The sequence below is a fragment of the Haliotis cracherodii genome, unplaced genomic scaffold, assembly GCF_022045235.1.
Source record: "Haliotis cracherodii isolate W230 unplaced genomic scaffold, xgHalCrac1.p SCAF_10, whole genome shotgun sequence".
Classification (NCBI taxonomy): Eukaryota; Metazoa; Mollusca; class Gastropoda; order Lepetellida; family Haliotidae; genus Haliotis; species Haliotis cracherodii.
In genome coordinates, this window is record NW_027266265.1 from 2901063 (window position 1) to 3045241 (window position 144179).

A 144179-nucleotide genomic window follows, 5' to 3' on the forward strand; every position below is an offset into this window, starting at 1 on the left:
GGTGTATATGTTGATGATGGTAATGTGGAGATGACGGGATAAGGTGGTGTATTTGTTGATGATGGTAATGTGGAGATGACGGGATAAGGTGGTGTATATGTTGATGATAGTAATGTCGAGATGACGGGATAAGGTGGTGTATATGTTGATGATGGTAATGTGGAGATGACGGGATAAGGTGGTGGATATGTAACAGTAAATGTATGGATGTTGACCGATTCACTTAGACAATGTACTTATTTTGAGTGAAATTTTCAGTCATTATACATATTGCCTGAAAGATTACACTGGATCTTTAGACAGATGGACTGAATTGAATTAGACTCCTTGATTTAATCTCCTCATTTCAATTTGGATCTATTTTGATTGTATGAAGATGGAAGTATGCAATTTACACAATATATTGGAAACAATCTGCTGTTAACAAATGTTACCACATCACTAATTATCTTTATTTCCTAAACAAATAAAAAGTAAATGAGACCCTCAATAGTTAATCAATCAAATAATAAGTAGCAGTGACCTGAAACAGTCTCCTCATCGAAGCAAATAACCAGATCAGAAGCCAGGAAGTCCCTCAGTCAAACAATAGGAACTGAACGCCCAAGTCCAGTGACAAAAGGCAGCAGATGGTCAACTGTCAAAGGCTGTTCGCATGGCCAAGTGCAGTCGTCTTGAACATGTTCCTGGCAGCCCTGGTGGTAATGAACAGTTCCCATCCCACTTGTCCATCGTGGTAAAGGCGTCCCTCGTAATTTATCATCCAAAACTGGCTCCCACAGGAGATATCGCTTGGGTGAGATCACTGTGGATAACGCTGCAATGAAATTGCATCACACTGCTTTGCAGACCATTGTGACGTCATTGTTACGTCACAATCAAATGACATCACTAATGGCTCTGCTACTGAAGCTGTAAGCAGTACTTTCTACACAAAAGACACTGCTTATTACTGTCTACAAACTGAAAAAGTTGGAAGAATGATGTTGGATGATAAATATTTTCTCACCCTCGTGTCTTTTGATATCACATATATCAACACTCTTTGATAAAAGTGAAAAATATCCTCGGCAAGCCTCGGAGTTTTCCCACTTTTATCAACTTGTGTTGATATATGTGATATCAAAAGACACTCGGGTGAGATTCTTTATATCATGGACAATGACCTGGATCGGGTAGGTGCTCGCACAGGACTCCTGGAGGGACACCACAGCAGAAACCAGTTCGCCCTGTGCACCAACAGCTGCACAGCATTGAGGACATATGTAAAGACAAAGAGGTGGGCCTCCGTCAGGCAGTGCTAAATGAGTCCATGTGCTGTGGTCAGGGATTTGTCAAGTGTATTTGTGTAGTGTGTGGCTAACAGTGCAAATGTTACAAGGCTTGTTTAAGATACAACAGCAGGCGCAACTCCCGTCTTACATGTGCCAACAAGAACTGTACAAATGTAGACTAATGACTTATGTCCCAACAATATCACTGTAATCTAAGTCATGTATTTGTTCACAATATATTCTGTATGTTCTGTAACTGAACTGCATGTTAAGTAAAAAAAAAAGCTCTAGTATATTTTCATGTTTGAAGAAACAATCAATTCATAATTTATAATTACTGGCAGAAGTTACTTTGATCTTCGTAAGATCAAAACAGATCCAAATTAAAATGAGGAGATGAAATCAGATATTCTTATTCATTACAGTCAATGTGTCTAAAACCCAGTCTTCTTTTTCAGGCAAACATGTACATTGCCTGCATGAATCGGTCAATAGACATATTGCCTGAATATTGACATTGACTGTAACATGTACATGGACATGGACATCTCTGGTGATACCAAACACACTGGTTGCTTTCTGGACGCATATTTCACGAATATTTCCAGAAGAAGTTCCTTGAAGCTATCAAGGAATCTAAACCAGTCCTCAGCTGGGATGGTTTTGGAAAACGTGGTTTGTTCCAGTAAAAAATGGAAACAAATAATTTGTCTGACAAAATGTTGGTTGTACATGATAGGTATTAAGATAATGTACTTTGCTCTCTTTTCGAATGAAAAACATCAACACCAGAGAATAACCGATCTCTAACATTCGCCGAAACAGATTTCATTTTTCATAAAAGGCTAATTAGCGCTGAAAATTGTACAAATGGATAACTGAAGACCAGTGATGAACCCGGGGTAGCCCTGTTGTGAAGAGGTCAATGTCATCAGTGGGACTAAACAGATGAGGATACAGTTCACCGGTGTTTGTGTTCAAAACTACAATGACGCGTAGCGTATAATTAGGTGAGGTCAGATGAAATGGGGTTTTACGTCGCATCCAAGATTATTGCCCTTCCATAGCGACGTGCATGCACGTGTGTGTGTGTGACTAGTCGCCGGTACTGGTCCGGACTGACGCCGACTGATACCATTCCGAAGTTTAATATGATAACCCCACTCAGACACAGTATACTGACTCCGAGCCGACCAGTCCTTGTTTTAGTTCTTTAGGTTCTACTACACCAAATCAGTACCAGTTTGGAGAGTGCGGTTTTCGTAGGGAGCCTTCAGTGCAGATCGAGAGATATCTGCAGGCTGTGATTGGAGGATATTCTGTAAGATTTTTATGTCTTTCAAATGTACATCCATCCAGTTATTAAAACTGACCATGTTTTTCTATATTTAGTACTGTCTTTTTCAACATGATGACTTATGCTGAATGTGACCACAGCTATTTTCAAGTAGGTGACATTTGGTGCGAAACTGGGGGTGGTGTGTTTAGCTTCCGGTACTCGGAAAAGGAGCTGACTAAGCTAGTCATTTTTATTTTTTTTATTGCTGCTCTAAGGCCAAACTGTGCACACACGTACAGGTAATAGCTGTTGAATGCTTAGTTATTTTTAAAAAAATCATAACGTTACTATAGAAGTCTATGGGAAAACATTTGGTTGTGTGTAACCTGTAGGGTGAGTGCACATTTCAGTAATTCATACTTTACATGCTTTTCTGTTTATATTTCACCATGGATACACCATGGAGGCAAATTTAAAAATAATGACAGTGAAGTTGGGGACATTTTGGGTTGAATGGAGCATTTGGATGGGCTGGAAATGAATGTTGCTTCGTATTGTGGTCGAACTCAGCACGAACCCCCCAGGGTACCTCTGTCCAACAAACCCTCCTCATGCCTTCTGAATTTGTTGAAACTGATGAATTTGACAACAAATTAGGATAAAGTCACCACTGCCACAACAATTTCTGCCTTGTGTCAATCGCTTGCCAGTCAAGTTACGCGATGCCGTTATCTTGAATATGAAGCATGTACACTGCTGACAGCAGAATATGTCAAACATCCCCTTATTTATAGTAAACAATGTAGCATACCAATATGTCTTTCTGTTAGGTGCTCTTGTGTGAATGAATGATGCTATTTTTCTATTAAGTTTCTTAAAACAGACTTATTTTTCACTCATATAACTTTCAAATAATTATTTTGTCCCCTCAAGAACTGACTCCTGGCTGTTATATCCAAACTGGTTTGCCATTTGATATTGTCTGAACACTTTTTTCAGCTTTTCACATGCCTGATGTTGACTGGGGAGGTATATGTGCACTCACGCAGAAGAAGTAGGAGTTTCGACATCATATTTGGCATTTGGAGAAGCTGATCCGAAGTCCGGTGTTGGCAGTGTGTGATCGACAACCCTTGTTTTGCCTCGCTGCGCTTTATTACCTTGTAGAAGTTGTGGAACTTGGACATGTAGGTACAGTAAGTACATTTAAGAACCCCAGTCCACTTGAGGCCCCTCTGTTGCTCACTATCAAGTGCCATAATAAGATCACCCTCATGCACTAGACATTTCTGACAGTGCTCCCTTAATGCCTCACTGTGCAGTTTTTTAGTTTGCAAACATGAAGTAAGGGCTATACACCAGTCCCAGAACCTGCTTAGATGAAAATAATATCCACTGGCTCTTTTGGAATGTAACATTATGGTTCTGAAATCATCTGTAAAGAATGTGATAGTGTTCGACAAAACTAAATTATCTCCCCTGTTCAGTAAAATGCATTGTATCTTTCATTCCCCTATAAACCCATAAATTATTGGAGAGAAACACTATTTTAAGCTGGTATTGCATGACACTGTTAATTGTGAATAAAAAGAATTACATTTATGTCAGGATAAGCTGTACATTTTCAAAATTATATGGAATTTTAACTTTGTTTCATTGAAACTGGCAAATAACTGAAATAAGCAAGTTTAGCCACCTTGAAACATTAAACAGTAAGAATGTTTGATGTCCTGTGAGTATTTTAAAGTCTTAACTAAATAAATCAATAGAGTTAAGTGTAATTTCCTTCCATGTTGTGGTTTCAACAAGCTTTTTTCTACTTGAGGGTCCATTTCAATTTCTCGGCTTTAATAGGCGGTATGGTTCACTGGTCAGTGTTTGAGATTGCTGTTAACAATGCACCCCTTTACTTCCTATTTTCTGGTAAAGTTCATTATCCAGCCTTACATATATGGTGACTTTAAAGCTGCTTAATGTGTCCCTTGCTTATTGTTGGCCTGAATTCCATGCTCTCTGTCCAATTTTGAGATTTTTTTCTGATTCCTTTCCATGTGTACTTATGTCATCAGCCTATATCATAGAGGATTATACTTTTGATTTTTGGAGTATATGAAAGCACAAACATTTGTGATAGCCCCTCCATAGATGATTTACCAAATGCTGACAGCCATTTGAGTGTTTAATTATATAAACAATGGATGGTGTAAGTTCGAGCAATCTCAAACAATATCAATCGCATCATGTCATGAGTGTCAAAACCATATTCCATGAATGTAGCAGACTCTGCTATGTTCTGATGATGTCAGCAAAGGAAGGCAAACAACAGACCACTACTCATTTTTAAATATGTATTGTAACTGGTTTTGAGGTTTAAAGATTTTTTCAATTTTTTTAGTCGAAAAAATATTTTTGGGTGATATGATCTATGCAGCCTCAATCATTTATGGAATTGACCCCTGACCACCATCTATTATGAAATATAAATGAACTTCCATGGTCAGTGCATGAAGGTAAAAACTTCTTTATTAATACAGAAATACCTTTTGTAAAACATTGATGAAGTGTACATCATTAAACTCTCACAACTCTTTCTGTGCATCAAAACTATGTATTCTGGTGCCATATAGACATGCTGGATAGGAACAAGTAGTGAAGTTTAATCCAATTTCCATTTTTTTTCTGAGAAGCTACATATATATACAATATATAAATCACAGATTTGACAAGTGCAAATATATTCTGATTTGTCTACAGGTTCTACTACACCAAATCAGTACCAGTTTGGAGAGTGCGGTTTTCGTAGGGAGCCTTCAGTGCAGATCGAGAGATATCTGCAGGCTGTGATTGGAGGATATTCTGTAAGATTTTTATGTCTTTCAAATGTACATCCATCCAGTTATTAAAACTGACCATGTTTTTCTATATTTAGTACTGTCTTTTTCAACATGATGACTTATGCTGAATGTGACCACAGCTATTTTCAAGTAGGTGACATTTGGTGCGAAACTGGGGGTGGTGTGTTTAGCTTCCGGTACTCGGAAAAGGAGCTGACTAAGCTAGTCATTTTTATTTTTTTTATTGCTGCTCTAAGGCCAAACTGTGCACACACGTACAGGTAATAGCTGTTGAATGCTTAGTTATTTTTAAAAAAATCATAACGTTACTATAGAAGTCTATGGGAAAACATTTGGTTGTGTGTAACCTGTAATGCCGAGCGCCAGACAGGGTAACAACAAGTTCAACCTTTTAACGGTTTTTTCGTATGACGCGTCCGGAAATGGAACCCCGGGCCTACCGCTCTCCGGATGGACGCTCTACCACTTGACTACGTAGGTGGTAAGTGTAGAAATATGGTGAGATAGAATGTTACAACATCACCATCCACAGTCACATATTCACAGGGCTGTGTGGTAGCCTTGTGGTAGTTTGGAGCCTTTGCTCGTCACGCCAAAACAGGGTCAGATTCCTCGCATGGAGTCCCCATGGTGAAATACCCGAAATATTACTACAATTAAGGTAGCCTCATACACACTCACACTCACTCAATCATGACTTAATAGCACTTACAATTTCGTTGGTGTATGAATATAATTTACACCCGATTCGGAAGCAATTACAACACAATTTATTTCACTTCAACCACGCGGTAACTCTTTCCACAATAAAATAAGCAAACTGTTCCTTCTTCAAGTGTAGAGACGTGGCGTGTCGTGGCGTGTCGTGTCGTGTCGTGGCGTGGCGTGGCGTGGCGTACTAAAATGTCCAGTGTAGTGTCATTTAATAGTCCTATGGTAGGGTATAAGGGTGATGTGGGGAATTAAGATGAAGTTTGAAGCTTAATATAAAGATCTTTCATTAACGGATATTCATTCATTTTCACACACAAAAGTCTCGGTTATTGCTGACCTAATTAGCTTGAAAGAGGAGTATCACCTGCGCCGACTTATTTTTCGAGCGGCCCAAAATGACAAGAATTACATCATTCCATCTTGATTAACAACGGGTATAAATACACTAATAGCTAGTGAATGAGGTGGGTTTAACGCCGCTTTTAACAGTATTACAGTTATATCAGATGTTTACCACTTCGGTGAAACACACGAGCACGTGTATGGTGCTGACAAACCTAGAAACATAATCGGGGCGACTCTGCACAGTGAATCGCGGCGACTTAGGCGACAGGGCCACCCGTGCCCCCAAATACACTTATACAAGTACTTTTGTGATGACCCCCCCCCCCCCCCCCCCCCCCCACACACACACACACACACACACACCAACCCACCCCCCGTGGACTTCTTAGTGTAGTGCCTCCTCTCCGGGGATAGGTGAACACAACGTCCCCTTCAGGTGTCAGACACAGGACAAGCATGTAACCATTGTCTGACACAAGGATGTTTCCTGTTCTTGTGGTACAAAGAAAGTTAGGAAAGTCTAGGGTGGTCTTTTCACTACAAAGTGCGCTGATCGACCTCAGTACTTTTCCTGTTATATCCAGAATATCTACACAAGGCGGAGAAAAGGCACCTGCTGCTATTGATGATGGTGGTAGAGACGTTATACCCATGTACTGTTAGCAAGTTGTGATTGTTGACAGCAGCACTAGGTCAGGGTTGATTTGCACTGTTACAATCTGACAGGAACCCGACACAGTGACAGCCACCTGGTTGTGTTTCAACTTTGTTATACCCCACGGACCACCACCCAGACTGAGTCTGCTGTGACCTCGCTGCTTGTTCCTGGTATAGAAGGACCTCACACTCTTCATATTGTAGTCTGTGACTACCACTGTGTCCATACCATTCACCTCTAACACCATCACGTCAATGGGGTCTGCCCCAGTCTTATCTTCTTCTTCGCTGGTCTTAATGGTGTCCCGTAACACAGGAGTAGCCTTCAGGTCCAGCACGTTAATGGTGTCCTGTAACACAGGAGTCGCCTTCAGGTCCAGCACGTTAATCGTGTCCTGTAACACAGGAGTAACCTTCAGGTCCAGCACGTTAATGGTGTCCTGTAACACAGGAGTCGCCTTCAGGTCCAGCACGTTAATGGTGTCCTGTAACACAGGAGTAACCTTCAGGTCCAGCACGTTAATGGTGTCCTGTAACACAGGAGTAGACTTCAGGTCCAGCACGTTAATGGTGTCCTGTAACAAAGGAGTCGCCTTCAGGTCCAGCACGTTAATGGTGTCCTGTAACACAGGAGTAGCCTTCAGGTCCAGCACGTTAATGGTGTCCTGTAACACAGGAGTAGCCTTCAGGTCCAGCACGTTAATGGTGTCCTGTAACACAGGAGTCGCCTTCAGGTCCAGCACGTTAATGGTGTCCTGTAACACAGGAGTAGCCTTCAGGTCCAGCACGTTAATGGTGTCCTGTAACACAGGAGTAGCCTTCACGTCCAGCACGTTAATGGTGTCCTGTAACACAGGAGTAACCTTCAGGTCCAGCAGGTTAATGGTGTCCTGTAACACAGGAGTCGCCTTCAGGTCCAGCACGTTAATGGTGTCCTGTAACACAGGAGTCGCCTTCAGGTCCAGCATGTTAATGGTGTCCTGTAACACAGGAGTAGCCTTCAGGTCCAGCACGTTAATGGTGTCCTGTAACACAGGAGTCGCCTTCAGGTCCAGCACGTTAATGGTGTCCTGTAACACAGGAGTAGCCTTCAGGTCCAGCACGTTAATGGTGTCCTGTAACACAGGAGTAGACTTCAGGTCCAGCACGTTAATGGTGTCCTGTAACACAGGAGTCGCCTTCAGGTCCAGCACGTTAATGGTGTCCCGTAACACAGGAGTAGCCTTCACGTCCAGCACACTCAACCAGCTGTAGATCGTCCAGTGCTCTACTCAGCTTGTCCGTGTCCTGTCTGAGCATTATGCTGGCTATTCTTCCCTTCTCCTTCACGTCTGCGTCTCCGACAGCCTCCACATCACCGGCCTCACATCCCTGGTACATCTCATACACACCCATGTCACACTCAGATTGTAGAGTCTGGTCTATCAGCTCCGCCTGTTGTTGGTACATCTGCACTGACATCTCACTCAACTTTATGTCTGCCTTCAGTTGTCCAATGTGTTTTTCCGACATTTCTTTCAGTTCATTTAGAAGTGTCACCTCCTTCTGTTTGATCTCTTCTATAGCTTTGATGCTTGTAGACTTCATGTCAGACTCCATTTGTGAATACCGAGTTATTTCTTACTCCATCTGTGATTTCGTTTTCTCCATCTCAAATTTCTTTTCGTCTTTTCCACCGCATAAATTCAACTTATTATTTGTCAGTTCTTTTTTCATGACCATCACCTCCGACTCAATGGTGACAACCGACTCACATTTCCTGTGGTAGATAGTGCAACATGTTTGACAAACTGCTTTCTTGCAATCTTTACAAAGCAGTTTAATATTTTCGTCTTTGTGTTCTTTACACGTGGCCTTCCGTCTTCTACTAACCTTGACCTCTCCTGTAAGCTCAGTGACGTCATGGTGACGAGTTGCTGGGATACGGTTGTGCATTCTCGTACATCTTTCACAGAGAGCGTCGTCACAGACAGAGCACCAATCTGTGACTGGAGTTGTCTCCCCTCCCTCTCCACAATATCTACAGAAGGTCGTATCTGTAAAAATGATTGTACTTTTGAAAATGTTGATGGTTAAATTCCATGATAAAAGGTTAATTTAACTTCAAATAAACAACAGGTACATTTGAAACCATGTAGCAACGAGGAACAATGTCATTCAAATAATTGCACGTCACCAGTATAGAGCTGACTTTTACTTTGTCCGTGTTTATTTTAGCGCTTGCCTCGATGATTATTTCTGTGATTCTTAAATACGACATCACAATTAATGATAATTAGTATATCCCTACATGCATACTACATATCCCAGATCGCAATGATTCTTAACAGTGATTCCCCGTCGCATAGGAAAGTATAAACGAGAGGGAAACATCTTGTGACATACAGTAAACTACGGTTATAACGAACACGCTTATAACGAACTGACGGATATAACGAACTTACTTTTTGGTCCCGACTACATGCTGTAGTCATGCTGTATATGTACTTATAACGAACTACGGTTATAACGAACTAAAATTAGTAGTCCCTTTGAGTTCGTTATAACCGTAGTTTACTGTATAATGGTGTTTTGAACCTGCGTTTGATGAGTCATGGTTCCGAATTTGGCGTGCTTCAGTCCAGTAACATGCTGATAATTGACCTCCAATCTAAGATACCCTACACCATAGCACTGACATGTATAAAACAGGGTAAAGAGCAGTCATCAAATGGTTCACCCAAGGGGGTCAATCACCAAAGAATATGGATGAACGGGTGCATGCTGTTTGGCAGTACTAGGTATTCTTACTGAGGTTCTAACAAGTACAAGACTAGTGTGGTGTCCCAAGATAACATAAAACGAAGATGTCCTGTATGGAAAATAGTTGTCTTCTATCATTTGTTATCAAATGTGAAAAGAAACGCGTTTGTGTCTTTAAATTCCTCTGGGGAGGTTCTTCTACTGCCCTTTCTTTCTACCTTTACATCCGGGGCCAAACGAGTCCACGAGTCCCTGGATGACAAAGCTAGGCTTGACGTCATCCGCCCACTCCTCCACTGGTCTCTCAGGGGCAGACACTTTCGTCATCCTGCTGCAGAATGAACACAGGAGAGACTTGGCACTGATGGCTTCTGGTCTGGTTTTGGTGTAGTTGACGACACATTTCCGACAAAAGGTGTGATTACACACAAGTGTACAGGGCTTGTCAAACACCTCTGTACATATCGTGCATGTCAGGAAGTGTCCTGTTAACTTCTGGGAGGTCGCCATCTTGCCTACAAAAGAGTCCTCATTGTACTTATAAAGATCATGGGAAAATGTACCACATACAGGATAATAATATCAATATGTCAATATGGACACTCGGTAATATCAGTGATGGCAATTTTATACCTGCACCCGTATTTAAAAAAAAAAGTTTTATTTTTTTTCTAGGCGCGGACTTGTTCCATGTGAGGGGCGCTATATACTGATGATGTAACGTAATCATGGTTTTCAAAAAATATTCAAAACATATGGGGATCGAACACGGCTAATGCCCGACTTCTGTTTCTGCATGACGAACCAACGCTTCAACCTGAGACCCGAGTCAGTCAGCCATCACAACCGGTGTCGAGGGAGACTGTGTCTCAGGTGTAATCTATTCTTGTTTTGACGCAGCATGTGCGTTGCCTTTGTGTGAGTGAGTGAGTATTGTTTTTCGCCGCTTTTAGCAATATTCCAGCAATATCACGGCGGGGGACACCACAAATGGGCTTCACACATTGTACCCATGTCGGGAATCGAACCCGGGTCTTCGGCGTGACGAGCGAACGCTTTAACCACTAGGCTACCCGACCGCCCCTGTGTTGCCTTTGGAGAAGACAGGGAAATGTTGCTTCAGCTTCTTGGAAACCTTAAACAAACAAACTGTCAATGTACTTTGAAATAAGTAAGTACAGTCTGACTTGTGGATGTAGTGTCACTATACGAGTTGAATACTGGTTGTAAACTTTGTCCTTTGACCTACATGCCTTCAATTTCTTTATTCAGTATAAAGGTCACAGGCCCATGTACAAATAAATATTGACATATAGAATATACATATTGGTGCAACATTAAACAAGTATCACAAATGGGATGAACGTAATACAATAGCCTCTTTAATATATTTACAGCATTGAAGTAAATCAGTTAGTTTGCCTTATAGAGCTTATATGCTTAAATAACTGAGATTTACAATATATATTTGGAATGTGTTTCTGTCTGATATCATCATATAATGGACATGATAGCATGAAATGGAATTCGGTTTCAATGATGTCCTTACAAGAAGGACAAAATCTAAACTTAAAATCAATATTACTTTTTCTTCCAATATTCACCATGATATTTAATTCTCCAATTCTTAATAGTGATAACATTCTTCTTAGTTCTTTACAAGTGATTTTTAAAATATACGGTTCAGTAACAAATGCGAATCGGATAGCGCGTCTTGGTATCCATTGACGTTTGAATAAAGTGTGTGTCTGAAACGTGTCCTTTGTGTGCGGAAGAGTCGCTCAGTTGACTGTCCGCCAACTTGAATAGATACCAAGTCAAGTCACACACATCAACTCTTGTTTTCTGATAAAAGATAGGACAGAATTAAATGTGTCAAAATGCTGAATGATTTGAAGAATGCGCGACAGGATAGAGGTACTTCGATCAATATATTCTCGATTTCTAAAATAAATTTGTCAATATGCGTATGTTTACTGGATACTGGTTACAGCTTTCCAAATTTAGAGTTAGTGTAATATCCATTTCATTAACCATCAGTTGAAAAATGTTTAAAAGTATTCAAGTAATCGCCGATTTCAAATCGAAGTATTTACTTACCAATTATCATTGAATCTCATTAAATATCATTCCCCGCTTATTAAATATCATGCGATATTGTCTGGCGAACATTTTACTACGTTTGGGTTAGTTACAAATTTACTTGTAACAGATCAAGACATGTGATCCCTCAGTGAAGACAGTTGGAAATATAAGCAACTGTCATACTTTGGATTAATATGATCTATGTTGTACTGGAATTTTAGAATGTGTAAGGTGGACAAGCAACCCTTGAAAGACTTTGAAAAGTGGCATTTCGAAGTTGATACGATGGACAAGGAATTACAACTTCTTGTGCCACTCGTGAAAATATCACATTTTCACGTCACTCGATGAGATATAATATCACATTCATTGGACACATGAAATATCCTCTGTATATTCACGGCGATTCAGCTCTTTATAGCAAATCCAGCCAATTGGACATAGGACATTTTCCCAGGTCTGAAGGGCGGTCTTCCACGGGAGTCCCAGAGCCTAGTAGTGTCTCTAATAAGGAAAGTCTACAAGAGTGGAGAAATGAAAATCTATCCGAGCCATCACCACGCGGTCTGGCGACAGATATATACATATTCATGTCAAGTCTATGGTAAATGTACATCCAACACAAGTGTCCAAAGTATTTTTAAGATGTCACCGACGGCAACCAGAAGGTAGCACTTCGCGTACCTTCACTCGAGCTACGGTATTTTCCTTGTACTTCGGTCCTGACCTTAATTATACCGTAGTTCCATCAGCAATCACCAAGGATGTTCTTCGATCAACACTTTGTGTTGCCGGTCAACCACTCTATTTGTCACGTAAATACGAGACTTCGGCCGCAAAGCTTCAGTCTCTGCTGGTCCCTAAGTTTGGTTTCTGGTTCGAAAGGTCGTGACAACAAGCCGAGAGCGGAACCCCAGTCCTAGAGTCAATATATCCACCCGCTCTCCAGCAGCTCTCGATACTGGGTTTTTTCCCCTTTTTAAACCGGTACCTACGTCACAACTGTACTCATTTTTTCCATCTATCATTGGTCAACCACCTTTTCCCCCCTACACTAGATCATTCTAACCTACCCTTGTTGCATATCAAATCCTTATTTGATCCCTTGTAATATGAACTCGAATCCAGATTACCCCTGTGGTCAGTCTCAGCTCGGCCTCTTATAATACCTACTCTATTTCTGAGAGCTTGTATGTTCCCTCTATCGTCCTGCTCTGACATACAACATTCGTCGATTGTCTATCTAACCTACCGGCTTTTGCCCTTGTGCATCAGTGGCCAAGAGCATTTATTCCCTAAGGCTATAACTCCCTTCCACTACGAACTTTGTTAATTCTTAATGTTTTTCCAACGCGTAGTTTTCCCTTATACCTACGTTTTACTGTTTTGATTTCCCTCTAATTGTCTAATTATATATTACTCTTTGTGTCATACTGAGTTGATAATTACTGTAATTTCATGCCTATAATACAATATATCTGGTCACTCTGGTACGTCACAAGCGTACCATTTAAATAAATGAAGATATGTATCCGGAAAGAAGGTTTGGGCGGTATTTGTCTGTTGTCTGTTATCGCATTCAGCGATATTACAGGTATATGACGACGGCCCCTAAATAATAGAGTTTAACGTAGGGCCCCGTTTCACAAGGCGACCTTAGCGCTACGACGAGCGTATGTCATAGTTGAACTATGGGAGTTACGGTCGCTTACTGCTATAACTTTTGAGGAAAGGACTCAGACAAACAAGTGATTGATATTATGAGAGTTCCACACCGTCAGGGTACCACCATCCAAGTCACCGAGTCTGACCATGTACTCGCCACGTACGACCATCATACAGTGCTGAGGGCCCATTGTATTCCAGATATCCCACAGGGTATCTATTTACATGCTCACATGACAATACAATACAACAAATATACCATCTTAGAGTGCATTTATTTATCTGTACATGTACAATACATAATATACAATATACAATATACAAGCCGTGCCACTACATCGAGAAGAATCAGCACCACGAGCACTTGACACGATCTGAAAGGAGAATATTCAGAATCGGTTGTCTCCCTTGAAAACACGCCACACTCACCGCTCGGCGCAACGTTGTGGGGGCAGGGTCGTCCTCTGTAATAGTTGAAGTGACGTCACTCTCGTATCCCGAACTTCTCCGAGACAAGAAGCCCTCCCCACGTCCTTTTTCGTCAACGCTGTCGCTTTCTGAACAGGAAGTGTAGTTTGAAAGAGACGATTCCCTGCTATGGCTTGCAGTGGTTGCGTTAGAAGCGTGATTGGTTATCACACGTGATCTCGCGGGATACCGGTGTGAATCATCCATTGAATGATACTGTCTACTGCGACGGTTCCGTGAAGGCTGCAGGTTATAGGCGGTCTGTGGGTCTGGACCAGCTGGGTTGTCAGTGTAGTCGCGGTGCGACACGTGATCAAGGACTGGTGTTGAGTAATACTTCCTTAATCTATAAACACGTGCATCCTGGCATTGCTGGCTGGACCCCCTGGTATATTGACTGCTATAAGCATCGTTTAAACACTGGTTGTTGCAGCCATTTTTGTCTCTGCATCTCCGCATTGTCCTAGACCTTTGAGACGAGGTATCGGCCATCCTGCTACAGCAAGAGGACGGATTATCGGTCCCGTTGCTGTATCTTGAGGACAGATTATCTGTCCCGTTGTATCTGAAGGACGGATTATCGGCACCGTTGCTGTATCTTGACGGATTATCAGTCCCGTTGATGTATATTGAGGACGGATTATCGGCACTGTTGCTGTATCTTGAGGACGGATTATCGGTATCCGTGCTGTATCTTGAGGACGGATTATCGGTATCCTTGTTGTATCTTGAGGACGGATTATCGGTATCCTTGTTGTATCTTGAGGGCGGGTTATCGGTCCCGTTGCTGTACCTTGGCGGATTATCGGTCCCGTTGCTGAATCTTGACGGATTATCGGCACCGTAGCTGTATCTTGAGGACGGATTATCGGTCCCGTTGCTGTATCTTGACGGATTATTGGTTCCGTTGCTGTATCTTGAGGATGGATTATCGGCACTGTTGCTGTATCTTGAGGACGGATTTTCGGTCCCGTTGCTGTATCTTGAGGACGCATTATCGGTATCCTTGCTGTATCTTGAGGACGGATTATCGGTCCCGTTGCTGTAACTTAAGGACGGATTATCGGTCCCGTTGCTGTATCTTGAGGACGGATTATCGGTCCCGTTGCTGTATCTTGAGGACGGATTATCGGTACCGTTGCTGTATCTTGAGGACGGATTATCGGTACCGTTGCTGTATCTAGTGGACGGATTATCTGTCTCGTTGTTGTATCTTGTTGAAGGATTGTCAGTCACATTACTGACATTAGTCTTCAGTATTTTATCTTCAACGACAGTTCTTCTCTGCCTCGACTCTGGTATGGTGTCTGCGGCCATGACCTTCAAAAAACGCACGTGTAAATGTTGCTGACGGGCGACCAACATAGCGTCTTTCCGTTTCAACTGTGCAACCTTATTCTGCAAGGTAGCCATATTGGACTCCAGAATTTTGCGGCGAGCGTTGATATCCATATTGAACTTATTCCACAACAGCTCCATGAATAACGTACTTTCCAGATCCTATGGTAATAACCGTGTTGCTCGCGAACGTGTAAGTAAGACATTGACACCCCAGATAGCGATATCACCCTATATACGCTGGCTCAGTGATGACGTAATATACCATTAATAGAACAACAGTTGAGGCTGGGGCTTTTAAACGCAATCAGTAGAAGTCATATATCCCCTTTAGGCTGACAGATGTCAATCAGACGACAGTTAGTTTTTCACAAAGCGGAGCCGCGTGAGCAAATATATTTTTAGACAGGTGCTAATGTTTACCTTATGTAACAAACAGACCGATGCTGCGGGGGCGCTGTTGACGAGCGGAAACAATACTGTAATTAGCGGAACGTTTCCGGAGGCCATAATCCCCCACGGTAATAATCCTATGTCTTACCAGCCTCTGTGTTCATTGTCATCTCGTGGCCAGGTGATAATTACACATAGGTCAAACAATGGTCAGCTAATTGCCAGGAAGACAGATGTTGTGATCGTGTACACGGACACAGACGGTGTATAACCACATGTCTCACATTTGTCCCAGAGAATATTTGTTGGATAACAATAACTAAATAAGATTTTTTCTTGAACGATAAAACTGGCTGAATAAATGCATTTTGTCTTAATACTTACCGACTCCCTAAGTTGACTGCAAGCCCTACAAGACAAAAATACCAAAAACCGACCTAAATTAATAAATCAAATACTTAAAAGCTCCAACGACCTATCTAAGGCAGGCAAACAAATAACCTTCTTGTGGATACCCGACCACGTAGGAATATACGGTAATGAAAACGCCGATAAAGCAGCTAAACTATCCCTCAAAATCCCAGAAATAAGCTTAAACTTACCCATCTTAAAATCAGATATTAAAAGTGTAAACAAGCAAAAAATCACAAGAAATGGCATAACCTATATCTAAACTCAAATAGCTAAATCAAAAAAGTACTCAGCAAACCACTAACCAAACCAAAAATTCTCCATCCGTCAAAAAAATCGACAGAGTAATCACTAAACTCCAAACAGGACACACCAACCTAAATAACCACCTAAAAAAAATTAAAAAACACACTACAGGTAACTGCCCACACTGCAAACAACTAGAAACCCCAGAACACGCACTCATCCACTGCACACACTACCTTACACATCGAACCGCATTACAAACCACCCTCAATATAAACAAGTCTCTCACTCTAGAAGCTATACTAAACCCACAAAATAAACTAGAAAACTTCAAGGCCTTAGGCGTATTCTTAATAAAAACGGAACTAATAAAACGCATCTAAAAACACAATAATCTACCAAATCAAAATCACATAAACAAACAAACATCCACCATACCCAGCTCCCTTAGTTCTCCTCCCCAACCCCATCGGCATCCATTCCAAATCTCAAAATTCTCAAATTCTATATAAGCAACCCCTAAAGCCCCCTCTTGGGTTGCACAGACCACTTTCGCCCCTTTCGGAAACACATTAAATGGCCTGGCCTGGCCCGTGTGCGAAATACGCATCAGTCGGAAAGCGCACGTTATATCTCCAAAGTAAGTAAGTAGGTAAGATAAGGCCCAACCGTAACACATATGTCCGTATCAATAAGGCTTAACCGTAACACATACGTCTGTATCAATAAGGCCCAACTGTAACACATATGTCCGTATCAATAAGGCCCAAATTTAAAACATATGTCCGTATCAATAAGGCCCAACCGTGACACATATGTCCGTATCAATAAGGCTTAACCGTAACACATATGTCCGTATCAATAAGGCCCAACTGTAACACATATGTCCGTTTCAATAAGGCCCAAATTTAAAACATATGTCCGTATCAATAAGGCCCAACCGTGACACATATGTCCGTATAAATAAGGCCCAACTGTAACACATATGTCCGTATCAACAAGGCCCAACCGTGACACATATGTCCGTATCAATAAGGCCCAACCGTAACACATATGTCCGTATCAATAAGGCCCAACCGTAACACATATGTCCGTATCAGTTGGGATCTACCATAACACAAATGTCAGTTTCATAAGAGGTCGAAGAGAAAGCCATGGGGGGGAAAAAAGCGCAAATTTGACTAGGAAACAAAGCAACAAAGGAAAAAAGGTTTCAACTATTTTGAATAGCGGAATATATTGTAGTCAAACATTAACGTGTCATGCCTATCTGTACAGTTTTGATAACATTACATTACGTCACTCAGCAATGACGGCGGTCTGTAAATAATCGAGTATGGACCAGACAATCCAGTGATTGACATCATGAGCATCGATCCAAGCAATTGGGATACGATGACATGCATCAGCCAGCGAACCTGACCGCACGATCCCGTTAGTTGTTTCTTACGACAAGAAACATCTTTAATTTCTCCTTTTACAGACCTTTTCTACCCCGGATCTTCACGGCTCCATTACATCCATTGTTTTTACTAATAACATCACCGTTCATTTCTTGACACACTTCCACCATGTTTCGGTTTGAGGAGTGTCATGTTGTCTATACATGAGCCCATGAGATGCTGACACCGAACCTCCCGTGTTGGTCTCAAGAACTTCCGTGTCGGTAGTGTCATGGTAAAACAATAGAAAACTCTTTATAACATTTCACTCAGAAGCCAGTTATAAGATCAACTCTAATGACTCTATTATAAACAATTATGTCCTGTTTTATAACACAGATACATAAAGTTTGTGCAGCATGTTGGAGTCCATGTACTCAATACACCAAACCGAAACTGAGGCCTTATCCATTTCTAATTAACTAAATAAACAGATTTCTTGCAAAAACCAATATAAACATGGAACATATTCACAAACTAAACTTCTATGTCATTAATTAGCTAAACAATGTAAGTTACATCTACTGTGTGACAATTCTTCATGTCACTTTCTGTGTTCTTTTCTGTTACATTTTTTCGTCGTGGTTGACCAGGTATTTAGAGTCTACCTAATGGAATCTATTGTTAACCAGTGAATGACCTACTCATCAGTATTCCTTACTAACGTTGGATTAATAGTCAGAATTATAATGAAAAAACAACCCATGAACCAACATTTACTCAAATAGATTATCCCTTTGAAAACATGAAACTTTATCTCTTTTTCTCCCTTTACAGTAAAACATGCAACTTTATCTCTTTTTCTCCCTTTACAGTAAAACATGAAACGTTATCTCATTTACTTCTATCTTGTTCACTGTTCGTCGTCCAGTGACTACTTTCGCGCGATCGTTCCCAACCCTGCTTTTGACCCATGTTCTCATTCACAGCATCAGTATTTTACATATAAATATTTTCGCGATATCGGACACATACCGTAGGAAAGAAAGTCACCTGCCCATTTGAATTAGACACGTAGAGTAAGAGTTATGACTACAATACATTGGCTTAAGCCGGGGGCAAATACATGTACAGGGTAATCCACTCCATTGATACTATAAAAACTACTGGCCCCCATATGATAGGCAACAACAACCTTAAGCTCACGGATAACAACTTAACTCCTACATTATCTAAACCTATTTAATCTATCACTTCAGACAATAGGTTTCCTACTCCGTGGAAGGACCCCTCTGTAATAACCATCTACTAGTATATATGGGAAAAGTCCAGTAATGGTTTTGAAGTTGGTTAAACAATACTACGAATATAGCACGGGTGCCACCATTATCTTTGTTTGATAGTGATTTATAAACACGTGCTTATATTTTAGGTGGAATCGTACAGTCAAGTTTGCATTTAGCATATATTTCTTATGATGATGGAGTGAGTATGGTTTTACGCCGCTTTTAGAAATATTCCAGCAACATCACGACCGAGGACACAAGAAATAAGTTTCACACTTTGTAACAATGTAAGGAGTTGAACCCGGGTTTCGGCGTGACGAGCGAATGCTTTAACCACTAGGCTACCCTTATGATGATGGAAAAGGTACTGTCGCTTTTATTTTGGTTCAAAGTGAACTTTTAAAGGTTTACTTTGATGAATGTTCAAAAGTACTTATATCTAGTTTGTATAATTTTAATTGATAAGACAACTATATTAAACGTTCGTTTTAACATGATATGTAACATTATGTTGCTTTATGTCGACGGCCGGCAATGCCTGGACAAAAGCAATCAGAGAATGATAACAAGAACAAGTTGGTTGGTTGGTTGTTTAACGCCGCACTCAGCAATATTCCAGCTATATGACGGCGGTCTGTAAATAATCGAGTCTGGACCAGACAATCCAGTGATCGATATCATGAGCATCGATCCACGCAATTGGGATCGATGACATGCATCAACCAAGTCAGCGAGTCTGACCACCCGATCCCGTTAGTCGCCTTTTATGACAAGCATAGTCGCCTTTTACGGCAAGCATGGAATGCTGAAGACGGGTCAACAAGAACAAGTATTGAAATATGCCGGGTTTGATGGCCAGGACTTTCGAAGATGTGTCTCCTATGTCAATACCCATTTAAAAAGGGGTTTGGAGGGGGGTTTTAGACGCAAAATAATGTGTCCATCGGCTGTTCTATTCTGACAGGATTCCAGTTATACCATGGCGTATCAGCTTTATGTGGGAGGAAAGCCCATAGCGATGCAGGTATCAGACGTTAACACTTGGTTTTCACGATTACGAGTACTGTGCAGAAAAATCTACAAACATGATTGGCGCAAACCAGGATTCGAACAAATGATCATAGATGTCTGGGGAGCCCAAGGGACTTAACTCTGCGCAGCGAATTGCGGCGCTTTAGACGACTGGGTAAGTATCTGTTCCGACAAGAAATACACTCGGATGTCAGAGTTTGTTTTGTTTTGTTTGTTGCTTAACGTCGCACTCAGCAATATTCAAGCGGTCTGTTAATAATCGAGTCTGGACCAGACATTCCGCGATTGATATCTTGAGCATCGACCTACGCAATTGAGATACGATGACATGCATCTGCCAAGTCAGCGAGCCTGACCACCCGATCCCGCTTGTCGCCTCTTCAGACAAGCATGGGTTGCTGAAGACCGATACAATGCCGCATGGATACCAGTTACTCCACTGAGATACAATGCCGCATGGATACCGGCTACTCCAGAGATACAATGCCGAATGGATACCAGCTACTCCACTGAGATACAATGCCGAATGGATACCAGCTACTCCAGAGATACAATGCCGAATGGATACCAGCTACTCCACTGAGATACAATGCCGCATGGATACCAGCTACTCCAGAGATACAATGCCGCATGGATACCGGCTACTCCAGAGATACAATGCCGAATGGATACCAGCTACTCCACTGAGATACAATGCCGCATGGATACCAGCTACTCCAGAGATACAATGCCGCATGGATACCGGCTACTCCAGAGATACAATGCCGAATGGATACCAGCTACTCCACTGAGATACAATGCCGAATGGATACCAGCTACTCCAGAGATACAATGCCGAATGGATACCAGCTACTCCACTGAGATACAATGCCGCATGGATACCAGCTACTCCAGAGATACAATGCCGCATGGATACCAGCTACTCCACTGAGATACAATGCCGCATGGATACCAGCTACTCCAGAGATACAATGCCGCATGGATACCAGCTACTCCACTGAGATACAATGCCGCATGGATACCAGCTACTCCAGAGATACAATGCCGCATGGATACCAGCTACTCCACTGAGATACAATGCCGCATGGATACCAGCTACTCCACTGAGATACAATGCCGCATGGATACCAGCTACTCCACTGAGATACAATGCCGAATGGATACCAGCTACTCCACTGAGATACAATGCCGAATGGATACCAGCTACTCCACTGAGATACAATGCCGCATGGATACCAGCTACTCCACTGAGATACAATGCCGCATGGATACCAGCTACTCCACTGAGATACAATGCCGAATGGATACCAGCTACTCCAGAGATACAATGCCGCATGGATACCAGCTACTCCACTGAGATACAATGCCGCATGGATACCAGCTACTCCACTGAGATACAATGCCGCATGGATACCAGCTACTCCACTGAGATACAATACCGCATGGATACCAGCTACTCCACTGAGATACAATGCCGCATGGATACCAGCTACTCCACTGAGATACAATGCCGCATGGATACCAGCTACTCCAGAGATACAATGCCGAATGGATACCAGCTACTCCACTGAGATACAATGCCGAATGGATAACAGCTACTCCAGAGATACAATGCCGAATGGATACCAGCTACTCCACTGAGATACAATGCCGCATGGATACCAGCTACTCCACTGAGATACAATACCGCATGGATACCAGCTACTCCACTGAGATACAATACCGCATGGATACCAGCTACTCCACTGAGATACAATGCCGCATGGATACCAGCTACTCCAGAGATACAATGCCGCATGGATACCAGCTACTCCACTGAGATACAATGCCGAATGGATACCAGCTACTCCAGAGATACAATGCCGAATGGATACCAGCTACTCCAGAGATACAATGCCGAATGGATACCAGCTACTCCACTGAGATACAATGCCGCATGGATACCAGCTACTCCACTGAGATACAATGCCGCATGGATACCAGCTACTCCAGAGATACAATGCCGAATGGATACCAGCTACTCCACTGAGATACAATGCCGCATGGATACCAGCTACTCCACTGAGATACAATGCCGCATGGATACCAGCTACTCCACTGAGATACAATGCCGCATGGATACCAGCTACTCCACTGAGATACAATGCCGCATGGATACCAGCTACTCCAGAGATACAATGCCGAATGGATACCAGCTACTCCAGAGATACAATACCGCATGGATACCAGCTACTCCACTGAGATACAATGCCGAATGGATACCAGCTACTCCAGAGATACAATGCCGCATGGATACCAGCTACTCCAGAGATACAATGCCGCATGGATACCAGCTACTCCACTGAGATACAATGCCGCATGGATACCGACTACTCCAGAGATACAATGCCGAATGGATACCAGCTACTCCAGAGATACAATGCCGCATGGATACCGACTACTCCAGAGATACAATGCCGAATGGATACCAGCTACTCCAGAGATACAATGCCGAATGGATACCAGCTACTCCAGAGATACAATGCCGAATGGATACCAGCTACTCCACTGAGATACAATGCCGCATGGATACCGACTACTCCAGAGATACAATGCCGCATGGATACCAGCTACTCCAGATATACAATGCCGCATGGATACCAGTTACTCCACTGAGATACAATGCCGCATGGATACCGACTACTCCAGAGATACAATGCCGCATGGATACCAGCTACTCCAGAGATACAATGCCGCATGGATACCAGCTACTCCAGAGATACAATGCCGCATGGATACCAGCTACTCCAGAGATACAATGCCGCATGGATACCAGCTACTCCACTGAGATACAATGCCGCATGGATACCAGCTACTCCAGAGATACAATGCCGCATGGATACCAGCTACTCCAGAGATACAATGCCGCATGGATACCAGCTACTCCACTGAGATACAATGCCGCATGGATACCAGCTACTCCAGAGATACAATGCCGCATGGATACCAGCTACTCCACTGAGATACAATGCCGCATGGATACCAGCTACTCCAGAGATACAATGCCGCATGGATACCAGCTACTCCACTGAGATACAATGCCGCATGGATACCAGCTACTCCAGAGATACAATGCCGCATGGATACCAGCTACTCCACTGAGATACAATGCCGCATGGATACCAGCTACTCCAGAGATACAATGCCGCATGGATACCAGCTACTCCACTGAGATACAATGCCGCATGGATACCAGCTACTCCACTGAGATACAATGCCGCATGGATACCAGCTACTCCACTGAGATACAATGCCGCATGGATACCAGCTACTCCAGAGATACAATGCCGAATGGATACCAGCTACTCCACTGAGATACAATGCCGCATGGATACCAGCTACTCCAGAGATACAATGCCGCATGGATACCAGCTACTCCACTGAGATACAATGCCGCATGGATACCAGCTACTCCACTGAGATACAATACCGCATGGATACCAGCTACTCCACTGAGATACAATGCCGCATGGATACCAGCTACTCCACTGAGATACAATGCCGCATGGATACCAGCTACTCCACTGAGATACAATGCCGCATGGATACCAGCTACTCCACTGAGATACAATGCCGCATGGATACCAGCTACTCCACTGAGATACAATGCCGCATGGATACCAGCTACTCCACTGAGATACAATGCCGCATGGATACCAGCTACTCCACTGAGATACAATGCCGCATGGATACCAGCTACTCCAGAGATACAATGCCGCATGGATACCAGCTACTCCACTGAGATACAATGCCGCATGGATACCAGCTACTCCACTGAGATACAATGCCGCATGGATACCAGCTACTCCACTGAGATACAATGCCGCATGGATACCAGCTACTCCAGAGATACAATGCCGAATGGATACCAGCTACTCCACTGAGATACAATGCCGCATGGATACCAGCTACTCCAGAGATACAATGCCGCATGGATACCAGCTACTCCACTGAGATACAATGCCACATGGATACCAGCTACTCCACTGAGATACAATGCCGCATGGATACCAGCTACTCCACTGAGATACAATGCCGCATGGATACCAGCTACTCCACTGAGATACAATGCCGCATGGATACCAGCTACTCCAGATATACAATGCCGCATGGATACCAGCTACTCCACTGAGATACAATGCCGCATGGATACCAGCTACTCCACTGAGATACAATGCCGAATGGATACCAGCTACTCCAGAGATACAATGCCGAATGGATACCAGCTACTCCAGAGATACAATGCCGCATGGATACCAGCTACTCCAGAAATACAATGCCGCATGGATACCGACTACTCCAGAGATACAATGCCGCATGGATACCAGCTACTCCAGAGATACAATGCCGCATGGATACCAGCTACTCCACTGAGATACAATGCCGCATGGATACCAGCTACTCCACTGAGATACAATGCCGCATGGATACCAGCTACTCCACTGAGATACAATGCCGCATGGATACCAGCTACTCCACTGAGATACAATGCCGCATGGATACCAGCTACTCCACTGAGATACAATGCCGCATGGATACCAGCTACTCCAGAGATACAATGCCGCATGGATACCAGCTACTCCACTGAGATACAATGCCGCATGGATACCAGCTACTCCACTGAGATACAATGCCGAATGGATACCAGCTACTCCACTGAGATACAATGCCGCATGGATACCAGCTACTCCAGAGATACAATGCCGCATGGATACCAGCTACTCCACTGAGATACAATGCCGAATGGATACCAGCTACTCCAGAGATACAATGCCGCATGGATACCAGCTACTCCAGAGATACAATGCCGCATGGATACCGACTACTCCAGAGATACAATGCCGCATGGATACCAGCTACTCCAGAGATACAATGCCGCATGGATACCAGCTACTCCACTGAGATACAATGCCGCATGGATACCAGCTACTCCACTGAGATACAATGCCGCATGGATACCAGCTACTCCACTGAGATACAATGCCGAATGGATACCAGCTACTCCAGAGATACAATGCCGCATGGATACCAGCTACTCCACTGAGATACAATGCCGCATGGATACCAGCTACTCCAGAGATACAATGCCGAATGGATACCAGCTACTCCACTGAGATACAATGCCGCATGGATACCAGCTACTCCAGAGATACAATGCCGCATGGATACCAGCTACTCCACTGAGATACAATGCCGCATGGATACCAGCTACTCCACTGAGATACAATGCCGCATGGATACCAGCTACTCCACTGAGATACAATGCCGAATGGATACCAGCTACTCCAGAGATACAATGCCGAATGGATACCAGCTACTCCAGAGATACAATGCCGAATGGATACCAGCTACTCCACTGAGATACAATGCCGCATGAATACCGACTACTCCAGAGATACAATGCCGCATGGATACCGACTACTCCAGAGATACAATGCCGCATGGATACCAGCTACTCCAGATATACAATGCCGCATGGATACCAGTTACTCCACTGAGATACAATGCCGCATGGATACCGACTACTCCAGAGATACAATGCCGCATGGATACCAGCTACTCCACTGAGATACAATGCCGCATGGATACCAGCTACTCCACTGAGATACAATGCCGCATGGATACCAGCTACTCCACTGAGATACAATGCCGCATGGATACCAGCTACTCCAGAGATACAATGCCGCATGGATACCAGCTACTCCAGAGATACAATGCCGCATGGATACCAGCTACTCCACTGAGATACAATGCCGCATGGATACCAGCTACTCCACTGAGATACAATGCCGCATGGATACCAGCTACTCCAGAGATACAATGCCGCATGGATACCAGCTACTCCAGAGATACAATGCCGCATGGATACCAGCTACTCCAGAGATACAATGCCGCATGGATACCACGCTCAGACACAGTATTCTGCCTCCGAGCCGACTAGTCCTTGTTTCAAGTTCCATATTTTAACGACTATTGGCATGACAAGGCCAATATACATTTTGATGTGTGAAAGCTAATCCTAAATTTTGGCATCTCGTACCAAAGACAGAGTCTTAATAGACATGAACTTTTCGCCGATAGCTGAATATTTTCTTCAGTATAGATCAGCATGAATCTCTTTCCACACGCCACAAACGTAACGCATACAAGAACTCCATCGCACTCTTTACCTGACGGCTAGGAGGGAAATATGGATACGATTATATTGTGGGCCTTCAAACCCACTTAAATCTCTGTCATACCCAAGAAGTTCCGGGGTAGAACAGGTTTTCAGCATCCCATGCTTGCCGTTAAAGGCGACTATGCTTTTCGTAAGAGGCGACTAACGGGATCGGGTCGTCAAGCTTGCTGGTTGATGCATGTTATCGATCCCAATTGCGTGGATCGATGCTCATGATATGAATCACTGGATTGTCTGGTGCAGACTCAATTATTTACAGACCGCCGTCATATATGTGGAATATTGCTGAGTGCGGCGAACTAACAAATCTGTGTCAAGATTATCTGTCGTTTAGGACACACAACAAACGAAGGATATTTCTGAAAATGTTTATTTGAAGGCTCCGTTGATAACAAGCCTCACTGACTCTGGGCACAGAGACAAAAAGGACAAATAAAAAGCATTTGATAACCCATTGTAAGAGTTAATATGAATGGAATTCCGGGATTTTTCACATGATTAAGAAATATAAATGGTCCAGATTTCCTTAAATTTTACAGGATATAAAACGAGGAATATGATAATTTTATTTGAGAACTGACACTTTCATTCAGGTTCTCGGTGTAAAAAATAACAAGAAGATAAAAAAGGTTTGTGTAAAGTTAGATGAACCCTAATATGTGTATGAAACTGGCAACAAGAAACTGCCATTTTAGAATCTATGTCACACATGGCAATGTCAAGGACAACTGAGAACATGGCGACATCTAGTAATGCAAGACCTGTGCAAGAGACGGACACAGGGCTCAACGTGATACAAGAGAAAGGTTATAGAAAAGACAGTCATGAATAAAATGTTGCATAAATTTTACAAGATGTCTGTGTGTGCTGTGATGAGCAATTCAAAGTGAACACACAAAAAACGAGGCCATTAACACACAAGACATCAACATGTACAAATAACAGTACTTCAGAGCATACACACAAAGTAACCTCAAGATAAGAGAAATTTTCATCTGCAATTGAAGCAACCATTGTGGGGATGAAGTCCTACATAAGATGGCTCTGAAACTGCATTGATCTTCAGCAGCCCCTAAAACAACTGGAACCTATTCATCAAAAGTCACAAATGTAAGAATTCTCAAATGCTTCTAAAAGTAGGCAAGTATTAAAACTGTTGAAAATTAATTATCTTCAAAAGACTGATGTCACAGGTTTGTTTTGTTTGTTTGTTGTTTAACGCTGCACTCAGCAATATTCCAGCTATATGACGGTGGTCTGTAAATAATCGAGTCTGGACCAGACAAGCCAGTTATTGACATCGTGAGCATCGATCCACGCAACTGGGATACAATGACATGCATCAACCATGTCACTAAGCCTGACCACCCGATCCCGTTAATCGCCTCTTATGGCAAGCATCGTTGCCTTTTACGGCAAGCATGGGTTGCTGAAGACCTATTCTACCCCGGATTTTCATGGGTCGATGTCACAGGCCTAACACAGTAAGAAAGGTAGTTTAAGGCCCCTATGAACAGCAATGTAACAGCCTGTGGCAGAAAACTCAAAATGACATGGGCACAGGACGTGTCTACCAATAGGGTACACTGAAACCAATAGAGTATGGTGTTGACAGACTATGAATTATCAGCATGTTCAAACTGGGATTCAAACCCACACGGCACAGTCAGCAGATCCTGGCACAGCTAATTATCAGAGACAAAGAAAACCACGATGATTAATGTTATTGTAACATGAAGATAATGTGATACCTGTTACAAGGCTATATTCCGATTGGTGGAGTTGAACTTCTTGAGATACACTGTCCTGTTGACCTTGCAGATGATGGCTAGTCCGGAGGCTTGACCACAGCAGGTAGCAGTCAGATCATGGCAATGAATCTATCAGAATGCGTCTGTATATACATGCAACAGATCTTGTAACATTTCTTGTAGAACCAGGGGTCGTATCACAAAGTAATCAGATCGGAACGATTATCGACACTCTTATAGTCCAACATAAACTAACAACAGTTGTAGCTCTACGACTGTTATCAGTCTAGCTTAAAGTATTACGTGGACAATGCTAACACTAAATGGCTTCCCATGCTCAACCAACGCTGCCACAGCACTGTGCACTGCAGTACGTCAATGCATTTTATTCTAACCACTTTTGGGCAGCTCATCAATGCAGCAAACTTGTCGATGATCAGAAAAAGACAAAATCAAATCAGTTTTCTTTTCATCCGGATATGACATCATTAAAAGGGGATTCTCAAAGCATCTTTTTTTGCGAAAGATTTCTTACTGCTGTTGCTGTGCTGTGTTGCTTAAGATCGTCTATCTTAAAACAACCAGATCAATTTTTTGCTGCCAATGCGCTTGTTTCGTGTTGGGAGGGGTTTGAACCACTATGAGACCGGCCCTTGTTACAGGAAGTATTTGTGTCATTGCTGAAACTGTCTTTCAAATCCACAGGCATCACAGTCAACCCAAATCAAGCACTAAACACCACATCTAACAAAAGCCTCTTGGTTAAGAATGGTAGGAAGTTCCATGGCAAAGAAGTTCATCATTGTTCCTCAGTGATGAATAATCCAATGTCAACATACATCTACAAAGCACCTTGAAATCACTGACATATACACACTAACAATGAGTTGATTAGGCGATTAGTGTATGCCGTCATTTAGTACTCAAGAAAAGTTGAGGACCACTTGAATCTTTCATATAACATGTACTTTAGTTAATCTGTCATGGCATGACAGATAACTAGAGTAATCCGAAATAATCAGTTGGTGCTTAACTTTTATAGAGTAGTATAGCATGAAGGTCATTCTGAGTGTGTTTTCTTTCAAGATATTCCAAGAACCCACTGATTAATCCCAACCATTACTCTACCATATTTAAACTACTCACACTATGCAGTACTAACATGATTAATAAATTAAATTATCAAAAATGATTAAATATATTACGCTGAAAAACCTCTTGCGAGCATTACACTGACAAACAAACCCCTACCCAGCTTGAGTTCAACAATACAATTAAACATTTCAAACAAAAAACATATCTTGTGAAGTTAAGTATGTCCTTGACAAGCAACAATTACAGATAACCTTTCTCACTAAAAAACAAATTGTCTCCTCAAATAAACAATACCACAAAATACACAGATGCTGCTCTAAAATTAATTCATCAGGTGGCAACAATATAATTATTTGTTCTTCAGAGCATTGTTTCAAAAATTGAGAATACAGAATAAAATTGAATTAGATATTTTGAAATTAAAATATTTCTTTGAAGACAAAAGACTTTGCTATATCTTATGAGCATCTTTCCAGTTCATAAACAGAAAGAATATTAACGATCAAATAGCAGTGACTCTGCCATGACTGATTAGTGAGTGAGTGAGTGAGTTGGGTTTTACGCCGCTTTTAACAGTATTCCAGTTATATCACGGCGTGTCAGCTTAATGTGGGAGGAAAGCCCGAAGTCATGCATGTCTCAGACGTTTACCACTTCGGTGAAACCCACAAGCACGGGTATGGTGCTGACAAATCTAGAAACATAATCGGAGAGAACCGGGATTCGAACCCACAATCGTAGGTTTCTGGCGTGCCAAAGGGACGCAACTCTGCACAGCGAATCGCGGCACCTTAGACGACTGGGCCACCCGTGCCACCCCATGACAGATTAACCATAGCAATATAAAATAATTGTGCATTCTTACATTCTTTTGCGTAGTATATTTGACCAAGGGTACCAAGTAATGGTTATAAACAAATGGCCCTGTTCTAGTGTTTATGACTGATACCAAAACCAAAAATATAATTTTCCTACAAAAGATGAAATTCTGAAGAACAAATAGATTGGTTGTTGCCATGTAACCTTTCTGTCAGGTCTTATCCACTTGTGTCAAAATACCATCGAGGGTATTCCTGTTCCAAGAATTTCAACTAATGACGCAAATCAGATCCTCTGAAGCTAATCATCAAAGTAGTGGTCATATATTCTCAGCAATGCTTACAAAAAAGTTATTTGCATAAAATTCAACGTGTAGATGCTTCCCTCTCTGTTTAGGAGGGATACTGGATAAACAGGAGATCTGTGCCACAGGAAATAATCAAATCATTAGTGTAGTACACTGAAATGAGTTGTGTTAACCTTAAATGACTTCCGCCAATACTTCTCAATGTACGGAACCCACAAAACCCTACTTCTAAAGGTTGATCAGCACAGAAGGCATAGTTCCATAAAAGATACTCTTCACATATTCTTCATAATAGAAGGAGAATTCAACAGTGAAATCTGTATGTAAATATCATTAAAAATGTAAAATATCATTATGAACATTCATATCAGAGCCCTGTTCCTCAAAGCCATCTTAGCACTAAGATGATGTTAACTATACAACAGAGCCGTCAAAGTTGCACGACTCCTATCACTTTGAGGAGCAAGAACCTCAACGTCTCGGAAACGTTACGCACAATGCTGTTCTATAGATGAGACAACTACTTCCAAACATCGTATAGACTAAAACCAAACTCAGTGCTAAGATCGCCTTGCGTATGTAGGCCTAGTGCTGAAACCATCGTAAGAATACAAGATTTTTTAAGCTTGTGTTTAAAATTAAGAAGGAAAATGAAAGGGTGATGGTCCTGATGTCATCCTTGAGGAGGCAGAGGATCTCTGATACATGCTGTAAATCTCAAGGACACACAGTAAATTCAAACACAGCTCAAACAATAAAGCGTCAGACTTCTCTGTTCAAAAGTAAATTTAGTTAAAATTTATAAGGCCACACAATTGTAATTTTTGTTTCACGGCCCCACCTCCCCTACTGAAATTAAGCTGAAAAAGAATTGAAAGAAACAAGTATTTATTTGTATTCTGTCTCCCACAAGTAACATAGTCCCTCTTAGACAATAAAAAATGTTATAAATAAATTCCATGTCTACATCACTATCAGTGATTCAAGAAGTCACCTGCAGTTTGAAATCCACAGCAGAATGACTTTATAAATAAATAAATAAATGATTGACATAGCTATTTACAACTATTTTTATTTCGGCCGACCTTGTGTGGAAAAGCTGGAATAAATCCGTGAAACATAAAATAAAAAAAGTGTGGCCTACATTCCATATAATTTGGTTCACAGTGGGAAAGGTTTCAGAGCGTAACATGACTTAACCAGAACAAACACTAACAAATACATACATAATCTATATATGCTGCCCTTCCAGAACGTTGTGACAATGATATCAGCATAGAGGGGAGGATGAGTGACATACGTCAATAACATATCAATAAACCTCTCACACTGTACAAAGCGTAACCCAGTATGGTAACAAACACGAAACAGACACTATGTACATTAACGACTCTAATTTCATCACACTCTACAATTACAACCACATCAACAGCGTCCTACTGAAGTCAACATGACTACATTTCATCACGGACACGGAAATCATTATTTTCATTTCATACATTTTATTCAAAATTGATGATGGCAGCATAATGTATTATTTTTCATTTTTCTTAAAATTCATGCTGCTGTCTTCCAAGTTGGTATGAAAATCTCTGAATCAACTCCTTCTGGTCTTGTGAGTTGGGTTTGTCAGTCCATGCCATGAATAACATATGAACAAAGTGAATCTGTCCCTCTGCTGCTGGGACAGAGAGTGCAGTGATCTATCTTACACAAGGAATATTTACAAATGAGAAACAAAATAGATTAATAATTTATCAGGTTAACAAAAGCCAGTTGTCATCCATACATTGCACTTTTACAGTGACACATGATCTCATCTCCTACCCCTCTACCTTGCAGTTGGAAATACTTAACAATCCATTTCATACATACATTATCAAAAAGATAAATGTTATCCTTATAAATGCTAACGGCATGAAACAAAATCGGCAGGTTTGAGGCTACTGCTAAGGTCATGGCATGTTGGCAAATGAATTGAAGTATCTCTTAAATTCAAACTAACTTCTTTCCTTAAAACTGACCTGTCTTCCCTTAATCCTGTCTTTTCTTGGCATAGTGGACCATGAAATATGTAAGGTTTGTTTGTTTGTTGTTTAATGCAACATTCAGTAATATTCCAGACATATGACGGTGGTCTGTAAATAATCGAGTCTGGACCAGACAATCCAGTGATTAATATCATGAGCACTGATCCACGCAATTGGGATCGATGACATGTATCCACTTACGACATGCATACCCCGGTAGTCGAATATGTAAAACCAAAAGTCAAATTGGACTCCATACAGTCAACCACTTTTCTTGTCAATATGTTTTGACATTCCTTGGGATGTAAACTCGACAGCCAATTTCTCAGTATGAACATGAGAAAAGAATGTTTTTAACCTCTTTTCAAAAGTCATTATAAAAAAAGAGGAATTATTTTAGCTACTGGAATAAGGTCAAATCGACTGAAAGAATTTAAATTGCAATGCAGTGGGAAAGGAAATACCACATCCACCTACCCAATAGCATGTCTTAAGATTAAGGAAGCAATTAGCAGCATGACAATGTTCACAAGGTCCATGTGTCACGTAAACATAGAGAATAGTTCAGCTATGGGAAGCTCAAGAATGCCTGGTAAACTTCATGATCTTCAAATAATAAATACAAAAATAATTAACCAATGTATGGGGAGTTAGCAAAGGAAACACTGATACATGGTTCAACATGTGTCGCTGGGGCACCTATTGTCTTTTCATAGAATATTGACAGAAGTACACAAATACTGACTATTGCAATCTCACCTACATCTACACTATGAAATTCACTGCCAACAGCAACAGACACCACTAAAGCAGTAGATTTGGGCTGTCAAATGACATTCACTGACATTCTATAGACATCATTACAGTAGTATCAGCGTGATATACTCGGTACGCTATATATATTACCAGACACTACCAGCTAAAACACTCTACTATCTGCTACCCACACTCTACATCTGTGGGGTTGTACTGCATAAATAAATAACATTCCATCATATATATACTGGAAGAGTTCCCTGGTCTGTACAACAGAGGAACCAGCTTCAAACTGTAACATAAATACAGGAGGGTCCATTCTATTTACATTGTGTGTGCAGGGTTCTACACTGCGGATACTGTAGGATCATTATGTGTGAGTGAGTGAGTGGACTGAACATGCCTTCCATCAGTTTTTCAGTTAGATCCTGGGTACGACTTAAAGGAGGCACCACACACTCCAAGGATCATGTGGAATCTCATCCCATTAACACTGGATCCTGTCAACAAAGGGGTGCAACTCTGCACAGCAAGTTGTGATGACATAGGTCACTCGGTCTTCCATAACCTAATTATGCCAGAGATCACCAATAACACGCTGCAGTGTTCAAAAACGTGTCCTGGGACCCTTTCCACATAGCGATCGTACCACTAAGACGATCATAACTCCTTCACTTTAACACAAGACTTACGACAGTTGTGGTGCTACGATTGTCTTGTAGAACAGGGAAGTGGGATCATTGAGGTCTGCTCTAGTACTTGAATCTTGGGACCCTAAATCCTTAACTTTTACAAGGGCAATAAAAATAACCCCTTGACTGTCATGCTTATTCAGCACTGTACTATACGACTCCACTGTTGATAAGGATCTTTTTGTCTTTCAATAATACACAAAACTGATTCTGACAATATGTCCAGTGTATGTTTAAAACAATGACACATCTGATTATCCCTATCCTAAATGAAGTAGTACATATCAACCTAACATCAAATGAGTGAGTGAGTATTGTTTTACGCCACTTTTAGCAATATTCCAGCAAAATCACGGCGGGGGACACCAGAAATGGACTTCACACATTGTACCCATGTCGGGAATAGAACCTGGGTTTTCAGCGTGACGAGTGAACGCCTTAACCACTAGGCTACCCGACCGCCCCGAACGATCAAATGATGTTTGGGAGACCCAAGCAAACATGTACACCACAAAGTGATATTCAAAATAGACATAATAAATACTTAACTTAGTAAAGAGCAAAGCTAAACTCTAGTTCCAGCTTACTTTCACATGGAATGGACAGTGCTTGCCAACCCACAGCAACTCACTGATTGTCATTTAACCAGTTAAAAAGAGACTATCACTTGCCTTTTTCGCACAGCAGTCAGTTCAGGAGCAATTTTTTTTTATAATTCTATAAATCACTCTACTTATCACTGCTTGCCGCCTCCGTGGTCTTGTGGTAGAGCGTCCGCCCGGAGAGCGGAAGGTCCAGGGTTCGATCCCCGGCCGCGTCATACCAAAAGACGTTAAAAGATGGTACTTTTTGTTACCCTGTCTGGCGCTCGACATTAAGGGGCTAAAACAAGGACTGGTCGGCTCATAGTCAGCATACTGTGTCTGAGTGGGGTATTCATGTTAAACTGTGGCATGGTATCTCAGTGAGCTAGCACTATAAATCGGCATTAGTCCGGACTAGTACAAGCAGCCACACACACATACACGTGCATGCACGTCACTATATAAGTGCACAGGATGAGGGAGGGTGAGCTACTAGTCCGGTTGATCATAATTGTGATAAGCTATATAATCACAAAGTCAAGTCAACAAAGGGACACGACTCTGTATAGCCAGTTGGACCAGCTGGGCCATGGTGGTGAGATTCACATGTATGTACCATTCGTCGTGAGTGAGTGAGTGAGCGGTGGGGTATAATGATGCTTTCAGCAATATTCCAGCAATACAGAGGCAGGGGCACCAGAAATGGACTCCACACATGTGGGGAATCAAACTTGATCTTCAGTGACGAGCAAATGCATCAACCACTAGGCTATCCATTGCCAGGCAAGATGTTGCTTCAGTGAAATACACCATAATAATCAGCAGTCTATGCAAAGACTAGCAAGCAGCATTGTGTCCATTCTTACAATATGTGAAATTACAAAATATCTAGTAAAGCTAGAAACAAAACACACTCTCTATCCATGTCAGGTATTTTAGTTATCTGCACTCAAGGAGTACTAAAATATTAAAATTACATTAAAAATAAATCTAAATTCATCCATGCAAATATATTTTGCTTTAAAAATGACATTATGAACAAAATATGCGAAAATGATGTCTGCTCTTGTCTTGATATTCTGAGTCATTATATTATTTATATTTATCTAAAACACAAATGGATGAATGCTACGCTTCTAAATAGCAATATTGCACTTTGACCACATAAAATTTACATCATTAAAATCAGATCATAATGCATCACAAAGGACAACCCAGCACACATGAATCTACACGACAAGTTAAGATGATTACTAAAAAATAAACATATTCTCTGTTAAACTCAAAAGCTGCAACAACTAAAACATTTCCTAACAAGTACAGTGTATTCCAAAAACAAGTGAACATTAACAAATACATGTAGTTGTGGTTGATTTTGAATGATATTTCAAAATGGATGATTTATGAACATACCGGCAACATGCTTGGTATTTACAATGACCTGATGAACAGATGAAATTACAAATGAATTTAAAATACTTGAATTCAAGGCAAAGCCAAGATGACCCTCTTCATGAAGTAATATATACACCTCCTGCAAGAACATGGGACACGCTACACACAAGCATGTTTCTCTGTGTGAAGTGTTCGCAGGTCCAGCAAAGATGGAGTACTCTGAATCTCCTATTTACTCCATCTCTGCGTCACGTTACTGGTCAGGGGAAACACTGGCACTGACAAGTGTCACAGGTCTACAATCTCATGCAGTGTCCCTTGGCTTCGATGACAGCATTAGCTCCTTGATTCTCTCGGGTGTTGGACCCCACTTGGCAAATCCAGCCTCATTTTGCAAGAATATTACTAATGTTCCATGGGCTGACTTGTAGTTCATATCTTGCCTGAAAAAAAATAAATGTCAGTTGAAAAAATATGGTTAAATTAAGATATCTACAAACAGTGTTCGAAATTAAGTCAACACATGGTCAAAGGCTCGCCGTCATAACTCTAAAATGTGGAGGATTGCCAGCTCGAAGATAAGTGATGCTAATGAGTTAATCTAACTAGCCAACACCCTACCACAGGACCACGGGCGCTATCACAAATAATTAGTGTTTGTTTACCAAGCCATCATAAAGGGGTGCTTGATTGGAAAGGGGATCAAAGGGCTAAGTATAGAGATGGGGTAACCTAACCTTACCCTTACACAACTAACCCTAAGGAGTGAAGAGGCACGTGTGATATGTGAAGGGAGAGTCACAGTTGTCACAGAGTCAATTAGCGCTGTCTTAGGCTGCTCCCAGTGCTACCGACGTTTAAAGTCAGAGACAGCAATCTTCTAGCTACGTCAAATGAGTGTGTACAGAATCAAGTGTGTCACTATGATGATTAATCGGCTATGAGTGAGTGAGTTGGGTTTGACGCCGCTTTTAACAGTATTCCAGTCATATCACGGCGTGTCAGCTTAATGTTGGAGGAAAGCCCGAAGTCATGCAGGTCTCAGACGTTTACCACTTTGGTGAAACCCACGAGCACAGGTATGGTGCTGACAAACCTAGAAACATAATAGGGGCGAACCGGGATTCGAACCCACAATCATAGGTTTCTGGCGTGCCCAAGGGACGCAACTCTGCACAGCGAATCACAGCGCCTTAAACGACTGGGCCACCCGTGCCACCTTATCAGCTATGAAAATGATACTGATTCAGCCTAATCCCTGAATGTGACCAAGTCTTATTACAGAAAGTGTTGGCCGTTGGGACCTCATGGGTTTGTTCAACAATGAATTTTCCTTCTTCGTACTGAAATCCGACTATGTTTGATAATTCCCTACTTTGGACAAACATGCTGAAATCCATCTCTGTACTGATGCTCAAATGCAGGAAATGTAATCTGACGCCTCTTGAATCTGAAAATAGACAATACATGTCAAGTTAATGTTGCAGGCTGAATGATGACACAGAAACTTGATAATGTTAAGCACATTTTGGAAGAACAACCAGTCAATGTCCTGGAATATAAAAGAATCTGAAACCCTAATTGGACAGTTTAAACAAGTCAAGATGGATACTTCGGTTCAAGATGATGACAACTCACTGCAGTTTAGTTTAGGTGCAACTCAACTAAACACGAGGGCCCCGATTTACAAAACGATCGTAGCCCTATGGTGATCGTAACTCCTATACTTAACATAGATTTACGACAGTTGTATCGCTACGACCATTTTGGGTCACTGACCCTGAAAGAGAACATGAAGGAACATGGGTCCCCTATTTCTTAAACGTGGCCAATCATTTACACAGGTGGATAGTTGAGAGGTGGTGGAATAGCACTTTCATCACCTCCACTAAGGGAACAATAATGTATCAGGGATATATCTAAGATTTAAAACTATGTGTCCACAACAGGAAAATTGTGACAAAAAAACACACCAAAATTTGAAAACTAAAATGTTATTTCCAGACACACAGTGTATCAAAACATCACCACATACTGTTATATGGCAGTGTTTTTTTGTATTTTCTTGTTAAACAATGATTATAGCTGTTACATTGTTTCTGTTAAGATTCAGTAGATGCTCATTGCATTGTATTTGGACAATGATTAGTCGTCAGGAACGTAGTACTATTAATACTATTTAACAGTTGTCAGGAAGGAACTTTGTTTAGATGCTAGTGTGATATGTAAATTTCCGGTATACCATGGACTCATGCAGAATATTCTGTAATGATCTAGTGCTGCTACTGGTGAGGACACTGTGTGGAAATTTCCAGTAGCTAGTTAGACTGTATATGAAATAGTGGGATATAGATATATAGCGTGTTTAGGTATCTCTCACACATTTTCATCTGAGAATACATCAAGGCCAGCTTCGTATGAAGATTACCCCGGAATCCCTGCTTAGGCCCATCGCGGAAGCTTATCGACCATCACTGCTGGGTGAATATACTATTACCACTCACTTTTGCTGTCACCACAGTACTTTTGTTCTTGATACAGACCACTGCCATCATATTATATATTGCCATTGAATATTGTACTACAATTGTAATTGCTGTGCAGTAATTTGTATTCATTTGTAAACCCACTGAATTTTGTAATACATTTGTTGATTGTATACCATTTATTGGTTGTTTGTTTGCTTCAGACTCAATTCTTTTACGTACAGATTTCTGTACTTATTATGCCTCAAAGTGAGATTGACCAATCAGAGAGCAGAACTACTAACGCCACATGAACCTGAATACCGCCAGTAGAAAATCAAGATGGTTGTTACTGACCTAATATGACACTGTACACTGTCAGTAAGAGACATTTTGGATTTTCCAACACCCACCTCACATATTTCACATGGAAATTCTGGTACAGAAATTCGTTATTCGACACTGTTTTGTGTTTTAATATCATGAATTATGATGAGCAAAGACATTATTCATTAAAGAAACCACGTTCGTGACTTAACTGATAAAAATATGATATCGCGGCAACTCCAAAAGCAGATTTGCCTGCTGTGACCTTGAAAATGGGGTCAAGGTCACCAAAACCGACTGGTGTCTGCGGAGTCTGTATATACAACATAGTTCCAAGTATGAAGACAATCCAGTGTTTAGTTCTTGAGATATCGCGGCAACAAACAGCTGGGACGTACGTACGGTCATACAGACGTACGGACGTACGTACGGATGGTCGTGAATACTATATACCCCGCTTTGCGCTTTCGCGCGGCGGGGGACAAACAAAGCTTACAACGGAGGTCACTGAGTTACAAAGAGCACCATCATAGAGTGAGTGAGTGAGTGAGTGAGTTGGGTTTAACGCCGTCTTTAACAGTATTCCAGTTATATCATGGCGTGTCAGCTTAATGTGAGAGGAAAACCCGAAGTGATGCAGGTCTCAGACGTTTACCACTTCGGTGAAACCCATAAGCATGGGTATGGTGCTGACAAACCTAGAAACATAACTGGTGAGAACCGGGATTCAAACCCACAATCACAGGTTTCTGGCGTGCCGAGGGGACGCAACTCTGCACAGCAAATCGCGGTGCCTTAGATGACTGGGCCACCTGTGCACCACACCATCATAGAACATACTATAGGATGACATCACAAACAAGAAATGTGATGCCAATGACGTCAATAGAATAGACAGCTGTCCGTTGTTAGGGGAAAGCAGACTGCTGTCAAGTTACAGTGGCCCGCAGATTTCTGTTTACATTTTCTGTTTACATTTTTATGATAATTCTATGTATATTAGCTACAATACCTTCCATTGATAACGTTTATGTTTACGTTAAAGTGTTGTATATCGGAAACACATGTACTGGTCCTGTCATTTATACCAGTTGTATATGTAAAGTTTTCATTTTGACATGACATGTGCGACAATGATACCAAATAGTGTAAACTTTTCGGCATAATAAATTTGTTATGATGTCTTTAGTTGCCCTATACAGTGTCACATTAGGTTAGCAGAAAAATATTTTTCTGCTAACCTAATATGACAACTAAAGACACCAGAACTAATAATATTGTTTCAAATTGGGAATGAATATGTAACAACAGATCCTGTAGAGGTTTTACCTGCTGGACTCTAGCCTCATGAGGGCCTCTGTGGGTGGGTCTCTCCATTCGGGGATGAATACGATGAAAGACAGAGGCTCGTGAGATTCCATCAGGAGATTCTGAAAGGAAAACAGGAAATAGTATCAATGAATTCTGTACAATTATGTACTGCTAATGTCCTACCTACTGACCAAGACATGAACCATGTCAGACGGTTGCTTCAGTAGACACCAGGACATATCAAGACATTGTACTAATACACTTTTTGCAAAAAAAATTCCAGACTGGTAAATAAACATTTTCAACTTGTTATCCAGAACTACTAATTGATCCTGAATAATTCAACAACAACAAATATTTTGCATGATAATGATTTGACAGAAACATCTTGTTGCATTTCGTTTAAACTAATAATTATGACAAAAGGGGCTTCTTTTTTTTTGTTTATTGCCGATCACTGCAATATTGCAGCTATACGATGGTAAATATGGTCAGTAAATACAGTGGATCGTACCATCCAGTGATTGACATTGAGAGCATCAATCAAGGCCATTAGGATAAGAAGACATGAATCAACAGAGCTCCAGATAAGCTTTTGGTGTTGTGGGTATTTTACCCATGCATTTTAAAATCATTGGGTATCAGTAATTCGATCTGGGTATTCAAATTTCTGTTACCCACTAGTTTTTACACATGCGGGTTTTTAGGTTAGATATTTAAAAACATTATTCATCTAGTCCCTGCAAACTGGTGTCGTGTGGGTTCGAGAGCTTTATAGGACTCAAAAATACCACGATACTTCCACAAGAAAGTGTGATGGCAAATGATCATGATGTAACTGTCATCGTGGAGTTTGGCAAGGTTGACGGAATGCCTGTTTATAATTTCAAAATAAGTTGCTGATTTGCTAATGGAATACGCAGGGTTACTTTACAATATTTTAATGATACGCACAAGTTTTATTTTTGTAGTGTATCTGTAATGTTCGTTGCGTATTTGATACGCTTGGATTTTATTTTACTGCGTATTTCTGCATTTCTGATGCATATTTTACGCAGATACGCAGCTTATCTGGAGCTCAGATTAACAAGTCAGCGAACCTGACCATCCGATCCCTTTAGTCGCCTCGGAAGACAAGCTTGGGTTGCTGAAGACCTAATCTACCCTGTATCTTCACTGGACTGACAAGACCCTGGGTGAGAGTAGGCTGTTCGTTGGACAAGGTCAATAATTCCACTGATTACAGTAATTCGAAAAGGCAACACCACAATTTCATATCACACAAGCCTTCAAGTGCCTGTCGAAGTATGTTCCGACTATTCCAAGCAAAGCATTTGTACAGGTCATCATCACGTCCACTACTTTGTACATGTAACAATAAACCTGAACACACTCATCCCATGTTCCACCAACCTCAAAATGATCCACCATGGCTTCCATCAGCTCTTCACTGAACGGTGGATTCGCCTCAAATGAACCACTCAGTGGGTAAAAATTCAACACTGGGCTAGAAACATAATGGAAAAGAAATTCAAATTGCAAATATGACACGTTCATTTTTGGTTTAACACTGCACTCAGCATTATTCCAACTTTTATGACAACAGAATATAATCAAATCTTGACAATATGGACCTCAAGTGATTGATAAAATGAAGAACGACCCATGCTGAGTAATCAGTCAAGTTGTTGAGCCTGATCATTTAATGCGTTAAGTCGCCTATCACGACAAACATTGTAGGCTGGCATAATCAGTATCGATATTCAACTCCATATTCTATTTCAGAACAAGCATATGATCGGAAGGCTTCAGTCTGCCTTCAAGAAAACTACAAATAGTAAATAAATCTTGTCTTACCCTCTTGACCCAAAATAGCCATCCGTATCGTAAAATGCTGAGCAATACTGGCGGAAATAACAGTTCAAAGGTGATGCAAAACACTCAAATGTGACCCCAAACACGCGATGCAAACACTCAAACACAGACACAGGCAGCGCCCCCTGGAGACAAGCGCCCTCTTGAGAATGCAGGCCGAAACACGTCTGTAAGAGAAGGAACATCATTAGCCCGGGCACGGCCAGCAGGGGATCACACAACCACACTGCAGATGAAAGTTTACTGAGGTGTTCAAAGCAAATGCTTCGTATCAAAACAATAATCAACAATTTCTTCAACAAACTAATCAGGAAAACAATAACAAAACAAGTTGCAGCGTGAAAAGGGAAGTATCTGGTGAGTCCAGTATTTACATTTTCAGGTGATTTCGGAATACAAAACAACCTCCGGTCAAACATGCGCTACCCTACATCCCTTTACTTGTCTCACACCATCAGTATCATTCTGAAAAACTGGAGTTCCAAATTTCTCAAGAAAATCATTACTTCCTCAAAAACATCATTTAGATATCATAAATGACTGATCAGGTCAAATTACTGACATTCATCACCAAAGTCAAGTCACTGACATTCATCACCAAAGTCAAGTCATGATCATTCATCACCAAAGTCAAGTCACTGACAATCATCACCTAAGTCAAGTCACTGACATTCATCACCAAAGTCAAGTCATGATCATTCATCACCAAAGTCAAGTCATAATCTTTCTTTACCAAAGTCAAATCATGATCATTCATCACCAAAGTCATGTCACTGACATTCATCACCAAAGTCAAATCATGATCATTCATCACCAAAGTCAAGTCATGATCATTCATCACCAAAGTCAAGTCACTGACATTCATCACCAATGTCAAGTCACTGACATTCATCACCAAAGTCAAGTCACAGACATTCATCACCAAAGTCATGTCACTGACATTCATCACCAAAGTCAAGTCCTGATCATTCATCAACAAAGTCAAGTCACTGACATCCATCACCAAAGTCAAGTCATGATCATTCATCACCAAAGTCATGTCACTGACATCCATCACCAAAGTCAAGTCATGATCATTCATCAACAAAGTCAAGTCACTGACATTCTACAAGTGGAATTTCAAAATGTAAAGTCTATTTAATAATAGAAAACATACATAACACTGGACGATTACAAAACATTCATCATGAATTTGAAATAACCAAGAAGACTGACCCTTTTCGAAAAGCCTAAATAACTCCCCAATCAGAAAAAAACTACGCATCATTGGTAGGAATTTACTGTCTCAAGATAGGACATGGTTCCTTGTGTGTTACTTAGCTAACTCTTAGGTACCTGGTATCTCTTTATCAAACACCAAACACGGCCCAGGAAGTTATCAAACCGCATGTCATCCCGGCAGTTCAACTTGTACAGCTGCTCCTAGGAACACGTCACATAAACAATAATTAATTGTCATGTTAAATACACAAATGTCAACAAACCGCATTCTAACATCAACAGTAATCAGCATATCTAACTGTGTACAGTCTTGTCCTACAGAGCCTTTACTACTATACCTGGATATTTCCAGCACCATAAATCCAAGATCTCATTAAAATACACTGCTTTGTCTGCAAGTTATGAAATCTATTTTAAAATGTTGTTTTAAAACTGTTAATATGAAGATTTAACCTTGGCTGAAATAGATTGTAAATTTAAACAAACTTGTTATTTGGGGGCACTATCATGATAAATTGTTGACTGCTTTCAATTGACAATTCTTTGATTTTTCGCATTTAATTCATGCTTGCGTCAGAGGTTTTGTAAATAATCACAGCTTTGCTTCAAACATGCCCTTGAACTACTGGAAATGTAAGAAAATAATAACTCTATAAAATCATTAGAACTGGGGTCACAGATTACATCACTGCCACATGCTACAATTATTCCCAGGAGGAGGACACTATTAGGTGAGTTGCCCTGAAAAACCGTACAAACATACACCTACCAGTTTGTGAAAATGTGAGCTGTTCAAATTCATAGTTTCTCCTTTATATCGGATAAATGTCATCTCATTTTCAGTTTGATGCTCAATTGGCTGTATCCGTGGTGACGGAATTGCCATTTGCACAGAGTAGCAGGGGACCTTCCGTGGGACAGGCAGTTCAGGGAAAGGATCTTTTTCTGAAAATAAAAGACAAATTCCATCCTTGCCTACTTTGTCAGCCTGCAATTGTACAAATGACAATGCTATTGCCCCAGGGTGCCGTTGTACAAAGCAATCTTAGCGCTAAGGTGATTGTAACTCCCATACCTTAACATAGACTTATGACAGTCGTAGCGAGAAGGTTGTTTTGTAGAATGGCACCCTGATCTGTATCAATGGTTATTAAATTTCCCAAATCATAACTTGTCAATTCAGGTTTTAGTATTGCAACAGTTACCCGAATTTCCATGACCAATAACAAGACAAATATTTCACCAGCTGTACATAACTTAAATTGCCGCATTGAATGCAACGCTAAAATACCTATGAATGCAAGAAAACAATGATTTCACATATAATTCCAGATTGCAAATCTACCTGCCACTTTGATTTCTCCTTGCATCAAGTGTGTATAGTATGAATAGTCACAGGGACACTTACTTCTCCCCAACAATTCACCAGAGAGGTAGGTGAAATTCCATGTTTGAACCTCGTATTGCAGATGACTATTGGGGCTGTTGTCACTATTGCGATTCTTAATTATTTTCAACCAACGTAATAGAAATGAATAAAGTATTTCTGACAATTTCAACCATTTTCCTCCCAGTCACTTCTTAAACCAAGGGGAAGTAACTCTAATCTGAAGTTGTCATAATCCTTGTTAACCAACCACATAGCGAGGTTTAACATTCTCATATAATGTGTATTATTTATAACTAATTGCAACTATTGATTGTTATGTGTACTATCTACGATACTATTAGCATTTTTAAATTCCTATTGATAAAGTACTATCGTAGGGCAAACAACTGCGATAGTTTGATAAGTGGTCACACTCCTACCGTGTATATTATGCTCCTTCAGCACCTCCCAGTGCTTTTCATGTATCTTCTTCACAAACTCGCAGGACATGTTGTAGATCTTGCTACAGATGCCCTCCACGGAACTCTTGGCTGCTTCCGTCAGATGGGGCTGGCACTGCCGCTTCAGGTGAGCCAGGCGTTCCTGCACCAATTGCATGCCGTGACCATCAAGTGAATGAGACATTCTAATTAACTGAGGCATATTAGGTCCTGTCAGCTTAACGCTGTGAGAGGAAAGCCTGAAGTGATTCAGCTCCTGGTTCTGATCGACCACATTCACGGCACAGGTTTACTACTTACGCCAAAATATGTCCATTTATGGAATTAGAACATTAAATCAGAATGTCCTCAAAAAGCTGACACAATAACGATATAACAGCAAAACAATGACCTCACATAACACTGATGTGATCAAGAATCAAACTGTCTAATTTAGCATTTAAAGTTTTAGCTCCGGTCAGTACTCATAAGTTCTGAGCAGTTCATTGGCAAGTTTCACAATTCCTGTTCCTGGTAATGAGCTGCATTGAGATATCTCTTTATATTTTTAAAAACCATTGCCTGAGAACCAATTCTCTTTTTTATTTTAAGCCTAAAAATGAAAAAGAAAATATCCTACAATCTTAAAATTATATACATCAAGGTCACTGGATAAACCTCCACTAGCCACACTCCTGACATACTTGGAATCCATACCGGTATTAAACATACAACGCAGGTCTCAGCACAACTAATGAAACGATCGTGTATATTTTGTATCCTGTTGATTGATATTTTGTACCAGCTGGTGGTAATACTCAGTCAGTTTGAAGACCTAGTCAGACCTGTGTTAATTAAGCCATGCCTCCTGTTTGCGCTTTTAGATTCGTTTGGGTTGTTACAAATACAAAAACCTCAAAAATACATCCTTTTAATTAAGCGAGACAGATCTGTTTACATTTTTCAGCCATCGTATTGTACATCATACTGGCTGCATAATGATGAAAGATTTCCTGTTTGTTTGTTTGTTGTTTAACGCCGCACTCAGCAATATTCCAGCTATATGACGGCAGTCTGTAAGTAATTGAATCTGGACCAGACAATCCAGTGATTGCCACCATGAGCACCGTTCTACGCAATTGGGATTGATGACATGCATCAATCAAGTCAGCGAGCCTGACCACCCAATCCCGTTAGTCACCTCTTACGACAAACATAGTCGCCTTTTACGGCAAGCATGGGTTGCTGAAGATCTATTAATGTAAGAACTATCTACTGCTATAATTCATGATACTTGCACTTAAACATGGTGCCAGAAGATTTTCTCACCAAGAAATCCTCATAGGAGGCATTCTGCTGTTTCCTCAACCAGCCAAACGTGTCTTCCACATTCCACTTGACGATCTTTCGGCTTTCTGATATGGTGCCTCTGGAATATATACAAAGTCATGGAATACACCATTGTATTGATTACTTACACAGACAAATTAGGTCTTCCTTTCTTCATTGGTTTAAAGTGTTGCATGTTACACATTTATTATATAAACCTTTGGTTGTTATCTAAAATTTCCCTTGTCCTGATTACATCCAACATCTAAATGCCTAGTGTCTGTTTAAGAAAGAAGTTGTCATCCATAATATTCCATGTCATGCTTTGGTTTTTGGATGAAATTGAAAAACAATCAGATCCTTCAATTAGTTTTCTTGTTTTGAAAGAATATAGGGTCAATATGAGGGTCAATATGAGAAACATATTCCAGTTCACAATTTCTGTTTTGGCAATTTAGCTAGAAGAATGTCAAAAGTGTATTGTGTTTACATGAGAAGTGAGCCATAGCAGGTAAACCATGAAGAGTTGTGAGCAAACAATTACAGTTCATCAACTGTTCATCAGGGCGTGACTATCTGGCTCCAAGCTTTACGTTTTACTGGAATTTTAAGGTATTACTCATTTTAGGGTCAGTTTATCCATAACATGTGCAAAAAGACCAAAAAAAACTGACAAGTTAGAGACAAGACACAAAGAGATGATAATCTATTCATCATACATAAATAGAGAATCTCACCCTCATGTCTTTTGATATCAAATATATCAACACGAGTTGATAAAAGTGGAAAAATTCGGAGGCTTGCCAGGAATTTTTGCCACTTTTAATCAACGAGTGTTGACATATTTGATATCAAAAGACACGAGGGTGAGATTTTATTTATCATCCAACATCATTCTTCCAACTTTTTCAATTTGTAGATAATAATTAGCAGTGTCTTCAGTGTAAAAAGTACTGCTAAGAGCTTCAGTAGCAGAGCCATTAGTGATGTCATTTGATTGTGACGTCATGGTAACCAGTGATGTCACAATGGTCTGCAAAGCATTGTGATGTAATTTCATAGCAGCGGCGCTTGATCTCATCCAAGCGATATCTCCTGTGGGAGCCAGTTTTGGATGATAATATCCTTTATCAACATTGTCAATCATTAGGAACTTACTCATGTTAATCATGTACAAGTATATCTTTGTACATCAAGTCATGCATCTGATGTTTCATCACTGTCTATGGGCCAACAGCCTAAACTTCATGAATAAACAGACTCCGAACTTAATTATATGTCTTAATATCCAAAATGTCACTTTACCAAGGCTAGATAATAAGCCATTAGGAGCAGTTGTAGTTTCAAGGTTTTCCCCCTTCATTTTGATACTGATAAGACTCTTTTGATTTCAGAATACCAACTTCGTCTTATGAATCGTACTGTGGCCAACTTCATCATGTTTGCTGACAAAGAGAACAACTCTGGCACATAGTGTTGTTGATCACATCAAACAATAGTACACATTTCAGACCATACTTCGAATCAAGAAGACAGAAAGCTGCACCAAATTGAACTGCTGATATGACATACAAGGTGCATACACAATCCCTACATTTGCAATAAAAATGTGTTTGTCTTCTGCAGAAAAAAATTACATTGTATCCCTTCAGCGATAAAATTTGAGATAAAAACCACTAGACATGATGATTTACCGATAAATTGTATTTCCTTTTCTGATAGGCATTGTTTTATCTGCAGAGTTTAAGATTACCAGGTGTATTTTCTTGTAAACTAAGCCGGAAGTAGCAATCAGCTTTACCTAGGTTTCTCGGAATCTACCAGTGATGCGGTTAAAAATTACCCAATAAAATAGTTAAAGAATTTTGAATTTGACCAGTCACCATTGATGCTCCCGCGCTCACGATAGTGAAATCTTTATGTTGACATATAATAGTCAAACCCTATCAAATATGACTTTCAGCGAATAAAATTATGGCATTTATGATATACTGTAAATCGTGAAATTAATGTGTCACCAAAGGAATGCGACCACTGGCCCCTAGCCAAAAATGCGACTCAATATGAATGCGTCACCTCCACAAAGCAATCTTAGCGCCAAGGTGATCATAACTCAACTTCTTTAACATAGGCTTAAGACAGCTGTAGTGCTAAGATAACAGGCCCTGGGCCTTGCTCCACAAAGCAATCTTAGCGCCAAGGTGATCATAACTCAACTTCTTTAACATAGGCTTAAGACAGCTGTAGCGCTAAGATAACAGGCCCAGGGCCTTGATCCACAAAGCAATCTTAGCGCCAAGGTGATCATAACTCAACTTCTTTAACATAGGCTTACGACAGCTGTAGCGCTAAGATAGCTTTTTGCAACAAGACGCAGGTCATAAACAAAATAACAGTATGCATGGTTCAACTAGATGAAGACAACATGCTGAGATATACCAGCAGCTGTAACATTAAATCATGTGGATTATTCCAAAGGACTGCATACCTTGACTCGATCATCACCTTGGCAGCCTCCGCATACTTGAACAACTGTTTGCGAGCATCTCCAGTATACTTGGGTTTGATCAACTTCACAGGAATATCATTCATGATCTCTCGGTACATTGACTGGGAGATCTCGGGCGTACATTTGGACGGCAACATCGAATCAATTCCTGTGTCAACAACTTTCCTCTCAAGTAACCAGCGGTTGAAAGATTCAACTGGTGCATCAATACCTGAAGTGAAAGGATATCACAACTGAGAACCGAACAGCCACACAATATGTGTGTGTTGTGTGTGTGTCTGTGTCTGTGTCTGTTTGTGTGTGCTACTGGGTGTGACACACTGACACACACACACATACGGCGACAGCCTTTGATAATAATCAACACTGGACGACACAATCGAGTGATTCATATTATTGGTAACAATTCACAGCATTGGGATACACGCAATTAACCATGGGGACCTACTTTAACCCGGACCCAACCTCAGGTAATTTCTCACGAAAGACTGTGGTCTATTACTTTCCCTGTATATCACCTACTCCCTGGATTTTGCCTTCCCTGTGGAATATTACCTTCCCTGTGGTATATTACCTCCCCTGCAGTATATTTACCTTCCCTGTGGTATATTACCTCCCCTGCAGTATATTTACCTTCCCTGTGGTATATTACCTTCTCTGCAGTATATTTACCTCCCCTGTGGTATATTACCTTCTCTGCAGTATATTTACCTTCCCTGTGGTATACCTTCTCTGCAGTATATTTACCCCCCCTGTGGTATATTACCTTCTCTGCAGTATATTTACCTCCCCTGTGGTATATTATCACCCCTGCAGTATATTTACCTTCCCTGTGGAATATTACCTTCCCTGCAGTATATTTACCTTCCCTGTGGTATATTACCTTCCCTGTGGTATGTTGCCTTCCCTGCAGTATATTTACCTCCCGTGGTATATTGCCTCCCTGCTGTATATTTACCTCCCCTGTGGTATATTGCCTTCTCTGCAGTATATTTACTTCCCTGCAGTATATTGCCTTCCCTGCTGTATATTTACCTCCCTGTGGTATATTGCCTTCCCTGAAGTATATTTACCTCCCCTGTGGTATATTACCTTCTCTGCAGTATATTTACCTCCCCTGTGGTATATTGCCTTCCCTGCAGTATATTTACCTCCCCTGTGGTATATTACCTTCTCTGCAGTATATTTACCTTCTCTGCAGTATATTTACCATCCTGCGGTATATTACCTTCTCTGCAGTATATTTACCTCCCATGTGGTATATTGCCTTCCCTGCAGTATATTTACCTCCCCTGTGGTATATTACCTTCTCTGCAGTATATTTACCTCCCTGCGGTATATTACCTTTTCTGCAGTATATTTACCTCCCCTGTGGTATATTGCCTTCCCTGCAGTATATTTACCTCCCCTGTGGTATATTACCTTCTCTGCAGTATATTTACCTCCCTGCGGTATATTACCTTTTCTGCAGTATATTTACCTCCCTGCGGTATATTACCTTCTCTGCAGTATATTTACCTCCCCTGTGGTATATTACCTTCTCTGCAGTATATTTACCTCCCCTGTGGTATATTGCCTTCCCTGCAGTATATTTACCTTCTCTTGCATGACAAAGTTCCTGGTAGACACGCCGCAACTTGACAACATTCTGATGTCGGAGGATCTCTAACTCAGGTAAAGGGGGTGGGGAGATTGATGGAGGGCGTTCATGAAAGAAGACATTTGTGGGGACATCAAAATTCCAGAATGGACTGAAACAAAAAGCACGGTTATAATACATCTTAGCTGAATTCCGCTGACAGCTTTTCACCTCTACAACACAGTTAACATTAAGACTTTGATGCATACATCTTAAGGCCCCTACTATCTTTAAGTCACATGAGCATCCCAATGCTTTCAGAGGTCAAAGTTGAGCAAGCAATTATGATATGCACAAAGGAGTGATAACTCCAAACATCTACTGGTAGCAAGGGTAGCATAGAACCCTTAAACTTAAGCCTAACATGGCTCACATTTGTTCTTCTCTTCAGCCATGACATTGCAGGAATAATGCTTAAAGTTTCATAGTTTCATAAACATCACTCACTAGTTAAATTATGAAGGCTTGAACCAATGTTGAACACTAACAGGTTCATGGATCTTTGAGGTTTTCTGATAAAGCTACATTAAACAGATTCAGACTCTTTAATGTTTAACTGTTAATGTCAGAGTTATGCTCACAGACCCTGGAGTTCATGCGTATATCCAACAAGGCAAGTCATTATCAACATGGTAACACGTGATGTACCTATAGTTGAAAGCTGCTCTCTTGGCCGGGCTTCCCATCCCAAAGTCGGAGCTCGCCCTCCTCTTCTCTCCAACTGCAGCAGGTGGTATTTCTATGCTAGGGCGGCTCATTCGGGTGTCAGTGTTGGCAGGGATAGGAGCTGGAGCTGGAGCTGGAGCAGGAGCGACGCCCCCTCCGCCTACCCCACCAGGGCTGTTGATCCCAAGAGGGTCACTCAGGTCAGGTAATTGCTGTTTAACAGAAATTATAATCATCAACTCATCAACAATGCATCATAATACTTCAGCCAAGGTACATGCCATCAGAGGTGAATTTAATTCCTTGTCCTTTTGCCTGTAGCCAACAAAAACAGCAGAGGGTCATTAATGCTATTATTTGGAATATAACACTGTTATTTATAATATATTCTGAGACTGTCAAAATACCAATACAGTCATCCCTCGCGATAATGCTGACCCCTTACAATATTCGTAATATGGAATATAAGTCGAGTGATACTGTATTTTATAGTGGACACATGAGTATAAGTTCATGTATTGTGCACAATCAAAATATATATTGTATGGATTCAGGTGAAAGAACAGGCGATAACAAGACATGATGATTTACCATTTCAGTTGTATTTCTTGTTATGCTTAACATTGATCTATATGCATGGATTAAGATTTTTGTGTGTATTTGTCTTGTAAACCAAGCCAGAAATAGCCATGAGCTGCACACTTCAAAAAGAATTTAGGTACAATGTTCGGAAGAAACAGTATCTGAAATTATTATTTTACCAGGAATAATATATATATACTGTATGTAGGAAAAGCTGCAACTAAAATAACACGATATTTGAACATGTTATTCCTGGTAAAATAATATAAATATATATATATATATATATAACAACAATAAGCAAAGCACCTTGGCATGTCGCCAGGTACTTTTTGCATGTTTTGGTCTATGGAACAGTTTCATATTCATATCGAGTCTTCGTTGCTATTCATATCATGAAAAATACAATATGTTGATATATGATGGTCAAACTACAACAAATATGACTTTTAACAATTCAAAGCATTTATGATATATTTACGCAATCTCCGACCACTATCAATAGAGGCAATCCGATCATGGTTGCTGTAAGTAACAGTGAGTTGGAGCAATCAGCTGATCGGTTATTCAAACACGATTTCCCCAAAATTAATGCAAATAATTTTGAATGAAAATTTGAATTATATTAATACAAAAGTAAGTCTAGATAAACACTGTTTATTACCAGACATTGTTACAACAGGATTAATTCAGTACAGATTTGTTGATATATTTCCTATGACGTCGTGATATGTGTACATGGTGTATGTGGGGGAAATAATGAAATGTATGGGAGCCATTGATTACCCTGCGGTTTAACTGAATCTGTGATGTTGTGAAGGGTATTATAGCGAGCATGACTGAATTTAGATATTCATTCTAGTTCATAGACATATCTCAGCATGTCCATCCAGTCCACAACTAAAATGCAAAGTCTACTCGTCTAACAAATAACAGATACGAGGCCAAGTCCAGCAGGGCTATTTTCCACTCAAGCAGAGACCGACACTATGAGTTGTATCAAACTGGTCAAAATCAATTCTGGTCTTGTGGTTGAAGCAACATAACTGCGTTCAGAGAGAAAACTGCAATTCCAGCAAATTTGTGGCCATGTCAATCCCTGCCCTTGACATGCAGGAAGACCAATGATTTTCTTGGAGTGACAGTCGTTTTTATCAGTAATAGCATCAGCTTGCACAAAGCAATCTCAACACTAAGATCATTGTAACTCCTGTACTTCAACATACTTGTAGGACAATCATACCACTGAAAAAGCTTTGTGGAATGACGCCCTGGTGCCTACTGACCCATACATTGGTCAGCCGATTACCATTTTTCACGGGCATGTCACAGTATTATTGCCCATCATCGGAGGATTCTGACAATATCTATCTGTGGCATTCAAATTAACGAATAGACTCTTCCAGCTTACCTGTGAAGGAAGTGGAGGCATCTCCCAGAGTGATTGGTTGGTAAGTTTGTTGAAGTAATATGGACGGTTCTCCCGCTTACTCCAGAATTTACGCCAGCCAGCCTGCAACAACTCCATTGGCAAATCATGCACAGGGTCAGGTGATCCCGGAGAAGAAAAACCTCCAGAGGAATTCTGGGAGTTCTGTCTTTCAAGTTCTGGATGACTGACTGCTTCAATCCCCTGATCCTCGCCTGCCTCTCCGTGGCCAATCACGGGAGCTGGAACAGCCTGGCCTGCTATTTCACTGGAAGCCATGATGGTACCACAAACTTGCTGACTGCACACTTGGGACTTATGGCGGCATTAAGGAACCTACAAATAACACAAAAATTAGAACAATGTTGATCTTTGTAACTTCATATAAATAAGGATAAACATGAACATACAAACACTAAGACATTATTATTAATTTGACAATCACATATCCAGAAGTTGAATAATCAACTGGTATTGTGCTTTCACAGAACTAGCTTTTGGATCATTTCTCTTTCCAATAAGTATCACAAGTTGCAATGGTATGCTATTATCTCAAAAGACCATTACATGTAAAGGTTTTGATGTTTTGGAGAAAGTTTTATCACAAGTGTGAATCAACAACTTGCATCTACCTCCTTGAACAACATAACTGACTGATGGTTTATTACTGCATTAATTTTGGTGTAGATATTCAGCTATCAGCATAAGTGTGTTTGGTTAAAAAGAATGAAAATACAAACAAGATTACAATAATACCCATAAAACTCTACTTATGAATCATCTTGGTTCATATCAAATACATCCTACATATTCAAGTGAAATATTAATGCATCTTACCATTTAGATGCAACCTAGTAATAATTAATGACAGATAAGCATATTTCTACTAAATATCCTGGTATAAAGTCAACAGTATTTATAGGATACTGAAAGAATATATCAACATCAGAATTTGTTCATGGCCTATAAATTTTCAAGATGTAGATGAACATGAACTGTTGGTTCAAATTTCTAATATAAAAATATTGTTTAATTATTTAAGAAGAAAATAAATCAGGACAGACGTCACTGCAAGAGCAATAACATTTCATACAATTTGAAATATGATAGTAATAAGCACGGGGTGAAATCGAAAATGCATAAATATATATCATGATACTAGTCTCTTTACGAGCGAATGTACGTGGCTTCCTTGTATTTCAAATTGAAGTTTTTTATGCTATAAACAGCAAAACGTGATTACAAATGTCATGACACTGGTCTCGGTGTGTCGTGTGACGGTTTTGTGTATATGCAGGCGAATGTATGCAATCAGAATATTTGAACACGGGACAAAATGCTGCAAATGTTATTATGCATTGAACTTGAAGCTTCCCCACAAGACTAGCGAACCATAGGCACCTTTTGACTTTTGTCACTTTCCACGCCCAATCGGCGATTACACTGCATCCCAAATTAGGTGCAAATTATCAACTGGACCTTTCTAAACAATATATACTGAATGTCAGGTGGAAAACCGTTCAGAGTGAGGTTCCAGTGATGAAATGTTCTCAAAGAAATTGCGTAGCCTCCTTCTCGGCCGCCATTTGTGAGAACAACTCGTCCAATGTAAAAGTAGGATCCGATGACACACTATTAAACGTTCAAAGAGTCCAAAACAAGTGTATATTTGTGCCATTTTACATGGTTACGCGTTACAATTACATTTAGGGAATTTTCTCAATCCTTAAATTTAAATGATGCACATACTTCTTAAACTGACTCAATGATTTCACAATTAAATCATAATATTCGTTTCGCTACAAGTATAGCTATTGTATTAACATTTGAAATGCATCCAAAACGCCCGGATGTTCTGCAGTGACGAGGGTGCGTCCATATATGCAAATGGGGCACTAATGAGGTTTGAAAATGTTTGTCGAATTTAAAATTAAAATACTAAAAAAATAAAAATACTAAAATGATAAGAGAACACTGTGTTGTGTTACAATATCTACTTTTTCACAATAATATGGTCGAAAATTGATCAAAACAATTATGTGAATAACATAATATGTTCACCGATCCTTAATTGAACCCCTTAGTTGTATTTGACGAAACTTCTTCACAGAATTAAATTTGCTCTACGAAATTGATTACATGTTTCTCGTTTTGGTTTTGGTTTTTTTCAATTCAATACACGCAGCAACACCCTTATGTCCATAAGAGAATAATGAGTCATATGCACCTCTATAAATAATGTAACATCACATAAAGAAACTATTTGTACCAAATTCTATTTATTTTATGAAGGGCTTGGGCATGACAAGTGCCCTGGAAAATTCCATGCACAGGAATACGTTGATGTACTAAAAGGATTTTTTAAAATGTATCAGACCTATGTATCCAAAGATGTACATCTTTCGCACAGCTAAGTATTCCCGTGAGTGGCCACTGGATCGAGTGAGTGAGTGAGTTGGGTTAAACGGCTCTTTTAACACTATCACAGTTATATCGCGGCGTGTCAGCGAAAGCCCGAAGTGATGCAGGCCTCAGACGTTTACCACTTCGGTGAAACCCACGAGCACGGATATGGTGCTGACAAACCTAGAAACATAATCGGGGCGAACTTGGATTCGAACCGACAGTCATAGGTTTCTGGCGTGCCCAAGGAACGCAACTCTGCGTCGACTGGGCCACCCAGTGGCCAATGGAAGGAATATATATATATATATATATATATATATATCAATTGGTGGCAGAGCTGGGTCAATCGTCAAAGGCGCAGTAATTCGGTGTGCAGAGTTGCGTCCCTTGGGCGTGCCAGAGCCCTGTAGTCGTGAATGCGATTCCCGGTTCACACCGATTTGTGTTTCTAGGTTTGTCAGCACGATACCTTGCTCTTGGGTTTCACCAAAGAGGTAAACGTCTGAGAGCTGCATCACTTCGGGCTTTCCCCTCACAATGTGATATAACAGCTCTAAGCGGCGTTAAACCCAACTCACCCACTCACTCATTCACTCACTCTTGTACGCGCCTGTGATTGAGCTCGATGTTGGTAACTGAGAAAAAATGTTAAATCTAAATGTAAGCAATAATTAAAATCCATAACGTCCCATATAGTTTTGGTTGGTTGGTTTGTTGTTTAACGCCGCACTCATCAGTATTCCAGCTATATGACGGCGGTCTGTAAAATAATCAAGTGTGGCCCAGACAATCCAGTGATTGACATCATAAGCATCGATTCACGCAATTGGGATACGATGACATGCATCAATCAAGTCAGCGAGCCTGACAACCCGATCCCGTTAGTCGCCTTTTACGACAAGCATAGTCGCCTTTTAAGACAAGCATATATATATATATGGGTTGCTCAATAGTTTTGTGAAGCGCAATTCTTGTCGTAAGAGGCGACTAACGGGATCGGGTGGTTTGGCTTGCTGACTTGGTTGATGCATATCATCGTATCCTAATTTTGTGGATTGATGCTCATGATGTCAATCACTGGACTTTTGTCCACATTCCATTATTTTACAGACCGCCGTCATATAGCTAGAATATTGCTGGGTGGGCGGTAAAACAACAAACAAAACCATAAATGTATGTGCATGCGTATTTTCCCCCGATTACGCGCTATACACTGGGTTGACTTTTTAGTTAACTTGTGCGCCACGTTGTGTCTATCTAACACATAAATCAAGTGGTGATTATAATCGATAAAAGGTGCACGGATGTAGCGACCAGAACTGGGATACGACCAGAACTGGGATAAACAGTCCACAATTTCGCAAAACCCCATTTACTGCGGTAATGCTTTCGGTTAGCTCTAAAACACATGGCGATATATATGCGGAGTATGATTTAGTTTATATTTTGGGGGGGACCGTACTGAATATGATCTTTTGTATATTCCATGTCCCATTCCAAATAAATAACGCACATTAAATTCTTCACTATAAATTGGAAACATCTTTAGTTATTATTATTATTATTTTGTTATTTTGTACTTGACAAATATTCACACGCCTTTCTGTGCGGCAATTCACATTTATGCACAAATGTCACAGTGTCTGTGCGATATTTCTTTTAACAAATTATGTTATAATTAGATCAATAATTGAAATCAAGGATGTGTTTCTACATCACATTGTGGTCACAATAGTGTATAGAATGTAATGGAATCGGCCATATTACAAAAGTAAAAGCGGTAACTCGAGGGGTTTATGAAATATTTCGGATTGTGGCCGTTAAATAAAAGAGCCCCGACACATTATGCATTCCATTTAGATTTTGTTTTGTTTGTAACTGTAAACAATTTTCAGTATTCTGTTGTTTGTGGGCCAATTTAACGTGCGGTCTCCTCCAATCCCACGATCTGAATAGAAATGCAAAACATGTATCCTCATTAATTTATTTAATGTAACTGTGCTGAATGGAATCCTTGTAATTCACACATGAGTAGATGTGAGAAATCATATTTATATAATTTCAAAACAATTATTTCACTTGCCTCTGTATTTAGACAAGCTCTTTCCACTTCTTTTAATTAGTTCGATGGGTTAATTGTATATGGTTTGCCAGAAGATTGAGGCGAAAATTACACAAGATGAAAGTGTTTTATAATTCTTCTTTACAAAGTTACGGGGAAGTACACAGGTACATCGGACATAAAATATACATTACTCAGAATGAAACGCGGGGTGTTGTATATCAGACATGTTATATACATCATGATAAATGAAAGACGCGGGGGAGTATGTATATGGGATATAAACTATACATCACTCAGAACGATAGATAACGATAGAGGGTTTGTATCGGATGTATTATATTTTACATACTTCAGAATGCTGTAGATGCAGACCAATGTAAGCTTTGAAACATGCTAAGAAGTATCCAAGCTTGATATTGACGATTGTTTCAGAATGGCATTCTACCCACATATACAAGTTAGTGGTAACCTCAAATACCTCCTTAACTTAACCCTATCACATATACATGATGCAGGTAATGCAAGTTCAGAAGTTTGGTGTGCAAATTTATAATAAATGTATAAATATAAATGTAGAACTAACAGATATAAGCGGTAAGACGGATATGACTCCTCATGCACGCATGCATGCACCGGTAAACCAGACCTAACAGAAAGGAGTATAGAGTTACTCCATAGTGTTTTAGGAACCAGGCAGCTTCAATTTGAAATAAAGGAAAGATATATTGAAGCAAGTCGAAATAATATATTTATATATCTATCCTAAAATCATGATGATCCATGGACAGTGCATTGTGTATGTCTATGTTGGGCATTGCTTAAAATATACCCATCGCTTCGCTTGTCATGTTAGGCGAAAATCGATGGTTGGTTGGTTGGTTGGTTGTTTAACGCCGCACTGAGCAATATTCCAGCTATATGACGGCGGTCTGTAAATAATCGAGTCTGGACCAGACAACACGGACAATCCAGTGATAGACATCATGAGCATCGATCCATGCATTTGGGATACGATGACATGCATCAACCAAGTCAGTGAGCCAGACCACCCGATCCCGTTAGTTGCCGTTTACGAGAAGCATAGTCGCCTTTTAGGGCAAGCATGGATTGCTGAAAAGACCTATTCTACCCCGGGTCTTCACGGGCACCACAATCGATGGACCGGGTGGGCATGCTTGTATAGTGACTTCGTTAATTGTGTGTCATGTACCCCGATATAAATACATGTAAATAAACGATTGGTTTAAGTATGAACAACGTCCCACGCCGACATGTACGATGTCTCGCAATCAACCAAATAACGAACCTGACTACCCGAGGCTCGTTAGTCGCCTCTCATTATACGATTCTAAGCCGGACTCCCCATCCGATCATGGGAATATTACCTGCATGGTCAGCTTTGCTGTTACTGGTTCTTGCAGTAAAATGTTTGTCCACATGGGCAGAAAGCAAAATAGTGATTGATATTATAAGCAAACATCCAGCACGTCGGAGGACCTTGAACCTCCGATCCATGAAGTCACCTAGTAAGACAATTAAAATTAAGCATGTGTTGCTGGGGACCCCTTCTACACGAAATCAACTGCCTGAGTGGTCTAGTGGATAGACGTCTGCAGAAGGAGTGAGTAAGTGGGTGAATATGTATTTACACTGCTTTTAGCAGCATTCCTGGAGTATCATGGCATGGGACACCAGAAATAGGGTTTACTCATTGAACACATGATGGGAATCGAACCCGAGCCTTCGACGTGACGAGCGAACGCTTTGACCAATAGGCTAACCAATCGCACCCCAGACAGCGGAAGGTAAAATACACGGAATAAGATAGTACCCGTGCTTGACGATTGGCATTACATGGCTTAACGTGGATAAAAACAGTACATATTCTGTTTTACAAAACTCATGTAAGAATCCATGTATTACCTTCACCCTCACTGGGTAAATACAAGAATTTCTGAATTCTGACACTCCTTGTGTAACACACTTACTGGTATAATATTCCCTAGAAAAGTAACAATCATGACCTCCCTCAATATTTGCTAAGTTTGTGGTCCTAATCACTTTCAAAAGCTAAAAATAATTATAAATATTCAACAGTTAATAAATTTTAAATGTGTTATGACGCTTCTGCACGGCTTAATTACAGTAATACAAGGGTAAATATCTAATCGATAATTAATAAAAATCAGCTACAAGTATTCCATTATTTGTACATGTGAAAGGGCTATCCCATTTCTGGTCAAAGGGACATGAGTGATAATATAGTAAAAGGTCTCTTATAAATAGCAGTACTGACCCATTACATTAAGATTCTGCTCATAAGTGCGAAATATTATTTACTATCATAAACCGACAAGAAATCTTAAGATTCCATTAAATGTAGATTTTAAAGGCATTATCCCACTTCTGGTCAAGGTGATATGAGTCATGATATAGTCAAAAATCTCTTAAAATTAGAAATATTGACCCATTTCATTTAGATTCTGTCCACAAGTGTGAAATACTATTTACTATCATCAACCGAGAAGAAATCTTAAGATTCCATTAAATGTAGATTTTAAAGGCATTATCCCACTTCTGGTCAAGGTGATATGAGTCATAAAAAAGTCAAAAATCTCTTAAAATTAGAAATATTGACCCATTGCATTCACATTCTGCTCACAAGTGTGAAATGTTATTTACTTTCTGCAGCCAACCAGAAATCTTAAGATTCCATTAATTGTAGATTTTAATGGCATTATTCCATTTATGGTCGAGGCAATATGAGTCTTGTAAATCTTGTAAAATTAACAGTATTAACCCATTGCATTCACATTCTACTCACAAGTGCGAAATGTTATTTATTATCTTCAGCCGAGAACAAATCTTAAGATTCCATTAACTGTAGATTTTAAAGGTATTATTCCATTTATGGTTGAGCGAGGAAGTGACTATGGTTTTATGCTGCTTACCAATATTCCAGCAATATCACTGGGGGACACCAGAAATGGGCTTCACTCATTGTATCCATATTGGGAATCAACCCAGGTCTTCGGCGTCACGAGCCAATGTTTTAACCACTAGGCTACCCGACCGCCCCCACTTATGGTTGAGGTGATATGAGTGATAAATAGAGGTTATCACGCGAGTGTGTTTGGGGATGGTAAATATCCTGTATTAGGAATAAACATTGTATTTAGCGAGCCTTGGCTTGTTAAATACATAGTAATTGATATTTCTCCAGATTCTGATCGCTGAATGACAAGGGCGATGCCATGTTTGTTTATAAACAGTGAAAGTAGTCCCAACTTGACCTTTGATATTTGCATCTCTATCCGCATATGACCCCAACGGATATCGTTTTTATCCATTGGCTTTATTCTGCTGAGAAACCTACCCATTATATGATAATACAGTATAAAATCTCATAAAATTAGAAATATTGACCCATTACATTCAGATTCTGTCCACAAGTTTGAAATGTTATTTACTATCATCAGCTGAAAGAAAATCTAAAGATTCCATTAACTGTAGATTTTACAGGTGTTCTCCCTTTTTCTGGTCGAGGCCACATAAGTAATAATATATACTGAACAACAAAAGTTCCTGTGACATTAAATAAGATTTAATGCAAAGTTATGTTTTTTACCAAATCTGAAACAATTGCTGTTTGCAACAGATAAAAGACTCCTGTAAATGTTCAAATGGTTTAATTTGTCATACTAAATGTTTCTGAATCAGCTCCAAGTCATATGGTCTATGGCGAATGTGGTAGATACCCGTTATATATTTGTTCATATTTACGTTTACTCAGATACTGGCTCAAAATAACAGAGATGTCGCGGGAACGAATCCCAAGAAAATGCTACGAAATGCTTGTCTATCATGATAGTGTTGCTTACGTAACCTGGGCATCCAACATTAAGCATTTACTCTTCTCTCACGGATTTGGATATGTTTGGCTAAATCAAAGCGTTGGAGACAAAATGTATTTTCTTAGCTCTTTTAAGCAGGTAGCAATTGATATGTTTACTCAAAACTGGAGGTCGTCACTAGATAACAGTACACGCTACGACGTCTATAAAACCTTTAAATATTGTCTAACACAAGAGGTTTACCTGCATACTATAACAGAGAGAAAAATTAGAGACACATTTATTAAACTCAGGCTAGGGTTAAATGATTTGATGTGCAACAGGGGTCGCTTCTCCTCTATTTCTAAGGATATGCGTTTTTGTCCATTCTTCGAAAACCATATTGAAAACGAATTACACTTTTTGTTTATATGTCCAATTTACGACAACCTAAGATTGAAATATATGCCTGATATCACTAAGAACCACTATTCCATGAACAAAATATTATCTTTTAATGGTATCCCTAGTCAAAAATTAACTAAGATATTACAATACATCTATCAAAGTCTACGAGTGCGTAGTAAATTACTTAGTAAATCCGATATGTCCAGAAATAATTAGTTGTTTTGAAACTTTCTCATCTAGATCAGGAGTATCTACATTTCATTTTTGTCGGTTTGTTTCTACTAGAAATGCATATACATTTAAATTGTCAAATTGTCATGACATGATGAGTATATTACTGATAGATCCTTTTGTATTGAACGTCATGCTATGGCTGAAAGCCTTTGCGACGTAAAACTTCATATTTCCATTCCATTCCTTTTGTATTCCTTTTGTATTTCATACTACTACTGCTGTCACTGTGGTTATTACCACTGTTATTACAATACTTCTATTACATGTCAAGCATCATATTGGTTATCCAATAATTATATAATGCGCTGTACAGCTGTAAATGATATTGTTTATCTGAATGTGTATATGGGCCAATGGCCTTTCATACAATAAAGATTGATTGATTGACTTCAGAAAATGCGTGATTTCATAAAAAACATGAACATGCCAAAATGTCAATTTACAAATCAATAGTGTGTGTGTCCACCTCTGGCTGCAATGCAAGCAACACGTCTTCGTCTCATGGAATATACCAGGCGTCGCACAAAGTCATGTGGGATATCTGTCCATATCTGCTGGAGCATGTTTGAAGTTCCTGCCGTGTCTGTGGAACACGTGGTTGACGTTGAAGGCGCCGATCCATCTCATCCCATATGTGCTCGATTGGTGAGAGATCAGGGGAGTGAGCTGGCCAGGGGATGACAATTACGTTGGTTTGTTGAAGAGAATCCTGAACAAGTCGAACAATATGAGACCGGGCATTGTCATGTTGAAAGGTAATGCCTGGGCCATGACGACGACAAAACGGTAGAACAACAGGGCCAGTGATCTCGTCGCGGTAGCGCTGTCCAATGAGATTTCCCTTTACCACTATCAAACAGGTCCTCTGTCTTGCTGTAATCCCACCCCATACCATAATGCTGCCGCTCCCGAACCAATCTTCTTCCATAACAAAACGATTGAAGTAACATTCACCTTGACGTAGGTACACGAATCCGTCCATCGCTTTGGCTGAGGTGAAAACGAGACTCGTCAGTGAATAGAACTTGTCCCCACTGCATGGCCGTCCAGCGTAGACGCTGTCTACACCAGTGTAGACATGCTTGACGGTTGTTTCCTGTCAAAATGGGACTTCTGGTGGGTCTTCTGGCGACAATCCCTGCACATCTGAGGTGGTGACGTACGGTTTGTGAAGATATTTGTCAAAGGCCAGGGATGCTTCTTGCAGTCACTGTTGCTGGCTGAAATCGATTTCGTAGGTGTATTGTTCAAATCCAGTTGTCTTGTCGATTATTGGTTACGCATGGCCTGCCACTGCGAGGATGGTCTCTGACTGCATTCGTCTGTTGCCAATGTTGCCATAAACACCAAATTGCTCACAGGCGCTCATTTTCGGACAAGCGGGGCATTTCGTAATGTGGAATAATTGCGTAAATTTGTTGTTTTTCTGAGTGGTTGTTGTCAGCACGATGCTAAACAATGCACATGGAATCCAGTTAACACACATGTTTTTATACCCATTCTTGGGTAGTGAAATGCATGGGGCTTGCATAAAAGTCAACTTTTGCATCGAATGCATGCTTTTCTGTAGCAGTTGCGTTTTTGTGACTAGATTCCATACATGTACTACAATATTGAAAACCAAACTTCACTTGTTTGAAAAATACACTAAAATATTGGTGTCACAGGAACTTTTGTTGTTGAGTATAGTACCTGGCAAATGAAATGAGAACAAAGAAGTACTGCTTATTACCATAGTTAATGTAGAGATCTACTTGAATGTTGAGGTAAAATGTACATATTGATAATCTATGTCAGGCAGAATAGTTTCTTTTTGTCTTTGCTTCAGGAGTTCACAAAGTATTAGTAAGAATTAGTCTTCAGGCGAATCATATGTCCTGTGATGAAAATATGAGGGCTGTATTGAATTTTACTTATCGCGTACATGATGACACTTTCAAAGACATGTTAGGAGGGGTTACTTTGATCAGAAACATTATTCTTCAAGGTCAAATTGTTGGTTCTCAAACTCGCTCCAAGAGAGCATTGCTACCTTTTATTGGTGAATTCTCACGCAATTTATTTGGTGCCGCCCTGACAGCGACGTGAACATAATACGACAACATATCAATATCTTATCAAACAGAATGAGAGCTGAAGAAGCAGCTTTTAATGTGTCACAGGATTACATGGGTTTGTACATATTCAAGGCTAATGACAGAATGGATGGTTTGAAGCAAGGTATAATTCAAATAATTCAAGTAAAGTAAAATTATTTTTTTCTGCTACAACATTAACAATATGAGCGAATGACCTTGCTTAAATTTACACTGAAGTTCTCACACCCTTCATAGAGATAGTTCCTCCTTGGAATTCAAGTATCAACAATCTCCTGAGCAGTAAGAGATCTGAACAGACAACTAGTCAGTAGTAATTAGGGAATCATCTTGTGACATGTTTATGGCTAGTGTGTCAGGTCAGTGCTAGCAGTAGCTCGCCTGTATTCAGTTGTTTGAGCCCTCAACAGACCAATGAACCCTTCAGTATAAACTATCAATTTCCACTTTCCCCAGTTTGGCTTTAGCAAGTCTAGAAATAGACAAATACACATATCCATGGAAGGTGGTAATACATCGATCTATACAGATGTTCACAGGTCATAATCAACCTAGGACATTTTATACACAATATCATCATACAATCTACACTAAATGGAATGTTAAGATTTCTTCTTGGCTGATGATAGTAAATCACATTTCAAACTTGTGAGCAGAACCTGAGTGTTATGGGTCAATGTCTAATTTTAAGAGATTTTTTGCTATTTTATTACTCATATCCCCTCGACCAGAAATGGGATAACACCTATAAAATCTACAGTTAACGGAATCTGAAGATTTTCTTTTGGCTGCGGATAGTAAATCACATTTCTAGCTTGTGAGCAGATTCTGAATGCTATGGGTTAATATTTCTAAGTTTAAGAGATTTTTTGCTATTTTATTACTCATATCCCCTCGACCAGAAATGGGATAACACCTATAAAATCTACAGTTAACGGAATCTGAAGATTTTCTTTTGGCTGCGGATAGTAAATCACATTTCTAGCTTGTGAGCAGATTCTGAATGCTATGGGTTAATATTTCTAAGTTTAAGAGATTTTTTACAATATCATTACTCATCTCCCCTCAGCCAGAAATGGGATAAAGTCTATAAACTCGACAAATAATGGAATCTTAAGATTTCTTCTTGGCCGATGATAGTAAATAACATTTCTAGCCTGTGAGCAAAGCCTGAATACTTTGAGTCAAGATTTCTAATTTCTTGTCGGTTGATGATAGTAAATAACATTTCAAACCTATGAACAAAGGTCTAAATGTAATGGGTCAGTATTTCTAATTTTAAGAGATGTTTGACTATATTATGACTCATATCACCTTGACCAGAAGTGGGATAATGCCTTTAAAATCTACAATTAATAGAATCTAAAGCTTTCTTCTCGGTTGATGATAGTAAATAATATTTCACACTTGTGGACTGAATCTTAATGTAATAGGTCAATATTTCTAATTTTAAGAGATTTTTGACTATTTTATGACTCATATCACCTTGACCAGAAATGGGATAATGCCTTTAAAATCTACAATTAATGGAATCTTAAGATTTCTTCTTGGTTGATGATAGTAAATAATATTTCACACTTGTGAACAGAATCTTAATGTAATGGGTCAATAATACTAATTTTAAGAGATTTTTGACTATATTATGACTCATATCACCTTGACCAGAAGTAGGATAATGCCTTTAAAATCTACAATTAATGGAATCTTAAGATTTCTTGTCGGTTGATGATAGTAAATAACATTTCAAACCTATGAACAAAGGTCTAAATGTAATGGGTCAGTATTTCTAATTTTAAGAGATTTTTGACTATATTATGACTCATATCACCTTGACCAGAAGTGGGATAATGCCTTTAAAATCTACAATTAATAGAATCTAAAGCTTTCTTCTCGGTTGATGATAGTAAATAATATTTCACACTTGTGGACTGAATCTTAATGTAATAGGTCAATATTTCTAATTTTAAGAGATTTTTGACTATTTTATGACTCATATCACCTTGACCAGAAATGGGATAATGCCTTTAAAATCTACAATTAATGGAATCTTAAGATTTCTTCTTGGTTGATGATAGTAAATAATATTTCACACTTGTGAACAGAATCTTAATGTAATGGGTCAATAATACTAATTTTAAGAGATTTTTGACTATATTATGACTCATATCACCTTGACCAGAAGTGGGATAATGCCTTTAAAATCTACAATTAATGGAATCTTAAGATTTCTTGTCGGTTGATGATAGTAAATAACATTTCAAACCTATGAACAAAGGTCTAAATGTAATGGGTCAGTATTTCTAATTTTAAGAGATGTTTGACTATATTATGACTCATATCACCTTGACCAGAAGTGGGATAATGCCTTTAAAATCTACAATTCATGGAATCTTAAGAATTCTCCTCGGTTGATGATAGTAAATAATATTTCACACTTGTGGACAGACTCTTAATGTAATGGGTCAGTGTTTCTAATTTTAAGAGATTTTTGACTATTTTATGACTCATATCACCTTGACCAGAAGTGGGATAATGCCTTTAAAATCTACAATTAATGGAATCTTAAGATTTCTTGTTGGTTGATGATAGTAAATAACATTTCAAACCTATGAACAAAGGTCTAAATGTAATGGGTCAGTATTTCTAATTTTAAGAGATGTTTGACTATATTATGACTCATATCACCTTGACCAGAAGTGGGATAATGCCTTTAAAATCTACAATTCATGGAATCTTAAGAATTCTCCTCGGTTGATGATAGTAAATAATATTTCACACTTGTGGACAGACTCTTAATGTAATGGGTCAGTGTTTCTAATTTTAAGAGATTTTTGACTATTTTATGACTCATATCACCTTGACCAGAAGTGGGATAATGCCTTTAAAATCTACAATTAATGGAATCTAAAGATTTCTTCTCGGTTGATGATAGTAAATAATATTTCACACTTGTGGACTGAATCTTAATGTAATAGGACAATATTTCTAATTTTAAGAGATTTTCTACTATATTAATACTCATATCACCTTGACCGGAAATGGGATAAAACCTACAAACTCGACAAATAATAGAATCTTAAGATTTTCTTTTGGCTGATGATAGTAAATCATATTTCAAACATGTGAGCCGAATTTGAGTGCTTTGGGTCAATATTTCTTATTTTAAGAGATTTTTGACTATATCCTTACTTATCTTGCCTTGACCAAAAATGGGATAACACCTTTAAACTCTACAATTAAGGTAATCTTAAGATTTTCTTTTGGCTACTGATGGTAAATCACATTTCTAACTTGTGAGCAGAATCTGAATGCTATTGACCAATATTTTTAATTTTAAAAGATTTTTTGCTATTTTATTACTCATATCCCCTAGACCAGAAATGAGATAACACCTATAAAATCTTCAGTTAACGGAATCTGAGGATTTCTTCATGACTACTGATAGTAAATAACATTTGAAACTTGTGAGCAGAATCTGAATGCAATGGGTCAATATTTCTAATTCTAAGAGATTTTCTACCATATTATTATTCATATAACCTTGACCAGAAATGGGATAACGCCTTTAAAATCTACAATTAATGAAATCTTAAGATTTTCTCTTGGCTGCTGATAGCAAAGCACATTTCTAGCTTGTGAGCAGAATCTGAATGCAATGGGTCAATATTTCTAATTTTTAAGTGAGTTGGGTTTAACACCGCTTTTAACATTATTCCAGTTATATCACGGTGTGTCAGCTTAATGTGGGAGGAAAGCCCGAACGAAGTGATGGTGCTGACAAACCTAGAAGCATTATTGGGGTGAACCGGGATTTGAACCAACCATCATAGGTTGCTGGCGGATCAAAGGGACGCAACTCTGCACAGTGAATCGCGGCGCCTTAGACGACACGGCCACCTGTGCCCCCTCTAATTTTAAGAGATTTTTTACTATATCATCACTCATCTGCCCTTGACCAGAAATGGGATAACACCTTTAAAATCTACAATTAAGGAAATCTTAAGATTTCTTCTTGGCTGATGATAGTAAATAACATTTCAAACCTGTGAGTAAAGCCTCAACACTTTGAGTCAAGATTTCTAATTTTAAGAGATTTTTTTACTATATTATTATTATTCATATAACCTTGACCAGAAATGGGATAACACCTTTAAAATCTACAATTAATGAAATCTTAAGATTTCTTCTTGGCTGATGACAGTAAATATCATTTCAAACCTGTGGACAAAGCCTCAACACTTTGAGTCAAGATTTCTAATTTTAAATTTTTTTTTTACTATATTATTATTCATATAACCTTGACCAGAAATGGGATAACACCTTTAAAATCTACTATTAATGAAATCTTAAGATTTCTTCTTGGCTGATGATAGTAAATAACATTTCAAACTTGTGAGGAGAATCTGAATGCTATGGGTCAATATTGCTAATGTTAAGAGATTGTTGACTATATTATTACTCACATCCCCTCGACCAGAAGTGGCATAAATGTTATGCTTTCAAGAATGAAAGGAATCTTGAGAGTTTTGTTTTCTGAACATTGTCATTCACATTTACAACCTTTGAGAAACATGTACTTTGACAATAAGCTGTGCATATGAAACTACATAGTTTAAAAAAAAGCTTCGTCCCCTTCACACCTGTAATAGGCTAACTGATCATCATGGAGGGACTGACTGAAAGGTCTGTACCTGCCTTGATAGAAACCACAGAAAAAAGGTAAAAAGTAAAGGTAGTATGACTTACCTACACATTCTCGTCTTTCAAAGAAATATTATCTTAGAAACTTCAGCCACTTGGCCTTCAACAGCAAGGACCAGACGACCATTTTGATCAAGTTGTAAAGGGAGGATAACTCTTACTGTTGCTTTGTCTTGCAAATTTTAATGGCAATGGTTACAGAGCATGAGATAACAAGTTCAGTTCTCTATTAGTAATGGATTTATTAAATATATGTTATCTGTCTTAAGTTGATAATTTTGAAACCTTTCTAAATATTTCAATCATATTAAATAATATCATTTAGATTCCATATCGTCTCCCCAGAAATATGAGGACATTTTGCTGGCAAAACGGTTATGAAAGCTTCAACGTTTTTATGTCAATAACCTACCAGGAATGGTTCAATGAGTTTCCCAGTTATTTTAATACTGACCAGGAAGGAGATTTTGTCATACCGGGTATTACATATGGTATTTTTTCCTTTAAATCAATGACAAAAAGAATAGGGTGGTGGGTGAATCAAAGGAACATTAAAGAAATCTTTTTTTAACAAGAGAAATCTTTTTCAACAATTTCTACTCTAATATTTCTATATGTAATTAGTTTCTTTTATTTTTTAAGTTAGACTTCTAAGATGAAGCACAAACTTTCTCACATCCTGCATCTGCTATGCCTGGAAGCAGTTACATGTACCTCCAACATTAATATAAGAAAATAGTTGCTTTTATCATCATGTACACAATAATCAAATGGAGTGATTTTTAATAATTGTTACCACTAAAATCTAACATGCTAATGATAGTAATATTTACAAAAAATGACTTTGGGACTTGAGAATACAAACAAAAATACACACATCAGTTGCCAGAGGGCTGTGAGGTGTTGTTGCTTAGAAATCCTTTGAACAGTACAAATTTAACTGTACCCCTTTCAACTCTGACATGTTGAGTATTCATTGTTTGATGTTTAATGACACACTTAGTTATATTCAAAATAATTAATATTATTATATTGATGTACATACCCTCCCACATATATTTTGTGAACATCATGGCCTATTGTACAATGTCATGAGTATTTATTCCTAGACATTTACCTGCTGTTTTACTGTGTATGAGAAGAAATATGTCCAACTCTCATAACTCTTGCAAAATTGCATAACACAAACATCCTAGGAACTTGAATTATTACGCTTGTATCCCCACCAATGAGTGGCATAACAACTTTAAAATACATAAATTAGAGAATAATTTTATTTTCATTTGGCTTTTGCTATTTTGTAGGAAACACTGTGTTCAGAAGTGGCCAAGATATCTATTTAACAGAAAATTTACTCTGTTATTAAACATGTCACCACCTCACAAAGGTTATGATATGATAGACAATTAAATAATACATTTGGGACTGATATCATGGTTAGAAATTAAACATGGCAATGGGCAGTAATTACAGATAATTAGCAACACGACAATTTTTATAGGAATTGCATTTTGTCATGAGCAATATGCATAAAAAGAAGAAATTGTATTCCGCTTTAGTTCCGCATTTTCACTTTTATACGCTGCTATATTTAGCTGCAAATGTCGGGCATCGAGTCAGTAGCATTGCCATTGGCGCACTTTGCAGAACGGAGTAAAAATACAAAACACAAGAAGTGCAGATGATTTTGCTCTTTTTAAATGTTTGTCAATTAAACACATAGTTGCATGCCACAGATATAATTCTCTACGGTGTTTATCCCAGTTCTGGTCGTATCCCAGTTCTGGTCGCTACACACGGAACATGTTACAATAATGACTTATACTTGAATCTTATTTCGTTTTATTTTGACACGAGCTCCACACATCAGAGAGAGCGCCTCCACAGTGTGGGGAGTTTGAAAGACTGTAAACATGGCTGAGTTTCCGAACGTTGGAAAGCAATGCAGTGTTGAAACTTGTAAACAATTAGGTAATTGAATTCCACCATCCCGTAAAACTGTATGTGAGTCAAATCAGGTGATAAATTATATTCATAGAAACCAGCGAGAAATACCACAAATGTTCCGCAGTCGGCTGTCGTGCAAAAACAAAACACAATGTTTCTGTCAGCCCACAGGCCTCTGAAACAGCGTAGTGATAATTATTGAAACACCAGACCCAAATATATTAAGTTATATTTATGTTTCAGGTGTTTCTGTAATATCACTATCCTGCTTTACGGGCCTGTGTGTTGTCCGTGAACACTTAAAGTGAAACGCGATGCCTTTTAAATTGACAAAGTGACATTAAATACTTGTCATATACGTGTGCAGATTTCATTAATTATTTTTATAAAGAGTATGGGCACATCTGCTTCATTACTGGCGATTCAACACGGATAAATATATTTTATGAAATGTTTAACTTTCATTTTGAAAATATCCTAAAACATGAAAAATTATACATTTGTATATTTATCCTCCACGCCCAGTCATCGAAGCTCTACAGAGAGCTAGCAGTATATGGTCACTTGATGTGTAATGCTATATTGTCACGCACCTCACTGTCACAGTTGCAGTAGTACATCACTATAATTTTGCTAAACAATATGTAAACCGCACCAAAAGTCAAGCATTAGGCCTGTCTGAATAAGGCAAGCAGACACAAGTAAGCTCGGGGATTATCAGCTACTGTTTACACTGTTTCAGAACGGTTGACATCCTGTCCCTTTAAGCTGTGCATCACTGTTGTCACCGCTAATTGTCGTTCAAAAGACATGATGTCACAGTTGATGAAAGCGTAGGTCCCAATTTCAAGCTCTGTGTTATTCCTAAAACTTGAAATCCCACAGTCAGATGATTTGTGTCAAAATCTACTAAAAATGTATTGCCCAACATTTTCTTGCTATTGTGGTAATCCTGCCATTGTATTTTTATCAATTTCCAATACCGAGTTGGGTTTAACGCCGCTTTAAACAGTATTCCAGTTATATCGCGGCGTGTCAGCTTAATCTGGGAGGAAAGCCCGAAGTGATGCAGGTCTTAGACGTTTACCACTTCGGTGAAACCCAGGAGCACGGGTATGGTGCTGACAAACCTAGAAACATAATCGGGGCAAACCGGGATTCGAACCCACAATCATAGGTTTCTGGCATGCCCAAGGGACCTTATACATTTATATACTGCACTTATCCAGGTACTGGTACCTGCTCAAATGCGACAATGACCAGTGACCCCAATACTGTCAAATTAATTATTATAAGAGTGTTGTCTTTGTAGAAATCTATGCATATAATATGTTCTTATGGATATTTTTAGGTACAGGGTATGTAAATGCACATGATTGTATATTCATAAATATTTGATTCTTGTGGCCACGACTAACAAATTCAATTCATGAATGTACATGGTTCAATTCACTGAATACACGAGTGAATTGTAACAGCCACAGTATACACAGTGGTCAATTGTTTTATAGATTCAAAGGACCCTTTTCATAACCTTTGTCACATCTTTTTTTTTCCAGATTTTCTTCCATTTGAGTGTGATGGATGTGAAAAGATATATTGGTGAGTAACACATTCTCCATCTACCCGAGGCAAGCATGTCCTCTAGCCTGTAGCAATGCCTAGTATCTACCCGAGGCAAGCATGTCCTCTAGCCTCTAGCAATGCCTTGTATCTACCCGAGGCAAGCGTGTCCTCTAGCCTCTAGCAATGCCTTGTATCTACCCGAGGCAAGCGTGTCCTCTAGCCTCTAGCAATGCCTTGTATCTACCCGAGGCAAGCATGTCCTCTAGCCTCTAGCAATGCCTTGTATCTACCCGAGGCAAGCGTATCCTCTAGCCTCTAGCAATGCCTTGTATCTACCCGAGGCAAGCGTGTCCTCTAGCCTCTAGCAATGCCTTGTATCTACCCGAGGCAAGCATGTCCTCTAGCCTCTAGCAATGCCTTGTATCTACCCGAGGCAAGCGTGTCCTCTAGCCTATAGCAATGCCTTGTATCTACCCGAGGCAAGCGTGTCCTCTAGCCTCTAGCAATGCCTTGTATCTACCCGAGGCAAGCATGTCCTCTAGCCTCTAGCAATGCCTTGTATCTACCCGAGGCAAGCGTGTCCTCTAGCCTATAGCAATGCCTTGTATCTACCCGAGGCAAGCGTGTCCTCTAGCCTCTAGCAATGCCTTGTATCTACCCGAGGCAAGCATGTCCTCTAGCCTCTAGCAATGCCTAGTATCTACCCGAGGCAAGCGTGTCCTCTAGCCTCTAGCAATGCCTTGTATCTACCCGAGGCAAGCGTGTCCTCTAGCCTATAGCAATGCCTTGTATCTACCCGAGGCAAGCGTGTCCTCTAGCCTATAGCAATGCCTAGTATCTACCCGAGGCAAGCATGTCCTCTAGCCTATAGCAATGCCTAGTATCTACCCGAGGCAAGCGAGTCCACTAGCCTATAGCAATGCCTAGTATCTACCCGAGGCAAGCATGTCCTCTAGCCTATAGCAATGCCTAGTATCTACCCGAGGCAAGCGAGTCCACTAGCCTATAGCAATGCCTTGTATCTACCCAAGGCAAGCGTGTCCTCTAGCCTATAGCAATGCCTTGTATCTACCCAAGGCAAGCGTGTCCTCTAGCCTATAGCAATGCCTTGTATCTACCCAAGGCAAGCGTGTCCTCTAGCCTATAGCAATGCCTTGTATCTACCCAAGGCAAGCGTGTCCTCTAGCCTATAGCAATGCCTTGTATCTACCCAAGGCAAGCGTGTCCTCTAGCCTATAGCAATGCCTAGTATCTACCCAAGGCAAGCGTGTCCTCTAGCCTATAGCAATGCCTAGTATCTACCCGAGGCAAGCGTGTCCTCTAGCCTGTAGCAATGCCTTGTATCTACCCGAGGCAAGCGTGTCCTCTAGCCTATAGCAATGCCTTGTATCTACCCGAGGCAAGCGTGTCCTCTAGCCTATAGCAATGCCTTGTATCTACCCAAGGCAAGCGTGTCCTCTAGCCTATAGCAATGCCTAGTATCTACCCGAGGCAAGCGTGTCCCCTAGCCTGTAGCAATGCCTTGTATCTACCCGAGGCAAGCGTGTCCTCTAGCCTATAGCAATGCCTTGTATCTACCCAAGGCAAGCGTGTCCTCTAGCCTATAGCAATGCCTAGTATCTACCCGAGGCAAGCGTGTCCTCTAGCCTGTAGCAATGCCTTGTATCTACCCGAGGCAAGCGTATCCTCTAACCTGTAGCAATGCCTTGTATCTACCCGAGGCAAGCATGTCCTTTAGCCTATAGCAATGCCTTGTATCTACCCAAGGCAAGCGTGTCCTCTAGCCTATAGCAATGCCTAGTATCTACCCGAGGCAAGCGTGTCCTCTAGCCTGTAGCAATGCCTTGTATCTACCCGAGGCAAGCGTATCCTCTAACCTGTAGCAATGCCTTGTATCTACCCGAGGCAAGCATGTCCTCTAGCCTATAGCAATGCCTTGTATCTACCCAAGGCAAGCGTGTCCTCTAGCCTATAGCAATGCCTAGTATCTACCCGAGGCAAGCGTGTCCTCTAGCCTGTAGCAATGCCTTGTATCTACCCGAGGCAAGCGTATCCTCTAACCTGTAGCAATGCCTTGTATCTACCCGAGGCAAGCGTGTCCTCTAGCCTATAGCAAAGCATAGTATCTACCCGAGGCAAGCGTGTCCTCTAGCCTCTAGCAATGCATTGTATCTACCCAAGGCAAGCGTGTCCTCTAGCCTATAGCAATGCCTTGTATCTACCCAAGGAAAGCGTGTCCTCTAGCCTGTAGCAATGCCTTGTATCTACCTGAGGCAAGCGTGTCCTCTAGCCTATAGCAATGCCTTGTATCTACCCGAGGCAAGCGTGTCCTCTAGCCTATAGCAATGCCTAGTATCTACCCAAGGCAAGTGTGTCCACTAGCCTATAGCAATGCCTTGTATCTACCCGAGGCAAGCGTGTCCTCTAGCCTATAGCGATGCCTTGTATCTACCCGAGGCAAGCGTGTCCTCTAGCCTATAGCAAAGCCTAGTATCTACCCGAGGCAAGCGTGTCCTCTAGCCTATAGCAAAGCCTAGTATCTACCCGAGGCAGGCATGTCCTCTAGCCTATAGCAAAGCCTAGTATCTACCCGAGGCAAGCATGTCCTCTAGCCTATAGCAAAGCCTAGTATCTACCCTTGCCACATCAAGGCATTTCCTTGGCTGGACCCTGGCGCCACCTTGTGGAGATCAAGAGTTGTGCCCCTTGTGATGATATCAGATCGTTGTTCTTATCATGTATAGCTTCACAAAAATTGCGACTACCATAGGAGACAACCTAGTCGGTCAGATAACAAAAAAACGAAAACAGTCGCGATTTCATCCCTGACATAAAAACATAGGTTATCATCTGGTGTTTAAAAGATGAAAAAGACATATTCGTGTCCACAAAGACAGGCAGTGGTAAATCACTTTCATACGAAGGTGTGCCAGTCGTGGATGTTGATTTTGTGAAATGTTCTCTGATTGGACTATCGATATATGCGAAAGTCCAATCATATTTAGCACAGGAAAGTGGGCTTGATGTGGCAAGGGTGAAAAAGGACTTTGATAAAACGGCTAGTGGATGCTCCTGCCTCGGGAAGATGCATGGCTTCCTGATACAGTAGAAGATACAAGGTGACGTATCCGTGACATATCCGTGACATATCCGTGACATATCCGTGACAGTGCAGTTGTGACAGTGCTAGAGTGAGTGCATGGTGTAGGTGACCGGTGCCACAGACAGCAATATACCACTCAACTTTTGATAGGGATAGTCAAATATGTCATTCTATTGAAATATACTCTTGACATATTATGAGAATCAGTTTTGTGTGTCATCGAAAGATAAAGAATATCCCTTTCAAAAGTGGTTGATAGCATGAGCAGGTCTCGCTGTTATTATCCAGTGACACACGTTGTAACCACCTGATCCTCCTCAGCTCCATCTCTCTCACTCACTCACTCACTCACTCTCACTCTCACTCTCACTCACTCACTCACTCAGCCGCCCACCCACCCACCCACTCACTCACTCACTCACTCACTCACTCACTCACTCACTCACTCACTCACTCACTCACTCACTCACTCACTCACTCACTCGCTCGCTCACTCGCTCACTCAGCCACACACCCATCCACCCACTCACTCACTCACTCACTCACTCACTCACTCACTCACTCACTCACTCACTCACTCACTCACTCACTCACCCACTCACTCACTCACCCACCCACCCACTAACTCACCAACCCACCCACTAACTCACTCACTCACTCACTCACTCACTCACTCACTCACTCACTCACTCACTCACTCACTCAGCCACACACCCATCCACCCACTCACTCACTCACTCACTCACTCACTCACTCACTCACTCACTCACTCACCCACTCACTCACCCACCCACCCACCCACTAACTCACCAACCCACCCACTAACTCACTCACTCACTCACTCACTCACTCACTCACTCACTCGACATGCTGGAGTATTAGGGTCCTATTCTATGCTGGACACTCTCCGACCGGACTGCCTGCATTGAGGTTGGGAAGCACATTTTGTCGGTCATCATCATCTGTGTAGTTCTCATGATATATTCACCGGATCAGGAATGATATATATTTCCTGTTTTTGTTCATGACTTGTGGTGATGGTATGGTGATGGCAAAGCAAGGATAATCACATTATGTGACTGGACTATTTATTACGGACTGTAGGGCCTCGGTTGTCAAAATACTCATCCTGACATTAAATAACAGTTTTACATTTTATAAGGCATAGGTTGTCAAAATAATCATCCTGACATTAAATAACAGTTTTACATTTTATAAGGCATAGGTTGTCAAAATAATCATCCTGACATTAAATAACAGTTTTACATTTTATAAGGCCTAGGTTGTCAAAATAATCATCCTGACATTAAATAACAGTTTTACATTTTATAAGGCCTAGGTTGTCAAAATACTCATCCTAATATTACAGACTGTAGGATGCCAGGTTGAGAGATGTGTACTTCGTGCATGTGTTTTGTTACATTAGACATCAATAACATCTCATGTGACAGTTAATTACAACTGGTTCTACTCTTTTACAAATCAACAATGTTGAACAACCACAGTTTGTTGATTTTGACAAGAACATATGGACTGTTGTCAGCTGAATTGTTTGAATGAAATGTTTATTGACTTGGGCTTTGTAATGAGGCTCAAGTTCCAAACTGCAGTCATGACACACATTCAGCACAAAGCAAGCTGCTTCATAAACATCATGACTATTCATGATACGCCGTGCAGAGAATTTCTCTCCCTCTATATCTCTCTCTCTCTCTATTTCTGTCTCTCTATTTGTCTCTCTCTCCCTCTCTCTCTCTCTCTCTCTCTCTCGTCTAATTCGCCGCGATTCGCTGTGCAGAGTTGCGTCCCTTGGGCACGCCAGAAGCCTATGATTGTGGGTTTGAATCCCAGTTCGCCCCGATTATGTTTCTAGGATTGTTAGCACCATACCCGTGCTCGTGGGTTTCACCGAAGTGGTAAACATCTGAGACCTGCATCACTTCGGGCTTACCTCCCACATTAAGCTGAATAACTGGAATACTGTTAAAAGCGGCGTTAAACCCAACTCACTCACTCACTCCAGGGAAATGTCTACCTATTTGAGCCTGATAATTTCCTGAGATAAAATTGAAGTTAGTTATATTCACTGGAAACTAGTGGTTGGCTGGTATGATGAGGCGTGGGGTCGAGGTGAGGTCCCCAATAAGGTTTTCCTACCCCTCAAAGTTGACACTGACAGTATTATTACTGAGTACAATATTCAAAGTAGCGTTGACCGACTCCGTAGTCTAGTGGTAGAGCATCTGCCCAGAGAGCGGGAGGTCAGGGGTTCGATACCCGGACGCGTCATACCAGGAGTCGTTGTTTTTTGTTTTCTTTGTAATGATATCCAGTCACAGGTTGTTATGCCCTGCTGAGACTTTTTGAGACTGTTTCAAATCGGACATTTTGCAGTCACAATCTGAGAAGTCCGACGCACAGACCAGTTTCTGGATCCCTGGATACTATTAGTTATGGTGTTTTTAGTTGCTGTATACAGTGTCATATTAGGTTAGCAGGAAAAAGACACCATAACGATTTTATTATGCCGAAAAATTTAAACTATTTGGTATCTTTGTTGCATGTCATGTCAAAATGAAAACTTGACACTTACAACCGGTATAAATGACAGGACCAGTACATATGTTACCCATACAATGGTTTAATGGTTTAATGGAAACAGAAACGTCAACAATGGAATATATAATGCACTAAATGTTAACATTTTAAGTATTTATCTAAAATTGATAGAATTATCATAAAAAAAACCGCATGTTTACAGAAATCTGCGGGCCACTGTAACTTGATAGCAGTCTGCTTTCCCCTAACCACGGGCTGCGATCTATTCTATTGCTATGTGACGTCATTGGCGTCTCGTTTCTCATTTGTGACGTCATACTATAGTATGTTCTATGACGTTACTATTTGTAACTCAGTGACCTCCGTTGTAAGCTTATTTTCTCTATAATTTTTATAAATAAAGTCACAAACATGGTTTCTTTAATAAATAATGTCTTTGCTCATCACAATTAATAATATTAAAACACAAAACAGTGTCAAATATCTGAACCAGAATTTCCATGTGAAATATGTGAGGTGGGTGTTGGAAAATTCAAAATGGCTGTTACTGACGGTATACAGTCTCATTAGGTCAGTAACAACCATCTTGGATTTTTACTGACAGTATACGGGCTCATGTGGGGTCAGTAGTTCTGCTCTCTGATTTGTCAATCTTACTTTGAGGCATAATAGAATACCATATTATGTCAACGTTCACATTTTTTAAGATGATAATGTACATGCGTACTAATTTGATGTTACAGCTTGGATCACAGGACAAAGGATGGACACAACTGCTCCCGGGTAAGTGGATGATTTTCTACACTGACACTTTCTAGATGTTATGTTGTCATTTTGTCCGACGTCCATTCTTTCATTAATAAATTGTAAATGATCCTGTGGCATTTGATTGGCTCCATACCCTACCATACCCAAGTTAGGCCGCGCCCACTAACATACTACTGTTTCTTGATTGGCTGATAATGGGAAGGCGGGGCTTGGGTTGCATTGTGGTCTCTGATTTCGTATTTTTGTGTACATCTGCTTTGTGTTAATGATTAAATAAGTCTGTAAAGTTTTTTTTCTTTTTTACGTGTTTATGTATGAGAACTGACTTCAATATGTTTTTGTGTTTACGGAGGTATAAGCGTTAAAACTGGTGTGCACACTTTGTAAATCCGTAATTATTGTTTGACCTCCAAAAATGCAAACAATATTGAAGTCAATTAGGAGGTAAACCCACTGTTTGAAAATTGATGTACTCCTTCTGTAGAGTAGAGACCTTATTTTAATGCGAAACTGAGCGCTTTATTACAGGCAAATTAAAGAGAAAGGTGTGATATTTTTCATACGGAGGATTATAAAAATACTAATTGCCAGCTTTATTGGATTAGAAGCCAGTGTTTATCAAGGTCAAGATTACATGAAGCCTTGGAATCACTCACTCAGTTTTTGTGGTCAGCTGAGTACCTCCGCCACCTTGCATGAAGAAAATATCCTGAAACTCAAAAAACTATTTCCATTTGCTTATTTTTCCTTTTTTAACATTGTTTGTACATTTTCTCCTTGATGTATAAAGCTGTATTGTCATTTAAGTCACTGTCGCGGTTGTAGTAGCAGATATAACTAATTATGAAAAGATTCCCTACTGGTCAGGACACATTTATTGTGTTAATGGATTTTGTGTTCTCTTCTACACTTTCAGTTGTAAACTGATCTGGCTGACATTCTCTATCAGTTGACATTTTAGTTTTGTCTTTATATAGACAGGGTGAATGCAATTTTTAAAATTATAATATATAATGACTGCATTCTAAATAAATCCTTCAAGTCTATTACTGCAGTCTGTCTCACAGAATATTTAGGCAGATATTGTTTCTTGTGCATGTAAGTGGTGAGCCGTTACAGACTGTTTTATCTCATGGCAAGCAAAGGGCATGGCCTGTTTGTCTGTTCTGCATCATCTGTAAACATCTGTTCCAATATGTCTGCACCTATCATTATGAAGCTGAAACTTGGCAGTGATGGCGCCAAACTTGATTCAGGACATGTTGAAAACGTTCATCATTAGCTCAGTAGCATTTATCAAATACGCCGAAACAATTACAGAAGAAATGTTTAGTCCAAGACACTAAAACTGTCCTAAACCATGTTGCAGAACTGACATATTTCTTAAACGTTTGCTTCTTTATTTTAATCTCTGCACTTGTACACAGTAGACTTGTAATTCAGTATTAAAATGCTTACATGCTGCCTTCGCATGGCTGGAGTATATGCTGTGCAGCGGCAGGCGACAAACACATACTTTTTTGTACAAATTGTGAGAGTGGCGGGGACTACCGACATGCTTACTCTTTTCGCGAACACTTTGGTGTCATCATCTACTTTCAGTGATCCATTCATGTCATTCATCACTGTTTTGCCAGTAATGCCCCATTGGGATCTGTTTTGGTGGACACTGACATTTTATGTCTTTCCATACAGGGAGTGAAGTCCTCAAACAGGAAGTGCTTGTAACTTTCTTGTGGCCCTATTGTAGCTTGTGGCATTAAACTTTCTGATTTCAACTTCTTTGCATAACACCTATTTCCCAAACAGGAAGTGATGTGAAAACCATTGGCAACATTCAAACTGTAAACACTAAACTCAGTGATCTCCAAAGTTAAAACAACATTTTTCATTGATTAATGCATGCAGTTGAAGTGAAGTTGACAGTAGATTTTTAATATTTTTTTCTTAGACCTCCAACATAGAATTTGGAGAAAATAGCGTAAACCAACTTTTGAAATATGAATCATATTGGTTCATTTTGTATTACAGAGTTGTGTTAAAGGCAACACAGTGGAGTACACGGGGGAGAAGGGCTTCACATGTGCCCTAGAGGACTGCAGCAACCGGGAACTCACCCCTGTGGTGTGTCCGCAGTGTCGCAGGAGCTTCTGTCTCAGGTAGCAGACGTCAGTGGTTGTAACCTTATTTTTTGTAATAAAGCCAGACCAAGTTTGTATATTGTACAAAGATTCTTTGGAGTAAATTGGATGGAGGAGGGAAAATATAAAATAGAGTTACCCAGATCAATAAAAAAATGCTTTTATTACAAATTTTGGGGCTAAATTGTTTGGATGGAGGTGGAAAAAACCAATGTTGAAAGTGTTAAACATTTCCTGACTATTTAGTAACTACTTAGAAGCAAAACGTCCTATAGTCGTCACCAAATCACCAACTGTGTCAGTAAGCCTTATTTCAGCTACCGTATTCGATGTAATAAGCAGCGCGCTCTGATAAGCGCCCCCGGCGATATTTGCTAATATATTGGCTTGTGAACAATCCCAATTAGCACCCTTCCGATTGATCAATATACACAAGACTTATTTATTTGCGATCTTTCAACATTTTCACCAAAATAATATTCTAATAAGAGCCCCCTATTTCTAATTTTGAGAGGGGGGCACAGGTGGCCCAGTCATCCAAGGCGCCGCTATTCGCTGTGCAGTGTTGCGTCCCTTGGGCACGCCAGAAACCTATGATTGTGGGTTCGAATCCCGGTTCATGGGTTTCACCGAAGTGGTAAACGTCTGACACCTGCATCACTTCGGGCTTTCCTCCCACATTAAGCTGACACGCCGTGATATAACTGGAATACTTTTAAAGCGGCGTTAAACCAAACTCACTCACTCACTAATTTTGAGAGTGCCCTGGGCACTTACTACGTCAAATACAGTATTTTCTTTATCAGAACCTGTTTTGTGACTGTCAGGCTACTCTTTGTCGAGACTGCAAAAGCATACGAGAAATGACAACATTTACAAATTCAAAATGGTCACAACTGAAGCCTGATTAGCTTTGTTAATACTGATGTCAAATTTTGCTGATCTCAATGCTTTAACTTTGAGATCAAATAACTTCAGGATTCACAGAAAGAGCCTCTGTTTGAGGCCTGAATGTAGGAATATATGGTGTTGTAGTTCTGGTGTCTGTGTTGCAGCCACCGGCACCAGCAGGATCACCGATGTGAAAAACTGGATCTGACGGTGAAGGTGTCGAAGACAGCAGAACATGTCAAACAGATACTTGGTGAGATGAAATTTTGTTTTCCTTTTTTGTTTTATTATGCCGCACTCAGCAATATTCCACGTGGTTGCCTATAAATAATCAAATCTTGACCAGATAAACCAGTGATTGAATGAATGAGCAACATCACACACCATCAGGGCATAAGCCAAGCAACCAGTCACCGAGTCCACCCAGTTCATTAGTCATCTCCAACAAGCTTAAATTGCTTGGCACCTCTTCCAACCCTGAATCTCGTGTGGTCACTGCGTTGTCATGCTTATGTATTACTGGTGGGTAACCAAGGAAGATTTGGGTTAGATTGGTCTTCAGAAACCCATGGTTGTGAGAGGCAATAAACGGGATCGGATGGTCAGGCTTGCTGAATTCGTGGATGCAGTCATCGTAACCCAATTGCGTAAATCGATGCTCAAGATGTCAAGCACTCATTTAGCTGGAATGTTGCTGAGTTAGGTGTTAAACAACAAACAAACGAACATTAATGTGTGTGTTTGGGTTGGTAAGATGGAAGCAAAGATCTTGGCGTTTGAAACAATTGAAGAAAGAGGCCTCTAGTAATATTTCTGATAATTTGAAACAGACATGAACCTGTACAAAGCAGACTTCATCTCATTTAGGTGAAGTAACAATACCATATGAAAGCCTTTTTTTCAAATTTAACCAATTAGTTGTCTAAAATGGGCTCTCTACAAAATGGGTAACATTGATGTTTTAACTTTGTTTCTAGTGAATGATCAGAAGGGTGAGTTGTCAGGGTGAGTTGTCAGGGTGAGTTGTCAGGCCAAGCAGCATTGCTGTGAAGATCAGAGGGAAAGGTTACCAGGGCAGAGTGTTATATGTCGGTGTATTTTATTGTTAAACAATGATTGTAACTGTGTTTCATTGTTTCTGTTGAGATTCAGTAGAGCCTCATTGCATTGTATTTGGGAAATGTAAGCAGGCGTCAGGAAGTTACTATTTTTAGATTTTAGTGTCCAAGCTCCTCACCGCGATAGCCCATTTGCGGAAAGTGTAACGAAGTTGTCAAATGCAGGGAAGGAACTTGGCAAGTGTGGTGTGTAAACGTTTAGTCCATAAACCGTGGAGAGTGAGAGTATGTTATAGAAATATAGGGGAATTTCAGTAATGTTCTATGATTTGAGTACTGTCTGGAACCGTCCAGTGGCATGGTAGGTTGTATTTAAGGGGTCAGTGGCATGTTTGCAGGACACACATGCATTTTCATCACGTCAAGAGCAGCTTTCATGTGAGGATGGCTCATCATCTCTGATTCCGTGCCTAGCCCATCTCGGAAGCTTGACCACAGTCGCTGCTGGGTGAACATATATATATTATTATCACTGACTTTTGCTATCACCACTCTACTTTTGTATTTGATACTGACCACTGACATCATCTTATTCATTGAATATTGTACTACCACTCTATAGTTTACTGCCATTATAATTGCTGTGCAGTAATTTATGCTGATTTGTAACCTTCGTGAATTTTGTAATACATTTGTTGATTGTGTACCCCTTGTTGGTTGTTTGTTGGCTTCATACACAGTTTACATACATATTTCTGGGTTAACATATTGTTTCAATTTGGAAATCGACACGGAACAAGAATTCCACAGTCTGATGTCACGAATCCCAGATTCAACCTGACTGATCCTAGATTTGTCAATATGGGTTAACACCCTCATACTACCCCAGCATTGTGCTGACTTAATACTGAAGTACTGAGGAGACACCTTTGTTTCAGAATCAAAGAAAGGCACAATTGGTCCTCCGAAGCACCGGGGCTCCAAGAATCCGAAGATGGCCGCTAAAGTTGCCTTGATGAAGCTGAAACAGCATGCAGTGGGTGAGAGGGGGATTCCGGAGTGTGAGAAGATCCACCTCGCCGTCCAGCTGCCGACGTCACACACACACAAGGCCATGTATTTCTCAAAGGTCGGTTGCCCAACTACACAGGCTGTTCTAAGCTGATTTACCATCCAAACCTGCTTTCCTCAGGACATATCACATTAAAATTCTTTGGAGACATTGAGGCTTTGGAGATATTGCATTACGATGCTCAAATGACATCTCAAATCTCTCTGCTCCTGATGCGGGTTAGCTGTCCCATTTCCATGCAAGACACTGGCTATTACTATACAAACTGAAAAAGAATTATTTTTGATGATGAATGGAATCTCTCCCTCTGTCTCTCGATATCAAATATATCAACACTCTTGAGAAACGACTTGATATCAAAAGACACTCATGTGAGGTTCTCAATATATACTGAACAAAAACAGTGATCATGAAAATTTTTGGGATATTTTTATGAAATTGTGTCTATAGTCACTCCAAGACAATATCCCTCAAAATATCCATGATCCCTAACTTCTTTTGTTCAGTATATGTGGAACTGATGTGTTTGGTTAGCTGTATTCAGATATATCGGTGCTTGCACCATTGACTCTGGCAGGTTTCAGGACATTTTGTGGACTGCTGACAATGCCAATGAAGAAATTATAGCATGGTGTATTTCCGTTTATTGTGGGTTTTCTTTTGTCCTGGCAGAAGTGGACAGTAGGCAGAATGATTGACTTTGCTGCATCAACAGCTGGGGTCACAAATCTCAACAACACAGGAGCTGAGAAGGTGATACTACTTTTTAAATTTTTTATTGTGTGTGCGGCACTCAGTAATATTCCAGCTATATGATGGTGGTCTGTAAATAATTGAGTCTGGACCAGACAAGCCAGTGATTAATATCATGAGCATCGATCCACGCAATTGGGATCGTTGACATGCATCAACCAAGTCAGTGAGCCTGACCACCCGATCCCGTTAGTCGCCTTTTACGACAAGCATAGTCGCTTTTTACGGCAAGCATGTGTTGCTGAAGACCTATTCTATCCCGGAATCTTCCCAGGTCCTCTTGTGATAAGTATGGTTTGCTGAGGATCAATTCTAAACCAGAATCTCCATTGGGTGTGATTCTACTTAATGTCAGTACTTTCTGGGCAGGAGCAGGTTCTCTTGATTAAACAGTATTTTTAACCATATTGTTGGGGAACAGGGGTAGCCCAGTGGTTGTAGTGGTGACTCCTCACACTGAAGACCAGTGTTGATTCCCTACATGTGTACAAAGTCAGAAGATCTTTAGTGGTGTCCCAGACAGAATTTGGCTGGAAGGCTTCTAATCAGGGCTTAAAGCCCACTTTTTGAGCCACCTTAAGTTGGCAATGCTACCTTAGTTCTGTAATTTAGACTTTAGAGCGGGGTTAAACAACTCACTTACTCTGTTTCAGATTTGTTTTGTTTTGTTTGTTGTCTAAAGCTACACTCAGCAATATTACAGCTATATGATGGCAGACGGCTGGTAAATAATTGAGTCTGGACCTGACAATCCAGTGATTGACATCATGAGCATTGATCCACTCAATTGGGATCGATGACATGCATCAACCAAGTCAGCGAGCCTGACCACCCTATCCCGTCATTCGCCTCTTACGACAAGCATAGTCGCCATTTCCGGCAAGCATGGGTTGCTGAAGACATATTTTAACCCAGATCTTGACGGGTCCACTGTTTCAGAAGCTGCGCCTGTTCGTGTTGGACACTGGGGCGTTACTTCCGGTAGAGGTATCTCTGGAGTCCCTCCTGGACGGGGAAGCTCAGCTGTACAATGGGTCGTCAGTTGTACTGGAGAATGTAGCCCCTGACTGTCACAATATACACGACCTACGCTCATAGCACTGCCATATTGTACACTTCAATACATTGTAAATAAATCATGCTAATGTTGCTGGACAGTTTGGTTGTGAATGGTTTATATTGCTGTGTGGTGTTAAATATAAAAACAAACAAACAGAGGCAACAATTGTGAGGAGCAAATTAGCACTTCAGGGGATACGTCACCTCATCCGCCATCACTGCAGACACTGCAAGTGTCAAGTGGCATACACTAATTTATTATGTTTTGGAGTGAGTGAGTTGACTCTATCACTGCTTTTAATAACATTCCAGCTTATCATGGCACTACTCTATGCATTGTCCAGAATCAAACCCTTGGGAAGGCTGACGCTTTGACCACAAGGCCCTGTCCAGAGAAGCAACCATTGGCACAGAGAAACAAGATGTGGTGGTGAAATGAAATGGGTTTAAACATGGCATCCAAGGTTATTGCACTTATATAGCAACGTGTGCGTGTATGTTTGTGCGTGCGTGCGCGCGCGCCACTGAGAAAGAATATACTGACTCCGAGCCAACCAACACTTGTTTAAGTCCCTGAATGCCGAGCACCAGGGAGGGTAACAGGTACAATCTTTTAACGTCTTTTGGTATGACCTTCCATCTCCAGGCAAAAGCTCAACCCCCAGACCACGATGGCTGTCTTTGAGGAACACTTTTATGGTAGACATTTTATTACAAACGCAAAATAATATGACAACTACGCCAATACACGAATTTCAAGATGTCTTGAAAAACGTGTGGCATCTTTCTTGTGAAAGTTGTAGCTCTCTATAATTTCATCCTTTAATTTATGAAAGTAAACTGGATAATATAAGTATGGCCCCGAACGGAAGTAAACGAAGAGTCATGATGACGTCATTTTCTGTCATATTCATTTGTCATATTACAAGGCTCAGGTAGAAAACCATTGAAACATATAAGTGTCAACAAACAAACAAACAAACATCATATGACAAATGGACCATGCATCACTTGTATGGACAGATAGAAGTATGGTTCAAGTTTCTTAAAATGGCACTTTAGACACCTGCTTGGAAAGAGAAAATACTGTTCTTATAAGACAATCAGCTTGGTTCAAGGACAGATGGTGAAACCATTAGAACAAGGGTTTCAAAAACGACTTTTGCAGATGTGTAGCCATTAGTATTAGTATTGTATTAATACAACATTGTTGACACCATGATCGCGGGTTTCGCCAAAATGGTAATCATCTAAGACGTGCATCACTTCGGACTTTCAACCCACATCAAGCTGACACGCTGTGATATAACTGAAACTGTTCGACTTGACTTTAAACCCTCACTCACTCAATACTAATACAACGTACGTTTTGTTGTTGAACAGAACACTGGCTGACATCCAGCTTGTCATATGTCTCCACGATGATAAGCACAGATAATGTAAGCGGGCCCAATCTAATCCATGCGAACGCGTTTACTCATGTGTGTATATTTACACCAGGAGCAAATTTGCTCTGGAGCAGGTGTTAATATAAATGTAAATTTTCACAGTGTGTATATGTTGTAATGTCAACGTTTCTGCCAACGTCAGAGGACGATCGAATTAATATACTCACGGCCAAAAGAAACGTGAACTATAGAAACATATAGAGAAGTATGTACGTTAAGAAGAGATGTTTCTAATGTGTACCATTTAATGACAAAACTAACAATCAGTCAAATGTTACCACAGAGTGTCTTCATTTTTATCACGATATGCTGCACGTGTTTCCAAACTTTACACGCACAAGACAAATGGTGCATCGCGAGTAATGGATCTATGACGTCACATGTGATGCGTTCATGAGCGTCGGTTCACACAACATATCAGCATATTCGTTTGTGCGTCGAACCCATCTTATATCTCTTGAATATACATAATTCTTCATACAATAACCAACATGTGTGGTACTCCCGTTTCTGTTGTCGGTGAGTGTATATTTGTTGATTTGCCAACACCAAACAAATTGTCAACAGCTATGTATTCTGAAGTTGCCAACTTTTTATGAGTTGGGCGGACGGTGTTTTCTTTTGGTTTCAAGGAGTCAAAACTGTGTGTACAAATTAAATCAAACACATGTTGCTTCATGTGAAGATCTTCGGTGAAGTAACTCTCTTCTCAAACAACTTTGATTGGAAAACAACCAGTTATATGTTTTAAGTCATGAACAAACTGACGAATATGTTTGCCTTACACAATGTACATACTTTATTTACACACCTAGGATGCTTTTCAAGGGAACGCATAGTAAATTTACAAATACACACGTATGAATAGGTCCACATGTGTAAAATTACTTACGTTAGTAAATGTTGTGGATGTGAATGGGGTATTAGTGAGTCCAATCATTCTGTATCCTCAAGGCCCATTGTAACCCCAGCTTCATTTGTTAGTTCTCAGCTTTCCAGTTGACATATAAGAATGTTATACACTATCTCCGTCGTATCCATTGTCTTCTACAGCCTCCAGCTTGGAGGTATAGATGATAGAGGATGGTATTCATGCGAAGTGGTTCTTTTGTTTGAGACCAAATTCTCGAGTAAAGTTTAATCATTATAGAATGAAGATATAAAACGGCAAGGTTGATTGCTAAACTTGTGTCACTGATGTTGATTTTCCAATTGGCGTATGAGTCTGTTGTAGACTTTTAACTCTCCGTCGTATCCATTGTCTTCTACAGCCTCCAGCTGGGAGATGTAAGCTTGGGGTAAGCCGCTTTGTTTCGCCCCCCTCACAATCACATCCTTGTACTGCGGGGAGGGTGAATGTGAAATGTCATACTCCCCGTCCAGTTCGTACGTCCGACACGTGTGCGTTGCGCCGTCGGGTGTCGTTACTGTCACGGTCCGGCGCTGGTAGAAAGTCTCCTGACTGGCAAGCAAAGCAAATATGTTAATTCTCCATAACCATGTGATTGTTGTTGATATTCATACCAGTACAGTGATAGGTCCCACCAGCACGCGTCTCCGTCCCCTGAACGTGATGTTGAATAGATGGAATGTAAACTTAACAGTGGACCCGTGAAGATCCGGTGTAGAATAGGTCTTCAGCAATCCCTGCTTGCGGTAAAAGGCGACTATGCTTGTCCTAAGAGGCGACTAACGGGATCGGGTGGTCAGGCTAGCTGACTTGGTTGATGCATGTCATCGTTTCTCAATTGTGTGGATCGATGATCATGATGTCAATCACTGGATTGTCTGGTCCAGACTCGATTATGTACAGACGTTAAACAACAAACAAACAAACAAACAAATAAACTGAACAGTGACATTAAAAGTGAATAACTATATTTATCACAGGTCATACCAGAACAATATGTTTTACATTTAACATTTAAATAAATATATCATTCTGAAAATTTGAACACGTATCCACCAGAATATGAAGGTAAACTGGAGTTATCTAACCATGAAGGTCAACAATTGGTGCTCACCTGTCCAGATTGTCGCTGTCGGCCATATCAAGCTGCCATATGACGCCCCAGACACTGGATCCAGGACAACTCCTGATGGTGGCGGGCGCACCCGCCCACAGCATCGTCTTGGTGTCACGTGGTGCGTCAAACGTCAGGCGGTAGTCCTACAGTGTCAGACCAAATTAATGAAACATACTAAATTTATTACGCATACTGGACAGTCAAAGATCAGATGAAAGTCCTCAGGTGGAATGTTTGTTTGTTTGTTGTTTAACGCCGTACTTAACAAAATTCCAGCTAAATGACGACGGTCCGAAAATAATCTGGACCAGACAATCCAGTGATTGACATCATGAGCGTCGGTTTACTCAACTGGGATACGATGACATGCATCAAACAAGTCAGCGAGTCTGACCACCCGATCCCTTTAGTCGCCTCTTACAATAAGCATGGGTTGCTGAAGACCAATTCTAACCCGGGTCGTTAATTCATCTAAATTTAATGTTTAGCTAAGTTAGAAAATCAAGTGAGTTTATATAGTTTGTTTCAATTTTTTATTCATTTCAGAAGGATGTTACATTTCCACTTGTTTTCTAGTACAACTTCATGATGAGTTTGACCGAGATGCAGGCAGGGGTGGAATAGGTCTTCAGCAACCCACACTTGCCATAAAAGGCAACAGTGCTTGTCGTAAAAGGCGACTAACGGGATCGGGTGGTCAGGCTCGCTGACTTGGTTGATGCATGTCATCGGTCCCAACTGCGTGGATCGATGCTCATGATATCAACCACTGGTTTGTCTGGTCCAGACTCGATTATTTACAGACCGCCGTCACATAGCTGGAATATTGCTGAGTGCGGCGTAAAACAACCAACCAACCAACCAACCAAATCCGTTACTGTGTCCCGTTTGAGTGTAATTTCGTACTTTGATTTGACCTCTGCACTGTGACCAAGATCCGAAATGAACCGATGACGCTGTAACTTGACCTGCTTGCTCCCATGAATGTCTAAGAGGTTTAAATAAAATTTCCAATATAGCCGACACGACAGAGGTATTAATACATGTTTATTCCCATTACTCATCTTTTACAAAAATGACTGAAATTTGGCATGTTTAATTTGTTCTAAAATTCAACGCATGTGTTCAAGATTTTTGGCAAAATATTTAAATTTTGTACTTGTTTTGACCATATTCTTAAATTCTCTCAAAATGCATATATACCTCAGTACATGTCTCCTCTGAAATTGCCAGAGTATTTATAAAACATATTTAATACAACAGATGGCTTGATTATGTTTACAATGTTTACCTTGTAAACGTAGTTAATAAACCTGCGACACAGGTTTGTGGTTTGTTTTTGTTCCACACGGTTATAACTACAATTACTATTGTTTAATTAATTAATATTGATTGATATTGATTATTACACCGTGTATATAAACAAACAATAAACATGTATACAAACATTACTTGTTATGAATAACAATACATTAATATTTACAATAACAGGACACAAACTAATGCCTGTAAATTTGTGAAATTATTGATTTAGAGTTAACTTAAAGATATCAAGCATGACTTACTGTTTTAGAACATAAAAGAAACATGTTCATCCTCAGAGCTACTGCATATTTCGATACCATATATTCCCAAAACATGTTTACATGTTTGTAAACCTTTTCTTTAAGGTACAAACGTTAACACCGGTGTGTAGAATGTGTGTACATCTGCTTTTACGTGTATGACTCCATAAACATTTATAAACATTTATAAACATTAAAGTCACTTCTTATAAATATAGGGGGCATGGGTGGCCCAGTCGTCTAAGGCGCCTCGATTCGCTGTGCAGAGTTGCGTCCCTTTGGCACGCCAGGACCCTATGCTCCTATCCGTGCTCGTGGGTTTCACCGAAGTGGTAAACGTCTGAGACCTGCATCACTTCGGGCTTTCCTCCCACATTAAGCTGACAAGCCAAGATATAACTGGAATACTGTTAAAAGCGGCGTTAAGCCCTACTCACTCGTTTAAACCCAACTCATACTCTCACATAAGTATACGTCAACAACTATGACTTCACAGAAGGTTTATATAACCATTAACACGCACAAACATGTAGACAAGGTTATTCATAAATCAGTCGCATATTCAGCGCTATCATGTTATACAAGCCCCGCCCTTTCTGTCGACAAATCAGGAAACAGTAGTTTGCGTGGTCTAATTCTCTGTGGGTTTATGGGAGAATAAACGTAAAACATGTTTGGCTACAAAATCAAATACCATGGAATCATTTGCAGTTGCACAATAATTATTGACTTCATCAGTAATATTTTAACAGTCTCTCTCAGCCTCTGGGGCGGTCGGGTAGCCTAGTGGTTAAAGCGTTCGCTCGTCACGCCGAAGACCCGGGTTCGATTCCCGACATGGGTTCAATGTGTGAAGCCCATTTCTGGTCTCCCCCGCCGTGATATTGCTGGAATATTGCTAAAAGCGGCGTAAAACCAAACTCACTCACTCTCAGCCTCTTTGTTGAAATACATGTAATAATATTCAAACGTGTCAAATAAACGATTGACAATATGTCCAGAGACTTTGACAAATGTGAACCCAAACCAATGGGGTCATATGTGTTAGGCAGTACGGCTGTAAGCCCCATTCAAGTATTACTGAATAAAGGTGAGCTCCTGAACCTCTGATACTCTGGTTTTGGCTTCCCATCGATGTTTAGCTCCGTTGTATCATACACCGGCTCCGTGGTCAAGTGGTAGAGCTCCGACCGGAGAGCGGAAGGTCCGGGGTTCTATCCCCGTCCGAGTCATACCAAAAGACGTTAAAAGATGGTACTTGTTGCCACCCTGTCTGCATGGCGCTCAGCATTAACGGGTTAAAACAAGTGCTGGTCAGCTCGGAGTCAGTATACTGCGGCATGGTACTATAAATCGGATTCAGTCCGGACTAGAACAAGCCACACACACACACACACACGTGCATGCACGTCGCTATATATAAGTGCAATAATCTTGGACGCGACGTTAAACCCAATTTCACCTCACCTCACCGCTGTAACATACACAAGTAACTGTGAATATGTGAGATTGATGGTGGAACCACTCACCGCCCTGTGTATTTGTTGTAAGTATGAATGGATGTCGACCTCGTCAGCAATAAACAGAAGTTCAGACCGCTTGTCATTACAATCTAAGTCAATATCATGTTGACATCCACGCGCGACCAAGCACTGTTTCTGCATGCCCTGTACAACTATCGTTGTCAGTTCCAATCTGCGATGGTTTAAGAGGAATGTGCCTTTCCTTTCAACATTGGGATACTGACTTGTCACCCGCCCGCGGAGGGTAGCTTCGCACCATTGGCATAAGCACAAGGACCAACTCTCTGAACCTGCGGTTCCTCTCGTACTGAATAGCATTGCGACAATATTTCTTTATATTTTTGTGTTGGATGTCTGATCAAAATGTAAAATCGTAGTTGCAATCTATGCATGGACTACTTTCAATTATTAATCAATGCATGCACTCGATGTACCATGAAACATATGTTACACTTATAGAAATTGTCACTGTCAAGAATAATTGTGTTTTTCCACCGTGAAGTTGTATTCAACACAAATCCTTTTTCACATTCTGACACATTGATGGAGACCTTCATTGGATCCTAGCAGGGTTAAAATAAAACAGGGGATTCCTCATCAACACAGTAACTTGATGATATTGAGTATATTTTTTGCACTAAGCAGTACTCCAGTTCTGTGACTGTGGTCTCCAATCAACCATATGCGGTACGATTTGGTTCATCAGGGCGTCTGGGTTTGGTAAATTTAAACTTCGAATATCTCAGAATCAGTTCCTTGTAGCTTGTTTCGATATGACTTCGAGTGATCAATGCAACGCACCATTAACAAAAGTGTATTCTCTTGGAATACAGTGTTGCAACATCAAATGTATCTATTCATCTATCAATCGAATTCGTAACATGATTGGTTGGTTGGTTTGTTGTTTTACGCCTTCACTCAGCAATGTTACAGCTATATGACGGCGGTCTATAAATAATCGAGTCTGGACCAGACAATCCAGTGATTGACATCACGAACATCGATCCACGCAAGTGGGATCGATGACATGCATCAACCAGGTCACCGAGCCTGACCACCCGATCTCGTTAGTCGCCTCTTACGACAAGCATAGTCGCCTTTTACGGCAAGCATGGGTTGCTGAAGACCTATTCTACCCCGGATCTTCACGGGTCTCGTAATATGAAGAAATGAACGATTGATATACTTAAATTAGGAATAAATAGTGAGACGGCGCCTCATAGGCGTAACGCTAGTCAGTGACCGTACCGGAAGAAATAATAATAAGAGATTTTTTATAAGACTGCAGTGAGAATCTGCTTGGCTTCCTGGTGTTTTATGCCAAAGAATGACAGCTTCTTATACGAAGCCATACTGAGCAGGCTTGTTGGATGTTTGTTGTTTGATATCGCAGTCAACAATATTCCAGCTATATGACGGCGGATTATGAATATTTTAAAGAAACATCCAAATAAATCCAATATCCACACACGGAGATCATACCACTAATATCATTGCACTATTCAATTAACTACGACCTCCTCCGTGGCCTAGCGGGGAGACAAAGGTTATTTTTTCGATGCCCGGTCGCTACATAATCGATAACAGGTGTTACCCTGCTTAGCGCTCGGCATTTAAGAGATATAACAAGGACAGGTCGACCCGGAGTCCGTGTAGTATACTGAGTGGGGTATTCATGTTAAACTGCGTCAAGGTATATATATATGTCAGTAGGCTAGCACTATAAGCCGGCGTTAGTCCGGACTAGTACATACACGCACGTCCCTAAGCTGAACCGCGTGGTTTTTATCTCGTTGTCGAAGTGTTTGAAATTATACTGTCACTGAACATTGATTGAGTCAAATACTCACATCCAGTCGGGCTGTGTGAATGAACTGCGCTGTGGGGTTATTTAACAATAGCCTCTCCGCCAGAAGGTTACTGCCGTATGCAAAGTACAGGAAGGTTCCAGCCATGTCTCACGTACGACTCTCGTCGAGAGGTGTGACCGTCACAGCAAGAGTTGTCTCCCTTATGTTGACTCCGCTTGACTCACAAATGAATAAAGTGCAAGTGATTTGAATTTGGCTAGCAAAGCAATTTTCTTGCGTTCATGTCTGCATAATTAGAATAAGACCACGCCCACTAGAGCATTATTTTTTTCCTGAAAGGTTGACGATAGAGTAGAGTTTTTGTGTCGCATTATTGTGCTGAGCGATACTTAACATAAGTTACAATAGGAGCGGCGTTTCGGTGTAGGTTCTAACACCGTTATCAAGTAATAAACTTGTTCATCCATATATTTTATCCTTACTTAGTACTCCAACTTCTAAACGCCCCTCAAAGAAGTTATTTAACATAGTGGTCGATGTTTGTGTCAACGAGCGTCTGTGATTATTATTGTTAATAAGTGTAAGAATTGACTACAATATTAATTTGCGTTTATAAAATCGCTTTGCTGATTTACACAGCGTGCACGCCGGTATTCACGTTTATATCTCCACATACAGTAAACTACGGTTATAACGAACACGCTTATAACGAACTGACGGATATAACGAACTTACCTTTTTGGTCCCGACTATTTGCAGTAGTTATGCTGAATATATGCTTATAACGAACTACGGTTATAACGAACTAAAATTAGTAGTCCCTTTGAGTTCGTTATAACCGTAATTTACTGTATCTCATTTCTTAAACCCCAATAGTCCATACAAGGCGCTGATGTAGAAACTGTTCGATGCCGAGAGTGTTCAAACAAACAGTAGCTCCAGGGCACGGAGAGGATTCTTAACACCTATTCAAGCGCGGAGATGAGTGTAAGGCGTCCACACACTTGATCTAGTTGTCTTGGGTTAAGGGTAACGAAACTAATTATACCAGGTAGGGAGTGTTCACTGTTATCTTTACTTTAGACTACGTGGGGTTGAGGACGGAGTGGGGGCGTCCACCGCTTAACGTTTACGGGCTATGACAAAAACAACAAGTTAGTTTATCATAACCATTAAAAAATAAGACATGAGGATAGTATAGCCAAGTCCTGGTCAACTCAACTGTCCAGGGAGATGAGATACACTGTCGATGTGGTCCAGCAGCTACTGGTCTCCCCTGATAAACTGGTCCTCAGCCCTCTTCAGTCTCCGATCTACATCATCTCGTGTGCCTGGCGACGCTGAGATTATTGTTGATCAAGTTCAACTGTGGACGTCCTGCTTGACCAGCAACTAGTGTTATACGTACAAATTCACCCGAGCGTGGCGACTTGTAAGACATAACGGATTTAAGGGGGAATCTCACATGGGACATACGGCACAACTTTGTTTGTTCGTTCGATTGTTGTTTAACGCCGCGCTTAGCGATATTCCAGCTATATAATGGTGGGATGTAAATAATCGTGTCTGGACCAGACAATCCAGTGATTGACATCATGCGCATCGATCCACGTAATTGGGATAAGATGACATGCAAGTCAGCGAGCCTGACCACCCCATCCCGTTAGTCGCCTCTTACGACAAGCATAGGTTGCCGAAGACCAATTCTAACCCGGAATCTTCACGTGTCACATACCACATGAGTCATATGACACAACTAATCATAATCACAGAAACAATTTGATAGCAAGTGGAATTAATACCATATGGAATCTCCCAGGCTCAAAGGATTTGCTTGAACGTGTGCAATCTCAGAAAGGAATCACATTTGATTTTTCAACGTTGTACACCACTATTCCTAGTGACAAAGGGAAAATGTCATTCCTTCATCCTTGGAATATTTGTTATTAAACTTAGATACAGACCCTAGATACAGGTATGGTGATCGGAAGAAATGTTCCAGGAAAAGAGTTACAGATATTTTTTACAGATTTGGGTGGAAAAATACGTTACAGGAAAAAAAAGCTTCATACTCAAATTATATATAGCATTTATGACATTTTATTGGATACACAGTGAGTTACATACACAGCATAATACACGGTGTTCCATACCAAGTCCAATGCTGCTTGTGAAGTCTGATATTCCACCTACGTGCTCCTCTAACTCCTTGCCAATTTGCACGACAGAGTTTCAGTCTTCCACAATGTCCGAACACAGACTCCCGTGGTTCTTGCGCCCGCAAATTAACCGCCCTTGATTTGGATTAACATTTTACCGACCAATCAAACGTTGACATAATGAGAAGGGAAAGAGTAAGGGAGGTAACTCGTACAATTTCATCAAAATAACATCTTAGTTCTCGCTACCGCTAAACAAAGATCTGAGGACATCCCATTACAGGTCACATTAGACCGACCAATGGAATGACAGACAAGAAGTCGACATTAGACAAGCAGAAGGCAGCTTTCTCGTGCTTTAGGATACTAGATTCAAACTGTCGACTACCCTTCGAAACATTTTTTGACAAATTCTCGATTAAGAGTTTGAAATCTGAGCAAAAGAACATTCTGGAATGGCCTAGATTGTGTGGATTCAGTCATAAAGACCGTAACTGTTGTTCGGAATACCCCGTGGTAAATTTGTCAAGGTCCAGATCAGAAAACACACACAGACTGTCACTTTCTCGATCTAATAAGCTACGCTTTGATTGGTCGGGATGAAAGGTCGCACTGACGTGACCCGTAATGGAATGTCCTCAGATTTTTGCTTAGCAGTAGCAAGAAGTAAGATGTGACTTTAATGAGACTGAAAACTCGTATTACCTAGAAACCAAAGATCCCGCCGGTTTTAATGGATACGAAGACATCGTTTCCATCAAAAAGATGTTTGAGGCCTTTGGCGCGCAAGTCAATGCTAAATTTCTCCCAAACTCGATCGTAATCAATGAAACTGGCCAACTGAATCTGGTTTGTAACTCGCATTCTCATTGGTCCGTTAGACCCAGTAGCATAGCCAATCAAATTGGCAGATGGAAATCAAAGGCGGGTAATTTCAGATAGCGAGAACTACGGGTTTGAATGCAGGGGTTATTGTATGTTTATCGAAATGCCCTTGAGATATAGAGGATGATATTCATGCGAATTGGCACTTTTGTTTGAGACCAAATTCTCGAGTAAAGTTTAATCATTATAGAATGAAGATATAAAACGGCAAGGTTGATTGCTGAACTTGTGTCACTGATGTTGATTTTCCAATTGGCGTATGAGTCTGTTGTAGACTTCAACCTCTCCGTCGTATCCATTGTCTTCTACAGCCTCCAGCTGGGAGATGTAAGCTTGGGGTAAGCCGCTTTGTTTCGCCCCCCTCACAATCACATCCTTGTACTGCGGGGAGGGTGAATGTGCAATGTCATACTCCCCGTCCAGCTCGTACGTCCGACACGTGTGCGTTGCGCCGTCGGGTGTCGTTACTGTCACGGTCCGGCGCTGGTATGTTTTTTCCTGTCTGACATGTGATCCAAACATACACATTAGTTAAGTTTCATTTGTCATAAATATAAACATGTAAGTAATTTCAACTTCCCGCGCTATTAACATGGTTGTTAGTCAACACGCTCAGCAATATTCCAGCTGTATTATGGCGGCTTGATAGTGATGGAGTCTGAACCAGACAATCCAGTGATTGATATTATGAACAATGCCCCACGTTGTCAGGGAACAAAGTCGCATTATCAGCCAGGTCACCTAGCATGAAAACCGAATCCATGAACCGCCTCTTACAACAAGCAAATGGTTCTGGGTATCCCAACACACAAACACAAGACAAATAGAACGATTCATAAGTTATACTCGGGAAACGATGCCCAAACCTTTAGATATCACGATGCCCAAACTTTTAGATATCACGATACCCAAACCTTTAGATATCATGATTCCCAAACCTTTAGATATCACGATGCCCAAACCTTTAAATATCACGATGCCCAAACATTTAGATATCACGATACACAAACCTTTAGATATCACGATGCCCAAACATTTAGATATCACGATGCCCAAACCTTTAGATATCACGATGCCCAAACCTTTAGATATCACGATTCCCAAACCTTTAGATATCACGATGCCCAAACCTTTAGATATCACGACGCCCAAACCTTTAGATATCATGATACCAAAACATTTAGATATCACGATACACAAACCTTTAGATATCACGATGCCCAAACCTTTAGATATCACGATACCCAAACCTTTAGATATCACGATGCCCAAACCTTTTTAGGCCACAAAAGCTGATCCGGTCGTCAGAGAAAGACTACTAAGGGCAATGAAAATCAACACTACTAATGATTTCACGACCTTTCATTGATGTATCTAAATTGAGACTGACCCCTTCCCATGTGCACGGAGGAATTGCATGGTGGACGTGTAATGTCTCGGGTGTGTTGGGGCGTGAGGTGTTGGTTCCGGCACCACTCTATCTCTGGCAGTCCTTTTCCACAGCATTCCTTTGTTGTGACGACCGATCATATGTTTAATGATCCCCTACTTTCTTTCAGCGAGTGAATGTGTGAAGCCCGCCTTTAACAGTCTTCCAGTTATATCACGGCGTGTCAGCTTATTAGGGGAGGAAAGCCCGAAGTGATGCAGGTCTCAGACGTTTACCACTTCGGTGAAACCCACAAGCACGGGTATGGTGCTGACAAACCTAGAAATATTATCGGGACAAACCAGGATTCGAACCCACGATCATAGGTTTCTGGCGTGCCCAAGGGACGCAACACTGCACAGCGAATTGTAGCGCCTTCGACGACTGGGCCACTCGTGCCCCCTACTTTCTTTGAAGAGTAAATTTGGATCCATAAGTATTTAAAGCTAAGTGGTATTATCTTACCATGAAGGTCAACAATTGGTACTCACCTGTCCAGATTGTCGCTGTCGGCCATATCAAGCTGCCATATGACGCCCCAGACACTGGATCCAGGACAACTCCTGATGGTGGCGGGCGCACCCGCCCACAGCGTCTTGTTGATGTCATATGGTGCATCAAACGTCAGGCGGTAGTCCTACAAATTAATGAAACATACTAAAGTTATAACTAAATACATTAGTTACACACAGTATATGCATACTGGACAGGAACTGGACAGTCAAAGATGAGACGAAACTCCTGAGTTGTCATGTGTGTTTGTTTGTTGTTTAACTCTGTACTCAACAATATTCCAGCTATATGACGGCGGGCCGTAAATAATCAAGTCTGGACCAGACAATCCAGCGATGGACATCATGAGCATCGATCTCAGAATAACCCACACTGTTACCCCCAATGTCATAGCGTTTTCACAGACCAATACACGAAACTGTGGCAACAGGATCATTGACCCTGCCCGCCCAATCCGTTTAATACCTCGTGCGACCAACATTGGTTGGCAGGGGACCTGTTCGTTCGAATCCGAATTATCCCACGACTCACAACTATTCGTACGTCAATAGTGAAGTTCGGACATAACGATTTCAAAGGCGCTACGGTTGATTGAGCGCTCGGCTCACACCCATCTTACAGCAACTTGACGAACACATGTTGTAACCGATAGTTTGCAAAATGGTTTTATGGCAGATTTGAGGAGGACATTTCTAAATTTGTGACCGAAATGGTGTAGTTCCCTATTGTGACTTGAACCATGTGATCCAGTGTTTATTGAGCTTACAATTGACGTGCCTTTGCAAGTGTTTGTGACGGGTGCCAACGGTGGGGCAGGATACGCTCACCGTTTCGAGAACATATGGTATCATCACAATTTGAAATGATTCATAAACACATGCTCATGATATATTTTGAATCGTACAATGGACTCTGCTTTCAAAAATGATTTCCAATTATTTTTGAAAGGTTTTGTTGCATATATGTACATGCATGGCATAAGGGCGTGTCATATTGGTCTTGCTATCAATCACTATTTGTCTGGCACAGAATCGAATATTTACAGAGTATTATTCTGTGAAACTCACTTGGATTACGCTGTGGATCGCGCAGATGTTGCCCTATGCAGACACGACAGTGGATCTTTCAGAAAGTTATCAATGTCAAGTAATAAATAAAATACTAAACTCGCTCCCGTGTCATACCAATTTCACGAACCCATTCTTGCCGTAAAAGGCGACTAACGGGATCGGGTGGTCAGGCCCATTGACTTGGTTGAAGCATGTCATCGATCCCAATTGCGCGGATAGATGCTCATGATATTAATCACTGGATTGTCTGGTCCAGACTCGATTATTTACAGGCCGCCGTCATATAGCTGGCATATTGTTGAGTGTGGCGTAAAACAACAAACCAATTTCACGAAACGCGTGAATTATTCTGGTATCTGACTAGATTTCGCTTGTCAGATACCAGAACTATTCACTTTCATAAAATTGGTATTAAACAGAAACTCGTTAAGTGTTCTATATACAATACCTCTGCACGTGGTGTGAAATAACATTCAGTTACTTGTGGCCAAATAATATCAAAATGTCTTGTAGAATGAAGCGAAAGAGAGAGGACGTGATCCCAACGTCAACTGCGTGTAAAAGATTGTTCAAAACCCGAGAGAGGGGACCAAATCCTATCAACTGCGTGTAAAATGATATTTCAAAGCACGAGGGACTGGGCCAGATCCCAACGTGAACAGCCTGTAAACGGATTGTAGAACGAGTGGAGAAAATCCCTCCGTCAGTTGCATGTATATAATGATTGCAGCACGATGGAGGGAAACAAAACAACGCGGATTATTCATGACCTTTACTTACAGCTTTTTGTCAGATAATAATAAGATCATGATAGCTTTTCCCTCACGCCCTAAATACCTAACACCGGAAAACATTCCCTGGAGGGCAAACACACCTAAACACGCCTTGATGTAGATACCAAAAGCAATGAACTGGTCCACTGGAGAGAAAAGACTTGTGAAGTTTGTTTGTGAACACTGTTTGGGTCTAATACTCACATTCAGTCGGGCTGTGTGAATGAACTGCGCTGTGGGGTTGTTTAACAGTATTCTCTCCCTTAGAATGTTACTGCCGTACGCAAAGTACAGGAAGCGTTTAGCCATGTTAGAGTACGACCCTCGACGAGGAATGTGACGGACCGACCCATACAAGAGGTGTCTCGCTTATGTTGCACAAGCTTGACTCACCACATTCCTAGTGATCGAATACACTTAAATCACACATCACTGCACCACTTTATCGTGCTACAAACATGATAGACTACATATGGTTGCCTTCATTACAATTATTCAAGCGGACAGATTGTGGAAAATCTCGACTTACCGTCCTAATGGTTTATTACTTGTACGCGTGTTCAAACGTAATGGTGGTAGAATAAGTTGGGTGAACAATGATCTTATATTACTGGAAATCTGTAATGAAATACGAATATTTGGATCGACTTGCGATCACATTCCATTATCTGTGGTTGATGATGAACAAGCTGTCAAGCTAAGGCAACAGTAGTGCCCTCGTTTATACACACATTTTCAGGTGAGGTGAGGTGAGGAGAAATTGGGTTTAACGTCGCGTCCAAGATTATTGCACTTATATAGCGACGTGGCTGCTTGTACTAGTCCGGACCGATGCTGATTTATAGTGGTAGCCCACTGAGATACCATGCCGCAGTTTAACATGAATACCTCACTCAGACACAATATACTGACTCCGAGCCAATCAGTCCTTGTGTTAGCCCCTTAATGCCGAGCGCCAGACAGGGTAACAACAAGTACCATCTTTTAACGTCTTTTGGTATGACGCGGCCGGGGATCGAACCCCTGACCTTCCGCTCACACTTTGAATTCAGGGCGCAGGTACATTGATACACAAAGCTCTTTTAGACCCTTCACCAGAAAAGTATGTATCACAGTTTTAAATATATTTCAGGATGTTATATTTTATATTTGTATGAATACCATAGCATTATTGCATAACGTTTCTTTTAATATTGGTAAGAAAACGTACAACTTTCTGCATAACAACTTCTCGTTTATTACAAATAGAAACGCTTCGATGTAGATTCTTACACCGTTGTCAAGCTGGAGTTGGGTTTGACGCCGCTTTTAACAGTATTCCAGTTATATCACGGCGTGTCAGCTTAATGTGGGAGGAAAGCCCAAAGTGATGCAGGTCTCAGACGTTTACCACTTCGGTGAAACCCACGAGCACGGATATGGTGCTGACAAACCTAGAAACATAATCGGGGCGAACCGGGATTCGAACCCACAATCAAAGGTTTCTGGCGTGCCCAAGGGACGCAACTCTGCACAGCAAATCGCGGCGCCTTAGACGACTGGGCCACCCGTGCCTCCAAGCTGGAGTGCCTACAACCGAGTGCTGTGGTCTATTTACATGACATGTTGTGATATGCACCAGATTCACACTGACAACAGCAGGTAATAGGTAACACGTTGCATACAGAAAATTGGACGAAACTAACTGTACAGATAGAATAACAAATAGCACACAGGTAATGAGATCACTATTGGCTTTAGTAAATTGAGTAAACATTACAAATATGATGTAGATACAGTGCTATGATCACAATATCCAGATTCAGGGGGCTAAATTGAATAATTTAAATCAACACGAACGTTAATATACACAAAGAAAAATGTTATGCACGCTCCTATTTCTGAACCATGGCAAATGGCGACAATCATGGCATGGGATGACTGACCACAGGAACTGGGCGATACCAATGTCATCGGTTAGAACAAACATTCGACAATGAAGAAGATATTGGTGAGTTGTGATTGTAATTTACTGACAAAAACATCATGGTAACAGGGGTACTGTTTTTGACCTTAGACACTTCCTCAAAAAAGTATGGAGCTGCAGGATTAAGTAAACGAGTTACATTTGATGTTTCATGTGAAAATGTTCCTTAAAGTCTCTACTTGACATGACACGTGAAACAGATCAGTAGCGGGTATGACGCATTCCACCCTACGTCTCATGCCTAAACTCAGACGTTGGATCTGTTGATGGGTCATTCCTGTTGATGGGTCACTCACTTCCAATTGGCTTAAATCGTGTAAGGAGGATCTCATGCCTGTATGCGCCGCCCCAGAATATCCCAAACATGTTCAAGGGGGTTCAAATCTGGGCTCATTGCTGTCCAGCGTAGAGTCCTTATTGCATTAGCCCTCATATTATCCACGACTGCATGCGAACGATGAGGCCTGGCATTGTCATTCATGTTTCAGGGTTGTTGTCAATATGCGGAACGACGACTGGCCTAAAAAACGCCCCGGAAGTACTGAGCCCCTGTTAAGTTGCCCCTTATGGTGACCAAATCCAACCTACAATCATGAGACATACACCCCCAAACAATTACCGAGCCCCTGTCGTATGCAACAGTCGGTTGAATGTTCCTGGGGCTGTAGGCCGTGTTCCAGTGCCTCCAAAGTCTCGTTCTACCATCAGCGACGTGGAGCAGAAAGCGATTTTCGTCTGACCAATGGATCCGTTTCCAAGTTCTCAGATTCCAGTTCTGTCGCGCAATACACCATGCTAAACGATCAGCTTCTCAACAAGGGACGCTTTATGACTAGTCTAGCCCTCAGTCCTGCTGCTTTCAGCCGGTACCTGACGGTTCTGGTGCTGAAACGACGATTGGGAAACCACAGCTGTTTCAGACGAGTACTCGTTAAAAGGCGAAGAAGGTCCCTGTTTTCGCGATGTTTCGTCACAGGAGGTCTTCCAATCACCCATACGAACCGCATACTGTATCATTCTACATGCAGAACTTCACCAGTGTTCCACTTGAACCCTTGAAGCACATGCTCCATGTAGAATGCGCCGATGGAGAACTCCTGCAGTACAGCGGACTAATTGTTGTAGACTTGGAGGGGACCGGAAGCGCATCAACTAAGATACACTCTATGCTGCTTGTCGTTCTTGACAGTGCTTACAACCAGAACATACCAGTCACTCTAGGAATCAACATTCTTTCCATCTTCCGACCAGTATGGACCAAGCTTTGTACAGCAAGCAGAACTGCACACAACTTGGTACCCAGACCTTTCGCAACATTTTGATCAAGGAGAGAGAACTTGTGAAGAACGGTTACTCTGTTTGGAAAGTAAGAAGTGCTGAACAAGACCGCAAGATTATTCTTGCTCACAGCCCGTTATGTTGATAGAAGGTAGCACACAGACTTCTTCATCAATGAATATACACTCTTCAAAAAAAAGAAACGCATAGTTAAAAAATAAGGATATTTATTAAGCGGATGTAAGAGTATCTACACAGAATATGCGTGAACACAATCAAATGAAACTAGACAGTGATCGACAAAAGCATTGTCGTCATTGTCAGCATTAATTGAGTTCAGTCATTGCACATGTGTAGCCACAAGAGGGCGTCATGGTCAGTACCTGGTCACACAACCTCTTGCAGCCGTCACTGCTCGACACCTCCTTGGCACCGATTACACAAGTCGTCGGATTTTTTCGTGGGGAATTCTTCGCCATTCCTCCTGTAAGGCGTTGGCGAGTTGTGCCAGTGTGTGGGGACGCTGGTGACGTTGATGGACGCGTCGATCAAGTTCGTCCCACAAATGTTCAATCGGGTTGATATCAGGCGATTTGGACGGCTATGGAAGGACATACATGATCTCATTAACAAGGAAATTAACTGTTGCACGTGCTGTGTGGGGCCGAGCGTTGTCATGTTGGAACAGCTCCCTCTGACGGTTCAAAGTTGGGAAGAGGTGAGGACGCAGAATTTGGTCTACGTATCGGTTTGCTGTAAGATTGCCCTGGACAACCACTAACTGTGAGCTACCCGTGTAGGATATGGCTCCCCATACCATGACATTCCCTCAACCAAATCGGTCCACCTGTCGAACGCAATTCGACGCAAAACGTTCATGTCGACGTCGGTATACACATTGTCTTCCATCCCGTCATTGAAGAAGAAAACGTGACTCATCGCTAAACCAAACGCGTCGCCAGTTCCTGAGATCCAATGCCTGTACTCTGTTGCCCCACCGGACACGTCGTTGACGGTGTAGATGTCGCAAGACAGGTCCAACTTTTGGTCGTCTCGCTCGAATTCCCGCTTCCGTCAGACGATTTCTGATGGTTTGGTAGGAAATTCTTCGCATACCAGGCACTTGTCCTGCAGTGTCCGTTGCTGTAGCAAATCGATTCCGAAGGTGATGCAAACGGATGTACCGATCCTGAGCTGGGGTGGTCACTCTTGGTCTTCCACTTCTAGGTTGATCTTGAGTCGAATTAGTGCGGGTATATCGATCCCATAGTCGATATATGGCGCTTTGGTGAACGTTGAAGTGTCTTGCAGCGACAGCGACGTCCAATGGCGATATTTCGGTCAGCTGCAGTTAATCTTGGCATTTTTCGATCTCCGTCCGTCAGAAAAAATTCGCAATGAACAGATGAATTTTGTACGGTCTTTTATAGTCAGTGTCTCTACTTTTGTTTCCAACACTTTGCACATGCATTGTGCTGAAAACCTTTTCTGAAAGCAATTTCCGTGTATCCTTTGCATTTTTGCTGATAAACGTTTACAAAAAACATTTTGAGATGTGTTTGCGCGCAATGCACAACAAACATGACATGATTAACGGGAATCAAACATAAGAATCCTCTTTATGACGATTGTTGAAAAAATAAATCTAATTGGAATTCTCAAAACACCCATGCGTTTCCTTTTTTGAAGAGTGTATATAAAGATGCCTCTGTCTTGGACCTCATGGACTTCAATGAAACAGCCGTATCTCAGGCAGAACTTGCCCAGCGAAAACAAGTCATCAAGGATTACTTGGGTGTGCTTTCCACAGGAGACTTGAGGCACACGGATAGGGTACGTCATCGGGTTGAACTTACAGATGCCATGCCATTCAAACAGCGATATAGGAGTGTACTACCAGACATGTACGAGGAAGTTAAGGAACATCTCAACCAACTTCTACTTTGTGGAGTCATCAGTCACACTCATTCCATGGTCTTCAAATGCTGTACTGGTATATAAGAAGTCAGGAAAACTTCGGATTTTCGCCAACTTAACCAACAGACCATTAAGGAGAGCTAAACAATTCCAAGAATTGAAGAAATGTTTGCAGCCCTCGCAGGATCTAAGTTCTATAGCACCTTGGACATGAAAAGCGTTTATCACCAAGTAGAGATTAAGAAGAAACACAAGAAATGAACCACCTTCATCGTCGGACCCATTCGGATCGTCGGATCTTTAGAATATAATGGCATGCCCTTCGGCCTGTGATACAGTCCAGCGACCTACCAAAGACTCATGAACGAGTGTTGTGAAGGTTTGCATCTAAAGATATGTCTCACCTACTTGGATGATATTGTTATCTTCTCATCATCAATCGAAGACAATCTAGACTAATTGATACAACTACTCAAGTTCCTTGGCCATGTTGTATCTCAAGAAGGCATTGAACAGAAGGATGACAAATCATTCAAAAACATTCGCGCGAACGCATCACTTGTTCAGGCCTGGTGCTCTGGACAGCACGTGGCGCACGGGCGGCATGCTCAAATGTGTGCGGCGGGAAACTCTGTCCCTCGGCTTGTCACTTAAAAAAATACAGTCATGCTTTGGTAGAGAGCAGCCACGTTGCCGGTGGCTGCCGCTGACAGTGTTAAATCAGAGCACAATTGTAGTATTTGTAAAGTCAAATAAGGACTTTAATGAAACCAAATAAGGGTTTTTCATAGTCGAATAAGGACTACAACATAGTCAAATAAGGACAAAACGTGGTAAGTAGTGATTTTTCTGAAATCATGGGTTAATTCAAATATGGTGTAAATTTGAGTTTCAGTTATCAAACAGATATTAACTGTTATTTTTAAGACTTCCACTGCGTATCAGGCAATTCAGCTGATCCTGAGACGGTGGAAACGGTTCTGAATTGGCCGAGACCTTTCAACGGTTCATAAGTTAGATTTGCAGGATACTATAGGAAATTTGTGAAGGATTTTGCCAAGATTGCCAAACCATTATCCTCACTGATGCTGTATGGGAAATCTATACAGGGAAACACCTGATCAGTTTATGGCAATGGAAGGAAAAATAAGAACAAGCCTTTGAACATCTCAAGACATTACTGGCTTCACCACCTGTCCTTGCATACCCGGATTACAGCCAGCCATTCGCGCTGCATACAGATGCTAGTGGACGAGGACTTAGCGCAGAGTTGTACCTGAGTCAAGATGGAGCAAAAAGGGTTATCAGCAATGCGAGCAGAGGACTTACCAAGTCAGAAACCAACTACCCAGCTCATCGACCAGATTTCCTTGTGCTGAAGTGGGCGGTCAGTGATCTGTTTCACGACTAAATCTTTGGAGCAAGGTTTACAGTGCTGACTGATAACAACCCTCTTACCTACGTCCTCACCAGTGCCAGCTTAGTCACCGATGGCTAGGTACTCTCTCTGCTTTACTTTCTGACATTCACTACAGCAAGTGATTGTAATATCTAGATTCTGGAAGCTCGAGCTTGTTTTAATAAAGCAAATACAATTACAGCTGTTAAGGAGCTAATTTTTATAAAATAAATACGAACGTAAATGATATTCCGACTTTACGTCGATTGACGGTAAACAAATAACTGTCGTCCAGAAACAACTCAGGCCCTCATAACTATCATTCAAACTATGACACTGAAGAATGCTTATAAAGAGGTGTCCATTTTTTCTACTGAAACCCCTTTTAAACATATTAAGCCTTTCCACACTAAGACAGTGCGTATGAATACGTCGATGGCCTCAATATCGATCCATAGAAAATGGCTGCAGATCACCCATAAGAATGCATACAGTATCAATATTTCCTCTGTTAGACACTGGTTCTCTAATGTAAGCCAGGTCTCGAATTAAGTCGGCTCAACGGCTCTCTCGAAATCAATGGATGCCCGAGCGTCTAATAGAGGAAATACGGTACGTTCGATGTGATGTTTTTGGCGACGTTTATGACGTGCTAGGCCTCAACCCTGGCTGTTTCCATCCTGAGATTACAAGACTTAACAAAGGCATATCTTTAGCGTACAAATGATAACGGTTATGACTCTCGTATGAACAATTCCTCATTGAAACAAGCGATAATGAAAGTGAAATATAACATTATAATTTTTTTTAGAAAACGTTATCCATGTTGTTTACAAACCTTTTTGTGATCGGTATTCACTGCCATCTCCGTCAACTACTAACGTGACGATTTGGCAGGAAGGGGTGTGAAAGTCCATCTGAAAAGACTGTTCCCTTCTAAGGGCTACGAAAACTCTTACCCAAAATGATCAGCAGCAGCTATCAAACTTGATGCCATTTTTTTCAGAACACACACAATTAAGCAAAACACACACGAAACACTGAGTCACATTTCGTTCACAAGCTGTCGCCGAATGTTATGAACTCATGAAACTGACAGGTCATAAAAATTAAGAATCCCTCCTGTTATGCAATGCCGTTAACATATACTACTCAAAATTTGATAAGGATCACTAGGTGATATGTGTGTAAGTTACCACAAACATAACAAAAGACATGACTCTGACTCAGAAACGTGTTTAATCATGTTATGAATGAAAATACGGCATGAACTTGTATCAATATGGAATGTTTGAAATCTGCAAACACCAAAAGGCATTTCAGTAAAAAATGTTAACAGCAAACAAGAGAAAGAATTACACAGTTATGAGGGATAGTCCATCATTACACTTAGTCGATGAAGTGTCAATATCGAGTATGACCTGCCCTTGCATCAATGACGGCCTGACAACGTCGAGATATGCTGTCAATAAGCACCCGGATGTTCCCAATGGGAAGGTTGTTCCACTCTTCCACGAGGGCATGTCTGAGCTCTGCCAAAGTCGTGGGTTGTGCTCTACGGCGTGAAAGGGCAACCTGCAGCATGTTCCAGACATGTTCAATCGGGTTCAAGTCCGGCGAGCGCGCTGGCCAATCCATGCGGACAATTGTCTCCTGCTCAAGGTACTGCTCAACCACCCTGGCGCGATGAGGACGGGCGTTATCATCCATCAGGATGAACTCAGGGCCAACAGCACCAGCGTAGGGTCTGACGTACACATCGAGGATCTCATCCCGGTACCTCATCCCCGTCATTGTTCCTCTCTCCAGGACATGAAGATCTGTCCTTCCATCTCTGTTGATTCCACCCCAGACCATGATGGAACCACCACCATAACGGTCATGTTCACTGATGTTGGCATCATGGAAACGTTCACGTTGTCGTCGCCACACCCGCTGCCTCCTGTCTGTAAAGTCCAAACAATACCTGGACTCATCGATGAACAGAACTGGAACCCAATCGTTCCGTGTCCAAGTGACATGATCTTCAGCCCATTCCAATCGCTCCCGCCGGTGTCGAACAGTCAGGGGGATTCGGACACATGCCCTTCTCGAGTAGAGACCTGCATTGTGAAGACGATTCCGTATCGTCTGAGTGGACACATTCACCCCCGAGGCGTTCAGGAGGTCGTTACGTAGGCTGGTTGATGTCCAGAAGGGATGACGTCGTGCCTGAAGAGCCACAAAATGATCTTGGCGTTGGGTTGTCGACCTCTGACGACCACCCCCATGTCGGTGTGCTGCTGTACCAAAATTTTGCTGTCGGGACCAGGCCCTGCTTACAACGCTCTGGCTGACGTTTAGTGCATTGGCAACGTCACGTTGTGAATAGCCAGCATCAAGCATTCCAATACATCTGCCCAGTTGTTCTGTCGTCAGGCGACGCCTTACACGTTGAGGGGGCATTGCGTAGATAAACGTAGTGTAAACACTCAATTGAGTTAAAAGTTTCAGAATGAATCAGACACCGTTGCCTGATTGGAAATCGTGCAATGGTAGCAAAAGCATGAACTGTGATGTGAAACGCATTTCCCATGGCATGAAATGCACATGCAAGTGTGTTGGAGACGTTTTTGATTTCACTTGAACACAATATTGCCAGTTATGCAGTTATTTTGTTTTTTTATTAAGAAAAATATCTACGATCCTTATCAAATTTTGAGTAGTATATATGAGATAACGAAACTACAGTGTTGTGTATTTTATGTGCCAAATATACAAACACTCGTCAGTCAAGGGGGCACGCTTGAGATCCAGCCCATGTCTCCCACATTGTCTCATTAGTTCGTGAAGCGCCGTGTAGCCACATTCTCTCGCTGACTCAGAAACTAAGCGCTGCTGTCAAATAGAGATATCGCTCTCGTGTCTTTTGATGTCAAGTGTGTGGACACCAGTCGATGCAAGTCTTACACTTCTTGTCTTGCCGAGGTGTTTTATGATTGACGAGTGAGTGAGTTGGGTTTAACGGCGCTTTTAAAATGATTTCAGTCATATCACGGCGTGTCAGCTTAATGTGGGAGGAAAGCCCGAAGTAATGCAGGTCTCAGACGTTTACCACTTAGGTGAAACCCACGAGCACGGGTATAATCGGGGCGAACCGGGATTCGAACCCACAATCATAGGTTTCTGGCGTGCCCAAGGGACGCAAGTCTGCACAGCGAATCGCGGCGCCTTAGACGACTGGGCCACCCGTGCCCCCGTCATTTTATGAAGGGGAGTGTCAATGTATGTCTGTATATCATGTGTGTGTGTGCGTGTGTGAGCAAGCGTGGGCGTGTGAGCGAGCGAGTGTGTGAGAACGTGTGTGTGTATGTTTGTATATTTTCAATCAATCAATCTTTATTGTATGAAAGGCCATTGGCCCATATACACATACAGATAAACAATATTATTTACAGCTGTACAGCGCATTTTATAATTATTTGATAACTAATATGATGCTTGACATATAATAAAGGTATTGTAATAACATTGGTAATAACCACAGTGGCAGCAGTAGTAGTAAAAAATACAAAAGGAATACAAAAGGAATGGAATGGAAATATGAAGTTTTACGTCGCAAAGGCTTTCAGCCATAACGCGACATTCAATAGAAAAGGATCTATCAGGAGGATCTATCAGAAATATACTCATCATGTCAGGACAATTTGACAATTTAAATTTATATGCATTTCTAGTAGAAACAAACAGACAAAAATGAAATGTAGATACTCCTGATCTAGATGCGAAATTTTCAAAACAACTTATTATTTCTGGACATATCGGATTTACTAAGTAGTTTACTGCGCACTCGTAGACTTTGATAGATGTATTGTAATATCTTAGTTAATTTTTTACTAGAGATACCATTAAAAGATAATATTTTGTTCATGGAATAGTGGTTCTTAGTTATATTAGGCATATATTTCAATCTTAGGTTGTCGTAGATTGGACATATAAACAAAAAGTGTAATTCGTTTTCAATATGGTTTTCGCAGAATGGACAAAAACGCATATCCTTAGGAATAGAGGAGAAGCGACCCCTGTTGCACATCAAATCATTTAACCCTAGCCTAAGTTTAATAAATGTGTCTCTAATTTTTCTCTCTGTTATAGTATGCAGGTAAACCTCTGGTGTTAGACAATATTTAAAGGTTTTATAAACGTCGTAGCGTGTACTGTTATCTAGTGACGACCTCCAATTTTGAGTAAACATATCAATTGCTACCTGCTTAAAAGAGCTAAGAAAATACATTTTGTCTCCAACGCTTTGATTAAGCCAAACATATCCAAATCCGTGAGAGAAGAGTAAATGCTTAATGTTTGATGCCCAGGTTACGTAACCAACATTATCACGATAGACAAGCATTTCGTAGCATTTTTTTGGGATTCGTTCCCGCGACATCTCTGTTATTTTTAGCCAGTATCTGAGTAAACGTAAATATGAACAAATATATAACGGGTATCTGCCACATTCGCCATAGACCATATGATTTGGAGCCGATTTAGAAACATTTAGAAATCTTTTACATGCAGTTAAGTGTACCTTTTCAATATTGTAATAGGTTTCAAAACCCCAGACCTCTGATCCATATAATAAGATTGGTTGAACTTGAGTATCAAACATTTTGAAGAAGATAGTAGGTGAGATAACACGCAATTTATCTAGAACGACAAATAGATTTATTAGGGCCTTTTTTGCTCGTAGCGCGAGATCGTTAACGAGATGTTTAAGATTGAGGTTAAACGGTAAAACAACACCGAGGTATTTATACATGTTTGTAACATTTATAGGTTGGTTATTAAAGAACCATTTATCTCTCGATGCAAGAGGACCTCCCCTCCTAAATACGATAATATTAGTTTTTTCCAAGTTAACAGATAGCTTCCATGTAACAGTGTAACTGTATAGTATATCAATTTGTTTCTGAAGTCCGATAATAGAGTCAGAGATTAGAATCACGTCATCGGCAAAAAGTAATATAAGTAATTCATAAAGGTCAGGGTATAATTGCACTCCGTGTTTACCGTTTTGTTGAACATCAAAGGAAAGCTCATTAATGAAGAATGAAAATAGGAGAGGACTCAAGATACAACCTTGTTTAACTCCCATGGGGCAGTCAAAATAATCGGTGACTCCACTATTATGTCGTATACAAGATTTTACATTTTCATACATTGATTTTAAAATGGTAAACATTTTCCCACCAACACCAGCTGCCCTAAGACAATCCCAAAGTTTACATCGGTCAACAGTGTCGAAAGCTTTTTTAAAATCTACAAAGGCAATATAAAGTTTTCGTTTTCGGCATCCGAGATATCTCTGAACAATAGCATAAAGTGAGAAAATATTATCAGCTGGTGAATATGATTTTCTAAAGCCAGCTTGAGTTGGTGGGATTTTGTCAAAAACATTAGCCCAGGTAGAAAGACGACTGTTTAGAATTATAGCAAACAGTTTACCTAAGATGCTTGTTAGAGAAATTGCTCTATAGTTATCGGGGTTAGTCACGTCTCCCTTTTTGAATACAGGCACAATGACAGATCTAGACCATGCATTTGGGAATATACCCTTTCTGAATATTTCGTTAAAACATTTGTGCAAAAAGGGAGTAATGATATGTTTTGAACTTTTTAACATTTCAGCTAGGACATCATCGGGGCCTGGAGATTTACCTGATTTAAGTGTATTAATGGCATCGTGTATTTCAGCGACTTCAATTTCCGATTCTAAAATATCACGCTCAACATCAGATAAATTTACATCATTAGCAACATCATGGATGTTATCGTCGAAAATATGGTTATTTCCAAAAACCTGTTTGAAATGGAGAAGCCATTCAGGACCTGTAATATTATTACGTGCAATGACTGGATTACGTAGAGATTTTATCTCTTTCCAAAAAAGCTTTGAGTTGTTTAATGAGTTGGTTAATTTATTCAATTTCAGATGTCTTAAAGAGTTAAGGTGTTGTCTGCATTCTGTTTTATATTTGTTTCTCAGTTTACAATAACTTCTTCTATTTAGTTCTGATCTATTTCGACGAAACTCGCGAAGTGCTCTTCTGGCTGATCTCTTGTGTTCTTTACATTTACCGTTTAAACTAAACAGCTTTTTAGGAACTAAATTTGAACACGAGCCTCGTTTCATACATTTGCCAGACTCCAAAAGAATGTTTATAAAGAGATCGACCGCATCATGCATATTACTCCTCAAAGTCTGAAACAGAGTGTCAGACACCTCATCAAAATTATTGCTTAGACATCGTAAGAAGTCAGGTTTTTTAGATTCATTCCATCTAAAGCTGTCAGAAAATTTATCCTCTGATAATGGTTCCGATACAGGATTATACAATGCACACTGTAGTTCTAAAGGAAAGTGGTCGGAGTCTGTGCTCTCCCCAACAGTTAGGCAATCAACAAATCTGAAGAATTCAGCTGACGCTATAAAATAGTCAACAGTGCTACTGCCATTACTACTTACATATGTTTGTTCACCACTTCTGTCGCCATGCACTCTGCCATTCATGATATACAGGTTATATACATAACATAAATTTAGAAGAAAGCGACCAAATTTGTTAACCACATCATCAAGTGACGATCGTTTACTAATGTCACAAGGATCGTCTTCAGGAAATATATCTGGATCACCGTGATTTAATTCAGGTTCTGGAGGGTTATTCTCAGTACCTGTTCGAGAATTGAAATCCCCACACAGTAATATAAAGAAATCAGATAGGTACTCTGATAGGTCGAGAAGAAAGTTATCAATTTTATCAAATAAGCAAGTATTTGGATTTTTCACGTAATACGTTGAGTTTTCAGGGGGAATATATAAACAGAATATCAGAATATCTTTTGGTAAACCGAAGGGAGTTTTCTTAATTTCTATGGTCAAAAGATTGTCAATATCATTTCGACGTAACACGCAAAACTGTTGAAATTCATACCTGACAGCAAAGCAAACTCCACCACTATTCCTGCCATGACCTGACAATTTCACCGACGGAGAGTAAAATATTTTATATCCAGGCAACCAGTCATAGTCTACGTTGTCCAAAAAGGTTTCCGATAGACAAAGAAAGTCAAAGGTTTGTAGATATGAAATAAAGTCATTATTTGAGAGTTTACCGGATAGACCATTCACATTCCAGCAAAGAAATCGGCACAGAGTGTTATCAATTTCATGAGTTAGGTTGATACCGGTGCGTCGTTCATTTGGCTCCTGTGAACAATTGACCGGGGCCGGGCCGAGTCCTCAAGTAATTTTGTTCCTGGCACCTGATCTTGTCTTTCGACGAGAATCAATTGGATCTGTCGCAGTCCTTTCAAATATAGGTTCCGTAATCAGCCGGCCATTCTTGAAGTAACCGCGCATCCCTGTGTCTTTGAGATCTTTCAACTGTTGTCGTTGGCGTCTGGTCAAATCGCTTGACACTCCATACACAGCGTCCTTCAGGGTGGCTCTCGCCCTCAGTATCTCAAGTTTGTCGTCACTCTCACGTAGTTTGGCAATCACGGGGCGTGGTTTGTTGGTGGTTTGCTGTGTCTTACCGAGACGATGTGCTCTCACAAGATCGCCGGACGTCCAAGATTTATGTGTAACACTCTGCGTAAGAATGTGTAGGACCTTCTGTTTACACTCAACGTTTGAGTCCTCGCCTTCTGGTATGCCATAAATAATCACATTGTCTCTGCGACTGTGAGACTCAAGTTTATCCACTTCGGTGTCCTACGAGTTGATTTTGTCCTCAATGCTATCTAGTTTGTCGGCTACCGCATCCACATCAGCGTACATAACATCGTGGTTCTGTTTCATTTCATCGACGGATGATTTCAGCTCAGAGAACTTTGTGTCAAGCAGGTTACATTTGTTGTTAACTGATTTAATTTCATCTCTCAAAGATCTAATTTCAAGCGACAGGTCTTGTTTTACGCTTAAAATGGTGTCTTTTAAATCTTGCATAGTCGGCGGGCCTGGGTTCAACTCAATGTCGCCTGATAGAATGAGTAGACGGGGTATAACTTGGCTGAACACCGGTCCATTTGTTTGTAAACACGGCCTGTCAATAAGCGTGACGCTGTCCGTGTTCCTCGTGCAAATGGAATTGACATCATTTAAACACAGTTGGTGTTCTTTGGGGATAAATCTATCAAAGTTAGTAGAATTCAGTGTATCAATCAATAACATTGATGATGACAAGTGGAGAGTAAATATCACGAAGCACATAATCATTCTGTAGTTTACATCTGTCCCTCGGGTGAACGGTGTGTAGACCCCATGGTCGCCATAATCTAGCTGAATCTGCCGTGTCCCTCCACGATGTTTAAACAGTCCAATGCGAGCTCTGTATATGTCAATTGACACCATCGCTAGTGTTGAACTCTCGTGGAGATAGTTATGATACCACACGTTCCAAAATATCAGAGTTCGGGGTGTATTTACCTTGTTAGATGGTCAAATTGCTGGAGAGCTACACGCAGGTGACTTTACACTGTCAGCCATCTTAATTAACTATTATGAGGTGAGATGAGGTGAAATAGCGATGAACGTCGCGTTTAAGATTATTACACTTATGTAGCGACGTACATGTGTATAGGTGGCAGCTACTGTCGATTTTACAGTGCTAGCCCACTGATATACCGGCGCGGCCTGTCCTCATTTCGCCTACACCTCACTTCACCAGTATGCCCCTTAATGCCGAACGCCAGACAGGGTAACAACAAGTACCATCTTCTTACGTATCATGGTAGGAGGTGACCAGGGATCGAACCCTCGACCTTCCGCTTCCCGGGCAGACGCTCTCCCACTGACCACGGAGGCGGTCTCGTGTATTACGTTTTTGTATGTGTGTGCGGCCTTATGTGTGCTTATGTGTATATGCAGTTATAACACATACAAACACACAAATTATACACACATATGTATATAAAACCCCATATACACAGAACCACATAAATATACATAAACATTTATATGTCTGAGTGTGTGTTGTGCATATGTATGTAAATGTATGTATATTTGTGCACATGTACGTATTTGTCTGTTCCGCGTGCGCGCGTGCGTGGGTGTTTGTGTATGTACGTGTGTGAATAAACAATAGTACTTATATATCACCAATATATATGCTTTTGAATGTATATGTTTAACTGATGTGTCAATATGTATGTGTCTGTCGATGTTTGTATGTATACAATGTCTAAACTGTGTATAAATGAGTGTAATGTACGTGTACTTGTGTATTATTTCTGTACTATAAATGAATCTAGGTAATATTCAGGTGGGTCCTGTACATGTTCATATGGTTTTGTTTTCACCTTACATTGTTGTACGGGTGAGACCTCAATAAAAGCGACAAATGCCTTTCCTTGTTCATAAGAATTCTCTGCCAAACACAGAGACGAATACACGGTCCCGACTATATCATGAACATGTGTTTATGAATCACTAATGAGTCATGAATCACAATAGTGATGGCACGAGGTGTTCGCTAAAGGGTGCGCGTTTCCTGTCCCACTGGTGTCACCTGTCACAAACACATGCAAAGGCAAGTCAAGTGTTTACCTGAAAAAGCACGAGAACATAGGTACAAGTCAAAATAGGGAATTGCATCTTTTTAGTCACTGATGCGTCAAACCTGGAAATGTTTTGTTTTGTTCTCTCTCTCTCTCTCTCTCTCTCTCTCTCTCTCTCTCTCTCTCTCTCTCTCTCTCTCTCTCTCTCTATTTCTCTCCCCTCTCTCTATTTCTCTCTCTCTATCTCTCTCTATTTCTCTCCCTCTATTTCTCTCTCCCCGTTTTTCTCTCTCTCTATTACTCTCCCCTCTCTCTATTTCTCTCTCTCTCTCTCTATTTTCTCTCTCCCTCTCTCTCTATTTCTCTCTCCCCGTTTTTCTCTCTCTCTATTTCTCTCCCCTCTATTTTCTCTCTCCCTCTATTTTCTCTCTCCCTATTTCTCTCTCTCACTCTCTCGCTCTCTCTCTCTCTCTCTCTCTCTCTCTCTCTCTCTCTCTCGGGGGCACGGGTGGCCCAGTCGTCTAAGGCACCGCGATTCGCTGCGCAGAGTTGTGTCCCTTGGGCACGCCAGAAACCTATGATTGTGGGTTCGCATCCCGGTTCGCCCCGATTATGTTTCTAGGTTTGTCAGCACCATACCCGTGCTCGTGGGTTTCACCGAAGTGGTAAACGTCTGAAACCTGCATCACTTCGGGCTTTCCTCCCACATTAAGCTGACACGCCGTGATATGTAACTGGAATACTGTTAAAAGCGGCGTTAAACCCAAATCACTCACTCTCTCTCTATTTCTCCCCCCCCCCCCCTCTCTCTCTCTCTCTCTCTCTCCATGCCTCTCTCTCTCGCATTGTGTACAAAAGATGCAATCTGTGATGAAATGCATTTTTGTTTCAATGTCCCAATTTGTCTTGAGTGAAATCAGTTGCTACCGTAAATATCCTACCACTGTTAAATTTTCAAATGTAATGTCTGGTGATTTCAAGCACTGACTAGTTAAACTGACATGTTTCAGAAATACGCATCCTTCATTATGCGTATGCTCATATATTCCTTTCTCTGTGAAGACCCGGGATGAAAGAGGTCTCAAGCAACCCTTGTTTGCGACTACGCTTGTCGTAAGAGGCGACTAAGGGGAGCGGGTGGTCAGACTCGCTGGCCTGCATTATACATATCATCGTATCCCAATTACGTGGATCGATGTTCATCAGATCAATCACTGGTTTGTCTGGTCAGACACGATTATTTACAGACAGCCGTCATATAGCTGGACTATTGCTGAGTGCGGCGTTAAACAACAATCAAACAAACTATATCACTCTGTGATATATGAGAATAAATTGTCTTCTTCACACGTTCACAGAGCAGTACTTGGGTGAGTTGTTTGATATCTAAAGAAAACCAGTATGAGCTGACCCGTGTATACATCTTAACAGACGATATGTGATGTTATATGAACAACCTAGTACAATACACGATGTAACCTACTAACTTCGATATCAGTATGCAGGTCACGGCTGGACATCTGAAGCATAGTTGACATGCCACGCCATGACCCTGGTATCAAGATGACACGGACCGCTTACTTCTCCCTCATTGACCCTGACCAGGATTTAGTTTAACGCTGACCAGAATTGGGCACATTGCTTTTTCATGTTGGACCCTGTTTTATATTTTTTTTAGGTATCAGTTTAAACCTTACAGACGTGTGCATATTTAAATAATTCTACTTGATATTAATTATAATCCTTGGTCGTCTGTCATTTGAATGCACTCTGATGCACCACTTGACAATCTGAAGCATTTGCTTCCACTTGTGACATACATAACTTTTTATAGAAGCTGTGTTCTAAACTAAAACTTTGGCAAATCCGATACTTCATGAGGTTCGCTTTGCTTTCTGAGGAAGAAACGAAGTTCATCCATTGCTTTATCTCCGCTGCTTTATGTTGAGAGACAGAACACTACTGTGTGATCTGCGACTGACCTTTTCTGCTGACTTGGTGGACAGGTCATGCTATTTCAAATACAGCATCAATACGAAGTAGGGGCATGGGTGGCCCAGTCGTCTAAGGCACCGCGATTCGCAGTGCAGAGTTGCATCCCTTGGGCACGTCAGAAACCTATGATTGTCGGTTCGAATCACGGTTCGCCCCGATTATGTTTCTAGGTTTGTCAGCACCATGCCCGTGCTCGTGGGTTTCACCGAAGTGGTCACTTCGGGCTTTCCTCCCACATTAAGCTGGCACACCGTTATATAACTGGAAAACTGTTAAAAGCGGCGGAAAACCCAACTCACTCACTCACTAACTCAATACGAAGACTTCCTGTACCAGCATGTAGAGCTGATAGGACGAGACATTCAGACCGTTCTCCAAAGGTCTTGTTCTCACCAAGGGTTTTCTATACAATCACGCAAGTAGATGGTCGAGTAATTGTCTCAGGTGAAAGAACCTGCTGGCGGTCGGGTAGCCTAGTGGTTAAAGCGTTCGCTCGTCACGCCAAAAACCCGGGTTCGATTCCCGACATGGGTACAATGTGTGAAGCCCATTTCTGGTGTCCCCCGCCGTGATATTGCTGGAGTATTGCTAGAAGCGGCGTAAAACCATACTCACTCACTCACTCACTCGAGATGCCCTGCAAATGTCCCCTTGTTCCTTTTCGTCAATGTTCCTTCACAATTTCCAAGTGACCAGGCAAATGACCAAGCGGCCATAACCTTTTACATGTCCAACTTCCTGCTTTTTGCAACGAGGAACATGTGACCGAACATGTGACCCAAGAGTTTGTGGTCAGCTTTGAGCATTGTCGCTCTGTTTGATTCTTTAGGGTGTTACTATTTACTTACAGTAAACGTCTGTATCCTTAAGCGCCTTCAAGTTATTTTTGAAGAGTTTCATCTGACGTCTTTGTTCTTTTTTCAATCGTGTCCTATGAAAACTGTCGTTATGCTATCTCTCCTTGATCTTTTGCTTGAAGAAGTTCCCTTGCAACACCAGGAGCAACAGTTCAGATGGGTTGCTATCCAATGGATTGATCCATTCGTATTGCATCAAGTTTAAAATAGACTGAACATTATTTCATCTGTTTGCATGTGTGTTGGCTCAAAATCATGATGGCCGATTCCAAGTGATTGTGTATCAGTTTTGTTTGTTGTTAAACGTCACACGAAGCAATATTCCAGCTATATGACGGCGGCCTGTAAATAATCGAATCTGGACCAGACAATCCAGTAAATGAGATGATGAGCATCAATCCACGCAATTTGGATACGATGACATGCATCAGCCACGTCAGCTACTCTGACCACCCGATCCCATTGATCGCCTGTTACGACAAGCATAGTCGCCTTTTACGGCACGCGTGGGTGGCTGAAGAACTATTCTACCCCGGTTCTTCACGGGTCGATTGTCGATCAGTTAGCCCTTTGTGGTGTTGGAGACATATGCTTCTATATTCTGCAGACAGGTAGTATCTGACAATTGCAGATGGCTCAATCTCATCCACGACACTGTCAATGGATGCTGCAGTGATAACTTCAGCCTCAACAGCAAGTGCATGCTTTTAACATGTAAGACATGTGTAGCATTTGAGAGTAGTAGATGTCCATTGTGACCAATGTGAAGATATTTTCATGAAATGTATTGCTATTTGGCGGCCATTTTGAATTGAGTCATTCTGAGACTAAGCTACCGCTCCGACAAATCCATCACTTTTTTATATATATACACAGTCAAACGCAGTTTTGTCGAAGTTAAGGGAAACCGCGTAAAAACTTCGAGTTATCCGAGGTTCAAAACAAATGGGAATAATGAATAAAGAAGTAATACGCAGGGATCGAGTTTATACTTCGAGACAACCGTAAGTTGGACACATATCCGTTGACACGCGCCGTAAAACGCAACTCGTAGGTTTGAAAGACAGTTTCGCCCTGATCACGTTTCTATGTTTGTTAGCATTAACCCGTGTTCGTTGGTTTCATAAAGTTAATTTTTAGAGGTTTTTTTATTTTCATATATTCGTTGTCCTTCCGTGCGGACCTCGCGAATCCCGCTGGTGACAAACGTTTTTCATGAAATTGTCCTGTCATCAAGATAAATGATAGGGGGGAAAAGTTCCGTCATTGCCAAGAGGTGTTTAACTTACAATTCGGTATGTTATACCTCGGACAAAAAAGCTATGGTTTAAGCTTAGTTAGAAGCTTAAATAACTGGAAAATTAATTACGTTTGCTAGTGATGTGATAGAAGAAGAGTGAGTGAGTGGATTTAGCGCCACTTTTAACAATATTCCAGTTATATCACGGCGTGTCAGCTTATTGTGGGAGGAAAGCCCGAAGTGATGCAGGTCTTAGACGTTTACCACTTTGGTGAAACCCACGAACACCGGTATGGTGTTGACAAACCTAGACACATAATCGGGGCGAACCGGGAATCGCATCAACAATCATAGGTTTCTGCCCAAGGGACGCAACACGGCACTGCGAATTGCGTCGCCATAGACGACTTGGCCACACGTGCCCCCGATAGACGAGGAACTGTTAATAGTGCGCTAGTGCTAAAGGTGAAAGACGTGAATCCCATTTGTCAAACCTGGTAAGTGAATGTGGTTACTGAAAGATCATTTACAGTGCAGCTTTGATAAACAGTCCCCCTATGTGTAATATCGCCATAACGAACCTCCCTTGTCTGGACGAAGGGAAACCTGACTCAAATGTGACACGGGCTGACGTCACGTCCGTGATGTCCAAACTATGAGAAAACCATGTCCCCGTGATAGAAGCGGACTTTTTTTAACCAGGACATGTGTTCACTGCTACACGTGGACTGAGAAATAACAGGACCTACCAAAACGTGTACAGAATACTGTTCATTTGAAAATATTAGTGAGTGAGTGAGTATGGTTTTACGCCGCTTTTAGCAATATTCCAGCAATATCACGGCGGGGGACACCAGAAATGGGCTTCACACATTGTACCCATGTCGAGAATCGAACCCGGGTCTTCGGCGTGACGAGCGAACGCTTTAACCACTAGGCTACCCGACCGCCCTGAAAATATTATATTTAATTTGAAGTTTACACGACGTTCATACAGTTTGGCCCTCACGCAATGAAGGTTCATACTCCAATGAACTCACACAAGTGAAAGTCAGTTCGTAAATAATGACATTTTGCGTTGTGTTCATTGTAATTCCTGCAAAGCTAAAGTCGTCACGTGTTATTGGATCCATTTCCCAATGAATGTAAAAAAGTTAGCCACACCAACCGAAGCGAACCACTTTTATTACTACGGAATGTCGGGGAATCCCAATATTACAGTCGAGGGAATTACCTTTCTGCTTAAGAGTAACGTTATGCACAGGACATGCATATTCATTCTTAAAACAACCTTTAAGATCGAAGGCCGAGAAGGATGAAACAGCAAACGTGCAGGCACGCTGGCTTTTTTTCCCCCGCTCGCCTCGGTTCCACAACTTTCATGTCTTCAGGTTTCATTTCTAACTGGTGCATGCGTTACGGTTCGTTACAGTCTGACTGTTGCACTTCCTCTCGCCTCTCATATGGTATTCCAGCCATATGACATCGGTCTGAAGTGATTCCCAACTGTGTCGACCAACATTTCAATGTTGAAAATCACTCTATGCCTTTACATTAAAGTTAGGATATTTTAGAGAGATAAAATCATCCATCTAATAGCTCTAAATGCAGTCGACTTTATAAATCGTTGGATTCGAATATTGCGTAGAGCAATACCATATGGGTGTAACGATATAATAAATGACGTTAGCAGTCTTACCAACGAACTGCAAACGTCTGTGTATTGAGTCTGTTTGCCGTATCACAACGACACCACAAGAAAGGACGAAGGCCAAGTGATATTATTCATTTGGAAGATGTGTTGCCTCTCCTTCAGGAACCCTTGGGACTGCACGAAGCAAGAACCTGTGGCTGCCAAGACTACACACACTGTTACCAAGCACAGGTGACTTCTCTATTGTTGACAACAACAACCCTCGATTATTCAAATATGGACCAAACTATGGTAAACAGCTTCCTGCTACGAATTAGGATCACATCTTTAGAATGATTATCCATGATGTTAAGATGTACGCTAAACAATGGCCATTAGCGACGATGAACCCCTACCAATGTCTTCCAGAGTGGGTTAAGTTCTCACATATTGTCAGTTTAGTGACAAATACCCCATGGATCAAGGAATGAACCCATGGATCAAGGAATGAACCCATGGATCAAGGAATGAACCCATGGATCAAGGAATGAAGTTTTTCCCGAAGTTTGTCGTATGTGCCAGTGATGTACAACGTTGAAACATCAAATGTTTTGACTTCGTTCTGTTCTGAGATTTTAAAACATCAACCAATTCCTTTGAGTTATTGAGAATACAAATGCTGTTGATTTCACTTGTTTCAAATACTTCTGTATATAAAGAGTCCTTCTGTGATTGCCTGACAGATTATGGTTAACCTTTGAGACAGGGATTTGGAGGTACATTTGCTGGACACTACAATATATCTCTGCACGGATTTGTATTGAGCTTTGGAATCCAGGTCAAAAGAGGAATCGATGTGTCTTCAGGTTGTAGAGTCGAGACAAAAGTTTATAATACTGACATACTCAGTTGACATACTTGCCATGTGTTTGTGACGGATGCCAGGTCAAAAGAGGAATCGATGTGTCTTCAGGTTGTAGAGTCGAGACAAAAGTTTATAATACTGACATACTCAGTTGACATACTTGCCATGTGTTTGTGACGGATGCCATCGGTTGGGCAGGATAAGCCCCCCCCCCCCCCCTTCGTGAAGACCCGGTATAATCACTATTTGTGAGTGGTTCTTAAAAGCATGCTTATGATATATTCGGAATCGTCCAGTCGACTCTGCCTTCGGCTGTTATTTCTTATGTTAATGGATAAGGATATGTTCTTTTTATTTATATCACTGTGTGTCAGCTGCTAAGTGTATAGTTAGTGGGGTATTCATGTTTAACTGCGACATGGTATCTCAGTGGGCTTGCAATATAGAAATTGGCATTAATCCGGACTAGTACAAGTAGCCATACACACACAAACACTATAAGTGCAATATAAATGCAATAATCGTGCACGCGACGTTAAACCCCATGTCATCTCACCTCACCTCACCTCACCTCACCTCAACTGAGCTGGTGCATGCTTTACGTGACTTTCAATATGGCTTTTCTGTACTGGTGTCGTTGTACGTGACGTCAGACAAGGTGGTCGGATCCATACATGTTGGATTCGTCTTACACTTGTCTTTACGTCTTTACGTCTCTCGTCATTACATATTCCTATCTGACACCATGTATACATTTTTCTATACACAGTATATTTTTGTGGCCAGTATATTTAGTTATATTCCTCAGTTAACAAATTGCCACGGTCAACCATCTTCGAGCTCTTTCACGGCGGAGTAAATAAGCAAGTTTTGACAATAGAAACAAGTGATTCATATACGGAGCAACGTGCCACGCCGGCGGGATTCGGACCAAGAGTTCCAATTGAGTTTACCTTCGACAACGTTGCCGTTACAGCAGTAGAAACTTACATTTTAGTCGCCTAGTCACTATAATGATAATACATAGCAAAACCCTAACTTGACCACGTGATACCTTAACTATTGGGCAGTTTGGCAACGACTACAGGACTAGGGCCGATTTCTAACACTGCGTTAGGTGTAAAACAAGCAGAAGTTATTGGGTACCTATTCTGGTCGGTATCCCCACAGATGGTACCTTCAAGAAGCACGTGACGGTGCCGACATTCTAGAATGTCATCGAGGATACCTGTTCCTTTCGTATTCATACAACCACATATCTATCACTTTATACTTTACTTACCTGCAGACAAGCTGTCGCGATGAAGACGGCAGTAGGGTTTTTCCTCAGTAGGCGCTGGGGTAGGAGGTTACTCCCGTAGGCGAAGTACCAGAAGTGGGCCATCTTCTGTTGAGGCGTGTGTGAAGTTGAATGTCTAACGTTCACACAGAATTAACGACGATCCTCTTCACCTGATTGCGTCATCCCTTCCATGGATGCGCTCAAATGTGGCTCGGCTACGCCCCGTCCCAGTACCACAGCTGCTGCTAATTGGTTAATTCAAACATAGGATGTCGTAACAGAATATATTGACAGCTGTGTCAGTCACCAATGGCAACTTGCCATTAAGTCTACACATTTATGCATGAGTCCTCTGAAACAACCGGCTGTTGTAAACGTAGCGGACATAAAGTTCCGAGTCCCGTGATGGGATTCGAACCACGGATCAGAGGTTGGACGCCTTGTCCACATGACCAAAGAGGTTAACCCCGTCAGCAAGCTGACAAGGGATGGCTCCACGCCCTGCTACATAAACATGACGTCACACTGTGCATCTTCCCGAGGCAAGGGAGTTAACTGACTACAGAAGTCCAGTTTTCCCCCTTGCCGAACTAGGCTTGTATTTTGGAGCTACATTTTGGCTGGACTAACGAGTTTGTGAATAGTCCAATCAAAATCCCGTTACGAAATCGACATCCGGTTCGCAAAAACCGGTTCAAGCCAGGACATTCCAGCTTAGTTCGGCAAGGGTGGAAACTAATTTTTCGTGATCTACATCAACAAAACCACATACAGTTTTTAATTAAAACTAATATTTTAAGTAGTCTAAACAAAGTCTTTAACTAAAAACACAACGCAAGAATCTACTTTTTGTATCAGACATTCTAATTTCTTTTCAACAGACTGAAGCATAAAATTGTTTTCCAAGCATTTCCTGGAATAATTTCTGGAGTTTAATTCATAATAATTAACGTATTCCATATTATTGTGAAACATTGCATGAAATGAAATGAATATAATCATAACGTCAACGCCAGAGAATAAACAGTCTCGATTTCCCGACGAAACAGATTCCACTGAACGTAAATGGTAAAATAGTTGTGTTTTGTTATTTATGATGATCTTTTGATGTTTTGCGTATCCAAGACAAACATGTAAAACAAATTAGCTTATACCTTCACCTTTTGGGTGGGTAGGTATAGAATAGAGCTCTCGCCTCTGATTTGGTTTTGTAGAGATTTGCACAAATGTCAAGCGTTTTTGCCTTGTATATATAAATCATGCTATTACTCTTTGGGTATGTTGCCTGACGCTATTTTTGTCTGCAGACTTTAGACGAAGGACCTCGTTGGAGGAACAATGTATAAAGGAGGGTATTTTCACTATTTTGTGTCATAATCCTTATTCCCATAACCGTGGATACAATGTTTTGTAGATATTCAGCTATTTTGAATCGGATGGTGTACGGTATACTCCGTACAATTCATAATTTTCACTCTTGTTGATGTAAATATGCGCCAATAGAGTTAATATTGTCGATAATATTCTACACGAAGCGCACGTATAATATACATTTCCCGCCCTAAGAAACGATGTTGTTGACGGGCGGTCGATTCGCTGTGCAGAGTTGCGTCCCTTGGGCACGCCAGAAATCTATGACTGTGGGTTCGAATCCCGGTTCGCCCCGATTATTATGTTTCTAGGTTTGTCAGCACCATACCCGTGCTCGTGGGTTTCACCGAAGTGGTAAACGCCTGAGACCTGCATCACTTCGGGCTTTCCTCCAACATTATGTTGACACGCCGTGATTTGACTGGAATACTGTTAAAAGCGGCGTTAAACCCAACTCACTCACTCACTGTCCGACAGACTAAGCGCCGACGTTGTGACGTGAAACTGGTATAATAAGGATCACATTCCCAGAAAACGTGCAATGTTTAGGTACTGTTTGTGAGAGATGAGAATACTGTTTCAGACGACAGAAGTTTAGAATGACGCTTGTGTCTTTTAGGGTGGTAAATATCCAAACAAACAAGCGTGATCATCTCTATGTGTTTTCAAAGCAGAGCTAGACAGCTTGGGTTGTATACTTCCCAGGGAGGTGAGAATGAAAATGAAGTTTTCAGTGACCTGGCTAATAACGCAAGGCTTTGAGCATTCTTGTGTGGATCTGGCGCATTATAAACATCACAATGTTATCATTATTGGTGAAAGTAGTAGAAGTAGTAGTAGTAGTAGTAGTAGTTGTAGTAGTAGTAGTAATAGTAGTGGTAGTAGTAGTAGTAGTTGTAGTTGTAGTCGTCGTCGTAGTAGTAGTAGTAGTAGTAGTAGTAGTAGTAGTAGTTGTTGTAGTTGTTGTCGTCGTCGTCGTCGTAGTAGTAGTAGTAGTTGTAGTGACGCTGTTGTTCTTGTTCTTAACCGCGCTAATCTAGATTAGGACAGTATTATGTTTGTGACTGAAGGAGGGGTAAAAGTCATTCAACCCTAGCTGCATTTCCTTTCTTTGTACCCGGTCAATGAACCATGTGGTTGTGACGTCTATTGGCACGCACCGGTAACCAGGATGTGTCACTGTGCACTGCATGTTTTACACGTGCTATGTGCAAGGTTTGAGCGAGTTTACTATTTTTGTGATTGAGTGAATAAATGTTGTTTTACGCCGCCGTGAGTCAGTATCAGTATAATCAAAAAACATTGCCAGGACCAGTTGTTTGACATTACAGAAGTTGGCGGATGACAAAGTAGACACAATTTATGGATAACAACTTCTTTAATACTGTAAAAAGCGACGTTTCGGTATAGCTCCTTTTACCGTTGTCAAGCAAGACTGAATGAGGGACATTGTACAGAATATATATAGTAGGTGGAGGATTAACAGTAACAACAATTGCATACATGAGTGGGATAACATGAGGAAATAATGACAACAGAAGGATAATGCTGTCACAACATGATTATCCTTCTGTTGTTATCCATAAATTGTGTCTACTTTATTGTCAGGACCATCCGTAGGTTGGCCCTACCGCGTCATGCTAAAAGACGTTAACAGGTGGGACAAAAGTGGCTCGACCTTAGTATATTGTGAGTGAGTGAGTGGGTTGCGTTTAACGCCGCTTTTAACAGTATCGCGGCGTGTCAGTTACATGTGGGAGGAAAGCCCGAAGTGATGCAGGTCTCAGACGTTTACCACTTCGGTGAAACCCACGAGCACGCGTATGGTGCTGACAAACCTAGAAACATAATCGGGGCGAACCGGGATTCGAACCCACAATCATAGGTTTCTGGCGTGCCCAAGGGACGTAACTCTGAACAGCGAATCGCGGCGCCTTAGACACACCAGCATGCGCGCGAAAACACAACATAAAGAAAACGTGCATGCACATTTCTACACTGTAAAAAATGTGTTTAGAATATTAACACATACACGACATGTTTAGCTCTGAACATGCTTAAGAATATGTTTAAATCCTTAACGGAATACACATTTTGTGTGTTATATCTAAACACGTTTATGGTCTAAACACATGACATGAGCTATCGGTTCACAGCCTAAACACCACCTAAACACAACATCCCTATGATCTAAAGACTGATGTTCACGACAAAGTAAGAATTTTAACATGTGTAAATGAAATGCATATACCACTGGACATTAAGTCAATATGAATATAGGGTATAATATATGCATAAGAACGCTGTGCAAATTGAGGTCAAGGTCATCTGGTCTGATCATTCATTTATATGGCCAGCTATCCATCAGTAGGGTTGATGGGATTGTGTTAGACAAGAACACGTTCACGGAGACCCACAGCTAATTATATACAGTGAACAATTTCATATTCACCATGCAGCATGATGAATTAGACTTGATGTATGAAGTATGCAGCATGATGAATTAAGCATTGCGTATGAAGCTTGAAGCATGATGAATGAGGTGTAATGTATGAAGTATGAAGCAAGATTAATGAAACTTGATGTATGAAGCATGATGAATAAAGCATTAGGTATGAAGTATGCAGCATGATGAATGAAACTTCATTATGAACTATGAGGCATGATGAATGAAGCATGAAACATGATGAATGAAGTATTACGTATGAAGTATGAAGCAAGATGAATGAAACTTGATGTATGAAGCATGATGAATGAAGCATTGCATATGAAGTATGAAGCAAGATGAATGAAACTTGATGTATGAAGCATGATGAATGAAGCATTGCATATGAAGTATGAAGCAAGATGAATGAAACTTGAAGTATGAAGCATGAGAACGAAGCATAATGTATGAAGCATTAAAAAGGAAGGTTAACATAAGAATTATGCAGTATGATCTATGAATCATGAAGCATGGTGTATGAATCACGAAGTGTGATTTATTAAGAACAAAGCAAGGGGCTTGACGTTTGATGTATGAGGCATTATGTAGGGCTGTGTGAATCATTATGTATTATGTATGAAGCATTATGTATAATGTATGGAGCATTATCTTTGATGTATGTCGGATGGAGCATGAAACATGATACCTGATGTCTGAAGCATGGAACATGATGTATGAAGCATGATACCTGATGTATGATGTACTTAGGATGAAGCATGATACATGATGTATGATGTACTTAGGATGAAGCATGAAACATGATGTATGATGTACTTAGGATGAAGCATGATACATGATGTATGATATACTTAGGATGAAGCATGATACATGATGTATGATGTACTTAGGATGAAACATGATGCATAAAGCATGAAACATGCTGTATGATGTACTTAGGATGAAGCATGATACATGATGTATGATGTACTTAGAATGAAGCATGATACATGATGTATGATGTACTTAGGATGAAGCATGAAACATGATGTATGAAGCATGAAACATGATGTATGATGAACTTAGGATGAAGCATGATACATGATGTATGATGTACTTAGGATGAAGCATGATACATGATGTATGATGTACTTAGGATGAAGCATGATACATGATGTATGATGTACTTAGGATGAAGCATGATACATGATGTATGATGTACTTAGGATGAAGCATGAAACATGATGTATGAAGCATGATACATGATGTATGATGTACTTAGGATGAAGCATGATACATGATGTATGATGTACTTAGGATGAAGCATGCTACATGATGTATGATGTACTTAGGATGAAGCATGCTACATGATGTATGATGTACTTAGGATGAAGCATGAAACATGATGTATGATGTACTTAGGATGAAGCATGAAACATGATGTATGATGTACTTAGGATGAAGCATGATACATGATGTATGATGTACTTAGGATGAAGCATGATACATGATGTATGATGTACTTAGGATGAAGCATGATACATGATGTATGATGTACTTAGAATGAAGCATGATACATGATGTATGATGTACTTAGAATGAAGCATGATACATGATGTATGAAGCATGATGTATGATGTACTTAGGATGAAGCATGATACATGATGTACTTAGGATGAAGCATGATACATGATGTATGATGTACTTAGAATGAAGCGTGATACATGATGTATGAAGCATGATGTATGATGTACTTAGGATGAAGCATGAAACATGATGTATGATGTACTTAGGATGAAGCATGAAACATGATGTATGATGTACTTAGGATGAAGCATGAAACATGCTGTATGATGTACTTAGGATGAAGCATGGTACTTGATGTATGAAGCATGATGTATGATGTACTTAGGATGAAGAATGATACATGATGTATGAAGCATGATGTATGATGTACTTAGGATGAAGCATGATACATGATGCATGAAGCATGATGTATGATGTACTTAGGATGAAGCATGATACTCGATGTATGAAGAATGAAGCGTTATATGAGGTGAAATGGGATGTGTGGCTGCTTGTACTAGTCCGGACTAATACCGAGTTTATAGTGCTAGCCCACTGAGATACCATACCAGAGTTTAAAACGAATACCCCGCTCAGACACAGTATACTGATTCCGAGACAACCAGTCATTGTATTCGCCCCTTAATGTCGAGCGCCAGCCAGGGTAACAACCAGTATCGTCTTTTAATGTATCTTGGTATAAAACCCACGATCTTACGCCGTCCAGGCAGACGCTCTATCCACTAGACCACGGAGGCGGTACGTAATATATGAAGCGCGATATATCAAGCATGAAGAAAGAAGTATGAAGTAAGAAGTAAGAAGAATGAAACATGAAGTAAGAAGCATGAAGTAAGAAGTATGAGGCATGGGATAAGAAGTATCAAACATGAAGTAAGAAGAATGAAACATGGAGTAAGAAGTATCAATCATGAAGTAAGAAGTACGAAACATGGAGTAAGAAGTATCAATCATGAAGTAAGAAGTACGAAACATGAAGTAAGAAGTACGAAACATGGAGTAAGAAGTATCAATCATGAAGTAAGAAGTACGAAACATGGAGTAAGAAGTATCAAACATGGAGTAAGAAGTATCAATCATGAAGTAAGAAGTACGAAACATGAAGTAAGAAGTAAGAAACATGAAGTAAGAAGTATTAAACATTAGTAAGAAATATCAAATATGAAGTAAGAAGTAAGAAGTATGAAACATGAAGTAAGAAGTATCAAACATGAAGTAAGAAGTATCAAACTTTAAGTAAGAAGTATTAACCATGAGTAAAAAGTATTAAACATGGAGTAAGAAGTATTAAACATGAAGTAAGAAGTATGAAACATGAAGCAAGACGTATCAAACATGAAGCAAGAAGTACCATACATGAAATAAGAAGTATCAAACATGAAGTAAGAAGTGTTAAACATGGAGTAAGAAGTATGGAACATGGTGTATGACGTATGGAGCATTGTGTATGACGTATGGAGCAAGATGTATGACGTATGGAGCATTGTGTATGACGTATGGAGCATGGTGTATGACGTATGAAGCATGATGTATGACGTATGAAGCATTGTGTAGGACGTATGAAGCATGTCGTATGAAGCATGGTGTATGGCGTATAAAGCATGATGTATGACGTATGAAGCATGATGTATGACGTATGAAGCATGGTGTATGACGTATGAAGCATTGTGTATGACGTATGAAGCATTGTGTATGACGTACGAAACATAGTGTATGACGTATGGAGCATGATGTATGATGTATGAAGCATGGTGTATGACGTATGAAGCATGATGTATGACGTATGAAGCATGGTGTATGACGTATGAAGCATGTCGTATGAAGCATGGTGTATGGCGTATAAAGCATGATGTATGACGTATGAAGCATGATGTATGACGTATGAAGCATGGTGTATGACGTATGAAGCATTGTGTATGACGTATGAAGCATTGTGTATGACGTACGAAACATAGTGTATGATGTATGGAGTATGATGTATGATGTATGAAGCATGGTGTATGACGTATGAAGCATGATGTATGACGTATGATGCATGATGTATGACGTATGAAGCATTGTGTGTGACGTATGAAGCATTGTGTATGACGTATGTAGCATGGTGTATGACTTATGAAGCATGATGTATGACGTATGAAGCATGTTGTATGACGTATGAAGCATGATGTATGACGTATGGAGCATGGTGTATGACGTATGAAGCATGATGTATGACGTATGAAGCATGATGAATGATGTATGGAGCATGATGTATGACGTATGAAGCATGATGTATGAAATATGAAGTAAATGATTGGCCTTGATACAAGTAAACTGGAGGAAAAGAAAGTAGACACTTACAAGTGCATTTGACCAAACAACTACCTACGTTAACAAAAGTTACCAAACGTTACTAAACGTTATTAGGTTCAGAACTGTCGCGGAGACTCCACACTCTTTAAGCCCAAAATATAACTATGGAAACCGTCTCAAATACATTCCCACTGAATAACCATTTCTTGTTTTGGGTTTTTTCAGCAACGTTCAAACAAGGGTGTATACTTTCGTTTGGTCGACAGTTGCGGGGGACATCAGAAATGGGCTTCACACATTGCACCCGTATGGGGAATCGATCCCAGGTCTTCGGTGTGACGAGCGAACACTATAACCGCTAGGCTAACCCACCCACTCCTACACCTTCATCTAGATTTATACTACTATTTTTCAAAATCTCCTATCTATGTCGGTCATAGATATAACGTAATCATAAACACATTGGGACATGACTCAATAACAGAAAGTATTGACATCGAGAACATATACCACGTTGAAACGGTTCTGTTATGATCATGGTTTCATGCCCGGTATAACACACCAAGCAATCAACACCTTCCCCTAATATAGCATAAAACTTGGTATGTTCCTAAAAGTATCTCTAAAACTGGTCTGGGATGTGTGCATAGTTATATAACATCATAGCTTCGTGATATATTGATAATCTATTAATAACAGCATAAATATATTAATTTGTGACTACCACCGCAGTAACGAATGGAATATACTAGCGCACAAGGACGTGGCTATAACAGTTGGTGCTACATAATAAGTGGTGTTGACTGTTCCTGAAACTGAACAGTAACGTGAACAAACTTATTATGTTTAACACCCAGTACAGTATACGTGTCATTACAAATACATAGTTCGTGAAACATAGATATAACACTCTGTGTTGAGCACTACTTGTAGACGGAGACTTTAGCCCGGCTTGTGTAGATGTGTTCTTTGGAATAACGGTGTGCTTTAACTTTACTATAGTTTTGCTTATCACCAAAATGTGATATTTACCTAACAGTTTTGCTTTCCTTTAACGAGGACAGGTTTATTTTACATGGTGTAAAGTTGTATGGTCACCTTGTGTTAATACAGGTCAATAAGACCTCGATATCCTAAATAATACACAACTTTCTTAGGCATGCAAATTTACAAATTTTCTTCGCCCAAGGAAATTTACAGAAATATATTTCAAACTCTTGTACTGAAGTATTAAATTCGGTAATAATGCTTTCACATTTCTGCAAATACAGTTAGTGTTGAATCCGTTAATACACCAATCTGTGTACAATATAGCCCACTTCACTGATAACATCTCACCATGGGGGGATGTCACGAGAGCGACCTTTGCTTCGCTTGGGTACAAACTCATGGGGAAAAGGCCGCTCTGGTGGGGCCGTAAGTCGTTTTATTTTTGTTAGGAGAGAACGGTAGGCAGACAAGGGGAGCGTCTCAAAACTAATTCAGAAGCATCCCTTAAGACCGCCATATCCTTTCGATCCAACGACTGCAACGGCGTTGGGCCACCCCATTATTCGACGTCAACGCGGTGCTGGTGCCAGAGCCTATCGTCCCTTCCGTAGAACGGTACCGTCCCTAAGTTATGGAGTGCAATGGGCACGACCTGTATGACGTTGGCAGCGACGTCACTGGCAGAGGGCATCCTCTACACGGATGAAGGTCGGTTCCTCTGCATCGGGTTCATGAAAGAGTCAGTGTGTATGGACGGAGCGTGGCATGTAGTTGCGCCCAAGAGGTCAACCAACATGGAGGAGTTGGTGGATGTTTTTTTTTGTTTTTTTTTTGTTTTTTATTGTTGTTTTTTTTGGTTTTGTTTTTTTTGGGGGGGGGCTTTGCGATGACAAGAAAACCTCGTGATCGTAAATGACAACATGAACACTCGGGGATATAAACACATCAAGTTCATTTGGTAATTTATTTGTTAAAGTCGACACAATTTATGTATAACAACTTCATTAATACTGTAAAGGCGACGTTTAGGTATAAATCCTTGACAACGGTATAAGGATTGTGTCTACTTTGTCATCCGTCAACTTCTAAGTAATGCCTATCAAACAATATATATCTTGTAACCAAACAATATACAACGATGTTACAGTAAAGCGATTTGAGCATACATACGCTCATGACACCTCACTTATTGAGGAACATATTTATTCTAAAAGTGTGTATACACCCTATATAATATAGGTATAAAATAGGGATATAAGTAATAATAAAAATGACATTCACTTTGTATGAGTTCAAGTCGCAAGTTCCGACGATCATACAGATTAGCCCACATACTCTGAAGGTTCATTCAGCAATGGCCACACACACATAGGGAACGTGAATTGTGTTCCTTTCACCGACTTTCAAACTCAGAAGTTTGGTACATGTACATCACTTTAGATTCATTCGATATACGCCTGAATGAACACATTAACATTATTACATTAACTTGATTGATCCTGCTAGTTTCTGACATGGAATGTATTGTTTACTAATTCTTGTCATTATGCAGGATTCGTATTCCTGTTGGCCTGTGGAAGACCTGTATATAAATGCAGATAAGTAAAGCAATCCGCCACCAGTTGATGCAGACATCGCATACTTGTTCCCTGTGCTCTGTATTCAGACTTTTTTATATAAATAATAGATTATTAGACTTGTATTTTCGTAGAGTAGATGTCCTTTATTAAGTCTCCAAACGCACACCAAAGGCTCAAAGATGCAATGTATGAATGAAGCAAAACCACATTCTAGTAATGCCGTTAAAATACATGTCATTCGTACTAAGTTTAAGACACAAAAAATACACAACATTTACTAAATTCTTTAGAAACCGCGTTTAGCAGTGCCTGGGAGAAGCGACCCATTTGTGATATAAAGTCTGGTAATTCTAGTGCCGGTTGTTCATATACACACTCACACAGTGGAATACTGCTTTCAAGTCTCCTAAAATGTGTCTTTAACAGAATACAAGAAGCCGTATACTTACTGTTGTAATTGTATTGTAAAATACAAGGCAACTTTAGAACAACACTTGCAAATTATTGGGCTTGAGATAATGTGACATTGAAGGGAATATATAATATATATTGATCTGAATAATTAGGTGAATTAACTTTATATGGTATCCGTCAATCCTAGTAACAAGCTGTGCCCAATATAGTCCATTTCACTGTTACCATCTAAATATGACTTCGACGGGAACATGCGCCACAGTAACACTGTGTCGACTTTCCACGTTATTGTCAAGGCTGCCTTTTCAGTATCGCCAGGACGTCTTCATACACGGCAACACGACCGCTAAAGCCGTTGTCTTGCAGACCCTTCAGAGTTTGAATGTACTCCTCCGGAACGTTGCTCTGTTGAGCTCCACGCACTATTACGTCCTTATACTGCGGTGAAGGGAGCTCCTCCTGACCTTGACCTTCACGCATAGCAAAGCCGTAGCATATGAACTTGCTACCCTGAAGGTCAGTCACCTCAAGGTTGAGTCCTTGGTGAGTATTTTCTTGACTGCAGCGATAATACGAAAAAGCCAACATGTGAGAAAGTTACAAACACACGTTTCAGGATGAGCTCTCGTGACAGTTATCATATTATGTTTATTAAAAAGAGTATATGTTTTCTGTGATACACGGTGCTCATCAATAATGATGAATCTCGAATCCTATATAATGTTTCCCTCAGAGTCTCATTCATGAATCCTGAATACTAATTAATATAAATTTCAAAAGCATTGAGAAAAGTGATTTAAAGTTTACGGCCCCCCCCACCCCCTCCCCCCCCCCCCCCCCCCCCCCACCCCCGAACACACACACATGGTATCGAAAAAAGAAATGTTACAAAGGAAACGTTGAAACGGTTTTGTACACCATTAATTTGTTTTAACTGTTGATTGTGCGTACTAAATACAATTATATTTGTACTGCTCAGTCCCGAATACTCTCAGAATAGACCCCCGAATCCTGCGTTTTCCATCTTCCCGAGGCAAGAGAGTTAAATGACTATAAAGGTACAGTTTCCACCCTTGCCAAACTAGGCTGTACTTCCGGAGTTACACTTTGGCTAGACTAACGAGGCTATGCATAATCCAATCAAAATCGCATAACGAAATCGACATCCGGTTCGTGAACAACATGGATTTCAACGATTTTCATGTTTTTTTTTAATGATGGTGCTCAGATGCTTTTAGGCACTTTGCGAGGAAAGACCCGTTTTATTACAAAAGAGGCCTTGACTGTCGATCAGATCGTCTTGACCGGGCGCCGCCAAGTTGTTTGAAGCAAACGTTAGATATATGAGAGGTGGAATCTGATAGGTCAATAGGAGGGACATAACTCGTAATAGCCACTGCTTCCACTACGATCGAGCCATGAAATTCAAGCCTAGTTCGGCAAGGGTGGAAACTGGACTTTTATTGTCAGTCAAAGCCCTTGCCACGGGAAAATGCAAAGAATGACGTCATGTTTACAACAGCCGGTTGTTTCTGAGGACTCATGCATAATTGTGTAGACTTAATAGCAATACTTGCCATTAGTATATTCTGTTTCAACATCCTATGTTTGAATTAACCAATTAGCAGCAGCTGTGGTACTGGGACGGGGCGTAGCCGAGCCACATTTGAGCGCATCCATGATTGTTTCAAACCATCTCTCTGTATCGTCACAGTACCCTCCATGTGTTATACAAGTGAACATTTCTGTTTCAAAAGTCTGGCTAGTCTAATTGACGTGAAGGTTTACAGTGATGAAAAAAACATATACAGTAGATCCTATTTTATCACAGAATGTCACCCAATAGAAGTTCAATGAATACTCAATGAAACTTCAGACGTCCAGATTACCTGTCCAATTCGGCCTTCACCTTGTCTTCCAGTTCCCAGATCACCCCCCAAACATGGCTGCCTGGTGACTTCCGGAGATTAGCTGTTGGTCCTTGCCAGACTCCTGGTAACGGCCAATCGCGGCAAAACGCCAGACGGTAATTCTGGAATCACGGGAACTTATAAAATGTGGGCTCGGATTATTTAATCAAAAACAAAATGCTTGAACAAAATATGCTAAGACTGTTTCAAAGAAATTGTCAGCCACAAAAAATGCATTGATGTCCAATGCAAAAAAAAAATTAAGACTCATAGTTTTATAATAATTAAATCAAATATCTGGTTTTGCAGCTGTAGCTAAATAGATATCTAGTCTCCATACAAAATCGTAGCCTCCCCCCCCCCCCCTCCCCCCTCCTAAAAAAAAACAACAACAATAAACAAAAACAAACACAAAACAACAGCAACAAACAAAACAAAACAAAACACAAAACACAAAACACACACAAAAACAAACAAACAAACAAACAAAAAACCCACAAAGTGACTCTAGTCATTCAATAAATCAGTTATTCTTACAGTGGGGAAGCGGGTGCACCAATGATCACAGGCGCTGTAATTCTTTTGAGCAGAGTTGGGTCCAAGAGTCGCACTGTTTATGTTACTTGGTTTGTCACCACCATACCCATGCTCGTGGGTTAAATCAAAGTGGTATAGTTACCTTTTGTGACCTGCATCACTTCGGGCTTTCCTACCTAGATGACACGACCTGGTATAACTGGAATACTGTTCAAAGCGGCGTTAAACCAAATTTATTCACCCAGTATTTGGTTAATTATCCAAGCTTTACAAGTTGTTCTTCCTAGGAATTAATATTAAAACATATATGTTATACAAAACAAGTTTCAATGTTTCTTAAACAAGCAAAAAGCATCCCCCTCGCAAAACACGCATAGTTTTATGTATGTCGTAACATACAACGTATCATATGATTTCATAGACCTCCGTTCTTACCTCCAACTTGGCAGGACCTCTAAATATCTTTAACGCCATAGGGTTGTAGCAGAGCATGCGCTCCTTCAGCATGTTGCTGGCATAGGCGAAGTGGAGGAATCTTCCGGTAGACATGATAGCGTCAGTCACAGACCTTGCCCCAGCGGCACTGCACGGGACGGATCTTCTGGCTATGACACTGCGGCATATGCTGTGTGCCCACGCCCCTACCCATAACGAGGCCGGTATACCCGAATGGAGGCTGGCTGATGCAAGTCACTTGTCCTCTCTTATAATATGGGCCAAGATTTTTAATGGAAAAGCGTAGGAAAGTAGTGGATTAGGAGGTGGGAGGATCTGACCGAAATACATGTTTTGTGCTTGTGTAAATAATGAAAAAAATTAATTGAATAAATTGCAAATGAATAAAACTTTTTCATAATGGAATATCGTTAACATCGATTGTTTAGAGGCCGTCGTGATATAGCTGGACACATTCACTGTTGGTTTCCCGTTTTAGTACGTCATAGGCATTGTGCTATTTCTCCAGATATTAAATAGTCTCATTTTTGGATAGCATTCACAACGTCCGATATTCATGAATGAGGCCATTTGGTGTATATTTGGAACAGGGGCTAACAAACCACACTCATGACGGGATTATAGTTTGAATTCAGAGCACGGATTTACAACTATAGAATTATAGCTGTGTGTGACTTGACCTACATTGGAAACGTGGCCAGTGTTCGTTCAATGACACAGCGACCCGTGTTGTGCCAAGTCATTTTATGATGCTATCACACAAAAGTAGGGTGGTAACTGTGTAAAATAAAATGACACAAGTTCAACTTGATCGGGGATCGAGTGTGTGTGTGTGTGTGTGTGTGTGTGTGTGTGTGTGTGTGTGTGTGTGTGTGTGTGTGTGTGTGTGTGTGTGTGTGTGTGTGTGTGTGTGTGTGTGTGTGTGTGTGTGTGTGTGTGTGTTCCTGTCGTGGAGTCTACTACAGTTTGATGAACAGTCTCCGATAAGGGCGGGTGTCTACCCGTCGTGGAGTCTACTGTAGTTTGATGAACAGTCTCCGACAAGGGCGGGTGTCTTCCTGTCGTGGAGTCTACTGTAGTTTGATGAACAGTCTCCGACAAGGGCGGGTGTCTTCCTGTCGTGGAGTCTACTACAGTTTGATGAACATTCTACGATAAGGGCGGGTATCTACCCGTCGTGGAGTCTACTGTAGTTTGATATAAAGTCTCCGACAAGGGCGGGTGTCTACCCGTCGTGGAGTTTACTGTAGTTTGATGAACAGCCTACGACAAGGGCAGGTGTCTACCCGTCATGGAGTCTACTACAGTTTGATGAACAGTCTCCGACAAGGGTGAGTGTCTTCATGTCGTGGAGTCTACTACAGTTTGATGAACAGTCTCCGATAAGGGCGGGTGTCTACCCGTCGTGGAGTCTACTGTAGTTTGATGAACAGTCTCCGACAAGGGCGGGTGTCTTCCTGTCGTGGAGTCTACTGTAGTTTGATGAACAGTCTCCGACAAGGGCGGGTGTCTTCCTGTCGTGGAGTCTACTACAGTTTGATGAACATTCTACGATAAGGGCGGGTATCTACCCGTCGTGGAGTCTACTGTAGTTTGATATAAAGTCTCCGACAAGGGCGGGTGTCTACCCGTCGTGGAGTTTACTGTAGTTTGATGAACAGCCTACGACAAGGGCAGGTGTCTACCCGTCATGGAGTCTACTACAGTTTGATGAACAGTCTCCGACAAGGGTGAGTGTCTTCATGTCGTGGAGTCTACTACAGTTTGATGAACAGTCTACGACAAGGGCGGGTGTCTTCCTGTCGTGGAGTCTACTGTAGTTTGATGAACAGTCTACGACAAGTGCGGGTGTCTACCCGTCGTGGAGTCTACTACAGTTTGATGAACAGTCTCCGACAAGGGCGGGTGTCTTCCTGTCGTGGAGTCTACTGTAGTTTGATGAACAGTCTACGACAAGGGCGGGTGTCTACCCGTCGTGGAGTCTACTGTAGTTTGATGAACAGTCTCCGACAAGGGCGGGTGTCTACCCGTCTTTGAGTCTACTACAGTTTGATGAACAGTCTCCGACAAGGGCGGGTGTCTACCCGTCATGGAGTCTACTACAGTTTGATGAACAGTCTCCGATAAGGGCGGGTGTCTACCCGTCGTGGAGTCTACTGTAGTTTGATGAACAGTCTCCGACAAGGGCGGGTGTGTACCCGTCGTGGGGTCTACTGTAGTTTGATGAACAGCCTACGACAAGGGCAGGTGTCTACCCGTCATGGAGTCTACTACAGTTTGATGAACAGTCTACGACAAGGGCAGGTGTATTCCTGTCGTGGAATCTACTACAGTTTGATGAACAGTCTCCGACAATGGCGGGTGTCTTCCTGTCGTGGAGTCTACTGTAGTTTGATGAACACTCTACGACAAGGGCGGGTGTCTTCCTGTCGTGGAGTCTACTGTAGTTTGATGAACAGTCTCCGACAAGGGCGGGTGTCTTCCTGTCGTGGAGTCTACTACAGTTTGATGAACATTCTACGATAAGGGCGGGTATCTACCCGTCGTGGAGTCTACTGTAGTTTGATAAAAAGTCTCCGACAAGGGCGGGTGTCTACCCGTCGTGGAGTTTACTGTAGTTTGATGAACAGCCTACGACAAGGGCAGGTGTCTACCCGTCATGGAGTCTACTACAGTTTGATGAACAGTCTCCGACAAGGGTGAGTGTCTTCATGTCGTGGAGTCTACTACAGTTTGATGAACAGTCTCCGACAAGTGCGGGTATCTACCCGTCGTGGAGTCTACTACAGTTTGATGAACAGTCTACGACAAGGGCGGGTGTCTTCCTGTCGTGGAGTCTACTGTAGTTTGATGAACAGTCTACGACAAGTGCGGGTGTCTACCCGTCGTGGAGTCTACTACAGTTTGATGAACAGTCTCCGACAAGGGCGGGTGTCTACCCGTCGTGGAGTCTACTGTAGTTTGATGAACAGTCTCCGACAAGGGCGGGTGTCTACCCGTCTTTGAGTCTACTACAGTTTGATGAACAGTCTCCGACAAGGGCGGGTGTCTACCCGTCATGGAGTCTACTACAGTTTGATGAACAGTCTCCGATAAGGGCGGGTGTCTACCCGTCGTGGAGTCTACTGTAGTTTGATGAACAGTCTCCGACAAGGGCGGGTGTGTACCCGTCGTGGGGTCTACTGTAGTTTGATGAACAGTCTACGACAAGGGCAGGTGTATTCCTGTCGTGGAATCTACTACAGTTTGATGAACAGTCTCCGACAAGTGCGGGTGTCTACCCGTCGTGGAGTCTACTACAGTTTGATGAACAGTCTACGACAAGGGCGGGTGTCTTCCTGTCGTGGAGTCTACTGTAGTTTGATGAACAGTCTACGACAAGGGCGGGTGTCTACCCGTCATGGAGTCTACTACAGTTTGATGAACAGTCTCCGACAAGGGCGGGTGTCTACCCGTCTTTGAGTCTACTACAGTTTGATGAACAGTCTCCGACAAGGGCGGGTGTCTACCCGTTGTGGAGTCTACTGTAGTTTGATGAACAGTCTCCGATAAGGGCGGGTGTCTACCCGTCGTGGAGTCTACTGTAGTTTGATGAACAGTCTCCGACAAGGGCGGGTGTCTACCCGTCGTGGAGTTTACTGTAGTTTGATGAACAGTCTACGACAAGGGCGGGTGTCTACCCGTCTTTGAGTCTACTACAGTTTGATAAACAGTCTCCGACAAGGGCGGGTGTCTACCCGTCATGGAGTCTACTACAGTTTCATGAACAGTCTCCGACAAGGGCGGGTGTCTACCCGTCGTGGAGTCTACTACAGTTTGATAAACAGTCTCCGACAAGGGCGGGTGTCTACCCGTCGTGGAGTCTACTACAGTTTGATGAACAGTCTCCGACAAGGGCGGGTGTCTACCCGTCGTGGAGTTTACTATCATTTGATGAACAGTCTCCGACAAGGGCATTCGTCTACCCGTCTTTGAGTCTACTATAATTTGATGAACAATCCCCGACAAGGGTGGGTGTCTACCCGAATCTGGTGAACGGTCTGAGACCTTTGTCGGAGGGTGTCAACCCGGGGTTAGGGTGTGCGACGTCGATCCGTTTTCGACGTTTGGGAGCAGGTTTTGAAACGTGGCAGGGTCTACCCGAGTTTGGCGAACGGTCTCCGATCAGTGACGGCTATCTTCTCGAGTTAAGGGTATGGACTTCGACCCGTGGCGGTGTCTACCCGACGGGGGGGAGGGGTTCGGGGGGAGGTTGAGGAGAGTCACAGCATGGGCGCTGTAGAGATTCCCCCTGAGCTGAATATCTGACAGTCACAACATAAACACGTTATGAGATTTGATGTCTATCAATCAATCAATCAGTTTATTCATATATAACTGTAAGGCCACAGGCCCATAGTACAGAATACATGACAATGTGGAAGCGGTTAGGAATGTTACAAGGATTCATTTCTTAATGACATGGCATGATATGTAAAGAGAGAGAGATTTTGTATAGCCTTTTTGCTCACATGTGAAATTAAAGAGATAAACTTGTATTTATTTGGATGTACATAGTATTTCTGTTCAATATATTTTTTACTTAAATTATCATATTTACAACATACAAGTAGAAAATGAAATTCATCTTCGACAACATTTAAAGAACATTGTTTACATAATCTTAAACATTTGGGTATTTTGTTGTGCCTGCCAACTTCAAGCATTAACCTGTGTGAGCTGCATCTAAATTGTGTTAATGATATTCTGCATTTTCTTATATTTACATCAGTTAAATATTTTTCTGCGCATATTTGCATTTTAAAATATCTATAATATTCGCATTTGCTAGAAACATCTACAGTAGATCTCCATGTTTGAAAGTACATGTCAAAAAGCGTCTGCCTTATTTTCGATATGAACATGGCATGATTCTCTAGGAAACATTGGTTTTCCCAGACGTAACCATACCCACATTTATACAGTAGACATTTAACATTGTATGCCCAATTTTGATCTCCATTCTTTTCATACAATAGCATCATATTATAACATTTTTTGGGCAATCTACTTACTGGCATTTTTAGTAATTTTAACCAGTATCTTATGATTTTTAAGTTGTGATATATATACAATGGCATGCGACCACATTCACCATAAACCATTACGTTAGACCTACTATGTTTAACACCAAGAAATCTTTTGCATGCGTATAAATGTACGGATTCAATTTCTTTAGCCTCTGCAAAACCCCATATTTCTGAACCATAGGAAAGAATAGGAGCTATTTTTGTGTCAAAGATTTTGAAGAAAGATTTATAAGCACACTTGCTAAAATGTTCAAACGTTTGTAAAATGCCCAATAGCATCTTTTTAGCTTGGATTGCTGCATTACATATGTGTCGGTTCCATGATAATTTACTTGAAAATATTACACCAACATATTTATATGAGGTTTCAGTTTGGAGTAATTGTCCTCGAAAGTACAACTTTTCTTTTTTTGACAGCGTATTTCCCTTTGCTAAATACAACAATTTTTGTCTTATCTAGATTAACATTAAGTTTCCACGTATCACAGTACAATTCTAGCTGATTTATCAAAGTTTGTAAACCTTTTACAGTACTCGAGAACATGATTATATCATCTGCAAATAGTAACATAAATATTTTTTATAAGTTCAGGATGTAAGCTGCAAGCTCATTAATAAAAAAAAACAGAACAAAAAAGGGCTTAATACACATACTTGGCGTACACCAATATGACATATAAAAGAATCTGAATACATGCCGTTTTGTTTAACACATGATTTAACTTCCTTATAAATA

At 40.8% G+C, this 144179-nt stretch overlaps 6 protein-coding genes and 1 pseudogene across 6 annotated transcripts; 1 reads left to right on the forward strand and 6 right to left on the reverse strand.

The window, feature by feature from the left end:
* Positions 1 to 6183: 6183 nt before the first annotated feature.
* LOC139444697 (uncharacterized) lies at positions 6184 to 10376 on the reverse strand (annotated as a pseudogene).
* Positions 10377 to 13964: 3588 nt separating this feature from the next.
* Positions 13965 to 15536, reverse strand: LOC139444707 (uncharacterized protein DDB_G0280315-like). Its single transcript, XM_071225639.1, has one exon. The coding sequence runs from the start codon at positions 15534 to 15536 to the stop codon at positions 13965 to 13967; it is 1572 nt and encodes a 523-aa protein (XP_071081740.1).
* Positions 15537 to 26765: 11229 nt separating this feature from the next.
* Positions 26766 to 54559, reverse strand: LOC139453964 (mRNA (2'-O-methyladenosine-N(6)-)-methyltransferase-like). Its single transcript, XM_071235420.1, has 14 exons — positions 54385 to 54559; positions 52966 to 53319; positions 50955 to 51184; positions 50264 to 50418; positions 48647 to 48878; positions 46159 to 46258; positions 44830 to 44992; positions 43790 to 43965; positions 43135 to 43221; positions 41782 to 41966; positions 41338 to 41431; positions 39943 to 40043; positions 37197 to 37271; positions 26766 to 36264 (listed from the first exon to the last, which is right to left on the reverse strand). The coding sequence occupies exons 2-14, from the start codon at positions 53260 to 53262 to the stop codon at positions 36126 to 36128; spliced, it is 2034 nt and encodes a 677-aa protein (XP_071091521.1). The 5' UTR covers positions 53263 to 53319; positions 54385 to 54559; the 3' UTR covers positions 26766 to 36125.
* A 16068-nt stretch (positions 54560 to 70627) lies between these two features.
* On the forward strand, positions 70628 to 85721 carry LOC139445086 (AN1-type zinc finger protein 1-like). Its single transcript, XM_071226173.1, has 8 exons — positions 70628 to 70697; positions 72233 to 72275; positions 78645 to 78684; positions 80701 to 80828; positions 81866 to 81954; positions 83698 to 83888; positions 84504 to 84584; positions 85524 to 85721. Exons 1-8 carry the CDS (start codon positions 70640 to 70642, stop codon positions 85680 to 85682), a joined length of 789 nt encoding a protein of 262 aa, XP_071082274.1. The 5' UTR covers positions 70628 to 70639; the 3' UTR covers positions 85683 to 85721.
* Positions 85722 to 87880: 2159 nt separating this feature from the next.
* On the reverse strand, positions 87881 to 94174 carry LOC139445093 (gamma-glutamylcyclotransferase-like). Its single transcript, XM_071226185.1, has 3 exons — positions 94057 to 94174; positions 89116 to 89261; positions 87881 to 88553 (listed from the first exon to the last, which is right to left on the reverse strand). The coding sequence occupies exons 1-3, from the start codon at positions 94159 to 94161 to the stop codon at positions 88283 to 88285; spliced, it is 522 nt and encodes a 173-aa protein (XP_071082286.1). The 5' UTR covers positions 94162 to 94174; the 3' UTR covers positions 87881 to 88282.
* Positions 94175 to 97152: 2978 nt separating this feature from the next.
* Positions 97153 to 101155, reverse strand: LOC139445102 (gamma-glutamylcyclotransferase-like). Its single transcript, XM_071226196.1, has 3 exons — positions 101051 to 101155; positions 98982 to 99127; positions 97153 to 97563 (listed from the first exon to the last, which is right to left on the reverse strand). Exons 1-3 carry the CDS (start codon positions 101153 to 101155, stop codon positions 97293 to 97295), a joined length of 522 nt encoding a protein of 173 aa, XP_071082297.1. The 3' UTR covers positions 97153 to 97292.
* A 34607-nt stretch (positions 101156 to 135762) lies between these two features.
* Positions 135763 to 138467, reverse strand: LOC139453113 (gamma-glutamylcyclotransferase-like). Its single transcript, XM_071234743.1, has 3 exons — positions 138354 to 138467; positions 137361 to 137503; positions 135763 to 136030 (listed from the first exon to the last, which is right to left on the reverse strand). The coding sequence occupies exons 1-3, from the start codon at positions 138465 to 138467 to the stop codon at positions 135763 to 135765; spliced, it is 525 nt and encodes a 174-aa protein (XP_071090844.1).
* Positions 138468 to 144179: the final 5712 nt, after the last annotated feature.

Coding starts and splice junctions, on each gene's coding strand:
- LOC139444707 (XM_071225639.1), bottom strand. CDS start 15,536: ATGGATATCAACGCTCGCCGCAAAATTCTGGAGTCCAATATGGCTACC.
- LOC139453964 (XM_071235420.1), bottom strand. CDS start 53,262: ATGGCTTCCAGTGAAATAGCAGGCCAGGCTGTTCCAGCTCCCGTGATT. Junction 43,222..43,789: donor GCTCACATTTTCACAAACTG/GTAGGTGTATGT, acceptor ACGTGTTCCTAG/GAGCAGCTGTACAAGTTGAA. Junction 37,272..39,942: donor ATGAGGCTAGAGTCCAGCAG/GTAAAACCTCTA, acceptor GTCTATTTTCAG/ATTCAAGAGGCGTCAGATTA.
- LOC139445086 (XM_071226173.1), top strand. CDS start 70,640: ATGGCTGAGTTTCCGAACGTTGGAAAGCAATGCAGTGTTGAAACTTGT. Junction 80,829..81,865: donor CGCAGGAGCTTCTGTCTCAG/GTAGCAGACGTC, acceptor TCTGTGTTGCAG/CCACCGGCACCAGCAGGATC. Junction 84,585..85,523: donor ACAACACAGGAGCTGAGAAG/GTGATACTACTT, acceptor CCACTGTTTCAG/AAGCTGCGCCTGTTCGTGTT.
- LOC139445093 (XM_071226185.1), bottom strand. CDS start 94,161: ATGGCTGGAACCTTCCTGTACTTTGCATACGGCAGTAACCTTCTGGCG. Junction 89,262..94,056: donor TTCACACAGCCCGACTGGAT/GTGAGTATTTGA, acceptor CTGACACTGTAG/GACTACCGCCTGACGTTTGA. Junction 88,554..89,115: donor GACAGCGACAATCTGGACAG/GTGAGCACCAAT, acceptor TTTGCTTGCCAG/TCAGGAGACTTTCTACCAGC.
- LOC139445102 (XM_071226196.1), bottom strand. CDS start 101,155: ATGGCTAAACGCTTCCTGTACTTTGCGTACGGCAGTAACATTCTAAGG. Junction 99,128..101,050: donor TTCACACAGCCCGACTGAAT/GTGAGTATTAGA, acceptor ATTAATTTGTAG/GACTACCGCCTGACGTTTGA. Junction 97,564..98,981: donor GACAGCGACAATCTGGACAG/GTGAGTACCAAT, acceptor ATCACATGTCAG/ACAGGAAAAAACATACCAGC.
- LOC139453113 (XM_071234743.1), bottom strand. CDS start 138,467: ATGTCTACCGGAAGATTCCTCCACTTCGCCTATGCCAGCAACATGCTG. Junction 137,504..138,353: donor GAGGTCCTGCCAAGTTGGAG/GTAAGAACGGAG, acceptor CCGTGATTCCAG/AATTACCGTCTGGCGTTTTG. Junction 136,031..137,360: donor GTGAAGGCCGAATTGGACAG/GTAATCTGGACG, acceptor TTATCGCTGCAG/TCAAGAAAATACTCACCAAG.